General features: G+C 47.5%; 3 protein-coding genes and 1 pseudogene across 7 annotated transcripts; 2 read left to right on the top strand and 2 right to left on the bottom strand.

The window, feature by feature from the left end:
- The first annotated feature begins 5,212 nt into the window (after nucleotides 1–5,212).
- Nucleotides 5,213–16,519, top strand: PPP1R1A (protein phosphatase 1 regulatory inhibitor subunit 1A). 2 transcript variants are annotated; one of them, XM_036456865.2, is made up of 7 exons: nucleotides 5,213–5,472; nucleotides 9,077–9,137; nucleotides 10,076–10,113; nucleotides 10,391–10,454; nucleotides 14,747–14,902; nucleotides 15,780–15,886; nucleotides 16,390–16,519. In XM_036456865.2, exons 1-7 carry the CDS (start codon nucleotides 5,389–5,391, stop codon nucleotides 16,393–16,395), a joined length of 516 nt encoding a protein of 171 aa, XP_036312758.1. In that variant the 5' UTR covers nucleotides 5,213–5,388; the 3' UTR covers nucleotides 16,396–16,519. The 2 variants fall into 2 exon arrangements, with proteins under 2 accessions (XP_036312758.1, XP_036312757.1); XM_036456864.2 differs by having other exon boundaries at nucleotides 5,215–5,472; nucleotides 16,387–16,519.
- A 1,098-nt stretch (nucleotides 16,520–17,617) lies between these two features.
- PDE1B (phosphodiesterase 1B) lies at nucleotides 17,618–47,041 on the bottom strand. 4 transcript variants are annotated; one of them, XM_045588052.1, is made up of 16 exons: nucleotides 46,908–47,041; nucleotides 46,297–46,422; nucleotides 28,270–28,383; nucleotides 27,200–27,382; nucleotides 27,016–27,082; nucleotides 26,313–26,429; nucleotides 23,581–23,721; nucleotides 23,096–23,196; nucleotides 22,864–22,989; nucleotides 22,640–22,741; nucleotides 21,474–21,594; nucleotides 21,079–21,160; nucleotides 20,644–20,752; nucleotides 20,058–20,200; nucleotides 19,509–19,628; nucleotides 17,618–18,976 (listed from the first exon to the last, which is right to left on the bottom strand). In XM_045588052.1, exons 2-15 carry the CDS (start codon nucleotides 46,407–46,409, stop codon nucleotides 19,525–19,527), a joined length of 1,623 nt encoding a protein of 540 aa, XP_045444008.1. In that variant the 5' UTR covers nucleotides 46,410–46,422; nucleotides 46,908–47,041; the 3' UTR covers nucleotides 17,618–18,976; nucleotides 19,509–19,524. The 4 variants fall into 4 exon arrangements, with proteins under 4 accessions (XP_045444008.1, XP_045444007.1, XP_036312756.1 ...); XM_045588051.1 differs by lacking the exon at nucleotides 46,908–47,041 and adding an exon at nucleotides 46,513–46,704; XM_036456863.2 differs by lacking the exon at nucleotides 46,908–47,041 and adding an exon at nucleotides 46,513–46,703 and having other exon boundaries at nucleotides 20,070–20,200.
- Nucleotides 47,042–53,926: 6,885 nt separating this feature from the next.
- On the bottom strand, nucleotides 53,927–94,098 carry NCKAP1L (NCK associated protein 1 like). Its single transcript, XM_036457527.2, has 31 exons — nucleotides 93,915–94,098; nucleotides 92,754–92,864; nucleotides 91,979–92,071; nucleotides 89,781–89,837; nucleotides 88,482–88,624; nucleotides 86,913–87,003; nucleotides 86,689–86,826; nucleotides 85,735–85,783; nucleotides 85,481–85,637; nucleotides 80,284–80,340; nucleotides 79,953–80,049; nucleotides 78,935–79,044; nucleotides 78,632–78,764; nucleotides 78,163–78,244; nucleotides 77,919–77,977; nucleotides 77,557–77,702; nucleotides 76,505–76,637; nucleotides 76,101–76,220; nucleotides 73,975–74,120; nucleotides 73,540–73,671; nucleotides 72,211–72,429; nucleotides 70,609–70,739; nucleotides 66,986–67,083; nucleotides 66,762–66,855; nucleotides 66,529–66,611; nucleotides 66,182–66,262; nucleotides 61,881–61,974; nucleotides 60,508–60,624; nucleotides 60,061–60,170; nucleotides 57,885–57,974; nucleotides 53,927–54,281 (listed from the first exon to the last, which is right to left on the bottom strand). Exons 1-31 carry the CDS (start codon nucleotides 94,014–94,016, stop codon nucleotides 54,150–54,152), a joined length of 3,405 nt encoding a protein of 1,134 aa, XP_036313420.1. The 5' UTR covers nucleotides 94,017–94,098; the 3' UTR covers nucleotides 53,927–54,149.
- Nucleotides 94,099–97,720: 3,622 nt separating this feature from the next.
- Nucleotides 97,721–98,961, top strand: LOC118729936 (annotated as a pseudogene).
- Nucleotides 98,962–110,267: the final 11,306 nt, after the last annotated feature.

Here is a 110,267-nt window from a genome sequence, read left to right as displayed (position 1 = left end):
CCTTTAACTGCAGGCTCCTGGCCTCCAGAACTGCGAGAGAATAAATCCTGTTGTTTTTAAGCCACCCGGTTCGAGATATTTTGTTATAGCAGCCCTGGAAAACTAATACAGCATCTCACCGGGGTCCTTCCAGCCCCAGCAGCAAACAATGGCCGGTCCCTGGCAGGAGGTATGCCAAGGCTTGGGCTGGGGCCCAGTGGCCTCTGCCAAGCCCAGGAGGAATGGGGGAGGAAGTGGGCTGTAACTTTCAAATGACCCCCTCTCCACCCACACTCCCCTGCTGAGCAGCCTGGGGAGAGAAAACCTGGCATCAGCTCCCCTAGCCGCCTGTGTCCTGCACCCAGGGGGCCCTGCCCTCAAACTCCCCGGAGCTTACCCTCGTCCTGTCCTGTGAATTTTCCACCCCATCCCCAAGTCAAAGTCATTAGATTTAATCATTAACAGGGCGGGTGTTCATTAGCAGGGCAGGGTGATCATCCACGCTGCTGAGGACACAGCTGGACATCAAGAACAGCTGCTCACACAAGGGTGGGAGGAACTGAACCTGGCTGGAAAGAGGCAGGGGTGCCTGCCCCCAACTCTGGAAGCTTTGAAATCCCCATTTCTTCATCCCTGGTTTTTCCAGAGTCAAAAGAAACATCTGCTAAGGTGAATTCCTCCCTAGTCATGTCTAGTTCTCAAGTGTTTCAGTGGGTGCTGGGCCCTGAGCTAGGCTCTTTACGGACATTACCTCAGTCCACCCCTCACTACCTTAATAGCCGGGCCTGCTATTTACAAGTGAGGTCACTGAGACGCAGAGGTGTTGAGTGACTTGCCCAAGGTCACACAGCTACTGAGTGGCAGAGCTGGGATTGGAACCCGAGCAGACTGTTCTGGAGCCTCGGTTGCCAGGCTGGAAGGAGCTGGCGGGGAGAAAGTATGCATCCAAGCAGTCAGAGGTCAGGCTGACTTTCTTCCTCCATGTGCCTCATTCTTATACTTCCACTTCTTAATAATGTATAATTGCTTCATCATCAATTATAATTACTTCGTCATCCTATGCCACACTGACCCCTACTCGTCTGTAAGATAGAGTGGACACAGACTGTACCTGTTTTGTGCTCCACTGAATCCCCAGTGCTTCACACAAAGCCTGGCGCATGTGGCCACCCAACAAGCACTGGTTAGAAGAATAAATTCAACCTCGGAGGAAGCTTGGGGTGAAAGGGGACAGCTGGAGGATTGGGTCTTCTAGACGGGTGATGATCATAGGGTGACAATGCACCACAAGAGGTGCCCTGGCCCCTGCCCTTGCTTCAGTTCAGCCACTGCCCTGCCATGGCCACCAAATCTGGTGGGAAAGTGTTAACATGGGTTCGAGTCCTTGGGAGAGCTGCTTTCTCTCTCTTGGCCTCAGTCACCCCTCTCCAACTGGTTGGATTGGCTGGTTTTTAAGTCTCTTCCACCTCTACCAGTTTGTGGCTCAGGAAGAGGCAACGCACTTTGGAAATGAGCATCTCCTCTGTTTGAATCACCAGCTCTGGACCCATTCCCGAGAGTGCCAGCTGCGGGAGGGTGCACACCCCAGCCTGGCAGGGTTCCACGATGGGCTTCTTATCAGGCAAACCAGGACTTACACAGTCAGAGGAGGCCGGGCCTCCCAAGGCAGCCCTGAGAGGCCACACATCTACGCTAACGTTGCTGTTGGGCCCACAGGAAGCGCTGGACACTCTGGCTCAGAGGCCTTCTGGGCGGGCCTTGGAGGCCCCGGGGACACAGACCATCCCTGCAGGTGCCCACACCCCTGGCTCAAATCAGGTTCCGCTCCCCACCTGGCCTCCTTCCTTCACACGACGTGGCCCCAGAAGACTCACTTGGTTTCCAGAAGAGCCACGCCCCCCTGAAGGACAGACATGCGCTGCCCATGAGGACTCACAGCATGTGCCACAGGCTCTGAGATGGTTCCAAGAGTTTCCAGAAATGCTGGAGCAACAGCAGCAAGTTGGTATGAATACATAGTCCTCAGGGGGGCCGCTGAGACGGACCACTGCTCCTAGGGGTGGGGTCCTCGGAGCTGTGCAGGCAGAAAGTGTGTGCATCTTGTATTCAACACGCGGGAGTGCACCCCGCCACGGGAGCCAGGCAGGCAGAAATGCAAAGGTGGAGGTAAGGGCCCAGACTCCTGGGGTCTCACCCTGGTTCTGAGACTTCCTCGCTATGAAACTGGAGCTCCCCACTCAGGATGCAAACTATTAGAACAGGAAGAAACCCGTGCAGTCATCCGGCTCCCACTTCTTACAGGAGAGGAAACTGAGAGCAGTGTGTGCGCGTTGGGGGCGGGAGGGAGTGATCACCCCAGCATGGCCCAGGCCGTTGGTAGCACAGGGAGAAAGTGGACTCTGACCTCCCAAATCCCAATCCAGGAGGCCCATCCAGTATCACCTTTCTCCAGGACTCTGCCTTTAAAAAGCAAAATAAAGATCCTACTCCCTGCCCTCCTTCCTGGTGGGCTGTGAGGATCGGTGAGAAGGCATGAGGAGGCTGAGGGGGTGGGGAGGATAGATAATAAAAGCAGGAAGTGCTGAGAGCAACAGGAGCAGCCTGTTAGCCCAGGGTCTGGCTCCCAGGGCAGCGGCAGGTGGGAGCTGCTAAGTGGCTGCACCACGGAGTCACATCCCTGTGACCTTGAACGTTGCGTGGATCCAGAAGTGTACTGTACAGACCAGCTACCACTCCTCCGGGGGGGGGGGGGGGGGGCAGCGGGGGACATCAACGCCTGCACACGCGAGCACCCCTCGCACGGGCCTTTGCAAGCCCGGGGACCGGGCTGGGCCAGGTGGGCTCCAACTCTTCCACGTCCCAGGAAGGGCTCCGGGAGCAGGCACCGTGCGCTCTGCAGCTCCCCGACCCTGTGGAGCAACCCACACCTTCCCACCCACCAGCCCAACAGACACTCAGTCACTCACGCAGCTCTTGGCATAAAAACGTCAAACCGGCACACTCACGCCTTCACAGACAGACCCGTGACGGCTCACATGGAGACCCCGGCACCAAAGGCTGCAAACCACCACCCGCCACCTCCCCGCTACCCGTCAACGCTTTGCCACCCACCCCCGGCCTCCTCCAGAAGCCAGCACCCAGAGCTGTCTCCCTCCCCCCTCCCCCTCCCTGCTCTCACCTCCTCTGCTTCCACCCCAGTACCAGCTGCTCCGGGGACCCCTCTTCCCGCGCGGTCCTCCATCAGTCACTCTTCCCAAAGCCTGGGCTCTCCCTGCCCCTCTCCTGACCCACAGCTTTGGGAGCAGAGAGTTTGAGCAGAGACTCTGGAGCTTGAGGAAGCGACATGAAGAATGGTGTGGGGTTTGGGAGGAATTTCTATGGCCAGGCCGCGTTTGGGAGGAAGAAGGGACGATGCAAGAGGCCTGGGCAAACTGGATGACTGTGGCGGGTGCGGGAGGTCTTATGAGAGCTGGCAAGGTCTCTCTCCTAACTCCCCTGCCCTTCCAGGAGATAACGAGACAAGAAAAACAGCAGCTATCTATTGATGGAGGGCCCCGTGTGCCGGACACCTTACCGCATAGCAAACGCAACCCTGACAGGTAGGGACTCTCCTGTCCACTGCCTCAGGGAGGACATCGAGGCCCCAGAGATAAGGCCGTGGGAATTCAAGTTCCAGGGTCCTGGTGGAAGGGGAAGGGAACAGACAAGTCGTTTATTTGAAGGACACTTTGGACCCTGCTCTGTGCATGTGCGCTCAGGAGGTGGGAGAGTGGGAAGGAAGTCGGAGCAGCTGTATCTCCCGCTCCATCTTTCTCTTGGCTTCCTGCCTCACCCCCCTCCCTTTGCTGTTGCTTCTAGGGAGTGGGTAGCAATTGGCCAGAGAGGGGCTAAGGACTCCAATCAGCCGTTGCCCAGGCCGGCCCTGCTATATCAAACAGAGAGCAAGGGAACCCTGCAAACACAGGCTGGGGGGGGGGGGGGGGGTCCTGGCATCCAAATGACAGCAAAACAGAGCTAGTTGACAGCAAATGGAAGTCTGGCTGGCCCACTGGGCCCCGATAAGCCCAGCATTGCCCTGAGAAAACTGAGCTGGGCCTGGCATGTGTCAAGTGATATGGCGGGAGGGGGGGGGGGGGGCTGCCCAGAGGAGGTTATTTTGGGAGGTAACAGGGGAAGGGACTATGTGAAATCCAGGCCAAAGAAGGGCTGCCTGGGAGAAGAGGCACCTGAGGGCTACGTTGACCCTTTGCAGGAGAGGATGGCCATGGGGTCCCCAGAGAAGCAGGCATGGATTGCATGGTGTTTTCTAGTTGCTGGGTTTAAAGTGAAAGAAACAGATCTCTGGCCCTGGTCCCTGCTGGGACCTTCCCTCAGAACTCCCTGTCCCACCCCTCCCCACCTCAGTCCTTCTCCTCCCCCAGAACGTCCAGCCCTCCCCTCCCCAGTGTCCCAGCCCCTCTCCCCTATCTATCCAGTGACCCCAGGCCTGGCAGAGTGCCCACAGCAGACTAGTTCATATTCTGCCACTAGCGACGGCGGGAACCCAGGCCATCTGTACATAGCGACCGGGCCCCACCCCGGGAGTTTCCCTCTCCATCCCCCAGCATCCTCTCCTCGCAGGCCTTTCACCTGCTTTCCCATCCCCACAATTTAGCAAGCAGAAACAGAAATCTGTTTCACAAGCACTCTTGGCTCGCCACCCCCGTTTCTCCTTCTGCTGAGTCCCAGATGGTCCTCTCTCCCCGGCCCTGTACCCACTGCCATCAGCACTGGGAGAAGGGGCTCTGGGCTCCGGAAAGGGTGTTCGAGGCCCCTTCCCTGCCGCCCAGGGAGCACAGGGCCTGCGCCCACACCCACACCCCCACTCCAGGTTTCCCCCTCCGCCCTAGTGTCTCCTCTGCAGGGAAAGTCCCTGTCCACGTCTAGCCTTAATCCTTCCTGCTGCAAACCTAAGCCCCCTTTTCCTTCTCCGCTTAGGAGACAACCCCCTTTCTCTGTGAGAGGAAGTGGAATCTTTCGCCGTTTGCAGGGCCCCTCCACCTTCCCAGCCCTAAAACCTGCCAGCCGGGCTGGGGGAAGTTCTCGGGTGCTGCTCTCCACCCCCGCCCCCCTCCCCGCCCAGAACTCCGGGGACACCTGCACACCCCGCCCCCCTCGGGGTGGGGACCCCCGCGGCCAGCGGCGCAGCCACGACGGGGTTAAGGCCGGGGGCCGGGGAAGGGAGGGAGGGGGCTGTGAGGGGCGGTGCGGAGCCAATAGGCGGCTGCAGAGTCCCCGAGGCCGCGAGCCGGGAGCCGGGAGCCGGGAGCCTAGCGCCGGGCTGGGGCCGGGCCGGAGCGGAGCGGAGCCGAGAGCGAGCGCGCCCGCCCCAGCCCCGAGTCCCGCGGCCGCGCGGGCCGCCGCCCAGCCATGGAGCCGGACAACAGCCCCCGGAGGATCCAGTTCACCGTCCCGCTGCTGGAGCCGCACCTGGACCCCGAGGCGGCGGAGCAGGTGCGGACAGGGCGGGGCGGCGGGGGGCTCGCCCAGCCGAGGACGAGGGACCCCCCTGAGTGACCGAGCCGAGATGCCCGCCTGGTCCTCCTCCCCGAGCAGAGCAGGGCGCCTCGGAGGGCGGATGCGCTCAGTTTGGGGGTCTCCATCCCCTCCCCCACCGCGGGAGCCACCCGTCCCGACCCTGGCTTCTCCCAGACGGACAGGAGGATAGATGAGCGCCTCCCCTGGACGCTCGTCCCCACAAGGGTCCCTCCTGCCTTCCCAGCCCCGGGGAGGGGCTGCCTGAGGACACGACCCCTCCGGCCTCCGCCCGTCTTGGGTCCTCCACCCAGCCACCCCCTCCGGCGGGCGGGGCCGCCGCGCCCAAGGGTCCCCGCTGCCGCCGGGAGGGGTCAGGGGCGCGGGGAGGTCTCGGAGGGAGCCCGGGGGCTGTAGGTAGAGGCGTGGAAAGAAGCGCAATAGCCCGCCCGGTCCTCTCCTAACGGGGGCGAGCCTACTGGGTCCCAGAGAGTGAGAAGGCGAAGGGGATGGGGAGCACGGGGAGGGGAGGGCTGGGGCTTTGAGGAGAGGGGTGGTCCCGGCTGCAGGCTGAGGCTCCCCTTGCTGCAAGTCTGGACACGTGGGTCCTTTTTTCCCCAACTCCTGCCCTTCGGAGCGGGCAGTGGGGGTGGCAGGGAGAGAAGCCACAGGAGGGGCTTTCGAGGGACCAGGGTTCAAGTGGAGCTGCGGCGGGCAGGGGAGAAGCGCTGTGCTAGCCCTGGCTGGAGGGGTGGGAGTCCAGAGCCCGGCCCAGCCTCCTGGCCTGGCCTATTTTTAGCTCAGAGCAGCCTGGCAGAGGCGGCGGCAGCCTAGGAGAGTGTGTGAGCAAGTGTGTGTCTCTCGGGGACAGAGCGTGAGCGGAGAGGATGGCCACCCGCGGTCACTACTACCGCCTGTTGGCCGGGGATTTGCTCATTTCTCCACCTCCTCCGTGTCCTCTGTCCATTTGCCTGGGCATCGCTCTCCCTAAAGAGCATCCATTCCCACAAGGCCAGTTCTCTACATCCCCCAACTGGCTGCCAGGGCCCTGCTGGCCTCCCCACGTGAGAAAACACTGACCGCTCAGGGGGGCTGACAGAGTGTTCTTTCTGTTGACCCAGCTGGTTGGTAGAACCAGGTCTGGATGGGAAGGCAAAGGGAAGGTACACACTCTCTCCCTATCACTTCAGCTTCCCAAGTGTGGGTAAGGGCTAGGTCCCTGGGCCCCCATCCTCTCTCTGGCCTGGGGGAGCCACATCTCCGGGTCTCTGAGGTGGCACAGGAGAGGGAGGGACTGTGGGAGACTTCCAAGCTCCTGGGGATGAGGAGGGTGGAGAGCCAGAGACATGGGCAGTGTTCGCTGGGGTCAGGAGAAAGGCTCTGGTGCCTGCAGACAGGGGACTGGCCCAGATAACCTCAGAGCCAGGAAGAAAGGGCCTGAAAGGGTGGAATGTGGGGGTTAGGGGGTGAGGGGTGAGGTTTCAAGCAGATATGCCTTCCATGGGTACAAACAGGTATCACTACCTGACACCTGCCTCCGTGTGGTGTGAGAGGAGGCAGGTGTCGGTGTGTTGGGAGTTGAGGGGGAGGCCAGCTGGACTGGGGGTGTAGTGTAGGGGCAGGGGAGAAGGAGGAGTCTATGCTGAGGAGCCAGAGGGAAAACGAGAGCTGGGCCTTGAGCCTGCTTTTCTCTGATCTTCAGAAAGCTGTCTGCCAAGCCTGAAATTTCACCTGCAGTCTAACCTCAGCCTCTCCTGCTGTGTTATCCAAGCATGCAGGCAAAACGCTCCGGGTTTGGCAGGAGATCCTATCCCAGGCTGACAAGGGGGGGCGGGGGGGGGGGACAAAAACAACAACAAAAAACTCCAAAGATCTGCATTAGGGAGCTCAGGGTGGCAGGGGGTGAGGGGTGCCGTTGGCATGCCAGGTTTGAAGGTAAATCAGAGGCTGAGGTCTTTGAGAGCTGAGGTCTGGGTGTGTGGAGGAGAGAAAAGAGCACACCCGGTTCAGGTGCCTGGGAGGTGCTTCGGAAAGTCTGACTCTGCTCCCTCACAATCCTCAAGGACACGGAGTGCTGAGAAATCTTGTCCAAGGCGAGGGAATTGGCTGAGGACAGGATCGCAGAACCCTGCTGCCCTTTCAGCCTCTCCCTCTCAGGTTCCCAGCTCCCACTCACGGGTCCCCGCCCTCTCCGGGTCTCTTTCCCAGCCCGCCCCCTCCCTCGGAGCAGAGCGAACTGGAGAGGAGCCCCCTCCTGGGAGAAGGATGGCCCCCACCCACACGCACGAAGCCCACATGCCTGCCTGCTGGCACCCCGCACACTTGCACCAGGAATAGCTAGAGACGGACTCAGCGAACGTGTGTGCGGTGTGCGCATATAGGCGGCGTGGCGCGCACACACATGGACTGGTAGTGCCAGGCACCTTGAAATCTCACCAGAACAGATGCCACCGGATTATCCTGCCTCAACATACCCCACTCTGTGCGTCCCATGTCTTCCTCTCAGACTGGCACCGCCCCTCCTGCTGTGGCTGATACCCAATTTGGGAGCACAGAGGAGGGCAGGCATCTCACCACCTTCACCCCCAACGGTAGTAATACGAAGTAATGGGCACACGGAGATGGGGATTGGATCATTCAGTGTCCTCACCCTCCTCCTCTTAGCTATGAATAATTTCAGCCCTTTTCCCAGTCCCATTAGCCTTCCCTCCCTCCTGCTGGACTCCAACCCCACCTTTACCCTCTCTTCCAAGCTCCTACACCCTCCAAAGAAACTGGGGGAAAAAACTACATGTCCCAAGAGTCCTTGAACCAACTTCAACAACAATCAACTTTATTGGCGGCATGACAAAAGAACAGCAACAGGGAAAGGGGCTCAGAGGCCCAGCAATCAGCTCTTACACGTTACTTTCTTAGAATGACACCTGGAACTCAGGATAAGCTTTTCCAGCTGGCCAGAGTCCTGCCTAGGATTCCTCATTTCTATTTCCCGGAACAAGGACTTTCACAGACACGTTTCCTAACAAACCAGAGAGGCAATCTGTCTGAGAACAGGGACAACATTAGGGAGTGAGGAGCATAGGCCAGGGAGATGCATATTCAGACCTGCCTGTTCTGTGTGGTCCCCAGGCTGGGTGGGGATTGGGGGGTGTGCTCTGCTGGTGCTGATCCACAAAGGGTTAATGTTCCCTTGGGGGGTGGGCTGGGAGACAGAGGGAGAGCCTGGCACCTCCTGGGTTATTTCTGATCATTGATCCAGGATGGACGGAAAGACAGTGGGCCAGAGATCGATGCACAGAGCAGATATAACTGCTGAGATGGATAGCCAGGGCCAGGACTGGGGCTGGGGGAGAGGGGGAGGGGTGGATTCAGAGACAGAAAAAGGAGAAGGGGATGCAGAAAGGGGGGTGGTCTCTTGGGTCCCCTAACAGAGAGGGATGAGCACAGGAAAGTCCACCTTGGGGCCGCGGGTCCTGTGTGACAGTATTGTTGGAGGTGTGCTAACTGGCTGACCTGATTACATTGCTGAGTGGTATTGGGTGGGGCTTTGATGCCTCCACATGTACTTGACCTCTTCCTTCAGATTCGGAGGCGTCGGCCCACCCCTGCTACACTTGTGCTGACCAGTGACCAGTCATCCCCAGGTAACCCCAGGAGTGGGTCCCTGAAGGGGGTGGGGGCTGCCGAAGACAGCGGGGTCCGGTGAGGGACGGTGGGTGCAGGATAGAAGGGCAGGTCTGAGAAGTCAGAGAGATCCTCACTCCTGGAGGGGAAAAGTGGTGGCTGGATTAGCAGGAGGATTTCCTCTGCTCTGGGAAGTGGAGCAACACTAGGAAGGGGAGGGAGACCACCTGGTTCCTAAGCCCTCAGGAATTGGGGTGGTCAACGGAGTGCTGGTTGCTTCGCAACAGCCTTCCAGGTTTCTCCAGCAACTGAGACACTGCTGCCCCCACCCCCAGAGGCTGTGACAGCTGTGAGGAGGAGGGACTGCCTCAAGCAGCCATCTCCACAGCCCCCAGAGGGGAAAGGGGAAGTTAGAAAAAGCAGCTGGGAGCAGCTGGCATTCTGGTCACCAGTGTCCCCATCAAGGTCTGGGGAGAGAGCAAGGTCTCGGGGAATGTCACGGGGAGCTTGACAGGGGAGTGGAAAAGAAGTGGACATGCTTATCAGCTAGCCGGGAATTCAGGATGCGAGTCTCTCCTTGCCTCCAACCAGTGAGAATGATTGCACCTTCCTGGCCCCTGCGCGGGATCCATTTGCTGTTCTTTTTCCAATGTTCCCTCATATGCAGCAAAGGGACCACAAATCCCGGCACCTCCGGGTCTGATGCAAGGATGCAGACACAGATAAACCCATAGGGTCAAGGACGGGATTAGATGCAGGGGTAAAGCCAGCCAGCAGAGCAGGAGGAAGCTGGGAGGAGAAGGCCTGGGCAGCCGCCAGGGCTAACTGCCTGGGGGCAGATGTGAGGGACACATCAGGAAGGAGGTGATTGCAGAGGCTCTTCCCCTTGGAAGTCAGCTCGTGGGGTCCCTCTGATTATCCCATCCTCATCACTTTCTCCTTTCTCTGTTTCCCTCAGAGATAGATGAAGACCGGATCCCCAATCCCCTTCTCAAGGTGAGCTGGCCCCTCCCACTCAGCCCAGCCCTGGGAACCCACAGACTCACTAAGAACACTCCATCTACAGAACCTTTGAGTTCCTCTGCCCTGCACCCCCAATTGTGCATGTGTACACATTTCCCCATCATGTCCCCCACGCCCTCCTGGCTCACCATTGTGGGGGCTGGAGAAGCTTTCTGAAGTCCACCCCCACCCCCAATTGCAAACCAAAAGCATGAGAAGGCAGAGGAGGCAGGTAAGAGGGCCGGCACCCACTGTGTTCTGTTGTTCACAGTCCACTTTGTCCATGTCTCCACGGCAACGGAAGAAGGTGACGAGGACCACACCTACAATGAAAGGTTTGGAAGATCCTTCCCAACCCTTTCCCCCCCCCCATCACCATTTATCCCCCATATATCCTCTTTCACCTCTGCCCACCCCCAATTCCTCTCATCTCTTTCTTCCCCTCTGAGCCAGAGATTGTGCAGTTGACCTAATGCCCCTTTGGAAAGAATCCTTGAGAAGTCATGAAGTCTGTCGTTATTATTGTGGGGTTGTTGCTAGAGAAACTGGAGTTGGCTTCCAGCTCTATTTCCCAACTAGCTGAGTGGCCTTCTTAACCTACTGAGCCCCAAATACAACCTCGCTATAGCAGTTAAGCAAAAGAAAATATGTGAGCTCACCCTGCAAAGGGTGTAATGCTCAATTTTTTTTCAATTACAGTTGACATTCAGTATTATTTTATACTAGAGGCCCGGTGCATGAAATTTGTGCATGGTGGGGGAGAGGGTCCCTCAGCCTGCAATGATGCCAGAATCCTGCGCCCCATCCAGCCTCTGGCCAGAGGCCCACCTGCCCACCTCCCTCTCTCCGAAGGCCAGGGCACGCAGGACACTAGGGCTCTTGGCCAGGGCAGCATCGCCAGCATCCAGCGCCCTAGCCACTATGGGTGCCGCCATCTTTATGAACGAGTGATGGTTAATTTATATATCACCCTTTTATTAGATAGGATTGGTTTCAGGTATAGCATAGTGATTAAGCATGTATATAATTTACAAAGTGATCCCCTGATAATTTCAATACCCACTTGGCACCATGCATAGCTATTACAATATTATTGACTATTTCCTATGTTGTATTTTACATCTCCGTGACTATATTGTACCTGCCAATTTGTACTTCCTTATCACTTCACCTTTTTCACCTGGCACCCCAATCCATTCCCATTTGGCAAGCATCACTTTATTCTCTGTATCTAAGAGTCTGTTTCTGTTTTGTTTGTCCAGTTATTTCTTTCAATTCCACATGTAAGAGGAATTCATATGATATTTGTCTTTATCTGGCTTATTTCATTTAGTATAATATCTTTTAGGTCCATCCATGTTGTCACAAATGATAAAATTTCATTCTTTTTTATGGCCATCTAATGTTCCATTGTGTATTTGTACTACATCTTTATCTAATCATCTATTACTGGGCACTTAAATTGCTTCCATATCTTGGCTAATATATAGATAGATAGATAAATAGATAGAGAGGTAATATTCAAAATAGACAGGATGCTGAACGTCACGATCGCTCAGGAGGAGGTTGCACATGCAGGTGGGAGGGGACTGCATACATGGTGAGGCCAGCCACGGATGGCACAGGCCCACAGAGGACGGGGCCTGCCAGCCACAGTGTGCCGGCTGTCCCGCCTCCACACGTGAGCTGCAGAGGAAACACCTTTTCTGACGGCTCACTGGCTAAACTCCCGTACACGACTCGCAGTGTTCTTGGTAACTTAGGTAATGATAATCCAAGAAGGAAATCTAGGGTTTTATCCACCTCATTCCTGGAAGAAAAAACAAAGGCCCACTGCTGTAGGGGCTTAGAAATGTCATATCCTGCCCTAGCTGGTTTGGCTCATTGGACAAAGCCTCAGCCTGCTGACCACAGGGTCCGAGTTCGATTCTGGTCAAGGGCATATACTTAGGTTGCAGGCTCCTGACCAAGGCCTAGATCAGGGCTCATGCAGGAGGCAACCAATTGAAGTGTCCCTCTCACATTGATGTTTCTCTCTGTCTTTCCCTCTTTCTTCTATGCTCTCTAAAAATCAATGGAAAAATATACTCAGGTGAGGAGAGAGAAAGAAAGAGGGAGAGAGGGAGGGAGGGAGGGAGGGAGAGAGAGAGAGAGAGAGAGAGAGAGAGAGAGAGAGAGAGAGAAATGTCATATCCTATGAAACAGACATCTTGAAAATGCCTAAAAAAAAGTTGTCATTTTTTTTGTGGTGAAGAGACTGAAGTCCATGTTGATGAAAACATCTTGGCAGCTGTGGCAGCTGGCATTGGCAGCAGCAGTGGGGTGATGGGGGTGGCACCTTCCCCTGATCAGCCCAGTTGCCTCCTGCAGAGGAGGCCAGACTGCAGCTTAGGCCCACTCCCCAGGGAGTGGGCCTAAGCTATGAGTAGGACATCCCCTGAGGACTCCCAGATTGGAGAGGGTTCAGGTAGGGCTCAGAGACCCTCCCCATGGTGCACAAATTTTGTGCACCAGGCCTCTAGTATATAATAAAAGAGTAATGTGCAAATTGACCCTAGTGGTGGAGCTACCAGGAATGACCAGTCACTATAACACACACTAACCACCAGGGGGCAGACGAACAACACAGGAGCTGCCCCCTGGTGGTCAGTGCACTTCCACAGTGGGAGAATCGCTCAGCCAGAAGCTAGCTCACAGGAGCCTCTCCTGCCTCCACAGCAGCACTAAGGATGTCCAACTGATGTCCAATCCTCTGGGGAGCAGGCCTAAGCTGGCAGGTGGACATCCCCCAAAGGGTCCCGGCTGCCAGAGGGATGTCCAACTGCCAGCTTAGGCCCAATCCCCCAGGCCTATGCCTGCAAGTGGACATCCCCCGAGGGGTCCCAGACTGAAAGAGGGCACAGGCTGGACTGAGGGACCCTCCCACCCCCACCCCCAAGTGCACAAATTTTTGTGCACCAGGCCTCTAGTTGTAAATAATGCTGCAATGAACAAAGGGGTGCATATATCTTTCAAATTAGTGTTTTGGATTTCTTCAGGTAAGTACCCAGAAATAAAATCTCTGGGTTATAGGCAGTTTCACATTTAATTTTTTGAGGACCCTTCATACTGTTTTCCACAACAGATGCACTATTTTGCATTCCCACCAACAGTGCAAGAAAGTTCTCTTTTCTCCACATCCTCAACAATACTCATTGTTGGTTGGTTTATTGGTGATAGCCATTCTGACAGATGTGAGGTGATATTTCATTGTGGTTTTAATTGGCATTTTTCTGATTACTAGTGACATTGAGCATCTTCTCATGTATCTATTGGCCATCTGTGTGTCCTCTTTGAAGAAATGTCTCTTCAAGTCCTCTGCCCATTTTTTTATTGAGTTGTTTGGGGGTTGTTTTTGGTGTTTAGTTGTATGAGTTCTTTGTAAATTTTGGATATTAACCCCTTATAGGATATATCATTGGCAAATATCTTAAAATTAGATATTTTTAGTGGGTTGTCTTTTCATTTTGTTGGTGGTTTCCTTCACTGTGCCAAAATTTTTTTAGTTTATAGTCCCATTTGTTTGTTTTTGCTTTTGTTTCTCTTGCCTAAGTAGATAGATTCGGGGGGGGGGGGGGGGGGGGGCGGGGATTCAGTGGGTTGTCTTTTCATTTTGTTGGTGGTTTCCTTCACTGTGCCAAAATTTTTTTAGTTTATAGTCCCATTTTTTTGTTTTTGCTTTTGTTTCTCTTGCCTAAGTAGATATATCGGGGGGGTGGGGGGGAATATTACTAAGAGTAATGTTAGAGAGTTTATGCTTGTGTTTTCTTTTAGTTATATGGTTTTGGGTTTTACATTTAAGTCTTTGATCTATTTTGAGTTTATTATTTTATATGGTGTAAGAAAGTGATCTAGTTTTGTACTGGGGTGGGGGTTGCGTGTATCTGTCCAGTTTTCCCAGCACCATTTATTGAATAGACTAATTTTACCCCACTATCTGTTCTTGCCCCCTTTGTCATATATTTATGACCATATAGGTTTTTTCTGGCCTCTATTCTGTTCCATTGGTCTGTGTGTCTCTTTTTATGCCAGCACTATGTTGTTCTGATTTCAAATATTTTTTTCTCTAACTTGAGTCTTTTCTCTGGCCCCCACGGGAGACCCAAGTATCCCAACAAGTTAGAGCTTTTTGTTCTTAAAGGCTCTTCCCTACACCTTACTTGCTATTTAAAAAAAAAAAAAAATTAATTGTTTTTAGAAAGAGAGGAAGGGCTAGGGAGAAAGAGAGAGTGAGAGAAACATCAATGTAAGAAATAAACATCGATCAGTTGCCTCCCATATGCACCCCTACTGGAAATCAAACTTACAACCAGGGTATGGGCACTGACCGACCTGGAATTGAACCAGCAGCCTTTCAGGACAACGCTCAACCAACTGAACCACGCCGGCCAGGGCACCTTTGTAGGAAATATGTCTTATTGTCTAGCTTCAGTCCCTCCTAATTGCCTAGCGAATGTCCCTCTATGTCCAGATCTCAGGGGATGGCAGTGTGTGGTAGCTGCTCAGTGTGGTTGTTGAAGCTGAATGTTCACAGAGGAGGCTCTGAGCAGTCATGTCCAATGTTCCCTCCTTTTCTCTGCACCCCCAGAGCTTCAGATGATGGTTGAACATCACCTGGGACAACAGCAACAGGGAGAGGAACCTGAGGGAGCCGCTGAGAGCACAGGGACCCAGGAGACCTGCCCACCTGAGACCGCAGACACACCAGCGGGGTCAAGGCTGGGCGCCTCTGGGGAAGCACAAAGTATGTTCCAAGAGGAGGCAAGCTTGTTGTGGGAAGGAGTCCAGCCGTAGCCAGAACTATCTTCAGAATATGGCTATGTCTGCACGTATTGGATGTATTTGCATCTCTTCACCTTTCCTTACCAAGTGACCCCAACCCCTCCCAACTGGCCTTCAGAGCTCCCTCTTGTGGCTGAATGTGGGGAGCTCACCATAATGAGAAGAGCACTCACAGGCTAGAATCCCAGCTCTGCCTCTTTCCCAGCCCAGAGGCCTCGAGAAACTTAACCTCCGTCTGTAAAATGATAATGATGGTGCCTGTTTCACTGGTAGTTTGTGAAAAATTAAATGAACCTGCCCAGAAGCTGGCACATACAAAGCATGCACTAAGTGGAAACTGCTGGGGGTACTGTTAATACATGTCCATAGTCCCTTCACCCAATGATTCCAGAAGTCAGAATTTTTCTAATTTTATGAAGGTGCTACAGTAGGTATACTGTATATTATGTAGTATCCCCAGCAGTGCACCCTGTCATCAAACACATTAATATTTCCGCAGTGAAATGAATGGTCCTGCTAATTGGGCTAAGTCGACTATAATAGCTTCATATCAGTTCAGTTCAGATTTCGCCACACGTGGAGATTGTACCCAAATTTGAAAACCTTTTTTTGGATGGTTTTTTTTCCTTATCTTTTTTATTAAAAATATTTTTAAACATAATGATTCTTTAGTAGAAATTGTAATCAGAGAAACCCCTGCTGTTCTGCCTGATTGCCTGGGTTTATTATTTGGTCTTACCTCCTCTCGGGTCCTTGGAGTATGGGGTGGGAGAGCACTGCCCCCTCTACCAGCCCTCATGAATACCCCGTCTCCCCCCACCCTCACTTTCCCTCCTTAGAGCTTGCAGAATCCACCCCAAACACTCAGGAGAGGGGCAGTGAGAAACCCAGCACAGACGAACTCTCGACCCATATACCACCACCGGGGTCCCAGGGAGCCAACTCGGTAAGCTGCCCATGCTGGGCTTTGGGTCTACAGGAGAGCAGCTGTATGGGTAAAGGCGAGGGCTGAGATCTGGACTCGGGGAAGTGGGAACAGAGCACCAGCGTTGGTCCCTGAAGAGCTATTCTGCAGGGCAAGAGGGTGGACAAATGAGAAGCTGCAGCAGAAGGGGCTGAGGTTAGACTCGAGTTAGGACTTCCAGCTCCTGGAACAGGTGATGGAAATAGGCCAGGGGTTTTCCGACAAAGGGCACGTGGAGCCCTCAGCTGTCCAGGCTAATGAGCAGTGGTCCCGCCTGGAGTGGAGGCATTGACGGAATGACCGCGTGAGCTTCGAGGTGACAGTCCTCCCTCCCCTGCGTAGACTGGACAAGGGGCAGGAGCTGGTGTCAGACATCAGAAATTAGATACTTGACTAATGGGGTGGTTGGCAGACCAGCTCGGGAGGCAGCACAGGCCTGTGGCCTCTCACTCACCCTCTCTTTCTATCCTCTCTCCCCACAGCAGGTCTGAGAGGGAAGGAGAGATCCTGGGCACAAGCCTGCAGCTGGGAGTGCATGGACACTGGATGTGTTTCTTATTTCTTCACTTTGGGGGAAATCTCTTGTTTTTAAAAAGTGATAAATTTGGTGTTAGACCCTTGGTATTTTCTTTCTTCCCCAACTTGGAGAATCTTTCCTCGCTCCCCTCTGGTCCCGCCCTCTCTACAGCCCCCTACCCTGTGCCTGGTTGCAAGGGGGCAGAAGACTTCAGAAGGGGGTTCTTCTCCATCCCTGCCTTACTTTCTGCGGGAAGAGAAGCGGGGGGGAGGGAGGGGGGGAGGGCACATAGATGGGAGGACTAAATTCCAGGGTACCAAGAGGAAAGAAATGCCCCCGTTTCTCTTTTCCTCTTGAAGAAAAGATAGCGCTGCCAGGCGGGGCTGCCCTGCAGCTGCGAACCTTGGAGCTCTGAGTCTAACTGTGACTTTGTGTGAGCACCATCTGCTGGACAAAACGGAGAACTGCAGCCTGGCGCGGCCCATGGGAAAGAGGGGGTGGTGTGTTGTGCGGTGCCTCCTCGCTTGCCCCCCAAGCTTCGGTGATTCTGAAACTTCCACCTGTGAGGAGACCACCACCCCTATCCCAACCTATGGGCAAAGGCGTATTGAGAATACAGTGACTATTAAGTAAGACGCCCGTGCTGGGAACTGGGAAGGTCACCCTGCCCCTTCTCCTAGGCACCAAGGGGCCGGGTAAAAGAGAAAAACTGAGCATAAGGGAAGAAACTTCCTCAGACCCCAAAGCCAGGCCTCTCCTGCCCACTGCTTTTGATTTTTCCAGGTAGTGGAGGGGGAAAGGAAGGAAGGGAGGGAGGGAGGGAGGTAAGTAGGAAGGGAGGAAGGGAGGGAAGATTTGTCCCTCCTTAAGGAGCACTTAAATGGAGAGAAAAAGAACCTCAGATGTGTAAGGTCCCACTTCTGCCCTCCCTACTGTGTGCCCTCAGGCAACATCGCACCTTTCTGGCCCTCAGCTTGCCAATATATATTGTATATCAGGGAGAGCACCGTTCACACCGGGATTTGATCAAGCTTAAAGGGACAGTGTACCTGGCCCTCAGCTTGCCCACTATATACATATATATATATATATCAGGGAGAGCACCGTTCACACCGGGATTTGATCAAGCTTAAAGGGACAGTGTACCTGATGATGCGTGGTGGACTTCCACCCAGAGAACACCAAACACAGCCAAGCCTGGTCTCCCTTCTTTATTGATCTCTGACTATCGATATATAGCAAGGTTCTGGGGAGACCGAGGGCAGGGGTGAGTCACATGCATCTCTGCCCTACTCGGGATGGGTAAGGGGGGCAGGTGGCAGGGTGGCAGGTCTAAGAGACCATGGATATGGACTTCACATGAACAGGGCCCACTGTACAAATGCATCGTTGATATTTACGAGAAAGAAGGAGGGCAGTCACCTGGACTTGGGCCTTTCCTGGGACAAGGTGTGGCGAGAAGAGCCTGAGGAGAGGAAGGGACGGGGCCCTGGTGGGCTCTCTTCAGAGGGCAGTACCCTGAGCCCCTCCCCATCTGCCTTCCTCCCACCCCTCCCCACTGTCACAGAGGAGGGGCCTCTTGGTGCCCGCAGCTGGGCCAGTGCTGGAATGGAGAAGGGGAGGGATCCTCAGTTGGTAACACAGTATTGCTGGATTATACCTCACCCCCTTCATGCACCCTTGACCCTGACCCAGCCGGTCTCTCCTGCCTGTGCTCGTAAGATACGTCCTGAAGGTGCTTTGCTGAGGAGACTCAACGCACGTTACAGACATTGGTCGGATGGGAGCCTCCAGCCCAGGGAGAGGAAGGAGGCAAAGGGCTCAGGCATCAGCCAGGGCAGTTCCATGTCCCAGGGCCTAGACCAGCCCCAAGCTCTTAAGGACCCCAGGAAAGACCTGCTCTCAGCCCCTGGTCCTCTTCTCCAGCTGCCATTACAGAATGGGAGAGAGGGAAGACTGCAAGGGGATGGGGCTGAAGCAGTGCAGGTCCCCCCCCTTCCCAGGCCCTGAAAAGATACCCTGCCCTGAAGGAGCCCACTCCCCTCCCCATGCATGGGGCTCTGAAACCCCCAGCTTTCTATCCCATTCCAGCCCCTCCCAGGGGAGGAAAAGAGGACCCAGACCTTCCAGCTAAGATCTGGGGTGGGGGGCTGAGGGAACCCCCAAAATGTATTGCTTAGAAACTTGGAGGCAAAAAAGGACGGGGGAGGGTCAAGGGGGCTGGCATCTCTGACCCTCCCCCCAAGCCCTGGGAAGCCTGCAAGAAGCTCCCCTTTCCCAGACATCCCATCTGGCCACGGGGGAGTCCAGAGGCAGGGGGATGGGCGCAGGGACCGTTGGGAGCCTGAAGTTCCCCAGGCTTGCTGCTGGGAGATTGAAGTATGGCCCAATGGGCGTCGGGTGGGGAGGGGCCTTTGCCCAACCCCACCATCTCTGGCGTGTGGCCTTCCAGTGGGTAGTCTCTTCTTCAACCTCCATGCTCCCTTGGAGCAGATGGGGGAGCTAGTCCCGATGGATGGTGCTGATGACATCTAACACTGGGACTCAATGAGGACCTGGGGAAAGAGGGGGACGTTTCAGTGCCTAGACCTTTGCCTTTATTTCCAGCCTGACTTACCTTCTCCAAGTCCCGCCCAGATCCCCACTCGGCCCCACAAAGAATGTAAAAAAAAAAAAAAAAATGCCTCGCAGAAGGGTACTCAGCCAAGGTGGGAGCAGGAGCTGCGATCAAAGTCATGCCAACCGACCTCACAGAGCCTGTGCCCTGGCTGGTTCCTTTTCCCGAGCCCTCACAAAGATGCTACCATGAATGGCTCTAGCCTGGCTCAGGCCCCACCCTGCTCTGAAGAGCTACCTGCTTTCCAAATGCAGGGGCTGGGACAGAAGAGCTGGCAGGATTTCCTTGCTTCACATTCACGCCCTGACTCAGTTCTATGTGTTCACTCCACCACTTTCCTGCCTGGAAGGAGGGAGGGAGAACCTCACATCCATTGAACCCCAGAGATGACTCTTCCAAATGCCGTGCTGGACACCCAGCTCTCCCTGCTCCCCGCCCAACATCAAGACGCTCCACCATGACAGGCTCACCTGGGCCAGCCCCAGGCTAGTCCAGATTCCCGTTCTGGTTGTGTTCCTCTTGGGCAGGGGAGGGTGGGGCCTCCTCCTCACAGGGGGACAGCTCGTCGATGGACATCTGGTTGGTGATGCCTGCAGACCAGACCAAGAAGTAGTTTTCCCCAGAACCAAGGAGTAGGTGGAGAAAAGTAAGAGATTCTTATGCATCTTCCTACCTTCAGCCCCTGGCCGCTCTTATGGAAAGCTAATCACAATCCCAACTCCCACATAAAGGAAAAGACTGCCCAGCCAGGGCCATCACGTGGCCCTAATCTACAGAAGCACCACTCACAGGCTGCGATGTGCATGGGGCCCCTTGGTTGTGGAATATGGTTGGCCCCGTTCTCTCTCCAGTTCTCACTCTAGAACAGGCCAACCAGCTGGTCAGTCTTTCCTGGGATCTAACTTTAGTCTGATCAACTCTATTCCCAACTCTAGGAGGCAGCGGCTGCTCCAGGGGCCTGAGGAAAATGGACCTGCTACTACCCCATTAGCCACCTCCTCCCATGGCTTCATGCCAGCAACGGTACCCACCGCTTGCTGCCTGCTCCTTCCATTTCTGCTTGTTCTCCTGAATGTATTTGGTCCAGGTGGAGCGGAAGCTGATCACATCAGGGTTAGGGTCTCCTACTTCCACATCCAGGGAAGGCTGGCGCCACTGAAAGCTGGAAGCAGCCCCGCCACCAACTTCAGAGGTGGGACCCAGCCCAGTCCGGAACCACCTTCCCAGCCCTCCAAGTGGAGGGGATGGAAGGCCAGTAGGAGGCTTAGGGGGCCTCCTTCTCCTCTTCCCTCTTCTAGGTACCTTCCAAGTCCCTGTCCCCCTCCTCCCAGATTCCACCCCTCCCTCTCCACACCTTCCTTCTTACTAGAAGGAAAATAAAAACAAGATTAGCAGAAAGGCAATAAACAGAGCTAATGGAAGAGACAAAAATATGGTGGAGGGAATACAGGTGTGGGCACACAGTACAGGAGCTCTCCTGTTGGGAGTAGCCTGCTCCTCCGCCACCCCTCCCATGGCTGTGCCTCCTCCCTAGGGGTCTGCCCTCTGTGAGTCTGACTCCCTTCTCCCAGAACCAGAAGGCCGGGCTACCCTAGTCATCCTCACCTGGGCTGGTTTTTAGACTTGGAGTCCTCATCCACCACGGGCTGGACACTCTTCTCAGCCACGTCAGTCAGCACGGAGAATGTGGGCTCCACAATGAAGTCGATGAAACCTGCAGTGCAGAGGGTAACACCATGACGATGTCTTACCTGGAGGCCTGGGGAGTGGGAATGGCCAGCATGGCTGCGACCCCTCTGCATGTAAAACAGAGCAACCAATGAAGGCAGCCTCTGGAATGATGCATGTGTGACTTCAGAGAGCTCCTCCCCACCATTGCATGCCCCTGGCCTTCCACCCAGGACCCCGTGCCCTACACAGCAGGCTTGCCTCTATAGGAAGAATGGCTTTGAGGTTGGGGACTTGGGGAAGTCCTGGCCCAGGCCCCACACAGTGTTCTTTCCCCTTTGCAATCTCCTCCCCGTGAGAAAGGATACTCACCAATCTGGGACTGTGCCACGAGAGTGGAAGTGCGATCACACAGCGGAGAGAAGGGCAGCCCCAGCTCCGCCTCCTTGTCACCCTGGGGGAGAAGACCGGAGGGAAAGCTGGAGAGGGTACCTCAGACTACCAGATCCAGGGGGAAGCTGGGTGGGTAGGAGGTTGTTGTGGGAGAAAAGAAATTTCCGTGCCTATGACCTGGAAACGAGTGATGGGCAAATGGGATGCACCTCTCATCAACCACTGTTCAGCTCCTAGGACCATGACAGCTTATCCCACAGGATTGGGGTCAGGTCAGGAGCCACAGGTTGCTAAGTGAAGGTCTGGAGTAGGAGTATGGAAAACCATGTGAGAGAAGGCCCATGGGCAGGGGGTGGGCAAAGATGCCGTGGTACCTGGCGGAAGAATTCTTCCATGAGAGCCTTGGTCCAGCGGCTGTGAACTGACCACTGCTTGGTTGGGTGGCTGATGTCTGCAGCATGGAGCAATAGAGACAGGGCCTTGGACTTGTCAATCCTGGTCAAGGCAGATGGCAAGAGAAGGGACCTGAGCTTTTAGGAAAAGGAAATGTGGACCATTCCTAACCTCCATCGCCTGCCCTCTCTCAGGTCCTCTCAGGTAACTTCAAACATTCTCCTGAGGATACACACACACACACACACACACACACACACACACACACAGAGCAAGCAGCCCAGGCTCTTAGAAGCAGGAGTCTGGGTTCAGTCCTCACTACACCTATCACACACTAGCTGTGTGACATAGAGCAAGTTACTTAAATTTCTGTATTTCATTTTCCTCAAATCCTAAGTGGAAATAATAGCAGAATCTGCCACACAGACTTGTTCTGAGAAGTAAATGGCATGCAACATATAAAAGTATTTAGAAAAATGTCTGGTACATAGTAAGTACTCAGTAGATGTTATCTATAATTATTATTATTATTATTATTATTATTATTTTCTAACAATGATATGCTCTGACACAGCACATTCTCCCACACAATGGCACATTAATACACACCTTCAGGACACACATGTAGTCTGTTCTCTCTTACACACATTTAGCAACTTTCATACATTTAAGCAACATTAGCTGTAATTATGGCCTTTATTCTGTGTTTTTGTCTTTAACCTCACATGACTCTCTCAATAGCATGCTTATAGTAGGAACTGGTGGCAAGCTGTTGAGGAGGGAGGCATATCATTTTCACATTTCACAGATAAGGGAATGAGTCCAGATGGATTGAATGATTTTCCCAGCATTCCAGAGTAAGTCTGTCCTGAAGCTGAGATGATAATGTCCATCTCAGACTCCCAGCCCAAAGTACTCTCCAGTATACCAGCTGCCTAGACTGTACCTAAACCCAGGGCCATGTGCACACACTTGTCACACACACACACACACACACACACACACACACACACACTCAGCTATCGGGAGCCAGGAGAGCTTCTACATCCAGGTAAAGACTTGGCACACCAATCACCCATGTGTATGCCCCCCGATTCACACACCCCTTGCTCTGGCCTAGCCCCGGCCACACCCCACCAGATGCCACCTCTCCAGCTGCTGCAAGGCTGTCTTCATGGACTTCACTTGCTGAAAATGGCAAGACATGTCTGTGGCCAAGACCATCTCGATGACCAGGGCCCGCAGCTCTCTGAATGGACAGAACCAGAAGAATGATTAGCCCCACAGCATTGGTGGCAGGAGGTCCAGGGAGTAGAGGGGGGGGGGGATTAGGAGGTCTTGCAGGGAGGCCCACTCCTGGCTCCTGCTCACACAAACTCATCCTTGGTGAGGTTGATGAAAATGTTCATCTCATCATCCTGCATCATTCGGAAAACAGAGCTGATGTGGTGATTCTCCAGCACGGAGCGGTCATTGTACAGAATGGCACACTCTGACCTGCAAAGCCAAAGGTCATCATGGTCAGCCCCCTGTTGAATGGAAATTCTGGCAACCTCTCCACTTCCATTCAGCCCCTGCTGCCCTGCCACACCCCACCCCTCACTTGGTCTGGATGTGGAAGCTGTTGGTAGTGCCCGTGTGCTCATAGTCATGGATGGCTGCTGCGAAGATGATGGCCAAGACTTCGATCTCTGACAGGCAGTGCTGGGAGGAAGAGACAGAGGATGAGAGGGGGCCAGCCCTCTTTGAGTCACTGCCCCCCAATCTCCACATACAGGCTGGACCACTCACACCACCCTTCCACTCTTCAAGGCCAGCTGCTGGGCTAACGCAGCCAGGTTTCTCAGCTCAGGGAATGACCAAAGACCCTCCTCCATTCCAACCTGCAACCCTCCCAGTGCATCCCAGTACACATCCCGTGAATTGATGGTCCACCCAGGAATTCCACAGAGTAAGTCCAATTTGACTCTGAAAACCGTGGGATGCCAAAGGAGGAACCAAAGAGAGAAGGAGGGAAATGGGAGTATACACCCCAGTTATGCAGTCATGAAGCCCTAAATCACAGCGGAGTAATCTCCGGGCACCTACCACCATCCCTGTGCGAAGCAAGAAGCAGTGGACTGTCTGAGTGACGTCAGCGGCGTGGACCTGGTTGTGGTAAGGGTTCTTGTATTTCCCATAGCCAGTCTCCAAAGCATCCAGGAAAGTCATCAAAAACACAGTGGGGATCTGCAGTAGGAGGGAGGAAGCAGAGCTACGTGGAGGATCTGCAGGAATGGCAGGCGGCCCAGGCCTGAGCTCAGCAATGCCATTTTTCTGTGGAAGGCAGCGTGGCGCAGGGAGAGAGCACTGGCTCAGCAGTCCGGTGAACCTAGGGCACATCCTGGCTCTACCACCTGCTGGCTATGCGACCTTGGGCAAGTCACATGCCTCCCTGAGCCTCAGATACTTAATTGCAGAATGAAGATACCACCTCCTACCTTGAATTTAACGAGATAAGTGCAAGGGACTTAGTAAGTGCTCTCTAAAGAGTAGCTATAGTTATTATTATTATTTCCCTGGAGATTTTTTTTAAAAAGGAAAGACAGTTTCCCTCCTACCTTTCAACCACCCACCGCAACCCAATCCAGTGCCATGGGTAAGGGCTCAGAGAAAACAATAGGAGGATGTACAGAGGACCCTTCCAGCCAGAGGTAGATTACCCCCTCCTCTGAGAAGCCTGCCCCCACCCTTACCCACACAAGCTAACCAATTCTGTCTGTCCAGCATATGCCCTTGGGGTATGCCTGCCTCCTTCAAAGACTCAAGGCTCCTAGAGGACGGGGCTGGTGTCTGCACCTGTCTCTGGATCTCCTGAGGCTAGGAGGAGAGCAAGGTTCAGGAGCTGAGGAAGCTTCTGTAGAGATGAGTGAAAGTAACTAGACACAGAGGATGTGCCACTCATCAATCAGACCCTAATGTCCCCCATCTCCACCCCTGGAGGGCTGTGCCCCAAATTCAGGGCATTTTAAAGGACTGTTTCCATAACAACTGCCCTTACTTTTACATTGCCATGGTGTCCCTGGAGAAAAGGGAAGGGAAAGAGGAAAGGGACGGGAAGGGGAGGGGAGGGAGAGGGCAACGGGAGGGGGACGAGAGCAGAAGGAGAAAGGGAAAGGGAAGGAAAAGGGGAAGAGAAGGGAAGGGGAGGGAAGGGAAAGATGGAGGAGAGAGGAAGGAGGAGGGAAACTGGAGGGGATAAGGGGGAGGGGGAAGGAGTGGAGGGGGAAGGGATGGAGGGGAGGGAGGAAGGAAGGGAAAGGAGAAGGGGGAGGGGAGGGGAAGAGGAGGGAGAGGAGAGGGGCAAGAAAAGGGAAGGGAAGGAAGAAGGGGAAGGGGAGAGAGGGAAAGAGAAGGGAAGGGAAGGGAAGGGAAGGGAAGGGAAGGGAAGGGAAGGGAAGGGAAGGGAAGGGAAGGGAAGGGAAGGGAAGGGAAGCAGAGGGGAAGGGGAAGGGGAAGGAAATGGAAGGAGCAGAGGAGGGTTGGGTGTCCAGGAAGGGGATGTGGTGTCTGAGAAGGACAGCTCCAACTGGGGGCTGTACCATGAGTGAACACTAAGGCAATAAGCCTCCCCTCTCTGCCTCGGAGCAAGGTGGACTGGGGTTGGGCCAATCCTAACCTGATGCAATTACGCTTAGGGTCCCCCCCAAACCAGTCCTTCCAGGTGAGGAAGCAGAGTTTAAAGGAAGCTGTGCCTGGAATGTGCCGGAGAACCAGTTTGGAGGAACATGAGCTGGGGAAAGCCTGGAGGAACAGAGGACCCTGCCGTTCTCTGGGCAGGATCAAGGGGAAGAAGATAAATCCGCAGAAGGACAGGCCTCAGGAAGACACTGAACAAAATCCCAACTGGGCACCTCGGGAAAGGCCTGGCAGCCATCTTGGGGGCCTTCTAAAAGGCGGAGTCGGCGGAGGGAAGGCAGAATGCACAGTGTCCAGTAGTCCCTTAGGGAGAAATGGGGGCACAGGAGGGAGGATGACCTTTCAAAGTCCTCTGGAGGGGCCCCTCGAACCACACTCCTCTCACCCACTCCCACCCCGCCATGGGCCCCTCAGAACACACGTTTCCTTTGGGCTAACACCTATTGCCCACTGGCCCAAGTCCCCACTGCGACTCCTCACACCCTTCACCCTCTACTTCCAGCTGTGGTTTCCCACGTGGAAATGTTTTTTCCCAGCCTCTATTCCCAAAGGCATTTCCTCCTGGCACAGGATCTGGAGAGGACTTGAATCCTATATTCTTCTTGGCCAGCCACGCTGAGGAGCAAATGGAGTTCACACACACACACACACACACCCTCCCCTCACACAGCCCTACCCAGCACTGCCAAGAGCTGAGCCTCTCATAAATGCCTTGGACAGAGATTAGCACTAGGTGGGAGAGCGGGGAGCCAATTCCATCCCCTCCCCCTCCCCCCAAGCACATGGAGAGACTCTAGTCCCAAAGCACTGACAGCATCTGGGCTTGCAGCCTCTGGTGTCCACAGGCAGGAGGCAGCACAGCTGAAAGGAGGCGGTGAACGTCCAACCAGCCCGGAGGGAAAGCAAAGGGGAGAGAACAGAATCCTAGGCTCCACAGTTACAGGCCTAGAATCTTAGCCCAGGAAGCACAATCCGATCAGAGGCCGGGGCTGCAGAGAGTGACAGAAAGACCAGACCGGAGTGGGCATGAGGAGACTCCCCTGCCAATGGGACTACGTGAGGGATCCTATGGAATCCACTGGTTGGGAATCTTCTAGAACAGGAGAATCACGCCCAAAGGCGGGGATAGGATGTGACCCAACCTTAAAGCGGCTGATGAGGTTATGCCGAGTCAGCAGCTCGAACGCGATGGTCCTCAGAGCGTGGTCCTCGGCCGCCCGGTTCAAGGAAAAGACATCAAAGCACCAGAGGTCCAGGTTCTGTGGAGAAACGACGGACTAGGAGGGCGCGCCCGGCTCCAGGCGGCAGCAGAGCGGGCTTCCCACAGTTACACGGAGGGAAGCTGTAAACAAGGAGGTGGTGGATAGGCTTCTTTCTTCCCAGACATCGCCCCATGTTACACAGACAGAGGGGCGGGAGTTTGCCTCTGGAGTGGGCAAACATTGTTTTTGTTTGTTTGTTTGTATTTAATATATATATATATATATTATTGATTTTTTTTTATTTTTTTTTTTTACAGAGAGGAAGGGAGAGGGATAGAGAGTTAGAAACATCAATGAGAGAGAATCATCGATCAGCTGCCTCCTGCACACACCCTAGTGAGGATGTACCCACAACCAAGGTACATGCCCTTGACCAGAATCAAACCCGGGACCTTTCAGTCCCCAGGCCGGCGCTCCACCACTGAGCCAAACCGGTTTTGGCGAAAAAACGTTGTTTTGAGGAACATGAGACTAGCACTTAAAGGGAAGGCAAAGTCACCCCCTCCACAGAGTCTGCAAGTCCCAACGGCTATTCCCGCCTCCTCACCCTGACCTTTCCCCGTTCCCGGAAACCCAGCCTCACCTTGAGACAGTTGAGGACCGCAGTGGAGTAGGAGGGGCCCACGGAGGTGTAGGATCTCCGGAACATCCTACGGGACACAGTGACAAGAGGCCTGGTGTGAAGGCCTGCGAAGTGGGGTCTGACCCGTTGGCGGACAGGGCGGCTGGGGGCGGGGTCAGGCCGAACAGAGCGCAGCAGGCCTCACCGCTCCACGAAGATCCCCGCCTGCACGGCGTGCACGATGCTGCGGAACTTGGGCTTCTCCTCCGAGCGGCGGCCTTTGGCCCGGGTCTGCTGCGTGAAGGTGGAGGCCAGCCAGTCCCGCACCTCCGAAGGCACAGCGTCGGACCGCAGCTCCTGAAGCTCATCCTCCGTGTCCAGGATTTGCCTGCGGCACCGGAGGGCGGGCGTCACAGAGGAAAGATAAGAAGTGCTGCCCCAGCCCACCGACCCGGGCCCAGCCACACCCCACGCCTCAGCCATTCCGAGGCCGGCTCTCTCCCTTCTCTTGCTTTTTCTCTCTGCGTCTTTTTATTTCTGTTTCTCTGTCTCAGGTCCCCAGTCATAAAACCGGTCACCCTGTGAGGTAGTGAGCGAGCATCCCGGCTCTGGAAGTGTCCGAGCAGACACTGGAACACCGCCTACCAGGGATCTGCCGGCCAGCAGCGCTGTCCCACAGGATAAAATGTAACTTTAAATGTTCCAGGTGCCACGTTTAAAATGCAAAAAATAAAAATTTAAAAATTTAAAAAAACAAACAAACATGAAATTCATTTTAATGATAAATTGTCTTTAACCTAAGACACCCAAAAGATTGTCATTTCAATGTGGAACCGATATAACATATACTGACGAGACATTTTACATTCTGTTTTCTAAGTCTTGTTTTCACAGTCGCCACATTTCAAGCCTCAGTGGCCACAGGAGGCCAGTGGCTCCCGCCCCGGGCAGGGCAGGGCCTGAGGGACTCCACACGGGGAGGGAGGCTGACACCAGGTGAGCTTTAAGACCACTATCTGCTCTCCTTCCTGACACCTGTCTGCCTCCGTCTCTACAACCCTGCGTCTGTTCCTCTGCCTCTTTATCTCTGCCAGGATTTCTACCTCCAGCTCTCCCCTCTGCCCACCTCACTCTTCTTCCCACTCTGGCCCCAGCACAGGTCTCTGCCCCGGCTTCCTGCGAGCCCCCGGGTCTGGGCTCCTGTGCCTGTGTGGCATCTCCCTCCTCCGTGGGGAGGTCTCTCCCTGCCCGGCATCCCCCTGCCCCCACGCTCACCGCGTCTCGTCTATGTAGACGGCCTCCAGCAGGGACGCTGTGTACTCCAGGTTCTTCTTCAGCTCCTCAATGTTCACCTCCCCGTTCTCCAGCTGCTTCACCATGTAGCGGAGCCTGGGAAGGGCGGGGGACAGACACCCTGCTCGGGCACTGCTACCTTGTCCTGCAGGCAGGATACCCGTAAGTCTTCCATAAATCACTGGTCCTTCTAACAGGAAGGCTAAGAACAGCTAATGTTTTTCATCTCAGGCTGCTGCCACTGACCATATGAAATGTGTCTAGCCGAAACCGGTTTGGCTCAGGGGATATAGCATCGGTCTGCGGATTGAAAGGACCCCGGTTCGATTCCTTGACATGTACCTTGGTTGCGGGCACATCCCTAGTGGAGGGTGTGCAAGAGGCAGCTGATCAATGTCTCTCTCTCGTCGATGTTTCTAACTCTCTATCCCTCTCTCTTCCTCTCTGTGAAAAATCAGTAAAAATACCATATTTTTTGGACCATAAGACGCACTTTTTTTCCCCCAGAAGTGGGGGGAAAAAGTCCCTGCGTCTTATGGTCCAAATATAGCCTACACATATACTTTTTTTAAAAAAAGTTTTTTTACTTGCCCAGCTCTGTGTGGTCTCTGTGTGCTTGCCCGGCTCTAAAATGGTTCTAAATGCTGCTGTTTACTTTACAGGGTTGATTATATGTGTTTATGACTGTGATGTTGGGTTTTAATGCACATAAAATATTTTAGGACACTATTTGTTTCAGAATCTTTTTTTCTTCATTTCCCTTCTCTAAAAACTGGTGCTTCTTATGGTCCGAAAAATACGGTATATATTTTTTAAAAAGAAATAAATGTATCTACACCCCCATCCCCCCATCCAGGTGTAATTCCAGGCTTTTCCTGACTCCATTGTCCCCATCCATCTCTGACCTCTTAGCACTCCCCTTGAATCAGTGTTTCCTGAACATTCTTGTTCAGACTGCCGGGGCTCAGCAGAATTGGGCAGGTACAAGCTCCTGGGGGATGTTTTTGGGATGGTCTACGGTCTGTTTCATTGTCGGAGTAACCAAGAACTGAAACTGCTTATTTCCCCCCATGAGAGAGGGCTCTGGGATCAACAGAGATCAAAAGAGGACCCGAGATCCTCTCCCTGTGTCTCCAGGTTGTGGTGGGAGGTGCATGCCCAGAGCCCCTCAGTCCCTGGCGGGATGGCAGAGACACAGAACAAAGAGCAATCTGAACGCTTTCTCCTGGCCTCACTCCATCCAGGCAGAGCTAATGGATTATGATCCCAGAATCCATCAACCAGGGCAAAGCGGGATTAACCCCTGCCTGCCCGGGACAGGACCAGGGTGACCCATCCCCTACCACAGCCCTGCAGCAGCTTCCCCAGAGCAAGCGTGGTGGGTGTGGGGCCAGGGGTCTCCCTTACTGAAGGTGTTGCCTGAAGGGACAATCCCCCCCTAGTTTGCACTCGTGAACTCTAGGAGTTGGTGATTAACTGGGAGGCTTCTTAGAAGTCTGTTGAGTCCAGCCCGGGCAGTCACAGAGCAAACAGCGTTTTCTGACTTCAGATGATGATGTTTAAAAGGTGATTAAACTTTCCCCTTTGCCCCTTCCTCCAGCCCTGCCCTGCCAGCCCCACCAAAATGGGGGCGAAACAGTGGCCACCACAATTCCCCACGGAGAGGGGCTTCCGCAGCCCAAGGTCACCCTCTGAGTCAGGGAGCAGAGGAGAATGAGTCAGGGACCAGAGGCTGAAATTAGCATCCATTCCCAGGGACGCTGCGGGAGGGAGAACAATGGCATTCCCGGAGGAACGCAGCTCTGGACTCCTGGGGTCTCGGCAGCTCTGGAAGAGGGGTGCCCAAAGAAGCCAGCCCCAGGAAGCGGCACAGGCCCGCCCTCACCTGCCTGCAGGCCTGTCTGGATGCACACGGCGCGGAGGGAAAGCAGGGAGGTGGGAGGGGGACGCTGCAGCCGCCTGGGCGGGCTGCCTCAAATCCCTCTTCCAGCCTGTCTGCTGCACCCCTCCGTGTGCAGACGGTGGGTCATTGGTAGAGGCTCAGTTCAGTAAAGCCCCGGCCCAGCTGGAGTCCAGTAGGTAGAGGGAACAGAAGCTAGACACTGAAAAGGCTTTGCAGCCAATGAGCTAGAAAGGGGGACCTGAGCCAGCATCTCCCAGAGCGCGCCCCAGCCATCGCGGAACGAAGAGGTACACTCCGCCTTTGGGGCCCAGGCTCCAGCCAGGCTTCCCGCTCGCGGGCAGTCCCTGTGGCCAGGGGCCCCCAAACCTGGGGACACATAACCTAGGAAGAAAGGCCTCTGGTCCCACTTCCCCCCTCTCTCCCCCCACCCCACCCCATGCCAGCCCCAGCCTTAATTTTCCACTTTGGTCAGCCCTTTTTACAACCAAAAGCTCTGCCCCCGGGGTCAATGCCCTCCGCCAACGCTTTTCCCCTCCACCTGCCTCTCAAAACACATCACCTCAGCGCAGACTCCCAGGGTGAACAGTCAAGCCCACAGGTGCTCATTTGCATGTATTCGCATAATTGCTAACAATGCTGCCAGCTCTACATTTCTAAAGGCGCTTTCTCCTCCATTATCTCACTTATCCTCACAATGAGCGAGAGGGGGGCGAGGGAGGGGCAGCAATCCTGGATTCAAACCTGACTCTGAGCCCTTAGGCAAGTCACTAATCCTTAACCAGTGTCTGTCAAGATGTGGCCTGGAGACCACTGGTGTCAGAACCACCTGGGACACTTGGGAACATTTGGGATTCCAGGTCTCATTACACACCTATCTGAACCAGAATAGCTGCGGGTATGGTTCAGGGATCTGCAATTAGCAAACAATCCAGATGATTCTCACGCACACTAACGTTTGAAGACTTTTATTTTAGAGCCTCAATTCCTTCACCTATAAAATAGTGAGGAGGATAATAAACTCCCTGTGAAAGTCTGTTAATGAGAGGATTGAATGAAAGAATGTGTGCAAAAGGCCTGGCGTATACTCCGGGTCTTTATGAATGTGACTTGGAATTAACTGACCAGCATCACGCTGGCCCTACCCAGCTCAAGGCTCACCCCCTTCAAATCCAGTGCCTGACTTCTCCATCCCAAGTCCAGAAGGGAGTCTGGTTTGGATGGAGATTGGTACTTAGGAAGTCCCCTAACAGAGGAAATGGGAGAATGAAAATGGTCATGATCGCCGGGACCGGTTTGGCTCAGTGGATAGAGTGTCGGCCTGCGGACTGAAAGGTCCCGGGTTCGATTCCGGTCAAGGGCATGTACCTTGGTTGCGGGCACATCCCCAGAAGGGGGTGTGCAAGAGGCAGCTGATCAATGTTTCTCTCTCATTGACGTTTCTAACTCTCTGTCCCTCTCAATTCCTCTCTGTGTAAAATCAATAAAAAATATATATTTAAAAAAAAGAAAATGGTCATGATCTCTCCTTTACAAGTACAACCCTCACTTGAGCCTCCCAATCACGTGAAGAGGAGGCTGAGTGACTCGTTCAAGGTCACAAAACAAGTCAATCTCAGTCAGGTCGGCAAGCCAATAACTCACACTATTGGAGCTTTAATGGACAGGAGGGAGCGCAATCTTGTAATTAGATTGAAAAGAGGCTGGAACTGATTCCATCACAGTCATGAATCTCAGTCATTATCCTTTTTTTTTTAAATATATTGGACTTCAGAGAAGAAGGAGAGAGAGAGAGAGAGAGAGAGAGATCAATGATTAAGAGAGAATCATTGATTGGCTGCCTTCTCATGTCCCACACTGGGGGGGGGGGGGAGGGGGGCAGAACCCGAGCATGTTCCCTAACCAGGAATTGAACCCTACTCTTCCAGTTCATAGGTCGACACTCAACCATTGAGCCACACCAGCCGGGCCAGCCATCTACCCTTCATGAAGTGTTAGTGTCCATCAACCTACAGTAGACTGTGCATGTCTTTTTTTTTTTTAATGCTCATCATGCTTTTTTTATTATTATTATTGATTTTTCACAGAGAGGAATAGAGAGTTAGAAACATCAATGAGAGTGAAACATTGATCAGCTGCCTCTTGCACACTCCCTGCTGCTGGGAATGTGCCCGCAGCCAAGGTACATGCCCTTGACCGGAATCGAACCTGAGACTCTTCAGTTCGCAGGCCGATGCTCTATCCACTGAGCCAAACCAGTTTCGGAGACTGTGTGTGTCTTGATGGCACTGACAGTGACTTGTTTATCCTGGCTGCTGTGCGCAGAGCACACAATATGTGCTCAGTAAACGTTCGTTAAATAAACAAATGGGAAAGAAGGCAAATTCATTAGAGCTATCTGCCAGAACTCACAATGGCACTTTCTGAACCGGGTTTCTCTGTGATGGAGAGCCTGGGGAGAAGAGGGAGATGGTGGGCTGCCTTCCCACACACCCTCCCTCCAAGCTCCTCCTGCCTCCACCTCTGATCCTGTCCAGGAGCTCCTGAATAGCTCCCGTTAAAATCTAAACTCAATACAGTCCAGACACCAGCAGCGTATACTCCCAAAGCGAGAGGGAAAGAAAAACTAAAGGGAATATTTGTCAAAGGGGGAGTCCAAGAAGGGGAACCTGGACTCAGGCGGCTGGGAGGATCCAGGTGCTGAACTTAACCTTCCTGAAATCCTATAACCCCCACAGGGCACTTTCTGGCCTGGCAGGGCCTGTCTGATTCTAAAGTCCTTCAGAGTTAAGGTCTCCCTTGGCCCACCCGAAATCCTCACCTCACCATTCTTCTGCAGGAAATCCTACTCCCATCCCTACATCAGTGTTAATCCAACCCCTCTGATTCAGTCCTCGGGGAATCTGTCAGGGAAGGGTCCCTTTTCCTGCAAAACTGGATGCTCAACCCTGTCCCATCCTCATCCAGACCTAACATCCCCCAACATTCCTTCCACCTCCACCCCTAACTCTGTTTCACCAGCACCACCACTTCCCCTTTACCGTCAGTCCCTGCACCATGGCAAACGCCTCAGACCCTAACCCTTGGGAGGCCCCATGTCTTCCAGCTCCGGGCATCTGACTGGAAAAGAAGGTTCTAGGCAGTAATAATCCTTAAACCCCAAAAGAGCTCCGTTTCCTCAGCCCCCACCAGTCCATTTCTTTGAATTCTCATATGACTGATGATCTGCACTACTTCCAGAATCTGCATTCCCCAAAGGATCACTGTAAGCAGGAGGCTCAGCGTTAAGCAAAAGGGCTGAGAGTTGTGAGAAGAATCCTGTTTTCCTTTTGGGTTCTTAAGACACCAGAGGAAGAGATGTCAGAGGAATGTGAGGTCCTAAGGATGCTGGGGGTCAGGAAGCAGAGAAATTCTACTAAGACTACTTGCTGCAGTCAAGAAGTGATAGAAAGGAAGGGGAGGTGGGTAAGGAAGAGTATGAGGAAAGGGCAAGATGGATGGGGTAAAAGATGGAGAAGTACACACACACACACACACACACACACACACACACACACACAACATATTCATTAACTAAATGTCAAGTCTTAGTCTCACCCCTCCACCAAAGTACAACTGGTGGACCCACAGCAAGCTGCCATCCTCCCCCCCTCTCCCTTCCTCACCGCTGACGCCCACGCCTACCACCTACCGGAGGATGGGGCCCTGGAGGTGGCTCCTCTGCACAGGAACGGGATTTGCCATGGGCATCAGTCTTCAGAGCATCAATATGCTGCCCCCCCCCCCACCGGGGCCCCTGAGGGGAATGGCGCCCTCTTGGGCCCCTAACTTCCTACTCCAGGTCTCGGCAGAATTGAGTGACTGACCAACCAGAGAGAACTTCGAGGGGGTGGGAGGGGGGGGGGGGGACAGGAGGAGCCTGGCTGGAGGAAAAAGGCAGTGATGAGGCAGAGACCCAGCCCACAGCAACTGGGTGAGAGGCCACGGGAAAAGTTTCACATCTGAAACACACTGAGACCAAGAATCTGTTCTCAGAAAAACCCCAGAAAGGACAGAAATAGCACAGGCCAGGCCTCTGCTCCCGGGAGGGAGAAGGGGTGAGGAGGAGGCTTAACGGTGAGGGAGAGCCGAAACCAGTTTGGCTCGGTGGATGGACTGAAAGGTCCCGGGTTCAATTCTGGTCAAGGGCATGTACATTGGTTGCAGGCACATCCCCAGTGGCTGGTCAATGTTTCTCTCTCATGGATGTTTCTAGCTCTCTATCCCTCTCCTTTCCTCTCTGTAAAAATCAATAATATATATATATATATATATATATATATATATATATATATATATATATATATATATATATTTTATTTTATTTTATTTTTTTTTTAAGGGTGAGGGTCCGGGACCATCCTGCATCTGTCCTGAGAGAAAGTCTGTAGTGGGAGGGGAAGGGACTCTGCAAGGGCCCACCAGAGCGGGTGGAGACTCAGCCCCCTCCCAGGAGCCTTTCCCACCGCCATTCTTCAAGCTGAGCTTGAACCCACCTGAAAGAATGGCAACAAGGCAGGAGGAGAATTCGGAATTGCCCGGGAGGGGCTTGCTGAAGCCAGGGATCAGGGGATCCTTACCCAGTGACCTTCCCACCGGGAGAGGAGCCCCTGTCCCCACCCCCACGCAGTGTAGGGCCATCAGGAGGACTTGCTCACAGACACCAAGGCAGCTCACATGAACACTCCCAGCTCCAGTTTTTTCATCTATAAAACAGGGGTTGGGGGATAAGTGAATTAACTGGAAGAGAAGAGGAGGGGTGGGATGGCCAAAGAAAGACCCCCTCTTCCTCCCCCAGGCTCTCTCTGCTCCTGCTCAGGTTGGGGCGAAGTGGAGTGCGCACACAGCCCACCTCCGGGTGGGCTGAGAGATGACATCACCAACACAAGTGCACTGGGGCTGCGATTGGTCAGCGGAGAGGCTGGGCGGGGCTAAGGATGAAAGCCGGGAGTGAAGCCCGGCATATCCAGGGGAGAGAGTTCTGCTACTACAGTTTCCTTAATCCGGGGTCTAAGGCTGGGGCCGCGTGGAAATGAGGACGGGGGAACCGTGGGGATGAGTATGGACAGGAAAAGGAGAAAGGAGAACAGGCCGAGCGCCAGGATTTTATGACAGGAAGTCTTCCCCCCTCCCTCCCCTGCCCCCAAAAAGCAGGGAGAAATTAAAATACCTTGTCCCTGTGCCAAAGCCTTGAAAGATTATAAACAAATGAAGTTTGGGAACGTGCTGTTTCTCAGCTCCACTGAGGAATGGGACAAGTAAAAGTGGGATCCAGCAGCAAGGGGAGGAATAGAGGTTAAATATCCACAAGTTGTTTTCCAGGGAACTCCCGGTAGCCAGGAGGCAGGACTGCTTCCAAGTTGGGAAAAATTGAAACCCACACTCTGTGCGTCCAACTCCTTCCTCTGTGCTCTCCAACACACACACACACACACACACACACACACACACACACACACACACAAGCTGGTTAGTGTTTTTAGAAAGAAAGGACTAGCCCTAACCCAGCGTTTTTCAACCGCTGTTCCGCGGCACACTAGTGTGCCGCAAGATGTTGCCTGGTGTGCTGTAGGTGCAGACAAGACAAGAATTTTATAATTTTTCACTATTTTGTTTACTTAATATTTCATAATAAAGTAATTATAAAATACTTTCTTTGTGTTTATTTGATTCCTATTCAAGAGAATTACTTTATATATAGTCAATATAGGCACAGAGTTAAATTTTTTAACATTTTCTAATGGTGGTGTGCCTCATGATTTTTTTCATGAAACAAGTGTGCCTTTGCCCAAAAAAGGTTGAAAAACACTGCCCTAACCGGTTTGGCTCAGTGGATAGAGCGTTGGCCTGCGGGCTGAAGGGTCCCAGGTTCAATTCTGGTCAAGGGCATGTACCTTGGTTGCGGGCACATCCCCAGTGGGGGTGTTGCAGGAGTCCATGTTTCACTCTCATGTTTCACTCTCATCAATGTCTCTAGCTCTCTATCCCTCTCCCTTCCTCTCTAAAAAAAGAAAAGAAAAGAAAAGAAAAGAGAAGAAAAGAAAAGACCCAGAGTCACTGCCACCCAGGAGATGAGGGACAGTCATCTGGTCTATTCTGTGGCCATTCTTGCTCTGAGGGATAGGGTGGAGGTGGGTGTGGGGGCAGTTGCACACAGCCTGCACAAACACGCAGCTCCCTGCCTTCCCCTCACTCCAGGCCTGCCCTAACCAAATAGGCACTAACCTCAGCCCTGCTACTGGAAGTAGAGATTCCTTAGACTAGAAAAGCTTTGGAGATGATATCCACCACTCTGTTCCCTTATCCAGGAGAACCAAAGCCGGTTGGACAAATGACTGTTTACCACTCACCCCCACAGACAGATGTGCTGTATCACCTAACCCAGATTGTTGTTTTATTATTATTATTATTATAACTGTTCCTAATAAGAAAATATATCAGTAAACCACCATCCCTTCCTGGTGGAAAAAAAACACACATATCCACTCACCCACATATATACACGCACACACACCACATTCTACCTCTGCCCGAGCTAAGAAAACTGTCCCCTGGGGTAGGTAGGACATGTCTATAATGACTCCAACAAACAGTCCAGCATGGACTTTCCTTTAGCCCTTAAATTTAGTTTTAAAATAACAAGGGGCTAAAACCTGTTTGGCTCAGTGGATAGTGTCAGCCTGCAGGCGGAAGGGTCCCACGTTCGATTCCGGTCAAAGGCAGGTGCCTTGGTTGTAGGCATATCCCTAGTGGAGGGGCAAGGGTGCAGGAGGCAGTTGATCAATGTTTCTCTCTCATTGATGTTTCTAACTCTCTATCCCTCTCCCTTCCTCTCTGCTAAAAAAAAAAAATCAATAAAATATATTTTTAAAAAATAAAATAAAACAACAAGGAGCCTAAGGATAATGCCTTCTTCCTGGCCCACCCCCAGCTTTCCCCACCCACAATGAAGGATGGACTTGGGGCGGGATGAACAAAGGATGGGAAATACTGCCTCCGGTCAGAGAAGAGGGGTCTAAGGGAGGGGTGGGGAGAAGGAGAGGAAAGGAAGTAGGAGGAGGGTTATTGGGGAAGAGATTAACTCTCTCCAAGGCTCCAAAATCTCAGAAACTGAAAGAAGGAAGGAAATGAACTAAATCCAATAGGAAGAGGACACGAATTAAAATCAGGAGCCTTTTGCCTGGACTTCATCGCTGTGTGTGACCTTGGGCACAATACTCTGTGCGGCAGCTTCCTTGTCTGTATAATGGGTAAATAATACCTGCTTCACAGAATTCTCACAAGGATCGAATGAGCCCACAGAAGAGCACCTTGGGGACTATAAACTGATGCATGAAAGCAAAAGATTATTTAATCCAATCCTTTATTTCATTAGTTCGGCAAATGTTTAGGAAGAGTCCTCCATGAACGAAGTCCCCTAGGCCACTCCTGTACCCAGGACCCCTGATGTGGAAAAGCCTGCTCCCGCCACTCCAGATGTGTGGGACTGCTCCCTGGCTCCTTGCTCCTGACAAAGGGGGCAGGGGGCAGTGGAAGCAGAAGCTGGAGAAATGTATGGAGCGTGGCGCTCCAGAAGCCAAAAACAGAGGATCTCTACCTTATCCAAGCACTGGTGCTCCTCACCCCGGGCTTCCCATTGCTATAGGAGCAGCCTGGTTCCTGCAGCTGGCTGGGCACAGTGGCGGGGGTGGCTCTAGAGATAAAAATAGCCCCCCTAGTGGCAGAGCTGGGGTACCATCCCTGGAGGTGGCAGGTGGCAGGTTGACATGGCAGCGGTCTCTAGGCACTGGCCAGAGGAGCTGGGTGGAGGGAGGGTGGGGGGAGAATGGGAAGCCTGGGGGTTAGTGGGGAAGGGCAGAACCAGGTGAGTGGAGGGAAAGGAAGGAGAGGAGCAGGAGGTACTAAGGTGCAGGGAGGGAAGGATCGGAGGTCTGAAAGGTGCTGAAAGAGGGTCTGAGAAACACCAAAGAAGAGGGAAAGGGGCCAGCTCACCCCTGTCTGTGTCTGAAGGCGAGGCCCCCTCTGCCTCCTGGCCAAGCCCTTCCTCACAGGTCTTCCCAGCAACCGCCCGGCACAGCTCAGGTCAGATGAGGAAGCGGGTAACCCAAGTGGCTTGAGCCTTGGTCCAGACCAAACAAGACCCAATATCCTGGCTCCCAGCCCAGCACACAAATGAGTCCCTTCTCCCTCAGGCGTTAGCCCTTGAGAGAGGGGGACCTGGGAGAGGGGACAAAAGGAAGACGAGTCAGAGAGGGGGCTCCCGAGGCGCGGTCCAGAAGAACCCTTTCTTTGCTTTCGTCGTCAGCCCCTCTGCTCCCGCCCTGCGCTATTTAATTCTGCTCATTATCCACCTCCCCACGGAGCACCCCACGACCCTCCAAACCACATCCCAACAGATGTTGCCGGCAGATGTCCAGCTTCCAGGGGCCTAACAGATGTTAAGAGCAGCCTGAGGTGGGAGAGTGAGTTGGAAACTTGGCAAGGGACTGACTGCAGATGTGGCAGGAACAGCACTAAACTGAGGATCGGTGGGATCTGTGTCTGGTCCCAGCCCTGCCCTCACCTTACCAACCGTCTGTGGGCCTCAGCTTCCTCCTGTGATACTGAATGGTTCTCGATGCAGTGCTGCCCTGGAGACACGAGGGAAGTAGGATGCTGGGTCTCAATTCATCCTGAGTTCAAGTTCATCAACGCTTCCCTAACCTGGTTCTTAAAGGAGAAGAGTGGCTTTCTTCTTTTTCATAGAAAGGTCACATTCTAACCTCCATGAACTTCCCAGGAAGGTCTCCTGAATACCTATCATTAATCTATCTTGCTAAAATAAAATAAAATAAAAAATAAAAAAACCCAGCACATTTTCTTGACATTTCAAAGAGAAACAGAAAGGAAGAGAACGGGCAGGACAGAGAAGCCTTTGGGGGTGAGTCTGGTACATTTGATTTGTTTCATTTCTTTCAGATTGGAACTTCTAAAGCTGCTGCTCGCGAGAGAGCCAGTCTGGGCTCAGGAAACTTGGCAATGCCGTTGGCACGTGAGCTCCCTGAGCTCACTCTGTCGGGGCTCCAAGAAGTTTCCAAACAAGGTGGGCATAGAGGCGAGAACTGGGGAGACAGTGCCAGGTTAGATCCAAAAGAGCGAACGGACAGGGGAGCACGGAAGCCGAACAATAGGGGTGATGGGAGAAGCTTCTCCAGCCCCCAGGTCCTGCCGGCCAGGGAGTCACTAAGCCCCCAGGAAGCCAAGTTCCCTTCCCAACCTGAACCGTGCCATCCGCCGCTGGCAGCCTATGCATTCCACTGCAGCCTTCATCATTTGCAAATCTGACTACTCACTGCAGCTGTGGAATCAACTGACCTGGGAGCCTGGCTGTATCCCCAGCACCACCTGAAGCCCCCCTTTCTAGCTCTTCCCCCTGCCCGTGCCGCCAGGCCTCCCCTGTGATGCCCTGGCCCTTTTCCCACCAAGCCTGTTTCTCCTCCAAACCCCCTCCCCCCCGTTCCCCAGTGGACTTTTGCCAGGTCTGGGATGCTGAAGTAAAGGCAAACCTCCTCTTTTCTTCCCAGGGAGGGGTAAGCTCCAAAGACGCGGGAGCACTGAGGGGAGGGGAGCAGGGGCAGGTCTGCGGGTGGGGGTACCAGAGGGGCAAGGACGCTGGCATTAGGGATCTCCCAGCATTGAATGGGTAGCATCCCTTCTCAGTCGCCTTTCTTTCCCCTCAGTTCCCATCTTTGCCCCACTCAGCATTCCCAGGATTCTCTCCCACTTCTCTCAGACCATTAAGTCTTCCTCCCTCGGGGGACAATCTCATGATCTAACAACTTCCGGTCTCCCAGTTGGCTCACCTGCACCCCACCTGCTGCCCTGGTTTTGTCCCTCCTTCTCTGCCGCTGTCCTGAAGAGTTAGGCATTCCGCACCTGAGAAAAATCAGCCCCCTGGGATCCAAAGGCAATTACTTGGCTTCCTTCCTGGAGGCGCTGGGAGGATGAGGTCACTGAGAAGGCAAAGGAAAGGCCTTGCCGGGTACAGGGGTTGAAGCTGGACTCCTAAGGTGGCCCCCAAGGGTGCCTGCCCCATCGCCGCACCTGGATGGGGGAAACCCCGGGGTTTCTGACTCATAGCCAAGGTGAGAGAGGAGCAGGAGCACTGACGGTGAGAGCAAGAGGGTAATTCAAAGGGAACAGGAAGAGAGGAAGTGGGACCAGAGGGAGCGAAACGGACCTTGCAGAGAAATAGAAACCAAGAAAGATGTGAACAAAGCAGGGAAGGGACAGAAGATCGGATTCAGGAAGAACCAAAGAAGAGGAAAACAGAGGGAGCAGAGAAGTGGGAAACAAATCCTCAATGATCCCTAAGAGAGGAAAGGCTTCAGGCTCTTCCTTCAAAGTCCGGTGGTGATGGCCAAAAAACAGAGGAGGATGGGAAACAAACACTCGCCTCACTGACTTTCGGAACCCCCTGGGCGGCGGGCAGGTGGAAAGGATCCAGAGACATCCAGGCCTCTCTCCTATGGAGACCCACCGGGCCTTTCGGTCCAATAGCATCCCCAGGTACTTCACCCCCCTCCGGGCAAAAGAGATACATGCCACCTCAAATGTGGGATCTTTCTGTCTTCCCAACTGGCCCCCTGGGGCTCCTGAGCAGGCAGAGTGATATCTGGTTCCTAAGGGACTGGAGAGAGTCTGTAAAATAGCATGTGGCATACCTGGTCACATCACACCCAGGCACAGGGACGGAGGATAAACGCCAGAGAGGAATTCCTCCAATGCTCACAGAACTCACCAGTGGCAGCCCCTGGGCTCCCCCCACACACCATGGCTTAGAACGGTCACTGCTCTATTCCCTTGTAGCTTCTCCACGGGGAAAGGAGATGATAAGGTGTATCATCTCTTTGTTTGGACCTCAGTGGCCCACACTCTATGTAGGTCAGCCCTTCCTCAACCCCACCCAGCCTTCTATTCTCTAAGCTCAGACACCTGCCTCGCCAGCTCCAGACTACCATTCATCAACAAGACTCTTCCAAATCACGTCCCAGACACGGGGACTCAAACCTACTAAGTAATTCATGTTTCTGCCTCTTGAATCTTTATGTTCTCCCCATCCAAGCCAATGATCGCCCATTTATTCTTACTCCCATGCTGAAATAACTACAGTCTGTATCATTCATATGGATGACATTTCATATGGATGACAACAAATGAAGAACTGAGATTCAGAGAGACCCCGTGACTTCAAGATCATGCGGAGTGGAAATATGAACTCCAACTCTCATCTCCCAATATTCCCAATGATCTTCTACAACCCTGCCTCCCTGACTCCCTCCAGCCACCCATTCGGACCAGGAGTTTGTGGAGTTCTTCCTTGGGTCTGAACTGATTTTTCCCATCTGTGCACCTCCCCTCAGCTTACTGCAGAAATGTTCCACCCTCTATCCTCCGGGATGCCTCATTCAGACAAAGCTGATGGGGGAAATAGAGAGATGGGGGGTTGGGGGCGGGGGATATAAATCCAAGAAAGAGAAAGTCCCTTTGCTATGGTTGGAAATAAAGGAGGAAGGGCTGATCTGAGGAGGAAAGCACTAAAAATCTTCTCACTAAGGCCTGGGAGAAATGATGCTCCTTCTCCAGCAATCCAGGGAGCTATAGTTTACCCTGCAATCTTCACAACAGCTCCACAGCCATATGCAGGAAAAGGAGGGCAGCAGCACAGTTTTCAAAATTGGTAAGAGCCACAGAAGATCACTCATGGGGCATACACAAAAGGAGGACAAAAGGTGGGATAAATCAGTGAGACGCCCAGTACAGTCCCTCAGCTTCCTCCTCCTACCCATTTGATCGCCCCAGGACTGTCAAAAAATGTGAGTGTCACAAACACATACACAGAACCACACATACATATTACCCCATTACCTACACACGTACTCACATACACTCAGACATCTCATTCATACATAGAACAATTTCAGGCATTCAGCATACCCCAAATCAGCAGACCTTCCCAGCATATTTATTATCACACATGCCATTCATAAACATAAAAACAAAGAGACATCGTCACAGAATTCCGACTCCGCAAACTCCCCAGCACGTATATCAACCTTTACCCAGAATCATACGTAAACATGTCGAGCGTTCACAATCATTCGGATACATCTCGTTCCCACATCCAAATAATGTCGTTTATGTAGCCTCTCTGTAACTCCTTCAGTCCCAGGCTCTGTCCGGAGGCACTCAGACCCCACACCTTTTAAACATCGCTTCCTCAAACAACAACAGCTTCCTTCCTTCCACCCCCATTTCCTACTCCCCCCTCTCCCTCCTGCACGCAGGAACACACGCACCACAGAATCAGAGTCAGCCCTGGGCTCTGTGACATATTCAAATATAATCACTCGTTCATTTGTTCCTTCTTTTATTTATTGAGTGCCTATTATACTTCAGGTACCACACTAGACTCTGACGAAACAAGATGGGCAAAAACAATCCCCCGCGAGGTCCTTGCTCCGGCTCACCTTAATGACCTTGAACAACAGCCTATGACATTGAGCCTAGACCTTGAGAGTCCTGAGTGTGTGCCGTGTGGAGAAAGAAGAGAGAAGGGTTGTGTCTGTACTAACCCAAAGGAAGAGGTAGGTTATGTCTGTAAAATACCCGGATGAACTGAAGCAGAGAGAAGAGAGTGATATTTGTCCTCTCCTGTAACCCCCAAAGGGAAAGATTAAGCAGAAACCAGAGTGGTAGGATTTTACCGCTTGGGTGGGTGTATCAAAATGAGGAACAGGTGTATCAAAATGCTGAAGTTGACCCAAATTACAAGCTCCATAGGAACAGGGATTGTGTTCATTTTACCCAGCACTGTATCCCCAGCATCCAGCACATCACATGGCACACAGGAGAAAATTAATAGTTGTTGAATGAAGAAATGAATGAGCTAACTGTAGCAAACTAATCTCTACTCATAGTTTTTCTTGATTCCCAAAAAGACATAGAAAACCCCCTTCTACTCCTACTGACCTTCCCCCTCACTCCTGAAAGCCCTCTGGTCTCAGAGAAGTCAGTGCCTTCATCTTAGGGTGAGAGATGCTAAAAACCATGCCGGTGAACCCATCACCTCCAGACTGCCTGCCCCAGGCTCTCTCCTGTTTCTCAGCTTGAGTCTGCTTAGTTAGGAATATTTTCCTGCTAGGTAGAGGTGAAACCCCACAGTCAGGGACTCTCCAGCTCATATGCTCCAGATTCTGGATTTATCTTTGGCAGAATGTTAGTGTGGGAACAAAATTCCTGGATGCCCTTCCCAGAAAGAAATTTCCCTGCACAATTATATTATATCGCTTTTTAACCAGAGGCAAAAACATCAGGCCTGGCCTCCCTGAAGAGAGTCACTCTAGATTAGGGGTGTCGAACTCAATCAGAGAAGGAGCCAAAATCTAAAATCCAGCCTAAATCATGGGCCGAATGGTTTACTGAACAGTCATAAACTGTCATTGTGATGGAAACGCAGCGGAGTGCAGTGATGACAGCGCGGTGCGGGCCATATTGCAAGGCCTGGCGGGACGGATTTGGCCCGCGGGCCTTGTGTTTGACACATGTGCTCTAGATGTTCTAGATTAGAAATTAGAAGGGCATAGAGGGGAGGGGATATAGGATATGTTGAGTAGGAGAATCAAAGCCGATATAGATGATATAGATATATAGATATAGATATAGATATAGATATAGATATAGATATAGATATATAGATATACTCCATCTGCTTTCATTTCTATTCAGTATCCAGTCCTGAGATAATTATGTTCATCCCCCACCCCACTAAACATTTCCAGACTAAACAACCCCTTCCCACTCAAGCCCGTTTGGGAGCAAGTGGTGATTGGGGTTGGGGGAAGATATGTTCTATTTCCACCTAAAAGAAAGAATGCCTTTTTTGATCAGCTCTCAGCCCTGAGAGTTAGAAAATTTCTCTCTTTTACCCTAGTCCTAAGTCCTTTTATTTCCCTTCCTCTGACTGGCAACACCTCCCCAATATTCAAACAGGGCCAAACCCAGTCACCCATCACCTTGGGATCTCCCTTGATACCAAGATCTTTCTCTGCTTTGAGGATGTGAGAATGGGAATCTGTCTTGGTGGTTGATAATGAGGAGATGGTACTTTTCTAGGTATGTTATTACACATAGCAAGCGCTCTTGATGTCCAGATTGCTAAAGTGAATGAAGACCAGGATAATCGAATCAATATAATTAGTGATCCTTGTCCACCATCCGTCTCCTGTAGGGACACGTCAACTAACACACTTCATAGGGGCAGCAGCGCCTCTACTCCCTTCTCTCCCCAGGTTTCAATGCCTGCTCCCGGGTTCCTCTTCTATCGCCAATGAGAGCTTCTCACCTCAAAAGAAATAGCAATTTGCCTCCAGGAAAGACTTTTGGTTAAAAAGAGATGGTAAAACCTGCTCTTCTGCAGGACCTGTTACCCGGAATGGAGGCTGGGGAAGTGTACGATGACCACTAGAGCTATGGGGGAGTCATCCCCGGATACCTAGAATTCTCCCATTTATGGGCCCTGAGGCCTCTTTTTTGTCTTTCAACCACTTCCTCACCTGACCCTCTTCCAATCTTAGTTACGATTAAGAGTTGCTAGCACAGTTTTCTAACAAGAATCAACCAGCGCTCCTCCCAACAAAAAATCAATTCAATCCGGTTTCCCATTCTTCATCCCAGAACTCATTCCAAGGCTGCGCTCCAGAGAGCCCGCAAATTGCATTGGCTGGAGGCAGCGAAGGGGCGAGCTGCGAAGCACATTTGGACTCCAAGCCTTGTTACCACCGTGCCTCCGTCCTCCCTCGGGCCTCTCTGAGCAGCTAGTACATAAATCGGACCCACCACCCAGTGAAAAGGCATCCTCTTAGTGCCGCATTGAAACATTTTTTAAAAACAACACCATCGTAAGCATCTAGCCATCTCCTGCCTCATCTCTCCCTCTCTGCCAGAGCCCAGAAATGGAAGCTTCAGTGCTCACTGCTGAGGATCCTGGGGAGAAACCGGGTTTAGGGGCCGTGTTACCTGTATTTTCTCGTTAAACATCTGCAGCCTCTCTCCTGGGCCCACAGGGGGGTCATATTAGGGAGAGGAGCACCTTCCCGAATCAACAGACTGCAGGGGTTCCCCACTCACGGCTCACTGGGAGGTGGGTGAGTGGTTTGTATTTGACCAGATCCTCTCTTTCTCTGAGGAGCAGGAAGAAAAGTTCCTCTCCTCCCTTGGGACTTTCCTCATTTATTGCTCACCTATTCCTCCCCATCTGCCCTCACCCTGCAGCAATGAGCAAAGATGCCTAAATGAGCTTGGAGATCCTAGGGCGACCCAACAGCAACAACAAGGCTTTGACAGCTTCCTTGCCCCTGTCAATCATTCTTCCTGCTCCGGGGAGGGACCCTACCCTCCTCCTCCTCCTCCCCCCAATCCTAGGTCCCAGGAGAAGTGCAGAGTGGGGGGCTCCAGGCCTCAAGAGGAAGGAGCAGCTCAGGTATGGGGGTCCCCAACCCCCACCCCATGTAGGACTGCAGGAGGCAGAAGCCACCAATCCCGGCCGAGGTACAAATGACCCACAGGTTGGCACTGGCATCCCCATGCACGGCCTCCGCAGCTGTGTGCAGTCATTCCACAGACATCTTGGTGACCCTCAGACACTCATGCACATGCATGTGATGTGTCTCACATCTGCACAGCCCTGCACAGGGATCCGTGTGAGTCAGCCCGGCGCCTCCTGAGCGCTGCCGGTCTGCAGCCCTGTCACACTGCACCGCACGTCCTGTGCCGCCGCTCCGCGCTGCGTGTCCCCGGGGGTCCACAGCGCTAGCTTTGCAACTCCTAAGCCTGCTCTTCCCTGCCGGCACATGCCTTGCACATGTGTCCTGGCCACTCATGTCAGAGCAGCTTATTTCCTTGCACCTGCCAACATGTGTGCCGGGAGGGAAAAATCCACCAGCCCGACTCCGACAAACCTCCCCCACCACCACCACCCCTTTTCCAGGCGACCTGAGATCCCTTCCCCCCACCCCGGGCCGGGGACTCACAGCGACCGAAGCTTGATCCACATCTTCTTGCTGGGGGCTGACTTCAGCTCCAGGGGCGACGGGCAATCCGACTCCTCCAGCACCTCGGGAGGGCTGCGCGGGGACAGCTCCATGCTCAGCCTCTTTCTGTGGGAACAGAGGAGGGAGACCGCACCGCGGCTCAGCCTCAGCCCCCCTGCCCGGAAGACCCTCACCCCCAACCCAGCCCCTTCCCACCTGCGGCTGGCGTGGGCCAGCCAGGCCGGTGTCTCTGGGCTCGGCCCGAGCTGGCAGCGCTGCAGCTCCTGCGGCTGCTCCTCGCCCGCCGCCCAGCCGCCCTCTGGGCTCCCGGTCCGAGCTCTCCGCGCCGCCGCCGCCGCCGCGCGCAGCCGGGGCCGCCTCCTCGGCCTCCCCTCCTCCCCCGGCCGGTCCCCCGCCCTCCGCTCCGCTCCCTTCTCCTCGCCGGCCTGCCCGCGCGGCTCTCGCTCCCGCAGCCGCTCCTCCCCGGGGAACGATTGGAAGCCGGGGGCTCGCGGAGACAAAAGCGCCCGGGGGCGGGAGCGCGCACCCCGCGCCCGGGAGGAGAGCCTGTGCGTGCCCGCCGGGGAGGGGGGGTGCGAGTGCGTGTTTACCCAGCGCATCGCAGGCGGCGGCGGCGGGACTTCGCTGTGGGTGTTGCGTGGGTTCTCTGGCTGGACGTTGGGAGTTTCTGTGTGCGTGCGTGTGGGTTTCATGCATTCGCATGTGCCTGGTGTCCCGTGTGGGAGGGGGGCAGGGATGGAGCCCGCCTCTCGCAGCCTGGGGAGGGGGTGTGGCCTGGCACGCTGGCTGAGGGAAGCCACCACCATCATAACCCAGACCCCCCCGGACCTGCTCCCAGGGGGCTCCATCCAGCCTTTGCAGAGAAAAGTGCAGAGTCTGCTCTGAGTTGTATGGTGTCCCACTCCTGTGTGCAGTTAGCTTTCTCCCCCTCCCTCCCCCCCGCGTTTGCTTGGTCTTCCTGACGCGTCCTCCTCGCTGGGGCCTTGCTGCTGGTGTCTGACTCCCCTCCTGGCCGCGGAAGTTTCTCCAAAGTTTAAAGCTTTTACAGAGGGAATCCACCAGAGCAGGAAGCACCACGTCTCTTCTTTTGGTTAAACATGACTCCGTAAGGGCCAGGAAATCATTCCCCATGGTTCATCTCAGGCCCTCCTGCAGCCTTTCCGGATTATTTCCTCTTCATCTGTCTTCGGTGAGAGAAATCTAGTAGCTGGGGGCCCAGCACAAGACAGCCGAGCTGCTCAGAACACTTTCAGAATGCAGGGCCTGGAATTTAACTCAAAAGACTCTGTAACAGGACAGAGCCTCTTCCGTCAAACGGAGTCCCACTTTGGACTCTGGCAGGAACCACCGCAGCATTCCTTAGAATTGCCCCCCTGAATGGCCACCTGCTCTGGCACTGGGGAAAGCCTGCGTACACAGGAGGTGGAGATGTGTGCCCTAACTAGTCCAGGATCCCAGGGTGTGAGTTTTAATTCCAAGAACTCTGGCGATTGGAAGGAGGGGAAGTAGATATCAGGAGAAGATATTTACTCCATTCTATTATAGATGTCAGGTGGAGGCTCCCCCTTCCCAAGCAATGGAGTAGGAAAAAGAAAAAGAAAAAAACAAGTGAAATACAGTGACAGGGTGAAGAACTCTCAACATTCAAGAACTGCCTTTTAGGCAATTAGGTTAGGCCAGGCCTTCAGATCTGGCAGGACTGAGAAGTGTCCGCAGAACCAGCTCCCAGAAGTACAGAGACAGCAGGAGCTGGCGGAGTCAGAGATGGAGAAAACTCTGAAAGAACACTGGGACTCCCCCGTCTCTGTCCATCTGACTTCATCACACACACCCTTCCCCTCTTGCCAGCAACAGTGCCAGCCAAGACATAGCTGCATCTGAGATCCCAGTCAGACTCCTATACGACCCAATTCTCAACATTTGAGAGTAACTGCAGTCCTTATCAATGAAAAAAGAATGGGCTAGAGCAGTGGTTCCTTTAATACAGTTCCTCATGTTGTGGTGACCCCCAACCATACAGTTATTTTTGTTGCTACTTCATAACTGTGATTTTGCTACTGTTATGAATCGTAATGTAAATATCTGTGTTTTCTGATGGTCTTAGGCGACTCTGCTAGCGGTTCTCAACCTGTGGGTCCCAACAGAACCACTGCTGTAGAACCTAAGACCATCGGAAAACACAGATATTTACATTACGATTCATAACAGTAGCAAAATCACAGTTATGAAGTAGCAACAAAAATAACTGTATGGTTGGGGTCACCACAACATGAGGAACTGTATTAAAGGGCCGAGGCATTAGGAAGGCTGGGAACCGCTGGGCTAGAGCCCTGGCCAGTGTGTTTCAGAGGTTACAGCATCCGCCGGCACACTGAAGGGTCTCGGGTTTGATTCCTGGTCAAGGGGCACTACCTGGGTTGCAGGTTCAATTTCTAGCCCTAGTTGGGGCGCATGTGGAAGGCAATCAATCCATGTGTCCCTCTCACATGGATGTTTCTCTCTCTCTTCATCCCTCCCTCCCACTCTCTCTAAAAATCAATGAAGAAATATCCTCAGGTGAGGATTAACAAGAAAAGAAAATTAGGATTAGCACTAAAGAGATTCCCAAATTAAGCAGGTATCTTCACGTCATCACAGTGGTATTTCCCACCTCTGCTCTCCCAGGCCCCCATCTTCTAACCCATTTTAAGAAAAGAAAAATTCACACACCCCCAAAAGTTATTTTTAGCCCTGCCAGCATGGCTCAGTGGTTGAGCATCGACTTATGAACTAGGAGGTCACGGTTCGACTCCTGGTCAGGGCAAATGACTGGGTTGGGGGTTTGGGGGCTTGATCCCCAGTGTGAGGCATGCAGGAGACAGCTGATCAATGACTCTCTCATCATTGCTGTTCCTATCTATCTCTCCCTCTCCCTTCCTCTCTAAAATCAATAAAAATATATTTATTTTTTAATATATTTTATTGATTTCTTTACAGAGAGGAAGGGAGAGGGATAGAGAATGAGAAACATCAAAGAGAGAGAAACATCGATCAGCTGCCTCCTACACACTCCCTACTGGGTATGTGCCTGCAACCAAGGTACATGCCCTTGACTGGAATTGAACCTAGGACCCTTGAGTCTGCAGGCCAACGCTCTATCCACTGAGCCAAACCAGTCAGGGCAAAATATATTTATTTTAAAGTCACTTGTAAAAGAGACTTTAGACTCCATCTAGTCTAACCCTCTTCAACTTAACCAATTTTAAAACTAAGCCCAGAAAAATTATGTGGTCCCACAAAGAGTAAGAAACAAAGCCTGGGCCAAGTCTCCCAATCTTTTTTCTAGTGCTTTTCCATTCTGTGCTCTCTTCCTCTTCCTCTTTCTCTGTTCACCACTTTTGGTGTCCAACCTCAACCTCATTGCTCTCACAATCCAGTCCCATTTCTGTCTTACCCTCCCTCTAGACAAGGTATATGTGTTCCATTCATAGGCTTAAAAAAAACCTGCTATTCTTCTCTCCCCGTCTTCTCCTCCTGTCCCCTGCTCCCATTTTCCCAGGCTCCTCTGCCCAACCCCCTTCCTCTCCTCTTCAGCTTACAAACTGCCCCTGCTCCTCGGAGACCATGCCTCCTCACTCCCCTAACCCCACCATCCTTCCCAACAAGCTTTGAGTGTGATGGAGACCAAAAATGGCATGCTGGCAGTAGTGACGGATGGATGTGATCTGCCTCCTACGGGAATGCTATTTCAAGGGGAGGCCTCACAATCATCTCCTTCCAACGTGACAAAAGAGAAGCCTGCTCCTCAGTCTCTCCAGTGCTGCAAACTCAGCTCAGGTTAACTTCTGACTTCCTCCACCTGCAACGCGGCCTGCTGCTCCAGCTTCCTATGCAGGTAGGAGGGAGAGAGCTTGACAACTCCTTGAAGTGTGGGGGCTGCGGGGTGGGGGATCCATCTTCATCTCCTTTGATGACAGGTACTTAGGAGGCGCTGTGGGGAGGAGGACAGGAGGAACACTCTTCCCCCCCAACCTCCTGAGTGCATCTCAGCCACGTGCCAGCTTCCTCTCAAAGTGAAACTTTGTTGGAGAAGAACTGATACAGGCATGAGGGCCTAAGGTGAAGGAAGTCTTGACTTGAGCTGGGATCTCCCTCTCCCAGGTACAGCTCAAACCACAGCTAGGCAAAGTGCTAAAGATAAATCCCTTGCCGAAACTGGTTTGGCTCAGTGGATAGAGCGTCGGCCTGCGGACTCAAAGGTCCCAAGTCCGATTCCGGTCAAGGGCATTACCTTGGTTGCGGGCACATCCCCAGTAGGGGGTGGGCAGGAGGCAGCTGATGGATGAGGCAGCTGGTGGATGATGTTTCAAACTCTCTATCCCTCTCTCTTCCTCTCTGTAAAAAATCAATAAAATACATTTTTTTTTTAAAAAGATAAACCCCCTGGTCCAGGCCACAGACCCACTGCATTTAGAGGCTGCCCTCACCTGCCCACTGGACTGAACGCCATAGTATCTTTATTGCCCAAAGGAATGGGAGCTCCTCTGCAAGCATCTCTCGCCACGGGCCTGGTAGGAAGGATAATTCCATCTCATTGCTGCAAACAAGTTAATGGAGATGGTAATGAAAACACTGCACTAATGAAATCGCTGAGGCTACAGCCTACTCTGCCTGCGAAACAAGCAATCAAGGTCAGAATTTCTCCTCTATACGCATGCCTCAGATCCTTTTAGGCCTAAACAAAAAAACAAGTTGGGGATCTGAGAGCAGAAAGAAGTTCACAGTTGATTGTGTCCTGGGCTGCAAGGGGTCAGAGCCCATCCTGGCCTAGAAAGCAAATTGCCTAAAATGCTGATAGATTCCGTTATCTCTAGGCATTCGTCTTTTGTTTCAAGAGGTTAAGGCCATCTTGGCCTAACCTTCTCCTATGTTTGCTTGTTCTAGGGTCTTTGGATGCTGACAACTGAGTCTTCCCAGAAGACAGGGAGAAAATGTCTAGGACTATCAGACTCAGCTCCCAGGTCTATGTGGACTGCTAACCATGACCTTCATTAAGTCATTTAACGTCTCCAAACCTTTCACTGGCCTGAAATAAGGAAGCCTCCCCTGGCTACCTTGCAGAAATATCAAAAGGATGCAAGAACATTTTGGGGGGAAAAGTATATGTAGTAGAGAAATGTATGTGTATTCATATGTTTATAAAAATATTATGACATTTTCGAAAAGAGGGAAGATTTGTGTTGCCAAGGGTTTGGGGAGGGGAAGAGGCTGCAGGAGGGAAGTGGGTGTTGTTATACAAGAGCAACATGAGGGATCCCTGTGGTGTTGGAACTGGTCTGTATCTTGATGGAAGTGGTGGATACACAAACCTACACGTGAGACAGCTGCACAGAACCGAATACAAACACACAGAGAAATGACTCTAAGTAAAGCTGGGGAGATCTGAATAAGCTCAGTGGATGGTGTCACTGCCAATATCCTGGTTCTGATAGTATACTATCGCTTCTACAAGCTGTTACCATTGAGGGGAACTGGTAAAGATATGCAGGATGTCTCTGCGTTAGTTCATTGGATTAACTATTTCGATATAATTTTTAAAAATGTCTTTATTGATTTCAGAGAGGAAGGGAGAGAGAGAGAGAGAGAGAGAGAGAGAGAGAGAGAGGAGCATCAATGACGAGAGAGGACCATTGATTGGCTGCCTCCTGCACGGGCACCCCTCTCCCTGACAGGATATCGAACTGCCACCTCCTGGTACATAGGTTGACGCTCAACACTGACCCACGCCGGCTGGGCTCAATATAATTTTTAATTTAAAACATAAAGATATTGTGTCTACCCTCTATTCCCCTGCAGCAACTTGTCTTCGGTCCTCTGGGAGGCTCCTTTTAAGCAGTTCCACATGTAAATGAAAAAGGGGTCTCCATCTCCTCAAGATGATGATCCCAGCAGAGACATGTGTTTAAGAGAGGTTGTTCAGCTACTTTAGAGCCTTCTCTTCCTCATCCACTTTGCCCTCAGTGTCAGCAGCCTGACCCTGAATCACTCCTTAGAACACAGTGTCCCTTCCGCTGCAAGAAAGGAAAACTTGCTGCGGCATGAAGCAGGGTCCTCTGTTGCTTCTATCCTAAAGAGCCGACAGTGTTGCTAAGAAAAACTTGGGTACTGATTATGGGTGCCAAGTTTTAAAAGTATGGACTAAGCCTGGGTCTCAAAAAATAAAAATCAAACATGCATATGAAGTCAAAAAACAGCTATTAAATAGCTTTAATAAAAGCCAGATGGTTTTGCTGAAAATCAATAATTGCTTCCCTTTTATCGTGGAAGTCCTAGCATGACCCTGATTAATCAACTAGTTATTTGCCATTCCAACCTCGCTATGCCTGTGACATCTATGATCCGTGGCTTCAGCCTCCCTGGCAGTGGGTGCACAGAAGTGGCGCAATGGAGGCCACTGTTTCCTGCCATGGGGTTAACTAAATCTAGTTTAGTGCTATCTTGAACGCCCCAGGCTTTGTGACACTTGAAATACTAATTAGCGCAGAAAAAGGGCTAAGTTGAAACAGCTTGTACTCCCTCAAGTATACCCACTCTCAGGGCTCTATAACCTAATGAGGTCTGTGAAATGTAAGATCTGGAAGAGAAATCCCTGCCTGGAGCAACAGCTGTGCCCAAGACAATAAGGGGATTTGGTTAAATCAGTCCCTCCAGATAGAAAAAAAAAAAAAAAGTACCCGAAATGGTCCAGGAAGGAAACCACATGACTCTGATTCAATTTGTGTTTGTGTGTGTGTGTGTGTGTGTGTGTGTGTGTGTGTGTGTGTGTTTTACATCTCTCAGCAATATGCTTATGTTGTGTGTGTGTGTGTGTGTGTGTGTGTGTGTGTGTATATATATATATATATATATATATATATATATATATATATATATATATAATTGATTTTTCACAGAGAGGAAGAGAGAGGGATAGAGAGTTAGAAACATCAATGAGAGAGAATCATCAACCAGCTGCCTCTTGCACACCCCACACTGGGGATGTGCCCGCAACCAACGTACATGCCCTTGCCCGGAATCAAACCCCTTCAGTCTGCAGGCCGATGCTCTATCCACTGAGCCAAACTGGTCCTAGCTGATTCAATTTGTTGTTATGTGACCTAGAACTATGTAGACTGACCCTCTGCTGTGGGTTTTAGTGATGTCGGGAGGGGTGAAAATTAAGCAGATGGGAGAACTTACTTGTTACCCACAAAGTGTGTGGGGCAGGTGAAAAGTTTTGGGGGAGTGAATATCTCTCATTGCTCATGTAGGCAGGGGAGCTGGAGGCAGAGGAAGACTCCTAAAAGTGACCCCCACAAAGGAAAAGGGGGGTTCCTTTGTTGTGACTTTGCAGCAGGAACAGGCTGGATACTTGCTGAACACGTTTGGAAAAGGAAGAGAGGAGATAATCGTGCTAATGAATGTGCAAGAGACAATAGCAGTTCCAGTGGGAGGATTATAAGCTCGTTATGGTTTAATATGATGATTGATCATCTCCGTCCGCCTGCATTATCCTACAATAGTGATGAAGGTCGTCGGACAAACCCTTGCCAATCAGAGCTCCAGCTCTACTCACCAGGAAACAGAAACATATTTTGTACTCGGTTTTCTCATTGTAAAAATTCACACTCTTGGCCCCATGCCCCTACGAACCGTCCTCCATCCCCCCAGCCCGCCCCACTTCTCCATGATTTCTCAGCCCTGGGCTGTCTGTCCCTACGCCTGTTCATCTGCTCTGGCTCCAGACCCCACCCCTTGAGGAAATGCCCACAGCTTCCAGGATGGCATGGGGGTAGGCAGGTCCAAGGGGCCCTTCAGTGGGCACTGGCCAGCACTCGGTTCAGGTGGTAGGTCCGAGATACCTCCCGGTAGGCATTTCGAAGCAGGACGTAAGGGAAACAGGACTCCAGCATGTCCAGAGTCAAAAAGGAGGACTCCTCCATCACCTGGAAGAGAAGGGGCCAAAAGAGGAGAATCTCAGGTGGGGCATACCTCTGTGACACCCGTTCCTCTTCATTCAGTCCCCTGGGCCCTCTGAGGCCCTCCCAGCTACAGTGAACAGGGTTCCAAGTCACACTTCCTGCCCCCCCCCCACCTCCCACCTTGGTTCAGCTCTAGGAAAGTAATGTGGCCTCTCCACCTCCATTATAATGGCCCCTGTCCCCCTCCTCAGGTTTATATGAAAGGCTCCGAAGCAGAAGGTAGGAAACACTTCCCTTGTGGCAGAAAAAAACCATTCTCTCCTGTTCTGGAGGCTAAAGCATGTGTAGGTGGGCAGCACCGATGCAGGTAAGGATGAGTAAAAGTGCTAATGACAAAGCTTGGCAGAGAAAGAAATAAGGGCTGTTTCAGGCCAAGAAAGGGGGGCCTGGAACCCCCAACAGTCCTCTTGTGCTGGGCCTCGGTGCCCTCCCTCCCTCGGTGCAGTGCTTGTGGAGCAGTGAGGATGCTGCATAAAGGAGCAGGCATGATTAATTAGTTTAATTAGAAGCTCGTGTTCTGTGGTAATAATCCCAGCAGCCCCCACAGCCAAGCAGAAAGATCAATCGAGATGCCTGGACAAGACAGGGTAGGAGGGCATCTTAGCAAAGAGCTATGCCACCTAGCCTGGGCTGGAGGGCCCCCGCCTCTCAGGAAGGAACAGGGTGTATTTCCTCCAGTACTCTCCTCATCAAGAGGTTTGGGACTAAAAGAACGCTCTGGAGAGAAGTGTCCCATGTCCTCTGGCAATTCACACAGATGGGGCCTCCCCAATATGGCTGGTGTTTCAAGTCCTGAAAATTCACTCAGAAAAGAGAACCTGCCATATGTACTCTAACGTGTTTCTCTCTCTGAAGTCCTTTTCAGGCTTTAAAATGCGTGAGGTCCTGCTATTCTCGAGCACATGCACACACAGTACACACAACAGCCCCAGAAGAGCAGACACTGTAGGCTGAGGGGAGGAAATCTGCCGTAACGCAGTGGCTCTGGTCTTAGGTTGGAAAAAGGAAAGAGTTTTTTGCTAGGCAAGGCTTTGAAACCTTAAGCCAGACAGAGATCAGATCTCTTTTCCAGGATACAACCTTCGGGTACAGGGAAATGAGTGACAGCTTCAAGAAGGATTCACTGGCCCAAGACTTCCTATTCTTTGCTCCATTAAGCACAGAAGATAACAGGGCTCCTGACTGAAGAGATTCATAGTAGTGGAAACAGCCCTAGGATGAAGGCCAGGAAACCTGTAGTCCCAAATCTGCCCATATATCTCGGGGGAGACCTTGAATGTCATCTTTCTCTCCCTGTCCTCGGTTTCCTCACCTATGAATTGTAAGGATTACTTGCCAGGATCTGGCCTCGTTCTGACATCTACGATTCCATGATTCTGTGACTGAGTCATCTCTTTCCCCTGTGAAACCCAGGAACACGTTGGCAATACTGGAGTGGGGACTGCCCAAGATTGACAGCCAAGACAGAAAGACCCCGGGGGGCAGGAGAGAAGTGCCTGACTAGGATTTGGGGCCACATGAGTAGCCTCTTACATCAGAACACAGCTCCTTCCCCTTCAGTAATTTCCAATTGCTCTGTGGAAACATTTGCATTTAAATTGCTTTGTAGCAGCTCGTCCTTCTGTCACTCGCTCCAATAGAAAGCGCCTGGTTAGGACCTGGCTCTCTGTTCCAGCCACTCTGCAGGCCTCACTGCAATGCCACAAGGGGCAGCCGCCTCCTCACACCGTGTGTGTGTGTGTGTGTGTGTGTGTGTGTGTGTGTGTGTGTGTTGGGGGGGGGGCACAGGGGGTAGCATAGCAGAAGGAAGAGGCAGGCTGGGTGGCAATACAGAATCACCTCCAATTCTACCGAGCTGGAAACTGCCCAGGAAAATGAAGAGACATGCTTAACCATCCAGAAACTAAAATGAACAGCAGAGAGAGGAAACTAAATAGCATTTCTTGAGCGTCTATTATATACTGAGCACTTTCACACATACTAGTATTATTTCATGAATACTAACCACTCTCTCCTAAAAATTATTGTCCACTTTTATGGACAAAGAATCAGTCTCATAAAATTGTGCCTCTCTAGCACAATACTAGCATTTGCCCTCATTTGCCTCCTCTGTCCTCTCACCCCTCACCCACACACCGCCACACACATACCCTCATGTCCATTCTTTTCCCACCATAATCCTTAATCAGCCCAAACTGGGCCCTTTTCTAGCAGGAGAAACTGAGACGTGGACACCACAGTGCCCATATATTTAAAGGAAACCAGGGGCAGTCCCAGGTATACCAGCTCCTAACATTTGTGGTCCTGGGCCAAGAGTCCAAATGGAAGGCCACATGCCATATGACTAAGTAAACCAAATAAGCTATACTAGCCTGTATTTCAATCTTTAGGTGGGCATATCCTCTCCCCTTAGGCCAACACAGGACCCAGGGCAGGGACCCCTGCACCACAGCTAAGTGCAGTACTAACCTGGAGAGCTGGACTTTTAGAGCAAAACAATGAGGAAGTGTGTTGAGGAGGGAAACAGGATCATCATGGGGGAAAGATTTTTTTAAAAATTAACTGAGTCAGAGTTCCCAGAACTTTCTGCCAAAGCAAGGGAAAGCCCACAGCTTGTGAAGAAAGAAAAAGAGCTAGCAGGAGCCGCCTGATGCCTGGCTCACCTCGCTCCCCACCTTATAGCTTTTCATCTAAGAGCCTTTCCTCATCAGAGCCCTCCTCCCCCTCCCCTCTTCAGTTCTGTGCTATTTAGCATCCTCTTCATAATACTTTTTTAAAATATATTTTATTCATTTTTTACAGAGAGGAAGGGAGAGGGATAGAGAATTAGAAACATCGATGAGAGAGAAACATTGATCAGCTGCCTCCTGCACACCCCCCACAGGGGATGTGCCCACAACCAAGGTACATGCCCTTGACCGGAATCGAACCTGGGACCTTTCAGTCCACAGGCCGACCTTTTATCCACTGAGCCAAACCGGTTAGGGCTTCATAATACTTTTAAGGACAAGAAATAAGGTGGTAGGAAGTAGTCAAGTGAAGCCAAATGTGCACTGGGAAAGTAGTTATGGCGAAGGGACCCAGCTGCCCCACCAGGTCAGACTCTAGAGTAGGGGTGTCGAACTCAATCAGAGAAGGGGCCAAAATCTAAAATCCAGCCTACATCGCGGGCCGAATGGTTTACTGAACAGTCATAAACTGTCATTGTGATGGAAACGCAGCAGAGTGCAGTGATGACAGCGCGGTGCGGGCCACATTGCAAGGCCTGGCGGGACGGATTTGGCCCGCAGGCCTTGTGTTTGACACATGTGCTCTAGAGCATTGCAGGAAAAGAGACCCAGTCAGCTAAGGGCCAGGAAGGCCCTGTCCCGCAGAGAAGTCCTTGAAGACGCTTCTTTGAGACTACAGGATACGTCTAGAACATCAACCGGATATGAAGACTAGACCCAGAGGATCAGGGAGAATTAAATTCTTAGTCAATGCTTTTGAGTGATGACAATCCCAGGAATCAAAAAAACCCTCTAGCTCTCCTCTCGATTTCACCAGAGCAACAAACCAGATACATACCAAGCGCATGAGCAGAGAAATGGATTCCCGATTTCTGGTTTTAATCTTGTCAGTCTCCTGGCCCAGCTGCAGGAGGCTGACGGAGGCCACCTGTAAGGGAAGCAGTTTTTTATGGAGGTCAGAGTAGGACAGCCTCAGGCTACAGGAAGTTAAAAGATCAAGGAGAAAAGGACTGGGATGTTCCTGTAGACTCAGGGTGGAAAATCGGCAAATCCCCTAAATTTCAGAGACCACATGGCCTGTAAGCCAGCCAGTGTGGACAACAGGAGGTTGCCTGGGGGACTGGGGAAGAGGTTGCAAGGGGGAGGGAAGAATTTAGAACAAAGGCAGGTAATGCTGTATGCCAGGAAATTCATCTCTTTTCCTAGGCAGCCTCCAGACACCACTGTCATTGGACTGTTTACAGCTGACTCCCACCCGTCTGGAGACAGAGCCTGGCCTCTGATTCAGACACAGTCCGCTTGATATTCTCCTCCTGAATATCCGTCCATCCTCTCCATTCACCTCCAGGTCCCAAGCAAGTCAAAGAGGGGAGAATAAACAAGATTAATTGTATCCCAGATTCAGATTTCCTGCATTTAGCCAGCAAGAAGGGTAAAGGGAAACATAGAGATCTGGTGTGAGTCCTCTTTATATGTAATATGCTTAGAGTCCATCTGTCTGACTGGCTGTTTCAGTTTAAATAGAGGCCCACTCACTAAGCTTCCAAGTCCCCAACATGTACTTCTCAAGACAGTGGTATGATTCTTGAGAGAATATGACCTACTGTGTTTCCTCTTGAAAAGAGGCAGATGAGGCCCTGGTTCTTAACCATGTTTTGCAAATGAGTAAGCTCCCTATTGCTAAGAATGCTCAAGAAGAGAGTGGGTAATGGACCACGTGGGTAAAGGAGGATCAATCTAGAAATTATAAAAGGGCTTAATACCAGTCCCTTGGTTCTGAGTGTATATAAATATGAATGTGCTAATTGCAGGAAATGTGTAATGGAAAATATGAGGAACAAGTGGGAGTTTTCATTTTTTTCAGTCTGGGCCTATTTAACACCTATAGGAGTCATTTGGAGATTAGGAGAAGGATATTCCTATGAAATTTCACTGTATCAGAAGTATATGGATGTGATTCCTCCATGAAGGATTTAGAATGAAAAGCTCCAGACCTTTTTTAATAATGGAAAGAGATTATACTTATTCTGTGTTTTTCCAGAGGCAAAGCTAAGATCAATGACGATAAGTTACAGGGAGTCTAACTTTGGCTAAAATTTGTTTTAAAACAATTTTTTAACAAATTGGACATAGCCTAAGGCCACCTGTAAGGGAAGAGTTTGTAAGGGAAGCAGTTTTTTAATGGAGGTCAGAGTAGGACAGCCATTGAAAAATGCTTGGTTTTTTGTCAGTATTCGAGTTGGAAAGGAACTTATAAAACTAAGTGTCTCTCCAACTTTATTGTGCTTCAGATCTCCTGGAGGTCTTATTAAAAACGGAGACCTGGTCTGGCTGGTGTAGCAGTGGGTGAGCATCAACCTATGAACCAGGAGGTCACAGCTCAATTCCTGGTCAGGGCATATGCCCAGTTGCAGGCTCAATCCCCAGTAGGGAAGTATGCAGGAGGCAGCCATCAATGATCTCTCTCTTCATTGATGTTTCTATTCCTGTCTCTCTCTCCCTTTCTTGCTGAAATCAATAAAAGTATTTTTTTATTTAAAAGAGAGAGAGAGAGAGAAAATAAAAACAGAGACCTGGACTCACCCTAGGATATTCTGATTCAGGAGAACTGGTATAAGGGTTAGGAATCTGTATTTGAACAAGCTCCTCGGGATCCTAATGATAAGGTAGTGAGTGGTGGAGTTAGTGGAACTGCCCTATTTAATAAATGAAAAGACTGAGGCCCCAGAAGTTTGGCTCTTCAGAGGTCGTACAACTTCTTACTGGTAGATCCGGAACCCGAACTCAGGTTTTTCTGACTCTTAGCCCGATGCTCTTTCCAAGCATTTGGGCAGAGGCTGAAACACGAGCTGTTAGGGAACTTTCACAAAGTGGCCTCTCACCACTTACTGAATGAATTAGATGGGAGGTTAGACTCCAACGCCTGCTCCACAATAACCGTCTATGGATTTAAGTCAAACCAATTCTCACCAGACTTTGCAACCTTCCATTCCTTATCACCCAGACCCACTCACCACCAGAAATTCCTTGAGGTGAGTTTCGATGTTCTTGTTGTAGAGTGTGAAGAGTGCAGCAGACACCTGGATGATGGCTTTGGTCAGGCAGTGGATATTGTTGTTGTAACCTAGGTTATTATTGATAGAGGGGGAGAGAAACAAAAGTAAATAACAAAGTGAGTCACTCAGGCTGACCCAGTTGAGAAATTTTCATTTTTTCAGTCTGGGCCACCCCTGTTTAACACCTATAAGAGGCATTTGGAGATTAGGAGAAGGATATTCCTATGAAATTTCACTGGAATTGACTTTTATGGATAGTCCAGTCTCAAGTGTTTTTTGGAATATAACTTTACACCTGAGCCAGAAGTCTGTATTTTCCAGATAGATCCCTGACTCCATCTCATCTCCCTGCCCCAGGACAGTAACCTAAACAGCACTGGTTTCTCAACCTGACTCCTTACTTACCATCCTTCTCAATGCTATAGAAGGAAGAAGGGTCTGTGGCAAGGAGTGGGAGGGAAACTGCAAGGAAGATCAAGAGCAGGCAGGCCACCTTATATTCTTCTTCAAGGGATGAAGTATCTGGTAAGAAGGAAAAGAGTAGAAGTAAGGTCAGCCAATAGGAATCATCCTCTACAGGAGTCCTGCTTCACAGAGTTACTGAGGATCACATAAGGAATATCTATGAACATCTATATATGTAAAAGCTTAAGAAACCATTCAACCATTCAACTGTTTGACCAGTAGCTATGACACACAATGACCATCAGGGGGCAGACGCTCAACACACAGGCATAGAATCATGGAACAGACTGATGAATCTCAGAGGGAAAAGGGGTGGGGGAGGATGGGAAGAGATTAACCAAAGATCTTAGTGCATACTAGAGGCTCAGTGTCTATGGAGATAGGGCCGAAACTGGCAGTCCTGAGGGGTCCCAGATTTCGAGAGGGTGCAGGCCAGGCAGAGGGACCCCACTGGTGCACAAATCTGTGCACTGGGCCTCTAGTACTTTATAACAGCAGTCGCCAACCTTTCAGACCTCACAGACCACAGTGGTGACAGCTGCTTTATAAAGGAATGTAGGCAGGTCATTTATTGCTGAAGGGGACAGGATTAGCCTGCACTTATAGTGAGGGGCCTGAGTCCTTGGAGGCCTCTGGTGACTGAGCAGACCCCTCAGCAAAGGGCTCTGCTGACAAGTAGTTTGGAGACACTCTGTCACCTGTGGTGAGGTACAGAGGCAGAAGGGAAAGATAAGAGTCTCATCAAAACCAGGAGAGAAGAAGGAGGACCAATCTAGAAATTACAAAAGGGCTTAATATCAGTCCCTTGGTCCTGAGTGTGTATAAGTATGAGTGTTCTAATCATGGGAAATGTGTAATGGAAAATATGAGGAACAAGTGGGAAGCCTGGGGAAGAAGTGAGCAGTGCCATGGTGATTATATGGGAGGAGAGCACAAGATCACTCTGGGGAACTAGATGCTATACCACTCAACTCAGCATGAAATTATATACTACTGTGTTCTGTTCCCTCGTTGTTTCATTTGCATACATCTTATTTCCCCAACCAGATTATAAATTCCTTCGAGCACTTGCTAAGCATCAGACAGACCCTCAAACTTTTTAGCTGATTGACAGGTCAACTGATTGGATTCTGAGTAGAAATCTAAATCGCCTGTGTAAATATTTTGTGGGGATTAGGGACCACACTTTAAGTCTTTTCTTAGTTACCAGTTTATATTCCCTGAATTCACAATCCCAAACAAAAGGCTGCTTTGACATTGGCATTTTGCCACCCCAAAATATGGGCCAGGCCCCCCCTTTTCCCCAGTTTTACCAGCTTTCAGATTAGCAATGGCAGTCACCAGGGCTGGGTCGATGTCACAGCCCACTCCTGCAGCAGATGCCAGCTCAAAGACACTCAGGGTCACCTGGTAGGGAAGAAAACCACATTCTGGAGACAATTCCCAGGAGAGAAGTGCTTAGCAAAAACTGCAGGAAGTCAGGATTCCTAGGTGACAGGTTTTAAACTTTTGGTGTACTATCACCTTTTCTAGGTGTTCCTTCATAGCTCTCCGAACTTACAAGGGGAAAACCCAAATGTTTTAGCTTATCATTCACATACGCCATAGTATAAATTTACTGTCTTGACCTTATGGACAAAAAGGAGCCACGTGTTAACCTGACTAGCCAGGGACAGGCTACATAGTGGCTTGCAAATTCAGAGACCTACAGTAAGCACAAAGCATGGTCTGAAATTGAAACTTTTTTAGCCCAGCCAGCAGGTGTCAGTGATTGAGCATCCACCTATGAGGTCACGGTTCAATTCCCAGTCCGGGCACATGCCCCGCTTTCAGGCTTGATCCCCAGTGTGGGCCATGCAGGAGGCAGCCAATTAATGGTTCTCTCTCATCATTGATGTTTCTATCTCTCTCCCCCTCTTCCTTCCTCTCTGAAATTAATTTTAAAAATTAAAATTAAAAAAAAAATTGAAACCAAAAGCAGTTTATGGTGAGTAGTCATGTCCTAGGCAGGTATCTTCCCTGGCAAAGGTCAAACTTTACCTTACCTGACACTGTCTATTGTCTTTTGCATCTACAATAACATGTCATTTTAGAATGTCAAAGCAATTTTCCTTTTTCTGAACCCCTCGAAGCACAGGCACTGCTCTGTGGGGACCACAGATCCCTTCAATGTTACTGAGTTCACTGTTGACAGTTAACTATCCTGCACCCACCTAACCTTGTGTCTATCATCTTACTTTTTATCCAATCCTAGAGGTCTCTCCACTTTGCTTTTCCCCTCCTCCATAATCTATCGCCAATGGATTTCAAATAACCCACTTACGTCTTCTCTTTTGATTGTATTATATAAAACAAGGTGCAAAACTGCCATTCTCTGAGCATCATTTCAATCCGTTGACAGTCTGCTTCCTGGCATTTGTCAACAGTTTTGGCTCAAATAAACTCACAAAAATTCTTTACAGGTTTGAATGTTCCTTGTGTGGACAACCTTATTTCCCCAAACACTTCCTACAGTCAATATAGCAAGGGTAATTTATTCACTCTCCAGACTACAGTTTACTTCCTTACTTCCATACTTTGGTTCATATGCTTCCCTCTTCCACGGTGTCCTTTCCTCTCCCCTACTATATCCAGGTGACACCAATTCCTTGAGGCTTAACTCAAATCTCATATTCTCTGTGAAGGTCTCTCCGAGTACTTCAGCCCAAATGCATGTCTCCCTCCTTAAACTGGTACCAGTGACTTAGCCTGGTCATACACAGCGCCTGGTAATTTCAGTTGTCTTTTCAGATAGGAACATATGTCTTATCTCACCAATTAGATTATAATTCTTTTTTAAACCCTATGTTACGGAGAAGAGAAAAAAAGGCTTTGGAGTAAGAAGATCTGGTTCAAATTCTAAACTTATTAAACGTGTGATCTTAGCTAAAAGTTACTTAACCTCTTTGAGCCTTATTTTTCTCATCCATAAGACTAGGGTACTAGTACTCACCTCAGAATTCTTTTTTTTTTTTAATATATTTTATTGATTTTATACAGAAAGGGAGAGAGATAGAGAGTTAGAAACATCGATGAGAGTCATCGATCAGCTGCCTCTTGCACACCCCCTACTGGGGATATGCCCGCAACCAAGGTACATGCCCTTGACTGGAATCGAACCCAGGACCCCTCAGTCCCCAAGCCGACGCTCTATCCATTGAGCCAAACCGGTCCCGGCTCACCTCAGAATTCTTGTGAAGATTAAATTAGACCACACATGTAAAGTCTCTGTCTACCCTAGGGACTGATGGAGTCACAACTAAACTAATAAAAATTATTCCTTTCCCTTCTTCCTTTATCTCAAAGCTAGGAACATTTCTTTTTATCCTCTCTAGTTTTTAACACAATGCTAAGCACACAGAAGGCATTCAATTAATATTTATTGATTGACTAGTGGTCCGGTGCACAAAATTTGTGGGAGGGGGGGTGTCCCTCAGCCCAGCTTGCACCCTCTCCAATCTGGGACCCCTCAGGGGATGTCCAAAGATTAGATCTAAACTGGCAGTTGTACATTCCTCTTGCAATCCATGTCTGCTGGCTCCTAACTGCTCACTTACTTGCCTGCCTAATTGCCCCTAACCATTCTACCTGCTGGCCTGCTGGCCCTCAACTACCCCCCTCTGGCCTTCTCACCCCCAACTGTCCCCCCTGCCTGTCCCCCCTCCTCCTGGCCTGATTGCCCCCAACTGACCTCCCTGCCAACCTGGTCACCCCCAATTGGCCTCCCCTCCTGGCCTGATCGTCCCTAACTGTCTCTGCCTTGGCCCCACCACCATGGCTTTGTCTGGAAGGATGTTCTAAAGGTCTCCCAGTCTAATTAGCATATTATCCTTTAATTAATATAGATACTCGAATCCTTCAATGTATTTAGAATCAAGTTCCCAGGATTTAGTCCCAAACCCCCCACTCCCACACCAAGTACTTATACCCCTCTTGACTTTGAAAAAAATAAAATAAAAACACCTTTAAAATGTTCTGAGAGAACAAGGATAATTGTAGACAGCTAAGTAGAGTATCGTATGCAAAGAACCCCACAAACAACAATATACACACATTTTGCACAGAAGGCAAACCTTAGCCACATTCTGCTTTGTCCTTTGTTTAAATTCCCTACTAACTAGATGACCCCGTTTATGTCAACCATGGCCTGAGATCAGGGATCTGGACCATGACGCATGGTTTTCTGGGTGAAGAAAGGGATGGCTGAAGGGGTCTTATTTTCTCTTCTCCTGATCTTTTTACCCGCTGAGGCAGTAGCAGGAGCTCTGATGGACAGGTCATCCCCCTCTCCACCTCTACTTGCTTATTTTCACAAGCAGGTAGAGCCTAAAGCCTCGGGGCTCCCTGGGAGATATCACCCAGACAAGCTCCTGTCAGGCTAGAGCATTTGGCCCCAACTACAGCGTCTGCCAGAAACCCAGGCTCACCATAAAATCAAAGACTGGTCAAAATGCACAGCCGTCCTGTGAAACATCGTCCTCCAGCGGCCCCCAAACCATATGACCCCTACCTGATTTTACAGGCAGAGAGAGATTTCCCAACTATTTTGATCTAGAGTTATCTCTAGATGTTTTTCTTAAGATCTAACTTTGATTCTTCCTGTTGACCAATTTCCTCTTAGCATTTATCTCCCTCCCTGAAAGGAATCAACAAGAGAGTAGCCTGCCCTATGTGTTTTGAGGGCCCTTGTTCCCAACCTTCAGCTGTATTTCCTGCATAATATACTTGTTTGTTCCAGGTGATTCAGAAGATAAGATAATGCAAGTAGGGTAGGGGAGAGGAGGGGGATTGTTTAACTTGGGGGTGTCTATGGAAGCCCCTCTTGCTTCCTCCATCTCAGTAGAGAATGGGGCCTGAGGCAGGTGACACAGATAGAGGAACCAGAAAGTTTCAGAACTAGTAGGGAGAATAGGCCAGAAAAAGAAAGGAAAGTCTGACAGCAGGCAGGGTGGGTGGGAATGGAAGGAACAAATCTTTTTATAAGAAGTACCTAAGCTCCTGACTAAAGAGAGAACTTGTGTGCACCATCTTAAGTGAAAACCTGCAGATATTGTCCTAGACCATACCCCTCTCCCTCCTGTAATGTTTCCCCACCTTCAACAGGCTCCCATTTCTCTTCATCTCCCATGCCTCCCCAGGTCTTCCCTCTCCCTCCAAGAATATTCATCTGACCAATGCCCCTCTCTATTCATAAAATCCTCTTTCTCCCTCCCCCCCCCCCCCCCCCCCCAGTGTTTTCCTATTCAAAGCCTGGCTCATCTGTCTACAGCACATGTGTCAAACACAAGGCCCGCGGGCCAAATCCGTCCCGCCAGGCCTTGCAATGTGGCCCGCACCGCGCTGTCATCACTGCACTCCGCTGCGTTTCCATCACAATGACAGTTTATGACTGTTCAGTAAACCATTCGGCCCGCGATTTAGGCTGGATTTTAGATTTTGGCCCCTTCTCTGATTGAGTTCGACACCCCTAGTCTACAGTATTTCCTCAGAGCCCTCTCTCCCTTATAAGATCCTAGCCACATCCTTTTTCAGTAACACATCTCCCCATTGGAGTCCACTGTGTACTCCATTCTACCTTGATGTCCGTGTCTGGAGTGACAAACTCCTTCAGGCACTCGATGGGACCCATAAGGAACGGGCAGTGGGAGGAGAAAACCTGGAGGAAAGAGAACAGAGAGGAATTAACAGACAGCGTCCAGTGCCTTCGAAAACAAACAAAAAAATAAATAAATAAATTCCCCACCCCTCCCCTCATGCCTCTAGGTTTCCTCAGCTCCTCTATCCCCAGAGATCTTCCAGGGCCTCTACCAAAGTAAGCTCCCTTCTCCTCAATGCTCACCAACCCTTTCCACAACTTCTCATACAAGCCCTACCCACGGAGGTGTCTGAGATTCTGTGGCAGCCCTCCCTCCCCCAACACACCTCCCGAAGTCCCTCTTGGGCCATGGCCCGGAAACTGAGGATAACTCCAATGATGGTCATGCGCTTCAGCACGTTATCAGCCCCTGAGGGGAAAGAAGAGTATTAGAGAAGAGAACACAGAACAGTGGTGGTTTCGCTTCTTTCAGATCAATCTAGACCCAGACCCCCCCAAAACCCCTGTCATCCACAATACTTTTCCCACAATTCCTTTTCCCTTTAGGGGAGGTGCTCACCTGTCAGCTGGGGCAGCAGAGAAGCCATCAGGTCCGCCTTGCTAAAGTTAGATCTGATCTGAACAAGTACATCCATGTTTTCTACCACTAGCTTCTGCAGTGGGGGCACAGAAACATTAAGAAGGAAAAGACAAGAGCCATGGTACATTTACCCCCCCGTCTCCTCCTCCTGACCCTCTTCCACTGCCGCTAAACTTTTCTCCTGGGGCTTGCTGCCACAGTACCTTCAGCTCCACAATCTGAGAGGTCACATGCCACATCAGATTTTCACTCAGGAACTTCATGCCATAGGGGCCCAAGAGTTCAGCCAAGGCCCGCATCTCTGGAAAAGAGTTTCAGAGGCTCCAGGTTAAGCTCCGAGGGCCCTGGAGCATTTACATAATAGCAATAAGGCAATTTGAACATTTAAAATGTTTTCAGCAAAGAAAAGAAGTAGGAAGTTGAGGAGCAAAAGTGACCTGATATCCTGCATTGAAGTGAACAGGTCTGGCCTGCCTGTGGGACAATTTACCCTCTTCCCATTGGTACTCACACCAAGACTCACCACAGATAACTACCATACCTACTTTACATTCTTATGAGAATCTATACTTTCCCAAGTCCCTTTCTGTGGCACCTGGGTTTCACTCTTGCTGGACCAGCTATTGTAGCTTTGCTAGATGTAAGACCTTAAACAGGTCACTGACCCTCTCTGAGCCTCAGTTTACTAACACTATTAAGATTTATAGAAATAAGCGTTTTGCCGAAACCGGTTTGGCTCAGCGGTAGAGCGTTGGTCTGCAGACTGAAAGGTCCCAGGTTCGATTCCAGTCAAGGGCATGTACATTGGTTGCGGGCACATCCCCAGTGGGGGTGTGCAAGAGGCAGCTGGTCGATGTTTCTCTCTCATCGACGTTTCTAGCTCTCTATCTCTCTCCCTTCCTCTCTGTAAGAAAAATCAATAAAATATATATTTTTTAAAAAGAAAAAGAAATAAGAGCTTTTATGATCATTATTAGGAGCTCTTTGAGGTAAGTACTTAATAAACAAGGTGGGGTTAAGTGGTTGTCCAAGGTCACTTAACCAAGTCAAGAGCTGGTACTAGCAACCTAGCACATTGCCTTGCTGCCCCTTCCTGTGTCCCAGCAGACACCATAACTAGTTTCTTACCTAAGTTTTGGTTTTTTCTATGTTCCTCCCTCTACTTCCCATATTTAATACCTCACTGTCCAAGTTTTCCTCTCCTTAAACTACCTTTTCTTTTTTCATAATCAACACAAACCCCCAGAGTTCCAACTCTCTTTCTCTCTAAATCCTTCTTCCCTCGACTCTGCCCCAATGCTTTATCCCTCCCTACCCAGCCCGCTTTTAGCTCTTTGTTAATCAAATAAAACTGCCTGGGAAATCCAAAGACAAATTCAGGTAGGAAGGAGCCCTAGTTGTGATCCTTGGGTGTGGACTATCCCAGCAAAGAAAACCTATAAGACACCAGAAGTAACAAGAGACCAGTAGAAAAAAGTGAGTTTAACATAGTTAATACAAGTTCAGAGGAAAAAGAAAATCAAGGCTCCACACTCCAGTCTTGACCAGTTGATCTCCACCTTACCAATGATTGAGGACATGGAACTGGTCACAGCAGCTGACTCAGAACCTTGTCCAAAGCAAATACATTTCTAGAGTCATAGATTTACAGCAGAAAGATTAAGCTGAGAACTAGAAAAGGATTTCCTAACCAGTCAACTTAAATAATGCTAAAACGGTTGACAAAGGGAAAGAGGGCTGAATTGTCTTCTCTGGAGCAGATGGAGACAGATTGGATCTGCCAAACCTCCTTACTCTAGTCTCTTCTACTTTAGACTAGTAACCCTAGGGCATCCTCCTCTTTCCATCTATCTATTTTTGGAGTAGCATTGTCCCATTACCATGGTAACTCAGGGAAATTGGGGTGGGGGTGGTAGATTGGGGAACCAGCATTATCTCCTGCTGCTTGTCAGTTGTCAGCAAGACCTAAAGCTGATTTTAGATGCTGCCTACAGTTTGTGGGTGGAGTTGACGAGAAGGGGACACCTGAAGCCTCCGAAAGATGAAGAGTATGGATGGAGTCAGAATGAGCAGAGGAAGAAGGCAGAGCTGGAAAAGCAGAACTGCCTACTCTGACTCTCATAACATCCCAAGGCAGGGGGAGAATGGAAAAGGCAGGTCACTGAAACATCTCCTACCTACACCAGATACCATGCGGGAGCCATGATTTATATAGAGGTGAGAGGAAGGAGAAGAGTTCATACATCAGCCAGTCAGTAAAACAAATCTATTAAAAAGGATCTGCATGGTTCAAAGCCCTCTTTAAAAAGAGAATAACTTCCCAACTCAGTCACTACACACTCATTACCTGGCTCCCCTTGAGACACAAAAGCACTTCTATACACTGGGAAGCAGCACTATATAGTGATTAAGTACCTGGTTCTGAAATCTGACTGTCTTGAGTTAAAATTCCAGTTCTAGCAGAAACCGGTTTGGCTCAGTGTTAGAGCGTTGGTCTGCAGACTGAAAGGTCCCGGGTTCAATTCCGGTCAAGGGCATGTACATTGGTTGCGGGCACATCCCCGGTGGGGGGGGGTGCAGGAGGCGGCTGGTCAATGTTTCTCTCTCATTGACGTTTCTAGCTCTCTATCTCTCTCCCTTCCTCCCTGTAAAGGATCAATAAAATATATTTTTTAAAAAATTCGTTTCTACAATTTATGAATGGGTGACTTGTGGCAAGCTCCTTAACCTCTCTGTGTCTCAGTGTCCTCATCTGTAAAATGGGCATGGTAAGAGTATCTACCTGAAGGCTCTTGTGAGAATTATATGAGTTTATACACAAGAACACTGACAACTTAGCCCACAATAAATGCCACCCATTATTTCATAATCATTATTAAACATCAATAACCTAAACACTTATTAAGACTCTAAAACTTATCCTTAAGAAAGAAGATAATTTAACATCAGACCTGTGTTTAATAATTCCAAACATACCCTTGCTGGTTTGGCTCAGTGAAGAGAGTACCAGCCTGTGAACTGAAGGGATCCCTGTTTGACTCTGATCAAGGGCACATGCTTGGGTTATGGGCTCAAACCCCAGTAGGAGGTGTACAGGAGGCAGATGATAAATCATGCTCTCTCATCATTGATGTTTCTATCTCTCCTCCTCCCTAACTCTCTGAAATCAATAAAAATATATTAAAAAATAATAATAATTCCAACCATGAGACTATCCTCCTTCCATTTATCTTTTATTGTTCATTATATGTCCTACTATTTTATTCTTTGGGGAGATGGAAAAAATAACTATTTACAACCCTTCAAAAAAATAAATCCTTTCAGGAACTAGAGTACCTTTGCCTCATTCCCAACTCCCCTCATTTTCTTTTTCTTTTTTCTTTTTTTTTTCTCTCTTTTTAATATATTTTTATTGATTTCAGAGAGGAAAGGAGAGGGAGAGAGATAGAAACTTCAATGATGAGAAAGAATCAGCTGCCTCCTGCATGCCCCACACTGGGGATGGAGCCCACAACCCAGGCCTGTGCCCTCACTGGGAATTAAACCGTGACCTCCTGGTTCATAGGTCAATGCTCAACCACTGAGCCACGCTGGCCCAGCCTCCCCTCATTTTCCCTCTCCACCTTCAACCACCAAGCCACTCCTCAATTCTGGGTCTTGTTTAGAATCCTTTTTATTGCCCCTAAAGTAGAATTGAACAGAGATGCTGAGAGTTTAGGATGAGCTTCTGGGAAGATGAGAGAATTTAGATTAGGCCTACAGGCTAAGATACTGTATTGAGGGGAAAGACTCGGCTCCTGCATGAAGCAACTAGGCGTGGGCTTACCAGAGATGTCAGAGAACTCCTCGGCGCTGAAGTGTTGCTCCTCCTCTCTGGGGATGCTGATGAAGGCCTGCATGGCTGGGGAGAGAATGATGGTCCCACTGCTTGCCTGTCTAAGCAGGCTTTCTAGGTACCTAAGGGTTGGCCAAGAAAGCACAAAAATGAGTGTCCAATCCCTTCTCCCTACCATTGCTCCCTACCACTACCACTGGGCTCAGGAAGAGAAACTCCACCAAAGCCTGAGAGAAGAGATTCAAAAAAAATAGTAAAACACCTTAATTAACATCCCAAACCACTGGTGCAAAAACAACTGGCAGTAATGTAATTCCACCTTGCCTCTAGTGTGCAGGGCTATCAAATGCACTCTTCTTCCCTCCTCCGCCCCCCTCCCGCCCCTGCTCTTTTCCAGGTACTGCCCTCCTCTCACCCTGGGCCTTCCTTCATCAGGTAAGGCAAACCCAAGATGACAAGAAAAAAGTTCCTACTAATTGGGCTCCTCTGAAATATACTTAGCCTCAATCTCTCCGGTAAGAATGTTGGACTGAAAACCTAGGATCTTGGAAGTAGATCTCAAGTCAAACCTCCTGGACAGAGAGAAGTCCCAGGAACATTAGTCATCCAGTCTCCAAATATACCCTCCTGACCTCAGGGTAAGCTGAGAAGGCCTCCAGTCATTGTCAGCAGAGGAGGTGCCTGGACAATCCATGCCACTCACCCAGGCACTAGCTCTGGGCTTATGTCTCAAGCTAACCACGGTGGACCAAACTCACTCACTAAATGTGATCTGTTTTTAAAATTTAAACTAGTAGTTCAAAAGTTTGAAATTGATGATGCCACAGTAAAAATAAGGATTTAGTGGGGCAGCGAGCAGGAGGAGCTAAGTAGCCACTGCCCCCTTAGAGAGGCATGCCTTTCCCAACTACACAAAGTTCCCACCTAACCCACAATACCCAGGTCCCTTCCCTCCTGGGTCCCTGTTGGCATTTGTATTTGCAAACCTAATCAGTCTTCCCCCCTACTCAAAAAGAGTTCTTTACAGCCTTATTGCTGAGCTGACATTGGATTAAGAGCGCCACCCAGTGGCTTTGGGAAGTAGAAATCCAGCTCCTTTCCAACTTTAAATCTCAAAGTACCTTTGGCTCCTACCTCTGGTTTTGGGGAAGAGGCCTCCTTCCTATTAAAAACAACCTACTAGGGAAATGGTCATGTCTGGGATTGAAAAGCTAATGTTCCAGAGAGATAATGTTAGAATGGTTTTCAGAGGAAGAAGCTGGGTGAAAAGAGAAACAAGAGAACTTCAGAAAAAGGACAAAAGATCATTTGAAATTAAAACAGAATCCAGAAAAGGAAGGTCAGGAACTGGAAATTAAGAGGAAAAGATCCAGCTATTACAGAGTAGGTCGGTGGATGTTACCTGGAAGATTAGAGAGAAACCTCATGGTAGTCAGAAGGGAATCTGGGCTGCCTCAGCTTCAGTCCTCAGACAGAAACAAGCTTTCATTTGAGGGTTTGTGACCCTAGGAGCTAAAATACTTGGATCGAGTCCTGCTGTAAGGAAAAAATATAACAAAGAGGGAAGGCAGAGAGAGGATGAGCAACACTGACCAGTTTGTGTAGAGAGTGGTGATAGTCTGCTCCCCACTTGAGTCCAGGGGCTGTGTCTGCTGTAGGAGGGCATTGCGGATGACTCTGGAAACATCTGCACCCAAAATCTGGGCCAGTGACTGTATGAAAGTGACGTATGCTTTGACTCCTGCCAACAGCTCAGAAGGCCTTGCAATCTCCTGGGTTGTGGCATTGTAGCCAGCCAAACACACAATGGCTCTAGGTGGCAAAAATCATAATTACAATCAAAATGATAAACATAGTAACAGTTATCACATTTACACTGTGGTCCAGGTGCTGTGCTATGATTTCACTACATACATTATTTCATTCAAACCTCATTACAACCCAATAATGTAGACACAATTATTAAACCCATTTTACAGAGAAATAAACTAAGACACAGAGATAGTAAGTCACTTGTTATCTGTGAAGACCACACAGTTGGTAAATGGCAGAGCTGGGACTTGAATCCAATAACATTTGATTCCTAACTATGCTCTTCTGCCTTCTCTGGAGAAATTAGGTCAGGTGGCAAAAGCCCTGGGCTCCCAAATATCGTCTAACTCTTACCTGAGGGCTCATACTACCTGCATTCTCAGGACCAGTCACTGTCAGAAATGGAAAACCACACCTAGCAATCCTTGGGAGTGCTGTGCTATTTGTAGCCAAATAAAATGCCAGAGCTAGATGAGGAGCACACTTGGCTGGCATGCAGCTATAGCCAACCCCAGAGAAGGTAGGATAACTGTTCACACTGTGCTACAGGTCCTTGAAGAATATATTTTTGTTTTAGCATTGGTCTTTTCATTGAAAAATTGATGAGATGCCATAGGAACTTAACTCTTGTTTATATGGTAAAACTAGAGGCCTGGTCACAAATTTGTGACCAGGGTTGGGGCCAGCCCGCCCCAATGTAGGCAGATTGAGCTGGCTGGCAAGGGAGGTAATTCTCAATTATCTGTCTATAAAATAAATATCATTATCCTTACTTCAGAGGGTAGGAAACGAAGGCCCAAACAAGTTGAATAACCTACTCGACTGTCTTAGCTAATATCCAGGATCTCAACACAGTTCTGCTGACTGCAAATGCTCTGCTCATTCTACTAAACCAGTGGTGATCAACTCCGGCTGTTCATCAAACCCACCTGTAGAAGTTTGGGGCTCTTTTTTGTTTATTCCCTTTTAATAGAGATTCTTGGGAACTTATGCCAGATTGACGGCATCAAAATCTCCAAATGTAGAAGGACCACCAAGATGAATCTAATGGAACCCAACTTTGAAAATGACCATACTCTACAAACTTAGAAGACAAGGAAAGAGTGATACCTGTTGAGTCTGGTCTCCAGATGGCTGCTGAGATACTCAGAAGGGAATACAGTGTGTTCAAATACACAGAAGCTGTGTACATGATTCATTGTCAGGGCCAGTTCTGTCAAGTTTACATGTAGCTTGTCCATGCTGTGTAAAATTGAGAAAGTATAAGGAGCCTTGATTATGGGTCTGGCTCTGCCTGCTTTTATCTGGAAAGGATCTGTCAGGTCATGACCTTCAGACCCCTTTCATCTTCTAAGAACACTCAGCCTAGAACAGTACACATTGATACCTGCTACAAAGGCAAAGTAGAAATTCACATTTCAGTGCTTTTCCATATGTCATTCCCCACCACCACTCCTGCATTCTTTGCTGTATCCCCTTCCCTCTTCCCAGTTCTCCCTTCTTTGATGCAGTGCCCATTTGGTCCTCTAGGGCCCAGATCCTCACTTGGTGACAAGGCTGCGGTTCTTCCGGTGACTCTCGGCTCCTGGCTTTTCCCTCTCAGGCTCTCCTTTTCTGGGAGTCTGCCTCTGCTTCATGGTTTTCTTGTTCTTGGCCTTGCTGATGGTAGTAGCAGAGTGCTTAGGCAGAAGCTTTAGAAAAAACACCAGTGAATAAAGAACTGAGATTAGTTCCTAAACCTGCCAAGTAGCCCATCTAACAATTATAAAAAGGTTCCTCCATGATTGTCTGACCTTTTATCTTTCTGCCTTTCTCTCTCTTTCCTCCGAGCATCTCTTTCTCTAATGGGGGCCTATTTACAAAGTGCTCACCTCTTTTCATTTTTATTAACTATCTCCCCATGTTTCAGCTCAAAGTCTTAACATGGCCATGTCTTCCAGGGATCAGATCATCAATCCCATACCCACATTCTGAAAGAGAGTCTTTCCTAATGAAAAAATTCAAGTAAAAATAATGCAATCTAAGAGCTCCACTCAACTGCACTTCTAGGGTCTTCCAATCTAGAAGACAATTGGCTTTTTGCTATTATGGAACAACCATCTCACCTGCTGCATTCCTTCACATACCGTCCAGTGGAAACAGTAAACCACACTACCACAGCCCACCGGAAACTCAGAGCTCACAATGTGGCCAGCTCTCTCCACTTCTTTTCTTTCTTTTGTGTGTGTGGCTTTTTTTTTTTTTTAATAAGACAACATATTTATTGCTAGCTAGTTTAAACATCAATTCTGGATCTCTTTTCTTCAGATAGATGCCTCAGTTATCCATACAGAAAATCTAAGATATACTTTACTGTTCCAAAAAAATCCAAGTCCACCTGGATAGACAAAGATGTGTCAACTTTAAAATCATGTGAAAGAGTCTATGATACATTCCAAAAGTAATGCCAAAAAAAAATGTAATTCCATTAGTAATGGCAATATCACTAATTACTCATTCAAATTTGTAACTTTGGAAGGACCAATATTCATTTGATTGAAAAAGTTCGGGGGGGGTGGTGAAAACCACTGCTCACATGTTTTAGTCATCGTGATTCAGCACTGAGCAAACTCTGTCCCTTGCATGCAGTAAATATTCAAATTGAGTGATGAATATATACATAAATGTACTTGCTTGCATATCTTCCTTGCATTAATTACTTAAATGTCTTTTAAACATGTGTTTTCCCTCTTTTTTCCTTAAACTGGGACATTCCCCTAGCGCGGGGACTGTATACCTTCCTTCCAGGACCCCATTCCAAAAAATACCCAATAAGTACCAAATAATGTAACATCTATTGAAAGTTATATACCAAATATGTAACATACTTTATTTCATTTAATCTTGATGATACCTTTATGAAGAAACTATTTTATCCCCATTTTACAAATAAGAAAGTATAAAGGTTATATAATAATATAACTGTGCATATGTACACACACACACACACACACACACACACACACACACACCTGGCTCCCCTTCTGCCAAAGTTGCTTTAAAGCCTGACTCAAACCCAGGAAGGGTGGGTAGTCTAGGCAACCTAAAAGACTCCAGGACAACAGTAAAACAAGTTCATCATTCCCAAGTTTTCTGAAATTTAGGCTGAGCTAATCATGACCAGGTGCTATGAGTCAGTGAAGCAAGGGGAGGGGAGAGAAAAACAAGCAGACAAAAACAAGAAAGCAGCCCTGAGGATAAACACGGAGGAGGTGCTTAAAAATGTTCAGACAGCCACAGATTAGAGTGCACATAGATAGAACGGTGAGATGAAACAGGTGATCTAGGGCCCACTGTCCAAGTAGTCTATGTACACAAGGCAGGGAGAAGGGAAGTAAATTAGAACATCAACTCATCTCTCAGAACTCTATAAATGACAACACAGATTTTGTTGGAGTGCAGCTGTTCAAATAAGTATTTTTAGATACCTCTATCTAGTCCTACAGGAGTAAAGACTTAAGGGACAACACTAAGAAAAGATTTTTACCATAAACTCAAGTACACAGAAGCTCTAGCTCTACTTGAGAGAAAGGGTCTAGAGAGCTTGACAATTGATGAAAAGAAAAAGGTAGAGGGAAAGACACAGAGGGATGGCAAAGAGGAACTTTCTACAGGGAGAGGACCGAACCTACCTGCTCACTCAAGTTTCGCTGCTCAGCACAGATCTCCAGGATACAGTTACTGGTCTGCTTGGCCAAATCTTCCAGGAAGGAGTTGCAGTGATGAAGGGCATGGTTCTTCAGGTGGGGGTACTTGGGGAAAGAGGAACCCCAGAAAAAATTATCATCACCAGGAGAATCACTTCTTCCTCATAATACTGCTCTGCTCCTCTGGCCAGAGCTACCTACTCCTTCTACAGAAAAAGAATCTGAAACCCAAGAGAGAATGTAGCCTACATAAAGCTGAGATACTCATGTCATATGCTTATGTTTGTGCCCTTCTTGGGACCAAAATCAACCTCTGTGGTTGCATTTTGAGAAAATACAAATGAGATGTGATTGGAGAGATGACAGCGTTTGGAGTTCAGGGTACCCACCTCCTCTGGGCACATCTCATGAGTGCAGTGAACAAAATGAGCACAAATTAGGGGGAAGGCAATGGCATAACGCAACATGGTAGGTTCCTCCAGGGTCATAGCAAACATCTTTTCAAAGGTACGAAGATGAAAGCTGCAGAAAAAAAGGGAAGGAGACCTAAATCAAAGTTTAGGTCACTATAAAGTGGAGACAATATTCATTCTTTCAATAGATATCTGTTGATATTTATCACTTTCTTTTTAATTTTCCTACTCTTAAGGTAGACAGGAACTCAAGAAACAACCCTTTTCGACTCTTATACTGGACTCAAGAGCAGTTTAATGCTAATTTTCTACCCTTTCTTTGTACAGAATTTTCTATTCCTCCCTCAGAACCTCTGTATAATTTGGGCCATTCCCCCTAAGTTAGAAGTCTTTCAGTATTACTGATTCACATTACTCCCAAATTGGACACTCAGATTAATTCCATGAGACTGACCTTTCCTCAACTTACATTCTCTGGATATCATACACTCTTTTTACACTTTCTTACATTTGCAAATATTATGATGTCCCTTTCACACATGGGTGTTATATCTCTCCATCTATATTCAATGAAGAGAGAAGAGACAACATACTGTATTGTTTGTTTGATTGGCTCAATGTGTAAAATTATGCACAAGGGTGGTCACTTAATAAATTATACGAAGAAATACAAACTAGTGTTTATTCTCCAAATGCCTTATTCTCCAGCCCTTTTGATTATTTTCAGTTCTCCCCACTAAACGCCCAAGTTTTGCATGTCTCTACTAAATCACAATAACCTAAGAATAAAGGAAAAAGGAAGGCTGTGTAAAGTCCAAGTGGTTTTCCTAAAGAAAGCCAGAGCAAAAGGGAATTAGCTTTACATTCCTATTACTTAGTAGAAACTGGAATGAGCAAGCTGAGAAGTTTGAGCATCTGCATTTAAGGAAATCTCAAAGAAAACAAGACTTTCCCATCTGTCTAGGACAATTATAGAGGCCATACAAGAGATCAGGTGAATTGATAAAGAGCTCTGAATCCGGACATACCAGAAAGTAGACAAGTCAGATGTTTCCACCAGCATTTTCTCTACGGAATCCAGCATTCGGGAGTGAAAAACAATAAGGTTCATCACCTTGGCCAAATCAGGGTTCTCATGCAAGTGCAGGGGAGCCTTAGCCACACTGGTGTATGCCTATGGTGGGAGTTGGGAAAGGGTTAGAGATAAACAAGATAAATGAAAGGAAAAACACAGCCTTGGAGCTACAGTTTGGCTGTGGTTTTTCCTGTCCAATTAACAGTTTTCAATGTTGAATCACTCCATACAGCAGATCTTAGAAGATAAAAAGAGAAGGGATTATGGGGGAAGGAAAACCTGAGAATAGGGCATCATTAACAGGAACAGATTTACCTGTAGGCGAAACCAGTCCAGTCTCAATCCAGAGAATTCAAATTTTTCTCCATTATCAACTGCAAGAAAAATAAAAGAAGTTCAAAAGGAAATAATAAAGCAGCACTCTACATCCAACTATATTGAATGCTCTTTGAAGTCGTCTTGTCCCATTCCCTGGCTCAAGAGATCAATATCTCTAGAGGGAAAAAGAAAGATGTTCACCCTCACATGTACCCTGCCTCCTCCACTTCCCCCCCGTTACCTTGTTTGAGATTCAGAGAAGAGAGAGTACTGACAAATGAGGACATGATAATGGACTCCTCCTCAGGGCACACTGACAGGTTCTAAGAGAGAAGTTGGAGTTACCATCAAATGCACAGAGGTTTTATGAGAACAGAAATGAGGACCACAGGGTTCAGTTAGTGTATAAAGGTAGAAAGAATTATTAAGTTCCACAAACAGAAAGAACCAATCAAAAATGGCAGAAACTTCCTGGATTCCCTGCCATGCTAACACCTAATTTCTCTTTATTTTTCTCTCCTATTTCTGTGTAGCTTCACCTTGGGGGATATAGGGGGAGAGGGAAGACTGCTGAGATTATTAGTCTTTCTTTTTTCTTTTAACAAATGTAGAGGGGGAAATCTCATTTTTTGAGATTCAGCCAGAGTGTTCCCAGGGGAAATGACTAGGAATCACTCTGAAATTTCCAAAGTATAATCAATTAAACATACTTGAATGATGTCACTGAGCACAAGAGCATCAAATCTGGCCAGGTACTGGAGGTGGTATTGCTGTAGCACTTTGATGTGTCTCCGGACCAGCGCCCTAATCTCCTCCAACAAGAAAAGCAGTTCTGCAATGGTCCTACAAAGTCAATGATGAGGGCAGAGAGATGTATGAGACTAGAAATATGAACTGAGAAAATACAGTGATAACAGGGTGGAGACAGAGGTCTCCTAAGGTCATTTGATGCCTCCCTGTCCCTTTTCCCAGTCCATTTAAGGTCAAGATTTTTAACCATGTCAAGTACTAACGAATCAGTGTAATCCTCAGGTGTCTTTGTCTTGGTGACATTTTCCGTGTGGCGAACCAGCCAAGTGACCTCATCACGAATGAAGGACAGGGCCATGAAAATATAAAGGGCCTAAGGAGAGGACAGGGACTATGAGAATTTCCAACTTTAAAAATGGATTTCAAAGCATGCAGAAAACTATCATAATATGTATATGGATACAATTGTGTAGCCACTTCAACAATAGTGCCCAATAAACACAGAGACCCACAAAAAAACTACGTGGCACAGAATCAGACATGTACATATATAATAAAAGTGTAATAGTCTAATTAGACAGACAGCCAAAAGACCTTCCAGACATCATTCTGGACGTCATTCCAGACGTCGTTCCAGACAAAGCTGCCGAGGCAGGGGCCAAGGCAGGGGTGGTTAGGGGCAATCTGGCAGGCAGACGAGCAGTTACAGGCAATCAGGCAGGCAGGCAGGCAGAGTGGTTAGGGGCAATCAAGCAGGCAGTTGAGCAATTAGGGGCGATCAGGCAGGCAGGCAAAGTGGTTAGGGTGGATTCTGGGCCTAAACTGGCAGTTGGATATCCCCTAAGGGGTCCTGGATTGCAAGAGGATGCAGGCCAAGCTGAGGGACACCCTGTCTGTGCATGAATTTCATGCACCGGTCTCTAGTGTACATATATTGACATTAGCTCACAATCAATCCTCTTTCCTCACTATCAAATTAAATTTTAGAAAAATTTATTAGACATTATGTGATTTTTAAAAAGCAAGCTCTATCTTCAATTAGTTCATACTTAAATAGAGGATAAGTACACAAATACTAAAATAAATGATGTACTATGATTGTGCTCAAAAAAGAGATACAAGAAGTCTGGGGTACTCCAAGAAGATTCAATAGAATTAGCAAATACAAATACAAATAGATATCAGAAGACTTAGAAATGCAAAAATTCCTGAATGCAAAGGCACTTCCCATATACTGACTTTGTCATCATTTCCCTCCCAACATTTCTTTCTCTTTCTTACCTTAGGACCCAGTAGTCCTGGTTCATCAATTAACACAGTCTCTAGCTCCTTCACTGCTATCCGCAGAAATTGGCGTCGTTGACAGTGAAACTGGCCACTGGGAAACAAAAGTGGACATGAGAACATGGCCTCTCCCACCCTTAAGAACTCTCCAAAGGCAGAGGAAGGCTCAATGTTACAGTTAGATTTTGTAAGAAAATGCAAGAATCTGAGAGTAGCAGCAAACTCTTGAGTTGAGGCAGTAAGACTGTTCAGAAACTGGGGGTAAGAACAAAGACTAGAAGAGATTTCTATTCCACCCCCTCTTGAAGAATCCACCACCCACCTTTACCTGTTCGCAATTACATGTTCCTTGCTTTCCTTTATGTCTGCCACTCGCTTGCCATACCTGAGGATTGACACAAGCACAGAAGGGTTGACCGTACCACTGGTCAGAAGCCTTGTCCCACCTTCCCAGTCATCCCCAGAGATGCCAAACTACAGCCTGGGGTGCATGGGCAGCCCTAACTGTCAGAATCTTTCCAAATCCTACTTTAACCATGGCCCATCTATATAGTCAGGTCGCTATGACCCTCACTGACCACCAGGGGGCTAACACTTAACACAGGAGCTTCCCCGTGGTGATCAGTGCACTCCCACAGCCAACCTTCTCCAGGCAGCCAACCTCCCGTGGTTTCTCCCCATGGCCAGCAGGCCCAATGGTCTGATTGGGGCCTGCCCCTGGGCTGGGGTGGGAAATTGGGATTGGGTGGCAGCAGACATGGCCCCTTTCCCAGGACAGTGGCGTGACAGGTGGGTGGCAGGCTGATCGGGGCCTGCTGGCAGGGGGAAGAGACAGAGCACAGGAGGTTGGCCACTGGCCCCAAGGAGGGAGCCAACCCTGGGTGGCAAGAGAAGGAGGAGGGGAGAGGCAGGGAACTGTGCAGTGGTGGGGCACCAACAATGGTGGTGTCAGTGTCTGTTCCTCCTGCACCCAACCTGGCAACCATCATCTCCTCTCTAGCCCAGCCCTGATTGCCAGCCAGGCCTAGGGAGCCCACCCATGCACAAATTTTGTGCACCAGGCCTCTAGTTAATTAATAAGAGATTTATAGGGCTTAAAGACCATTCATTTCCCTTCATTATTTTGCAGGTGAATAAAATAATACCAGGGTGGGGGGAGGGGAATGACTTGCCCAAGATCAAATAGGGTTTTAATGGCAAACTGGGAGTAGACTCCTTGTCCTATGCTTCTGCCTTGATACTTTCAAGACAAAGTACTCTTCCAGGTTTGAGGGAGATAAAAAATAGCAGTACGTAAATATAACACAGACCCTGCTCTCAAGTAAACCAGTTACTCTAGCTCTACCTTGGATCCCATTCCTATACCAACCCTCACCTCTAAGAATTTAACTTTATCAGTTATCCCTTTGTCACTTAAATCTCTCCACTGGCTTATTCTCTTACCCAAAAAAATTAGTTCAAGGCCTCCCTTATTCTAAAAAAAAAAAACCCTTGCTTGACCATGACAATCTACTAACCATTGGCTGTTCTCCCACCCCACCAAACTCATTCAAAGGGACATCTATGCTCTTTTTACTTCTTTACCTTTCACCCTTGAACCCCACAAACCTTTGACACTAAACAAATTGCTCTAAGGTCAAGGTGAACTCTGGAATCACCAAATTAGTCTTTTCATTGTCCTCGGTCTGTATGTAATATTTTACTTTCCTCACAACATCTCTTTATTTTTTCTTTGAGTGACCTCGGTCTGTATGTAATATTTTACTTTCCTCACAACATCTCTTTATTTTTTCTTTGAGTGACCTGTGCTCCAAAATCCTACATTACAGTAGGCTCTTTGCTTTCTCTATTCCTCATATCTGTCTTTTCTTGTCCTCTATCACAGTTGCCACTACATTAGTCGAACTTCATAACCTTTCATTTCCCTTCTCCAAACCACACCCTTATTGAATTTAGCACATAATCAAAGAATTTAGAGCTGGAAAGTATCTTAATTAAATCAGGATTCAACTTCATTAGCAAATAATTATTTTACCCTCTACACAGTATGATGTAAAGAGACAGGATTAAGAGTGGAAAAATCTAGAATTACTTCCTAATTCCACCTCTTAACTGAATGACATTTAGACTGTTTTCATTTTATCATTTATTTTAAAGGACATTAATATTTGTACCTGCTTATAAATATTGTGGAGATCAAATTATATCATTTATGCCAAAGGTTTCCTAAACTATAAACTTTATGTGTTAGTTCTTGTTCTTAGCGATGGGGAACTGAACATTCATCAAACATGCTTTCTGATCCTCAGATTGGTATTCATTAGAAAGTTTTTCTATATATCTAGATTTATCTAGGTATATAGATATAGCTAGATCTATTTATACAGATGTAGATCCAAATTCACTTCCTATAACTTCCTATTATTAATCTTAGATTTACTCTTAATTCTGGCAATTATTTCTTTTATGATAATACTCATTGTTGAGAGTATGAAGAATCAGTATTCAGATAGATTATAGATAATATATCTATTTATGTGGCAATTTATTAAGCTATTAAAATTTGAAATATAACTTTACCTCAGTTATTCCACTTCTGAGAATTTACCCTACAGAAATGTTCACAAAGATATACATCTAAGAACGTTCATTACAGCCTTGTCTATAAATATTTTTAAGAGTTGAAACATTTCAAATGTCCATTAACAGGGAATTGGGTAAATCAATTATTACAACATAATGAAATACTGTTTGACTATTAAAAATAATAAGATAAGTCTCTATAGATTGATATGCAAAGATATCCAAAATACACTAAGGGGGGAGGGGAGCAAACTGTAGAGCATAATGTGGAGTGTGGATCCATTGCTTTTTTTAAATTTCTTACATAGGTTGAAAGTACATACATACCTTTTCATGCTTATCTATATACTAGTAGCCCTGTGCACAAATCCGTGCCCTAGTAGCTCTCTGCTGCCCTACTATAGCTCTCTGCCCACTGCCCCCACCCCCCTCCTATTCCCCCCGCCCCCCCGACATAGCTTGATAGCTTGTTGCCCTGCCCCCTCCTATAGCTTTTTGTTGTGCCCTTATAGTTCACTGCCCCACCTTCTTGCAGATTCATGATCCGGTCGTTAGGTGGTTGGTCATTAAGCCTCAAGGCATAACAAATAATTACCATATTCTTCTCTTATTATATAGAATATAAAAGCCTAATATGCAAATTGTCCCCTTGGGAGTTTAACTGGGAGACATGACATGTGCTGACCATGGCGGGGGCGGGGGAGAGGGGGAAGGTTCACAGAATGAAGAAATGCCCCAGCTGGCAGCTGGAAAGCCCCAATGGGCCCTGATCACCCACCAGGCCTAGGGACCCTACCCATGCATGAATTTCGTGCACTGCACCCTAGTTTATATATAAACACAAGCATCCAAAGGACATACACCAAACTATTTTGGGAGATGAGATTGTACCCAATTTCTATTTTGTATTCTTTACATTTCTGGATGTTCATTTTGCAACTATAATGTATAATGAAGGTTATTTTACCCCTCCCCTAATCCCATACCTTCTCCTCATTATAGCTTTCCCTTCACAGTGAAACTTCTTGAAAGTTACTTATTAAATTCTTTATCTCCCATTTGTTCCTATACCTGCTGTAACCCAGTTTTGAACCTCACCACTCAACTAAATTTGTCCATAAGAAGAACGCAAAGACCATCTTTATATATAGCCAAATCCAATAAACATTTTTCAGTCCTCATTTTATTTGACTTCTCAACATCATCTAACATAGATAACCAGTCCTTCTGTCTTGTAATGTCTTCTCTTGATTTCTGCTTCCCCTCTTCTCAACATCACACTGATTTCTCTGCCTCCACTGGCCCTTAAATATCAATATCCCCAGAGTTCTGTCCAAGTCCCTTCTCATTCTACATGTTCTCCTGGAGTGATACCTCTTACTCCTAATGCTTTGAACACCATTTTACCAATCTTTATCTGAATCCAGATCTCACTCCTAAATTCCAGAGCCACAAAGTAAATGGTCTAACAAGTAAGATACTTCAAATTCAACCTGCTTGAAACTGAATTCACAATCTTTCCCCCACAAACTTGCTTTTATTCACATATTCTTTATCTTAAGGAATATCAAGCATCTATATCAGAAATCCTGACTTTGTCCTCAAATTCTACTAATTTACTTAATTAATCTTTGCTTTTACTTTTGCCCTCTAGTTTTCTTCCCTGCATCCAGAGTGATTTCATCTAAAATACAAATATGGTCATGTCACTCCCCTGTGAAAGTTTGAAATCATTCAATGACTCCCTATCCTTTTTAGGACAGGTTCAAAATCTGTGATAGGACATACAAAGCCAAAAATCAACTCTCTCTCTCTCTCTCTCTCTCTCTCTCTCTCTCTCTCTCTCTCTCTCTCTCTGTCTCTCTCTCTCTTTCTCTCTCCTCACCTGAGGATATGTTTTCATGGATTTTGTGAGAGAGAGAGCAGAAGAGAGAGAGAGAAACATCAATATGAGAGAGAAATATCAATCAGTTGTCCCCATAGGCACCTCAACTGGGAATCAAACCATAAACTAGGTATGTGCCCTGACCAGGAATCGAACCTGCAACCTTTTATGTATGGGATGCTGATCCAACCAACCGAGCCACCCAGCCAGGGCTAAATCAGTCTCTTGACATCCATACATTTGTAACTCAGGTTCCCATTCACTGAACTACTTGTATTTCTTAGAACTCGACAAGTTCCCTCTTGCCTCAAAATCTTGATAGTTTCTCTGCCTAGAATATCTTTTTCTGCCTGGAGCAACTCCCTGCCTTTACACACACACACACACACACACACCACTTCACCTGTTTAACTCTTCAGGTCTATCTGTCTCCAGGCTTTTCTGGATCATCCAAAGCCATTTTAGGTGTCCTTCTAAATGCTTCTATTGTACTTTGTGTTCATACATCATAATCCCTCACTATATCACAACAATTTGTCTCTTTTTCACCATTTTGTGACCTCTTTAAGAGCAGAGATTCTGTCTTTTTTATTATTATTATTTAATAAGCACATATATAGCACTTAAAATGTATCAGGCAATTTTCTATGTGCTGTATAAGTACCAATTATTTCATTCCTCATAACAATCCTATGAGATAAGTCACAAGGAAGTACTATTATTATTATTCCCATTTTATAGATGAGGACATTGAGGTATGGCAAGGAGAAGTTAAGTAACTTGCCCAAGATCACAAAGCCAGTAAGTCGTAGAGCTAAAATTCGCACCCAGGCAGCCTATTTCCAGGGTCCATCTTCTTAACCTCTATGCTATCTTAGTAATTAACATATCCCTAAAATTCACTGAAGTGACTAGTAAATAGTAGGTTTTCAATAAGTATTTTTTCAATAATTAGAATTAATCCTTACCACCCATACTCAGGACACTCATGGAGACTGTAAAGCATGTGAGCAGGGGCTAAAAGTCCCAAAAGAAGAGTTTGGTTCTCATGTCTCACCCTTTAAAACTGCTAAACAGGTCCTCGGTGACCTTGTGCACCTGTAGCACTTCATCCCGGATGAGGGTGATGTACAGGGAGCCCTGCAGACACAGCTTCCACAGCTTCTGGCACTGGCCATTGGCGTTGAGGCACCCATGACAAAGAAGAAACCCAACTGCAGGTGGGTAAAACAGTGCAGAGGAAGATTTCAGAGCTTGCTATCCATGTAACATGCCGCTATGTCTCCTCCCACCTCATCCCACAAAATTTACTGATAATCCAGCGCTCCATCACTTCCACAGACAGGTATTCACAGGCCATCTGCAGGAAGAGAAGCAGAGGTAGTCAAGCAGTTACTTAACTTGGTCTTCCCCTAAGGACTAATACAGTCAAGCTAAAAGGTGAGTAACAAAACCAACTTTTATTTCACCAGGCTGGATTATAGCACTCCGAGAAGCCAATAGCTAGGAAACCTGGCAAGAACTTACTGTCTGAATTAGCAGGGTTAATCATGGGAGTGAAGTAAGTGGGGAAAATTAGTTGAGAAAAAGAAAAGTAGCTTGGGGTAGAAGTCAGGACAGATAAAACATTTAACATAACTTCTCTTTAACAGTTCAAATATTTTTAAGAACAAGAGAGCAAGACTCAAAACCTTCTCATGATTTCTCCCTCCTTTGGATTCTTTTACCAAGTGAAGTATGAGTCACTCGTTTGGTGCTTCTCATTCATCTTGTGCAATAAGTTGTATTTTTATGACTGCTTGTCATATCTTTCCTACTAGACAATAAATTCTTTGAAGCAAGGACATTGGGTCCACAGTAGTCAAATAAAAACATTTGTTAAATAATTTATGCCTATGCTCAAGTTCCTATTGGGTTGAATATGTGCCTAATGACTCATGTGCCATTTCACTCATTCATTCATTCATTCATTCTGTGAATATTTACTAAATTCCTTCTATGGGCAGGCACACACTAATCCTGGTCCAAACAAATGATTCAACCCAATCATGATTTTTTTAAGCTACAATAGGTGATTGATTTAGAGGATTTTTTTTTTTTTTTTTTTTTTTTTTTTTTTAGCTACAAGAGGTGATCAATTTAGAGGATGTCCTATAAGAGGGCTAAAGTACTCTTAGGGCTGATAATTCCTGAAAAAAACACCCTCTACAGAGATGGCCTCGGCAGAGAGAATGCCTCCACTGACAAGAGGAAAGGAGAACTTACTGTGTCTGAAGTAGCAGGGTTAATCATGGCAGGGGGGCTGCTGATGAGACTTAGAAGCTGGGCACTGCGCCACTGCTCAGCTCCCTGGTTCCTTCTAACGAAGAGGAAGTGCAAAGAGAGAAGGGCACCACTCACAGCCTATGGGGGGAAACAAATGAATCCTGAGTGTCAATGGGGAAAATATACTTCTGCCTGAGGAATTCTCTCCTCTCTGGTGAACTTGCCTTTGTGTGAGGCCCAAACTCCTCTGTCAGCTTCTTCAGAGGGTGATCGTACTCCAAGACCATCTGACTTAGACGGGGGAAGCTGGGGTCACTGAAAGAAAACCGAGGAAATAGGAGTTTCAGGCCTCCCTTGACCATGACATAAACTCTCATGTTTATGAAATAAAGACACGTGCATAGGCTGGCTGGCATTCTCCACCACCTCCAAAGAAATAGATACTAAAAACTTTGAATTACATATATGGAAAAGCCACTCCAGGCTCAGCTATATTAAGCTATGATTAGGTAGAACTACATATTTTTTAGCAGGCCCATGAAAATGTCTTCCATATAAGCACCCAAAATAGGGTTGGAGACAATGATAAGTACCCTATAAATTTATGTCAATTAGTTATAAATCAAGTGATATATATGGACCCAAATCTGAATACAACCCAAAAGGATATAGACACATTCAGCATATGCCTAGGTATTCATGTAGACCAGTGTTTTTCAACCTTTTTTGGGCAAAGGCACACTTGTTTCATGAAAAAAATCACAAGGCACACCACCATTAGAAAATGTTAAAAAATTTAACTCTGTGCCTATATTGACTATATATAAAGTAATTCTCTTGAATAGGAATCAAATAAACACAAAGAAAGTATTTTATAATTACTTTATTATGAAATATTAAGTAAACAAAATAGTGAAAAATTATAAAATTCTTGTCTTGTCTGCACCTACGGCACACCAGGCAACATCTCGCGGCACACTAGTGTGCCGCGGAACAGCGGTTGAAAAACGCTGATGTAGACACATGGAAACACACACCATGCATAGAACTATGCACCACAGGCTACTCTGATCTCTCTGGTCCATTTTTCAGCCTTAAATAATTTTATTTGCATTAACGGAGGAGCACAGAACTGCAGATATTCCAAAATCCATTTCTATTTTGTTTCAAATGTAATATCATACAGTGGTTACTTCTAATGGCTTTACCTTGCTAATATTATTCCAATCAATACTACAAAAAAATTTTTTCTTTGACTTTTACAATAGCCTGAAAAGCAAAAGGGAAGCCAGCCCAGGATTAAAAATTGATCAGAGCCTGGTCTGCATGGCTAAATGGTTGACCAATTGACCTATGAACCCAGGAGATCATTGTTCAATTCCCCGTCAGGGCACATGCCCAGGTTGCAGGCTCAATCCCCAATGTAGGGCGTGCAAGAGGCAGCTGATCAATGATTCTTTCTCATTATTGATGTTTCTATCTCTCTCTCCCTCTCTCCTCCTTTCCTAAATCAATATATATATAAAAGACTTAAAAAAAAATTTTTTTAACTGATCAGAAACAATGAAAACTGGTTAACCCACTACCAGATTTTTTAAGAGTTAACTACATGTAAAAGTGCACTTGTTGGTATGAGAACTTATAAGTATTCTAGGTTGCCTGATTTTACCTGAGCCATCACATAGATTACAAGTTCTCATATGAGGAAGCATGGCATCATTTCCTTTGTGTCCATCCCCTGCCTCATAGCACCATGTATGAAATTCTCCACCATCTCTATCCCCTTAACTCACCTATGCCCATGCAGCATCTCATGGGCACAGTTGTACACACCAATTAGTAACCGTCGATCCTCAATCCGTGACAGAAGCAAAATAACTGAGGTGTAAGTCACAATCAAGTCCAGATAACTCCGAGTGAAGTCAAAGTTGAGACTCTATAAGAAAGACACATAGGAACCCAAGAAGAGCTAGGTCAATTTATCCCTATTACCCCAACTATTCCAGAGAGTGCCAAGTAAACTCTCAAAGGATCTATTTAGAAGGAGGGATTCACAGGACTAAAAATTCAAGAGAAAATTGGAATAAGTCAGGGGCCAAAAGTGACATCATGATATAAAAAGGCCAGGAAGTAAGGTAAATTTAGAGGTTGGAGGAAGTAGAATAAAGACTATATTAAATAAAATCACATTGCTAATCTGCTTCACATGGAAACACATTTTAACTTCAGCACTTTTTATGAAAAAACTATAGTTCTGGGATGAATAGCTATTCATTCATTACATAGTATACTATATTCAGGGATGGACAAAAGTAGGTGTATAGTTGCAATACAAATAAATAATTATATATATATATATATATATATATATATATATATATATATATATATGCCTAAGCAACCATTACAACCAAATGACCAATGGTTCCGGTTGACCAGTTGCTATGATGCGCTCTGACCACCAGGGTACAAATGCTCAACGCAGGAGCTGCCCCCTGGTGGTCAGTGTGCTCCTACAGCCACTCTCCCAAGGCCAGCCAACCTCCCCCAGCTCCTCCCCCTGGCAGACAGGATCTAATTGCCCCAATTGGAAGCTCTTGCAGCCTCCTACCCCTGCCTTCTTGCCTGATCACCCCAAACCACTCTGCCTGCCAGTAGGATCAACCCTAATTTCCCCCCTTTCTGGCCTGATCACCCCTAACTGCCTGCCTCTGCTAGCCTGCTCACCCTAACAACCTGCCCCCTCCAGCCTGCTCACCCCCACCTGCCCCTCCTGTCAGCCTGTTCTCCCCTAACTGCCCCCCTTGCCATCCTGGTTACCCCCAGCTATCCCCCCTGCTTGCCTTCTCACCCCCAATTGCCCTCTCCTGCCAGCCTGATTGCCACCAACTGCTTCTGCCCCACCACCATGACTTGTCCAAAAGGACTTCCAGAAGGTCTCCAGGTCTAATTAGCATATTACCCTTTTATTAGTATAGATATTACATATTATCTAGTCCTGGAGGAATAACTACTCCTCTACTCCCTCCCACTTCACGCAGCCCCAACTGAGACATTTTTTGTGGATAAATGAGAATTGCCCAGAATCTTACAATATCAAAATGACACTGGCAGGCATCCATGGTGTTGAGAAGTTCATATACATGATCCTGAGGGTAGAAACGGAGATGAGAATGAGTAAAGAATAAAGAGAATACTACTTCTACTAGCAGAATTTGAAGAGAAGGGTTTTCTCCCTCATAAGTCTTAGGAAGCCACTGAGTAACATAAGAGAAGCATTGCTGAATAGAGGGAGTTCCTCCCCAGTAAATTGTCAGTGGGCCCCTATAGGGCTTTACCCTGCCAAATGCCATATTTCCACGGGCACAAGTCACATATACTCTTCCTGATCTTATCATCCCAGTGCTTCCAGCATCCTTTCCACTACCTCTACCAATGTCTTCCTCCTTCTTAATCACTACTCTTAATTCTAAGATTAATAACCTCTGACCTGACCCTCCTTCAGATCTTACAGTTTTTCATGTCCCCACTTCCTTTTGTATTATGTGATCTGATCAATGGCCTGAATTATCTCCCTCGGGTAGACACAGGTCATGAGGCCGAGTCCCATATTATGGTACTACCTGAAGAAATACTATTATATAATATTGTCCCAGGTTGTGGGACAATATTATATAATATTGCCCCAGTGTGGAGCATGCAAGAGGCAGCTGATTAATGATTTTCTCTCATCATTGATGTTTCTAACTCTCTTCCTCTCTTGCTCTCTAAAATCAATAAAAATATTTTTAAAGTGTGTATTTTAAGCATTTGAAACACATCAATTTGCCTTTCAAAAATATTGTACTAAATAATGTTTAGTTTGTTTACATTGACAAAAATTATACATGCTCATAGTTTAAAGTTCAAATAAAATATCATTTGTGTAGTATTGCTGGGAAACACTGTTAACAAACAGACAAATCCAAATTGAGGGGTATTCTCAAAAATAACTAGTCTGGACTCTTCAAAAAGGTCAATGTCAAGAAAGACCAAAAAATATCTGGGAACTATTCTAGATTAAAAACTGAATAGACATGCCCTGGATGGGCGGCTCAGTTTTTTAGAGCACCAACCTATGCACCATTCCATGCACTGAAGGGTCGAGGGCTCAATTACCTAGGTTGCAGGTTCGATCCCCAGTTGGGGCACATGTGAGATGCAACCTATTTATGTTTCTCTCTCACATCAATGTTTCTCTCTCTCACTATCTCTCACTCTTTTGCCCCCTCTTCCCTCCTCTCCTTTCTCTCTCTCTCTCTCTCTCTCTCTCTCTCTCTCTCTCTCTCTCTCTCTCATCAATGAAAAATATCTTCCAGTGAGGATTAAAAGAAAATAAACTAAAGAGACATGACAATTAAAATCAATGTATGATCCCTAAACAACTAGAGGAATGTGTATATGGGTTATATATTAACTAATAATATTGTAGAAATTTTACACTTCCTGAGTATAATCACTGTATTTGGGTTATATAAGAAAATATCTCATCCTTAGCAGCTGTATGCTGAAGTATTTAGGAGGGAAATGTATGATATATGTATTAACTCAATGGTTCGGGGGGGGGGAAATGAAGATAGGTAAATGTGGCAAATACTAACAATTAGGAATCCAGGAGAAGTATATTTGTAATAAAATATTGGGGAATAATACTTTAAAATTTTTAACTCAAATAATACAAAATGTAAAGTTTAATAAATTAGTTATTTTTTAGTTTAATGTATAATATTCCAAATCTTTCCTATGTATATACTAACACTATGTGTAGTATATAAGCTTAGTATCTTTTAAAATAAAAATATAATGGTATCGCCGAAACTGGTTTGGCTCAGTGGTAGAGCGTCAGTCTGCGGACTGAGGGGTCCCGGGTTCGATTCTGATCAGGGGCATGTACATTGGTTGCGGGCACATCCCTGGTGGGGGATGTGCAGGGGGCGGCTGGTCGATGTTTCTCTCTCACCGACGTTTCTGGCTCTCTCTCTCTCTCTCTCTCCCTTCCTTCTCTCTGTAAAGTATCAATAAAATATATTTTTAAAAAAAAAATATATATATATATATATAGAATATATATATAATGGTATCATACACTATTCTGTAACTCATGCTTATTTAACAACTTAGATACCCTTCCATATTAGTACATCTTATTTTTTAAAGAAATCATATTAAGCAACATTAATGAGCATTTATTAAAGAAGGAATAGCCTCAAAAGACAACGCCCACCCTGGGGCCTGAGTTAAAGGAGCTCACCCGAAATTCCATGACATCCACAAATGACTGGTAGTAGTTGGTGAGGAATCTAATTATCTCGGATTTTTCCCGATGTACTGGTCCTAAATGTTGCTGAGAGAAATACAAAACAAATTGTTTTTAAAGTAAGAAGACAAGTTTTCAAAGTAACCCAAGAAGAATGGGTGTTATACTTAAAACATTCTTGAAGAGACTTGAAATACACTGACAAAAGAACTTGGGAAGTCTCCAATTTCTGAGGGTCTTTAAACAGAGGAGGTTCCTTACCTAGGAGGTAGGATAGTTGCATGTGATTCTGACTAAATATAGAGTGCTAAGTGAGAGGAAAGTTCAAGGTCCCAGAGGTTTATCCAAGTCAAAAGAAGCAGAATGAGGAGATGCTTCAGGTGAGGTGATAAGGAATCTAGTGCTAGCATTCATAAGGGATATCCCACCAGGTGCATAATTCTAAGATAATTTGCAAGGAAAACACTGAGTGGGAAACAGGAACAACAATAAAATATATGCAATCTGCTGAGTTAGTAAAGCTGTCTTCCTCTACAAAAAAAAAAAAAAAAAAAAAAAAAGTGTTCTCTTGAATTTTGAGATGGAGAAAGGGGCAATGCTTTGCTCCAACTTACCCTGGGAAAATTCTATCTTTCTCAGAATTCTCAAAACTACAATAACCTGAAGCCCTGTGATTGAACCTAGGAAAACTAAAAGAGGATTATGCTATCTCCTGCCATCCAAGCATAGAGTCATTTCAGAGAGGAGAGAAGAGAGATGGAATTCTCACCGTGCTGTTTCGGACATCTATGTTGGGAAATTTCTTGTTGATGTACTTGAGAGATGATTCCATGGACTTTTCCAGTAAGAAAGGTGGCTTGGATTTGGGATCTGAACAAGTCTGCACAGAAAAACCACACTGTGTCTCAACCCTTTCTCCTGCCCCCCATAAACATACCTCTTCCTTCCTCAATCATTCTCACAAAAATTTCTCTTGGGGAAAGGGAATCTGGGGATTCATTATAAAAGCATGAGTAGGTCAAGAACAAGTTCAAGGACATTAAACCAACTATCAGAAGAGTTAAATAATGTGGCATCTTGTCTTGCTGTGTAAATTTTAATGTCTGCTTGGCCCCAGCACAAAGAGGAAGCTCTCCCCACCCTTCAGCTGAAGCCGGAAGTAGTGAGAAAAGCAGCTGCTCAAAAGTTAGACTTTGTGGGAGACTCAGTGTCACAATTGTGCCTCCTATATAAATAAATCATCCCAAAGCACCTTTAAAGGAGACGTGGGGACAGAGAAACCATGTTCCTGGTGATTTGCTTCATTTTAAAAATGCACATAAGTTCCCTCCCCAGATCCACTATTCTCTCCTCGAGAAACACCCCACTCCCACCCGTCTTTCTCTCTTTACTTCCTTGCCACCAGCTTCTCTCCATGCCACAGTTCCTATCCTAAACACACAAATATAAACCACAGCATGAGCTGTCTCAGACTCCAACTACCTCAGAAAGCAACTACTCTTTTTGTTTTAACATAAATATCACAACAACAAAAATTTTTTTTTTCATTTTTGGGAAGTACTTCTTAGATGTTTTTGCTGAGACCCAACTTTGGATATCTTCAGAGGCTGAGGGATCAGCAATAAACAATACAACCTAGAATTCTAGACCCCAGACTGTTACCCAAGTGACTCATAACGCAATTATTTACCACACCACCCCTACCCCATACCCAGCAGAAAACAAACACTCCCATTGGGGTGAGAATCATACCAACAAAGGGGAAGCCCTGAAAAAAGCCTCCCTGTCCACTTCGCCCTATAATCCAAGTGACTGAAGGCCAGCTAAACTGGCGGGAAAGAGGAGAAAGTCTAACCACTGGGCCTGCTGGCCTCAGGGTTCCCAGCCCTACTACTGCTAGATTAGTGCTAGCCCAGTTACTCATGCTTACCTTCTTGATGTTATACATACGAATGAGAACCCCCTGACCACGATCATTCAGGATGGTGAGCTTTTCTGCTAATTTATGCTGGTAGGCAGAGGTCAAAGACATGGTGGCCACGGAGAGAGCGGAACATGGGACAGCAATGCCTGATCTCCCCGGACACTTTCAGCTTGGGTGGTGACACCCTCTGGGCGGAGGCACCCAGCCCCTGTGCGCTGGTCTTCCTGTTGCCTCTACGATTGGCTCACGGGTAAAAGCAGTCAGTGCTGCTCACAGGCCCTCAGAACCCTCTTGTGCTTCCTCTTGCGCATTCAGAAGGGGAGACTTCCTCTTTCTAGCTGTGCAGCTCAGGCTGTGAAATGAGTGGAGGCAGGGGAAAGAGACAAGCTTTCAAGGCTCTTCAGAGTCTAGCATCAACCTTTTCGGCCTCACTAATTCACTAGTGTCCTATATAAAGCTTTATGTCAGATAAACAAATATTGACCACCCCACTCCCGTGAACTTTTATATTTCATATATATATATATATATATATATATATATATATATATATATATATATATATATATATATATCCCCATCAAGAATGCCATTATGTGATTCTCTCCTGACCCCTAGGCCCATCCATCCTTTAGGGCCCGGATTAAGTCTCAACTCAGCTTAATTATCCCATCCAGCCTGATCAGTTTGGCTCAGTGGATAGAGAGTTGGCCTGCGGACTGAAGGGTCCGGGTTCGATTCCAGTCAAGGGCATGTACCTTGGTTGTGGGCACATCCCCAGTGGGGAGTATATAGGGGGCAGCTGAATCAATGTTTCTGACTCTCTATCCCTCTCCCTTTCTCTCTGTAAAAAATCAATAAAATATATTTTAAAAAATAAAAATAAATAAATAAAGGTAGTTATGAAACAGATCAATCAACCCCTGTCTCTGGAGATTCAGGTTTGGCAAATATTCAGAGGGGCCTAGAATCTGCATTTATAAGACTACGAGGAGGTTTAGATGCAAATGTTCCATCAGACACAGGTTGAGAAACACTGATACCACCTCCTGGACACAACTGCCACTCAATAAATATGCTGATTTATTTGTTGAACTATTAATATTAAATTGGGAAATAGGTCCCATGAAGAAGAACCAAACTAACTGAGGTTAAAAATAAACTTTAAGCCGAAACCGTTTTGGCTCAGTGAATAGAGTGTTGGCCTGCGAACTGAAAGGTCCTGGGTTCGATTCCAGTCAAGGGCATGTACCTTGGTTGCAGGCACATCCCCAGTGGGAGGTGTCCAAGAGGCAGCTGATCGATGATTCTCTCTCATCGATGTTTCTAACTCTCTATCCCTCTCTCTTCCTCTCTGTAAAAAATCAATAAAATATCAAATAAAATTTAAAATAATAATAATAATAAACTCTAAATCTTAGAAGACTGGGTGAATTTTAACACTAAAATATTCTTGGCTATAACACCCTAATTCAAGAAGAGCAACTCACTTTCAAGCATCTTTCAAGGCAGAGAAAATTCTACATCAAACAAGAGTTATCTTTATATCCACCTCCTTTCTAATACCTTTTCCACACTTTCAACCATTGCCACTTTCCATATCCAAGATGCTCACATTGTCCCAATGTATCCTGGGACCAAGGGAGACGGAAGCTGATTAGCATTATTATTTAAGGAATGTATAATATGTTTGCTTCCAAGAGAAGGTAGTTTTCAAAGAAACATGAAGATGGCAATGCTTACCACGTGAAATTTCAAACATCTCCAAGGAAAAATGCATTTTTAGAAAACAGAATCTGCCTTCCAGTTTATTTACTGGCATGTCCCTGGAAAGCAATGAGCATGGCATTAGGAATACTAGGCCTGAATATTTAATCACCTGCGGTTATCAAAGAAACCCAGGTAGGTTTTTAGGATTTCTATTGGTCTTTCACCTTGATGGGGAAGAATAAGAAGAAGGTAATAAGATACCAACATCTGGAAAGCCGAGCAGCAGGGTAACAGGAGTCTTCTTACAAGTTAGTATAGTTCTTTTGGGTCTTTCTCACTTGCATTTCTTATCCTCATCCTGGAAATTGTTTTGAAGACTTTCCATACCAGAATAATCTTATTTTCTGCTGTATCCTAAAATGAACTTCCCAATGTAGTGGGAACCATGTTCTCAGTGTATGTGAATATGCTATGTTCATTCTACCTTTCTCCCTTACGTATGCTTTTCCCTCTGGCTGACCTAAATCCTAGTCAATCTCCTGGATCTAGCACAAATAGACGCAAGTCCAGCCTTTACTAAATTCAGGTCTACCTTTAATTGTCCATTTCATATTATACTGCCACCCAGCTGAACTGTAAGATTGCTGGGCCTGGAAACATTTACTTGCCTGTACTTAATACAAGAAAAGCCTACATTTCATCATCAGACAGGATTTTGGGTTCAAGTGTAGTTGAGTACACTAAGCTAAGCCTTATGATTTAGGTTCTGAAGCCAGAGAGCTTGAATTCACATCCCAATTCTCACTAGCTCAGTTTTACAAATCCTATAAAATGGGAATGATATTACTAATATTTCCTAATTTGGGGAAAACCCTATATAATAAAGAGGTAATATGCAAATTAACCCTCATACCCTCACAAGATGGCTGCCTATGACCAGGCTGGCAGGGGGGTTAGTGAGGGACAACCAAATAACTAAACAGCAGGCTGTGTGGGGCAACCAGGCAGGCAGGGGCAGGGGGAACAATTAGGGGCAACCAGGCAGGCAGGCAGGTGAGCAATTAGGAGCCAGCAGTCCAGGATTGTGAGAGGGATGTCCAACTGCCAGTTTAGAGGGTGCAGGCAGGGCTGAGGGGACCCCCCCCCCTCCATGCATGAATTTCATGCACTGGGCCTCTAGTATTAAGTAAGTTATTACACATAAAGTGATGACCGAGGTACTTATTATGAACCAGGTACTTGTGAAAGAAAAGAGCCACATGCTAACCTGACAAGCTCAGGGAAGGCCTGCATGGCAGTCTTGCAAACCCAGAGACCTAAGATAACCACAAAAGATGGTTTGAAAATTAAATATCTAACAGGTTATAGTAGGTAGTCATGTCCCAAATATTTCACCTGACAAAGATCAACTTTGATCTACTTTTACTGAGCCCATCTGCCTTCCAGCATCTAAGATAACATATCTGTGAGATGTCTGGCTAACTTATAACTTCCTTTTTACCCCGACCCCCTCAGGGCACAACAAATGGCCTCCAGACATTCCCTCATTGTTATTGTTATCAAATTAATTGTCAACTGTTAATTACGTTAGAGTATCCTGTATCCATCTCTGTGAAAGAAGCTCCTGTCCATCATTTAACCTTTTACCCTATCCCAGAGGTTTCCCCGCTTCGCTCTGTCCCACCTCCCTAATCTATCACCAATGAATTTCATGTAACTCACCTACGTCCCTTTCCTTTGATTGCAATGTATAAATATAGAAACGTGACCCGCCATTCTCCGGAGCATTATCTCAGTCCGTTGCGGTTCTGCTTCCCAGCATATGTCAACAGTTTGGCTCAAATAAACTCACAAAAAAATTCTTTACAGGTTTCAATAGTTTCCTAACCTGTAAAATGGTAGTCATCCCTCACACAACTGTGGAAGTGATTAAATAATATGGTATATATAAGCATTTGGCTCAATACTTAAATTAGGAATGCCAACAAAAACATAAAATTTTGATTTCTGAGTATGCATGAGCATGCACTTTCTGTGGAATTCTACTTGGCGCCCCATAAAGAAAAAGTTCAGGTTTTAAAATGGGATTAACCGGGCCGACGTGCAGGGGACAGAGAGGGAAGCCAGGACCATGTTCCGCCGCAAGCTGACAGCCCTCAACTACCACAGCCCCTCTGGCTTCAACTGCAAAGATGAAACAGAATTAAGAAACTGTTGTTTGGCTTGAAGACCAGAAAAATCAGACACTACAAGATTGAAGACAGAGGTAATTTAAGAAACAGCCACAGCAGTGACTGGCCCACATTCTTTGAAAAGTATCTCACAGATGTTAGCTATCCTTTGAAGATTTAAGATCCACAAGAAATAATTGACTGGCTTCTTGGTTTAGCCATTAGACTTGAATATGGAGATAACGCTGACAAATATAAGGACTTGGTATCTGATAATACAAAAAATGCTGACAATGCAGCTAAAAATGCAGAGCCATTGATCAATTTGGATGTTAATAATCCTGATTTTAAGGTTGGTGTAACAGCTTTGGCTAACCTTCAGATTCAATGTCATGATAATTAGCTGGTAATGCTTAAGGCAATTCACATTTTGGTCCAGGAACACCTGACACAGGATGCAGTTGCAAATCAAGCAAAAGAGGGGTTGCCTGTTGCTTTACACAAGCATATTCTTGGTTTTGACACAGGAGATGCAGTTCTTAATGAAGCTGCTCAAATTTTGTGATTGCTGCATAGAGAAGAGCTCAGAGAGCTACAGACAAAAATTAATGAAGACAGCCAAAACAGGTTTGGCTCAGTGGATAGAGCGTTGGCCTGTGGACTAAAAGTTTCCAGGTTCGGACGAAGCCGGTTTTGCTCAGTGGTAGAGCGTCGGTCTGCAGACTGAAAGGTCCCAGGTTCGATTCCGGTCAAGGGCATGTACCTTGCTTGCGGGCACATCCCCGGTGGGGGGTGTGCAGGAGGTAGCTGGTCAATGTTTCTAGCTTTCTATCCCTCTCCCTTCCTCTATGTAAAAAATTAATAAAACATAAAATAAAATAAAAATGGCAAAAAAAATTTTTAAGTAGAAGCCTTTAAAAATAATTAATGAAGACATAGTAGCTGTTCAGACAATTATTGCTGATCCAAAGACAGACCACAGACTGGGGAAAGTTGGAAGATGAACCTTTTAGGATTTTAGCCTCTCACCTATTTAGTACAGTTGGGAACCATGCACACTGTGGTATGTGTTTCAAAATCAAATATCACATTTTCAAGGGAAGAATCCCAGAAAATTGACTATGTTTTAGAGATTTACCATCATCGCTTTTCCTTTAATAACATTTGGGAAAAGGGGAAAAAATAAAATGGGATTAATCATGCCAATTGGTAGTCTTTAGAGAAACTGTATTGGAGTTCCTCCTAGAAACAAAGGAGCCCATCCAAGGGTAGTTTCAGTCACCAGAGCAGGGCCTCGTAACCCTACATACAAATCAGAACCCCCTGTGGGACTCTTTTAAAGCCACAGTTAGCCAGACTCCACTTATGAAGATTCTAACCCAATCCCTCTGGAGTGGGACCTAAGGAACTGTCGTTTTAAAACTATTCAGTGTTTCTCATACAGAAGCAGGGTTGAGAACCACTTCTCCAAGACTTAAATATAATATCAAAAACTTCCAAACCTCTGAGAAGCCATAGAGCATACCATGGAAAAAAGAGGAATTGAGTAGCTTGAACAGAAAACTTATTCATATCACTTGAATGAAAGATACTGGTACTTTCCCTCTCCTCAAATTTCAGCTATTTGCCTTACAGAGAATTGTTTCCCTCTTCGAATGACACTTCCTTTTGGACTCTTGAGATAAATGCTTCAAGGGTAAGGTAGTTCTCAAGATCTTTTAGTGTCAAGATACATCAAGGTCTCACCAAGGCTACATATATTAAACCAAATGACATCCATTATAATGTTGGCCTCCTTACTTTAATATTCAACTATTAATAACTAGAGGTCTGGTGCACAACATTCATGCACTGGAGAGTTCCTTTAGCCCGGCCTGTACCCTCTCGAAGTCCGGGACTCCTCAGGGGATGTCCAACTACCTAAGCCAGCAGTTGGGCATCCCCCAAGGGGTCCTGAGCACTGCCGCAGAGATAGGAGAGGCTCCCACCACTGCCACTGCACTCACCAGCCATGAGCCCAGCTTCTGGATGAGTGGTGCACCCCTGTGGAAACACACTGACCACCTGGGGTCAGCTCCTGTGCTGAGCATCTGCCCCCTGGTGGCTAATAGCGCATCATAGCGAGCGTTCATTCCATCATTCAGTCTACTATTTGCATACTAGGGTTTTATTATATAGGATTAGGTGAATAATTCAAAGTTGCTGATTCTCATTGCCTATTCTGAAGCACTCTTTGTTTATTGAGACCAGTCTTATCAGTGTGGTCAAACTAGGCTATTGACTAAAATAAAGGTTTGGAGTTATCTGAGGGTAATATTTAGGTATTAAAGTCTTTTCCCATTATCTTTAAAAATCTAAAGATAACTATATACAGTATTATATTATAGTGTAGCCTTTATTATTTTTAAATATATTTTTATTGATTTCAGAGAGAAAGGGAGAAGGAGAGAGAGATAGAAACATCAATGATAAGAATCATTGATCAGCTGCCTCCTACATGCCCCCCCACTAGGGATTGATCATGTGCCCTTGACTGGAATCAAATCTGGGACCCTTTAGTCCACAGGCCAATGCTCAATTCACTGAGCCAAATCAAGTAGGACTAGCTTTTTTTTTTTCCAATTACAATTAATATACAATATTGTATTAGCTTCAGGTGTATAACCCAGGGTTAGACAGTATATAACTTACTAAGTGATCATCTCAATAAATCCAGTACCCATCTGACACCATACATAGTTATTACAAAATTATTGGCAATTTCCCTATGCTGTACTTTACATTCCTGTGACTATTTTGTAACTATCAATTTATACTTCTTATTCCCTTCACCTTTTTCACTCATCTCCCTAACACCTTTCCCATCTGGCAACCATCAAAATGGTCTCTGTATCTATGAGTCTGTTTCTGTTCTGCTTGTTCATTTATCTTTTAAATTTGATTGTTGATAAAAATGTATTTATTGTCATTTTATTATTCAATTTTTAAAATATTTTTTTCTTCTTTTAAAAGAAGGCCACTTAGCATTTTATGTACTACTGATTTGGTGGTGATGAACTTCTCCTGCTTTTTCTTGTCTGGGAAGCTCTTTATGTGTCCTTCAATTCTAAGGTAATCTTGGTTGTAGTTTCTTTTCATCATTTTGAATATTTCTTGCCAATCCCTTCTGGCTGCAAAGTTTGAGAAATCCACTGACAGTCTTATGGGAGCTCCCTTGTAGGTAACCAATTGCTTTTCTATTGCTGCTTTTATGTGTCTTGGTGTGAGTCTCTTTGGATTGATCTTGTTTGAGACTCTCTAGACTTGTATGTCTATGTCTTTCACCAGGTTAAGGAAGGTTTTCATAATTATTTTTTCAATTTCTTGTTCTCTCTTTTCTGCCTTCCAGCACCTCCATGATACAAATGTTGATATCTTGAAGTTGTCCTAGAGGCTCTTTATACTATACTCACTTTTTGGATTCTTTTTCTTTTTGCTATTCTGATTGAGTGGTTTCTGCTTCTTCAAAATCTCTGATTTGATCCTCTAGTTCAGTGTTTCCCAAACTTTTGACATATGTGTACCCCTTCTATAATTTTCATAACGCTGAGTAACCCTCGTACTCATGAGAATGTAGAATTAGGCGCAGCTAAGCACAGTGCAGTGCATATCCCCACCAAACTCATCCCATACCCCTGGGGGTATGCGTACCACACTTTGGGAAACACTGCTCTAGTTCATCTACTCCACTGTGTATTCTTCATTTCTGACTGGTTCTTTTTTATGTTTTCCAGTTCCATTTTTATGTTTCCTATCTCTTTGTTGAAGTTCTTACTAAGCTCAACTACTCCTCCCCTGAGTTCATACACAGTGTTTTTTATCTCTGCATGTATTATATTGCTTTTCTCCATTTTGTTTACTAGTAGCTCTTTTTATGGGGTTTTGTTCTGTTCATTCATTTGAGACATGTTTCTTGTCTCCTAATTTTGGCAGCCTCCCAGTATTTGTTTCTATGTATTAGGTAGAGCTGCTACATCTCCTGAGCTTGGTAGAGTGGTCTTATGCAGATGTTCTGTGGGGTCCAATGGCACAGCCTCCCCAGTCACCCAAGCTGGGCATTCCAGGTACATCCTCACCCCACCATGTGGGTTATGTACACCCTCCTGTTGTAGCTTATCCTTAATTGTTGTTGGCATGTCAATGGGAGGGACTTAGCCCAAGGCCATCAGCTGCAAGGACTTGCTGCAACCACCATGGAGGACCAACTGTGCTGGGGCCCAACCCACAAAGCACGACTTACTTCAGCAGGGTTCTGGTGCCTGCTTAATCTGCCTCTTGAATGTGTTGCTTTTATGTGGTCTTGAAGCTGTTCATCTGGTGCACTATCTCTGGGGCCTCCCAGGAGGTGCAGGCCAAGGTCAGCCACCACATGTGTTCTGCCCAGGGTTGCCCTGCATAAGCTACAAAGTGATCTGCAGATGGCTACTACTTGTGCTAGGCTTGGAAGTGCCCAGGCAAAGCCAAGCTGTGGACCAAGGCCAGTTGCCACTAGTGCCAAACCTGAGGCCACATAGCATAAGATACTGGGCACACTGAGGCCAGATGCTGCTTGTTTGAGAGATTTTTAGGAAAGTTTGAAGCATGAGCCAAGACAGGCCATTGGAAGAGTCACTAGAAACAGGTTGGTTGAGCTTGAAACTTGTGTGGTTCAGTGTCTCAGGGAATCACCAAGGGTTGGGCTAATGGTGGTAGGCAGGTTGATGGAGGCTCAGATATGGCATCAGTCTTCTGGGTCTGTGTGGGGAGGGCTCAGAAAAGGAATAATGGCCTCTGCCAGCACTTCAGTCTGGGAGAAAGCTGCCCCTCCAGCTCTTGCCCTAATGCCAGACAATTCAGCTCCTCCCTGTACGTCCCTGGTGTCTTTTGAGCTGTTGCCCCAGTGCTGCACTAAGAGCAAGAAAACCTGAGTAATTCCATGAATGGGCCCTTTAAGAGGAACTCTTGCAACTCCAGCTGCCATCTGTCTCATTCAGCCTCATTCCCTGCTGAGCTTTACAACCAGAAGTTATGGGGACTTCTCTTCCTGGCACTGGAACCCTGAACTGACGGATCTAGTGTGGGGCTGGGACCCCTCACTCCTCAGGGGGAACCTCTGAAACCAAGAAATCTCTCCTAATTTTTATTTATCACACTTGGGTGTGGAACCAGCCTGTTTCATATCTCTGCCCCCCTACCAGTCTCAATGTGGCTTCTTCTTTATGTCCTAGGACTTTTATTCAACTAGAAGTCTGGTGGTTCTAAATGATTGTTCTGTAGTTTAGTTGTAATTATAATGTGATCATGGAGGATTTGTGTATCACATTTACCTACTACCCCCATCTTAACCAGAAGCCACACTATACTCTTTATTTTCCAGAGATCCAATTTACTTCATAATAAGTGTTCATGGCTCTAATATAATCGTTAAAATGCAGTGTAAGCTTTAAATACAAACCTGGTTTGTGTTCCTGAAAGGTACCTGAATCTAAATCCCTGGACTTAATCACCTAAATTCCCTCAGGAAAACTGACATTTAACAGTCCAATTCTGTGCCCTTTGTCTATGCCTGAGGCATGATACAAAGCAGAATTGAAATGGGCTATTCTAGGCACTTTTCTATCCTTGCTGCTTATGCTAGTCTGCCTTGATCTTTTTCCCCCCCTTATCAGACTATGCTGTCCCTGCTTTGCAGAAATCTCAGCTATATCTGTTGCCTTGAAGTAAATGTCTGCTGGGTTAGCTAAAGACAGCTAACCATAAGGGAAGGTAGACCTCCTATAGTCAGTAAAATGCAACAGATTTTAGATGGTGTGTTCTTAGTTCATTTCTGGGAGTCTTCATATGGTAATACCTACAACTTCAGAGATTTCAGACTGCCATCTATAATAATAAAAGTATAATATGCTAATTAGGCCAGACCTCAGAATGACCTTCTAGATGTCATTCCGGATAACTTTTCAGACGAAGCCAGGGCAGCAGGGGCCAAGGCAGAGGTGAGCAGTTAGAGGTAATCAGGCAGGCAGCCAGAGTGGTTAGGAGTGATCAAGCAGGCAGATGAGCAGTTAGGGACAATCAGGCAGACAGGCCAGTGGTTAGAAGCAATCAGGCAGGCAGAGGTGGTTAGGGGCGATCAGGCAGGCAGGCAAGCAGTTAAGAGCAATCAGGCAGGCAGGCAAGCGATTAGGGGGATGTCCAACTGCCAGTGGGATCAGCCCCAAAACGGCAGTCAGACATCCCCCAAGGGGTCCCAGATTGTAAGAGGGTGCAAGCTGGGCTGTGGGACACCCCTCCCCGCCCATGCACAAATTTCGTGCACTAGGCCTCTAGTTCTTAGATAAGTATAAAGTAGCCTGAACTTGAACATGATATTGTTCATTCTTCCAACCCTCTCTCTCCAAAAGTACTATGCTGACTTATCTGACAAGTAGCGTTCTCCTCTGATAAAGACCTTAATTTAGATACATTTGGAGAAGAGGTGGAAGAGGGCAATGCTAAACAGGTAAATGAACCAGCTGCCTCAAGTTGCTTTCCCAGCACTCAAGCTTATGGTGTTAAACTTCATCTTATGCCAGGATTATGAGTATTCCCAGGAAGCCTGCCTATTTAATACTCTATTTAAAGTGCTCTACTTAAAACAATCTGTAAGACTAAAAAAGATGTATAAATGTTATTTTTTGGTCTTCTGAGGTATATAAGCAGTGAATTTCTCCTATTATCTAACTGGCTAGGTTATTGCTTTGAGTTATCCAAAAGTTTCATAAGTAGGACTTGAGATATCCATATCTTTCATACCATTCTTCTTTTGAGAACAAAAAAAAGGCCACCTGATCTCAAATGTCAATATTTTATTTGCCAATCCATGGTCCCTGCTATTTAGGCATCATGGAACCAAAGGCCTTAAAAATATGTCCTTATGACTTAAACAATGGGCTACGAACCAGCAGGTTACAATATCATCTGGCCTCATGTAGAAAGGTGAGTTTTCCTCAAAAGAACTGTTAAGTCACTGGAGGGGGGGAAATAAACTCAAAATACAAAAGATTAAATACTTAGTTTAAAAAAAAAAAGAAGTGCTTAAACCGGTTTGGCTCAGTGGATGGAGCGTCAGCTGTGGACTAAAAGGTCCTGGGTTCAATTCCGGTCGGGGGCATGTGCCTTGGTTGCGGGCACATCCCCAGTGCGGGGTGTGCAAGAGGCAGCTGATCAATATCGCTCATCGATGTTTCTAGCTCTCTATCTCTCTCTCTTCCTCTCTGTAAAAAATCAATAATATATATATATATATATATATATATATATATATATATTAATTTTTTTAAAAAGGCTTCTGACCATACATAGCATCTAGCAGTTCTCAGTTCTTAATGTCGTCAGCATTTCCAGAAAGGAATGGAGGGTAGAATACAGGCAAAACCTGATAGCTGTTTAACAAAAACTTTTGCCTTTTAGAAAAATCCAAATGTATCTAGAAAGGTGGTTAATGGCAAATATAAAGCTTGTCCTAATCAGAAAGCTCAAGAAACATCAAGCTAACTGTCCATAGAATTGCCAATGGTAAACGTAAGTTTTTCATTAGGGGGCAGATAAGTGGTATCAAATTCTATTGCTCCCTGCCCTCCATATTTCATAGCTATAGAACGCTTAGCTGAGTGAGAGGAATAAAACATAGAAGGAATATCCTATTGTTTCTACAACTTACGTTCTGCTTTACTTCAGAGCCATTTAACCTTCCAAAAATGATTTCTCTGAGTTTGGAACCAAGTGAAAATCTTTTTAATGCTGACAATCAGATTCCTGACCCTGACATCTGGATCATAGGTGAGCAAGGGTGAAAGAGTGAACACAGTCAGAAATGAAGGCTTAGATCTTAAGGCCTTCATAGCTAGTAAGTATTTCAGCCCTGAATAATTGTCTTACTACTCCTACCACAAAATCCTTTGCCCAAAACATCAAAATAGTAAATCTGAGATAGGAAACCAAGTAAAAATGAGTCTAGCTTGGCCTGTTTGCTCAGTGGTTAGACCATAAGTCTGTGGACCAAAGGGTTGTGGGTTTGATTTCCAATCCAGGGCAGGTACCTGGGTTGCAGGTTCAAGCCCCAGCCCAGTAAGGGCACATGCAGGAGGCAACCAATCAATATATATCTCTCTCATCAGTGCTTCTCTCTCCCCCTCTATCTTCTCTCTCCTTCCCTCCCACTCTCTCTAAAAATGAATGGAAAAATATCCTTGGGTGAGGATTTTTTTTAAATGAGCCTCATTAAAATCTAAATTCACTTACAACAATTAAGAGTTTTCTTACCTTATCAATATCTTGTCAGTGTCCATAGAAAAATTACTGGTATAAAGTAAAATTTATAATCTGAAAGGTTGGGGTATATTCTATCTCAACTAATGTCTTGAAGATTCAATATGTTATAATGGAGAACTCATTTGCTTTTCAATCAAATCGGCTCTGTCCTAAATGGAAGTTATTTCTCTTCCTCATCTATGAAAAAAATAATATCTACTTCACAAGGTAGATTAATATTAAATTAAGATGTATGCTAGGGCGATGCAAACTCCTTTAATAATAAAATACAAACTGTAGCCAAAACCGGTTTGGCTCAGTGGTAGAGCATCAGTCTGCGGACTGAAAAGTCCCAGGTTCGATTCCGGTCGGGGGCATGTACGTTGATTGCAGGCACATCCCCAGTAGGGGGTATGCAAGAGGCAGCTGGTCGATGTTTCTCTCTCATCGATGTTTCTAGCTCTCTATCTCTCTCCCTTCCTCTCTGTAAAAAATCAATAAAATATATTATTAAAAAAAATACAAACCGTGTTAATATCCTGGTTTAACAGAATTGTCTTTGTATACAATCCCTGTGCAAGTATTGGTAATAATTCAAGAACAGAGGCTCTTTTCATCTTGTAACTGTCACTTTCCACACTTAGCTTCACAAACTGCCACAAAAAGAGATTGGAGTCCTAGCTGATTTGGCTCAGTGGATAGAGTGTCAGCCTGTGAATTGAAGGGTTCCGGATTTGACTCTGGCCAAGGATACATGCCCAGGTTGCAGGCTCAGTCCCCTATAGGGGGAAAGCAGGAGGCAGCCAATCAATGATTCCCTCTCATCATTGATGTTTCTATCTCTCTCTTCTTCTACCTTCTCTGAAATCAAAACTACATTACCAAAAAAATTAATCCATTAGAAGGTTTCATGTTCCTTCTTCTCTCCTAACCTCAGCTCATCTTTAAACCTAGATTGTTTAAGAAAATAAAAATAAAAAATAAGTTAGAGGGTTGGGAAGGTTGAGCAAGAAAGAGAGAGAGAGAGAGAGAGAGAGAGAGAGAGAGAGAGAGAGAGAGAGAGAACTTATTGACCAGGAAAACACTGTGGGGATAGATTGCTGTGGGGAGGGATGATGTGTGGTGGTGGAAGAGGGTATGCATAGTTAAATGATGAACAAAATTAAATAGAAAAAGGAAGCAACCTATGAATGCATAAATAAGTATAACAATAAAGCAATGTTTTTCTCTCCCACCCTCCCTATCTCAAATCCCATAATAAAAGCCTAGGTGGTGTCACATGCAATGTCATCACAAGATGGGCACAAGATGGCCACCTCATATCATCACAAGGTGGCCACCACAAGAATGTTGGCAGGGGAGGGCAGTTGGGAGCAAACAGGCCAGCAGGGGAGGGCAGTTGGGGGCGATCAGGCCTGCAGGGGAGTAGTTAGGAGTCAATCAGGCCGGCAGGGAAGCGGTTAGGGGGTGATCAGGCTGGCAGGCAGAAGCAGTTAAGGGCAATCAGACAGGCAGGCAGGCAAGCGATTAGGAGCCAGCAGTCCCAGATTGTGAGAGGGATGTCAGATTGCCCATGGATTGGGCCTAAACCAGCAGTTGGACAGCCCCCAAGAGGTCCCAGATTGGAGAGGGTGCAGGCCAGGCTGGGGAACACCTTCCTGACATGCATGAATTTCATGCACCAGGCCTCTAGTAAATAAATAAACAAACTTTAGAGAAATTTTAATTGTCATGTTTTTAGGTAACAATTTGTGTCATTGTTGGCATCTTAATATATTTTTGTTTACTTAATTTTGAAAATAAAATGTATTTTGATAACCACTGACTTTATAATTATTTGAAGTGTATATATACATTTTTTGGGACATCCTATATCATAGAAATATTAAGGAAGAATGGCTCCCTGCTACTTTGCCCAAAAAGTTGTAACCAGCCCCAACTTTTCACCCTCCTCTAAAGCAATGCTTCCCCCAAGGATCTCTCATTTTGAAATCTTTTGCAACTGCAATTTATTGAATAATTTTCCTATTTTTAATTATATACTCAACTACCAACCAGAAACCATAATTAGATGAGAGAACCAGGACTTCGTTGACAATATTCAAACCAGAAACAAATTCAATATTTTAGTCTTCTGATGGGTTAAAGTTTAAGTTTCATAGGGTTTTTCTAAAAGACTGAAAGAATCTCAAGGACTATTCAAATTCCTTCATTAATAAAAGCTGAGTCCAAGACATGCAAATCAAAACAATAAATTCCAACAAAAATGGCTGTCACCATGGAGCAAGTAGAAGGCTTGGCTCCGCTTTAGGCTACAAAGTTTCAATTTTAGAAGATAAATAAACCCCAGGTACCAGGGTTTCTAGTTTGGGTCGCCGGGGGGACGTGGCCAGCCTGCAAACCACCACAGACTCCTCACCCAGGCTGCCCCACGCCCCAAAGGAACCCCCACCCTGATCCAGGACATCCTTCAGGGCAAATCAGCTGGCCTTCACCCATGCACCAGGCCTCTATCCTATCTAATAAAAGAGTAATATGCAGATTGACCATCACTCCAACACACAAGATGGCTGCCCCCATGTGGACACAAAATGGCCACCACATGATGGCCAGGAGGGGAGGGAAGTTGAGAGGGACCATGCCTGCAAGGGAGGGCAGTTGGGGGTGATCAGGCCAGCAGAGGAAGGCAGTTGGGAAGGACCAGGCTTGCAAGGGAGGGCATTTGGGGGCAATCAACCCTGCAGGTGAGGGAAGTTAGGGGTGACCAGGACTGCAGGGGAGGACAGTTAGGGGCAAACAGGCGGGAAGGGGAGCAGTTAGGCATCAATCAGGCTGGCAGGGGAGTGTTTAGGGGGTGATCAGGCTGGCAGGCAGAAGCAGTTAGGGGCAAAAAGAAAGGCAGGCAGGCGAGCAGTTGGGAGCCATCAGTCCTGAATTGAGAGGGATGTCAGACTGCCCATTTAGGCCCGACCCTACTGGGATAGGGCCTAAACGGGCAGTCGGACATCCCTCAAGGGGTCCCAGATTGGAGAGGGTGCAGTCTGGACACTCCCCCCTCCACCCCATGCACGAATTTCATGCACCGGGCCTCTAGTATATAATAAAATATCATATATCACCAGACAGAACCAGCACAGATGAGATTCAATTTAGGGTATTAATCCCAGCTAGCTCCTAAAATGACCCTGTGTAAATGCCTTGGTTTCTCATTGTATTTTCCCTTTCAAAGATATTCAAGTTGACTTTTTTTTTTTTTTTTTTTAAGTCTGAAAAAGCTCAGCAGGGATCTCAGATAAAGCAGGAACTTTCTGGGTTGGAAAGAAATGAACAAAGCATTTAAAAATAGAAAGAATAAATGTGTGGTGCATTTTTATTTTAAAATCTCCAATGAAAAGCAGTTTGGGTTTTTTGCTTATTTTTTTTAAGTTGGTGGGCTTGTTTACTGGTGCTACATAGAACAGCTTTACCAGTTGAGGATCCTGTCACCTGGACAAGGCATTACTGAATGCAGTGAAGCCTGACTTTAGATGCTGATTTGGCACCCATTCGCCATCCTCTCAAACCCTCAGCTTTTTCTTCCTCTGAAATTTCGATCTGCAGGTGTCTGAATGGAAAGTACTTATGGGTCACAGTAACAATGTCAACAATTTCACCAGACTACTGCAATTTAAAGCCTTAAAAAAAAAATCACATTTTACTTAAAATCACTCTGGCCCCACCAATCTGCATGAATGATGTTGAGATGAATTCAGAGGTTGAGGATTTCATAAAGATTACTGTAAGATATTCCTAACAACCTAAAACTGATTTGCCAAAACAGCAGCTTTTTCTAAAAAGCTTTGTGCTGAGCCTGAAATGAAGCTTTTACTCTTAGCAATTATGTTTCAAGAAGCACTTTAACAGCTTTCTCCTTCTTCATAGAAATCATCCTGGGCACCCAGGTGAAAGAATAGCTTTTGTAAATTCAAAACAGTGCCTCGGTCAGTGATTTTCAGCACTGGCTACACATTAAAATAATCTGGGCAGCCTTTTAAAAATAGCTATGCCCAACCCTTTCTGATTAATTGGTCCAGGATGGGAACCTGGCATACTATGTCTTAAAAGCTCCCCAGATTCTAATGCACAGACAAGATTAAGAATCATCTGCTGACAAGATGGCTTGGCCCAACTT

Source organism: Pipistrellus kuhlii, unplaced genomic scaffold (assembly GCF_014108245.1).
Source record: "Pipistrellus kuhlii isolate mPipKuh1 unplaced genomic scaffold, mPipKuh1.p scaffold_m20_p_3, whole genome shotgun sequence".
NCBI classification, from domain to species: domain Eukaryota; kingdom Metazoa; phylum Chordata; class Mammalia; order Chiroptera; family Vespertilionidae; genus Pipistrellus; species Pipistrellus kuhlii.
Note: the sequence above shows the minus strand (reverse complement) of the source record. Positions and strands in the feature narration are given on the sequence as shown.

Bases quoted from the DNA above. Each gene is read 5' to 3' on its own strand.
- PPP1R1A (XM_036456864.2), top strand. From the start codon at position 5,389: ATGGAGCCGGACAACAGCCCCCGGAGGATCCAGTTCACCGTCCCGCTG. The intron at 9,138-10,075 runs GTAACCCCAGGA...TGTTTCCCTCAG, and splicing joins CAGTGACCAGTCATCCCCAG to AGATAGATGAAGACCGGATC. The intron at 10,455-14,746 runs GTTTGGAAGATC...CTGCACCCCCAG, and splicing joins GACCACACCTACAATGAAAG to AGCTTCAGATGATGGTTGAA.
- PDE1B (XM_045588052.1), bottom strand. From the start codon at position 46,409: ATGGAGCTGTCCCCGCGCAGCCCTCCCGAGGTGCTGGAGGAGTCGGAT. The intron at 23,722-26,312 runs GTTGGGTCACAT...CTCCTACTGCAG, and splicing joins ACCTCATCAGCCGCTTTAAG to ATCCCCACTGTGTTTTTGAT. The intron at 19,629-20,057 runs GCTGGCATGAAG...TCTGGTCTGCAG, and splicing joins AGCAAGCGGTGGGTACCGTT to GCATCACCAACCAGATGTCC.
- NCKAP1L (XM_036457527.2), bottom strand. From the start codon at position 94,016: ATGTCTTTGACCTCTGCCTACCAGCATAAATTAGCAGAAAAGCTCACC. The intron at 89,838-91,978 runs GTGAGCTCCTTT...TTCTACCCTCAG, and splicing joins TGGATGTCATGGAATTTCGG to GATCATGTATATGAACTTCT. The intron at 54,282-57,884 runs GTATGTATCTGG...CTTCTCTTCCAG, and splicing joins TTTCTCTGCTCATGCGCTTG to GTGATGGAGGAGTCCTCCTT.